The sequence below is a fragment of the Pelobates fuscus genome, chromosome 5 (genome assembly GCF_036172605.1).
Source record: "Pelobates fuscus isolate aPelFus1 chromosome 5, aPelFus1.pri, whole genome shotgun sequence".
Taxonomy (NCBI): Eukaryota; Metazoa; Chordata; class Amphibia; order Anura; family Pelobatidae; genus Pelobates; species Pelobates fuscus.
The window spans coordinates 362,489,499-362,633,677 of record NC_086321.1 but is presented as its reverse complement, the minus strand read 5'-3'; the positions used below and the strand labels follow the sequence as shown (position 1 = coordinate 362,633,677).

At 41.9% G+C, this 144,179-nt stretch overlaps 1 protein-coding gene across 1 annotated transcript; it reads right to left on the bottom strand.

Moving 5' to 3' along the window:
- Positions 1 to 39,905: 39,905 nt before the first annotated feature.
- Positions 39,906 to 132,723, bottom strand: LOC134611805 (heparan sulfate glucosamine 3-O-sulfotransferase 3A1-like). The gene is made up of 2 exons (XM_063456045.1): positions 131,713 to 132,723; positions 39,906 to 41,224 (listed from the first exon to the last, which is right to left on the bottom strand). Exons 1-2 carry the CDS (start codon positions 132,246 to 132,248, stop codon positions 40,603 to 40,605), a joined length of 1,158 nt encoding a protein of 385 aa, XP_063312115.1. The 5' UTR covers positions 132,249 to 132,723; the 3' UTR covers positions 39,906 to 40,602.
- Positions 132,724 to 144,179: the final 11,456 nt, after the last annotated feature.

Sequence of the window (144,179 nt, the reverse complement as noted above, 5' to 3'; positions counted from 1 at the left end):
ATCAGAAATTCTAAGAGGGGGGCACATTTTATTAGTATGGCACAGGTACATTAATATTAATATTATTTATAAAGTGCCAACAAGTTCCGTAGCGCTGTACAATGGGTGGACTAACAGGCACGTATTGATAACCAGACGATTTGAAAGCACAGGAACAGAGAGATTGAGGGCCCTGCTCAATGAGCTTACGTGCTCAAGGGAGTGGGGTGTAGTGACACAAATAGTGGCGTAGACACAATCCATGGGGCCCCGGTGCGAAACTGATCCATGGGCTCCCCCCCCCCCCGACACACACACACGCACAGACACATACATACAGACACACATGCACACACATACAGACAGACATATACATACACACATACAGACAGATACATACAGACAGACAGACACACACACACACACACAGACACACACAGACAGACACCATGGTCTATATCTACATATTTGCCCTGTTTTCAGACATCTGTTGATTCAAATTGATGGTATACAGCGGGGATATCCAGTGGTGGCCCTTCAACTATTTTTAGACTACCATTCCAATTATCCACTGAAAGTCCAGCAGCAGTTTCTATTCTCTTGTCTACATTTTGAATTTTCCAACTATTCTATTGTTGATTGCTATGATTATCGTGTGTGAACTCTAGCTACTGTGCCTTATGTAGCATGCTCGCTGTTGTGGGGCTACACAACAGCAGTAGGCTGCAACACAGCCTACTGCTGGCAAAGTCTTGTGGGATTTGTAGTTTCACAGGTTGGCCACCTGGGTGATAGTTTGTCAAATTTGTTAAATCCATGATTTCAAGCCCCTTTCTCTTAAGCCAAATTTTCTGGGTTCCGCTTGCTTACATAACTACAGTTTATACTTTCCAAACACAATATTGAGGTTTGTCATAGGAAAGTCTTAACGATCTAATAAAGGCCTAATTTCCCTGTTGGTTTTTAGAATATACGAACATAATATAATGGATACAAGCTATGCAGGCGTTACAGAGGCGTCCGCACCTCCTTCTCCTGGAAAAATGACCTGCTTAAGGGAATGGCTGGGACTGCGGATTGGGAATTTCGATACCATGCACACTACTGGACAGCTTCCCTTCGTTCCCAATTTATTGTGAGATGCCAAAGACAATTAGTTTGATTATAATTACTGGAGGAGACACTTAGGTCTGTGCCCTGTTTTAAAGGCTTCCTTTTTGCAACCTGAGATTGCAAATGTATTCGTGCTTGGCAGCAAGCTTTTTAGCCTGGGAATTCTTAAATGCTCTCTGCCTTTTATGGCAAGATCATTCTGCTGCCGGTCTATTACTCTTAAGTAGAACATGAGCAAAATCACCAAGTGCTGTGCACGGTCAGTGTAGTCTTGCTAAATGGCTTTGAAATCTAAAAAGACATTTGGATCCTAAATTCACTGTGCGTCGGCCCCTGCATGTCTGTTAAACCCATGTCCTGTGTTTCTCTTGGCAGCTGCAATCCCAGTGACATCACATCCCAGTGCGTTCAGACTGTGAAACACACGTTGTAATTTATAAGTGGCCAATTGCATTGAGATCAACCAGTGACCCAATGGTTAGGCAATGCATTTTACATGCTATTAACTTTGCCAGCACAGGAAACTCGGTGCTTTCTGCTGCCGTCCTAAATTTCTGACAAGTGTTCGGTGTTTACAAGCTATTGGCCATTTCTTTTAAAGAAAGGATAAAAGTAGGAGCAGATAATGGGGAGTAGGGAAAAAAAGGGGGGATCAGACACAGAGGAGCCTGGGAAAAAAACAAGTCAAGGGAGCTGACATAACGAGGGAAGGAAAATAGGGGCTATACAATAGGGGGGACAGAGTACTAAAGTAATAGTTTGCATAGGGAACGAGATGCACTGGAACTGGCCCACCTGTGCAGATACTACCTGGATGCACTAAGGAGCTCTGAACAGCAAATATCAGGAGGGATATTTATGTATGGCTACAGTTCGAGGGACAGAGGTAATTTGGCAACTTAAAAAAGGACACAGGGAGTGACAAGGTGGAGTTCCCACTTTTTACTTTTTCAGGGTCTTACCTCTACCCAAAATGATCTTTCAGTGAAAGCAGTAAAGGCGAACAGTTAAAAAGAAAATGTAGTAGATACCTGGGATAGCCTTCCAGCAGAGGCTGTTAATGCTAACAGTGATATAGAAAGACTAGCAGATTCCTGATATAACTTTGCAGTTACTAAAAGTAATATTGGAAGGATAGTAAATATGAATATTCGTATTACAGTGAAAGCAGTACGGGCTAATGGTGATATAAAAAGGGCAATAGATACCTTAAATAACCTTCCTGTGGAAGCAGTAAAAGCTGACAGTGACATAAAAAGTATGCAAGAACCCGGAATTGCCTTCAGCCAAAGCTGTGATGTAGAAAGATATTTTAAAACTACAACTTCCATGATGCTTTGTCAATCTAAAAACATTCTAGGGCATCATGGGAGTTGTAGTTTTACATCTGGAAATCTCCCTTTTGGCACCCCTGGTGTAGTAGATACCCGGAGTAGCCTTCTAGTGGAAGTAGTAAAGGCTGGCTAAAATAGTAAATAAATGTCAGATTGCTTTGGATGTCTGTAAAGCTGTCCTTGAGAATAAATTAGTTTAATCAGTCAGAGGTTTCACCATGGGCAGTCTAGAAGGGACGATGTGTTCTCTGCTGTCGTCACAATCTGTGCATTAGCGTTGCTCATCGTGCCATTTTGATTGATGTGATGAGCAACATTTTATAAGCCGCTGATTACAGGAAACAACATTCTACTGACTATTTCCCCATTTCTGACAAGGAGAAGTGATTCAGGACCTACATCTTTTGACTGCCTCGCGTCCTTCTCTTGACTGCCATTTACTAAGCTGGAGAAATGGACTTAATGAGACCCAAAAACCTCCTTGATCAAGTGTAATGCGTTCCCAGGAAAAGAATTTCAAAAGGCGCAGGAAAAAGCACTTTTTCACAGTGACGCCCCTCATCAGAAAAGCAATTCCCAACGTCTGAATGATTCGAGAAGTCGTATCATGAATGAAGGCAAGGCACAGTTACCATTTATTTTTAACGCTTCATCCTGATGTGCCATTTGCCTGAATTGCCCGTCAGTGAATAAATATTTCACCACCTATTTCCTCTTAACAATTTCACTAACAACCTCTGATGCGTACGGAAACATTTTAACTCTGACAAAATGTGCATCTTTTATTCACCAGCCTGTGTTCTTGGGACTAAATGGCTTTCTCATTATCTTGTCCCTTGGTATTACTCCGGGAGAAATGATATGAAATGCCATTATACGCTAATGTCCCCTTGGATCCTACAATCATATTAGTAAACACAGGAGCTTATATAGATTGCGTGTAATGTGTGCTGACAGTTATAGGTTTATTAAATCAGCTGCACAAGGAAAGGGAAAGGAACAACCTTGTAGACAAGGAGGAGAGTGGGATTTGCTGCAGATCTGTTTGTATTTAGAATGAGCGGGTGATCTGCTGTTTTAGGCCGGAGATGGGCAAGCTACATCATTGCATGTGATATGGGCAATGACATTCTGCTGTGTGCTATGTCTCATGACTTGAGAAAGTTAAAGGAACACTAGTGTCAGGAATACACACATACAATACATACAACCATATTAAGGATTCCCCCCACCCCCGGCCCACCTGTCAACAAGGTAGAAGGTGAGCTTGCTCACCTTTTTCCAGTGCCGCTTGGGTCTTCTTGTGGCTGGTCCTGGCCCCGCCTTCTATAAGAAAACATTGGGAGTCTACTGCGCGTGCATGGCAACTCCTTGTACTGCACCAATCAGCGTCTCCTCATCGAGATGCATTGAATCAATGCAGAGCGTGGAGACACTGAACGTCAGTTGATCCAAGAAGCCATCTGAGTGACTGTCACTAGAGGTTTTCCTAGGCAGTAATGTAAACACAGCCTTTTATAGAAGTGACGATTTCAATAATTTTATAATTGGAGGCAGAAACACCTCCCCGGCTGTCACTCAGACAGCCAGAGAGGAATTATTCAGCTTCTGTTAGCGCAACAGAGCTAACGGAACCTGGAGGAGCACTGGGCTAGCGCGTACCTCTCCCCCATCCTTCTCGGTGAGCTGTTTTTGTAAAGGTGTAATATCATCTAATCCTACTACAGCTTGATTATTTAAAAAGAATATTAATCTGTTGGAATTATAGAGTTAAATGCAGTTATGAGTAGGAAATGCTAGTCACCATGTCGCTTTATAGGGTTAACCGAGGATTGCTAAACCAGGTCTCTGTGTAAAAATCCTTTGTTATAGAGGAAGGCTCCACAATCCATTACATAGCGAGAGCGTGTGGTGTTATTTGAAATAAAACACACGGCACCTCCGCAGCAGCCAGAATATAAACACCGGCACACAAGAGCCTCTCTTACTACAACATGAACGGCTGAGACTACTGCACGATTTTTCATCTTAAGAAAACAGGTGAATATGTGAAGAATGTGATATAACTCCTGAATGAAAGGCCCCTTTTATTTTAATCAAGTTCACTCCAGTGTCTGTCTCTCCGCAGGGTCTGTCGTGAGTGCAGATTTTATTTTAGGTTCATTCAGGCTTTAAATGGTTCATCCTGAAAATACACTTTACTAATCAATCCGGCCTTTCATCCTCAAAAATGTATGTCCGCAAAATGGAAAGGAATCGCTATGCCCACTCAGAGTGTAAGCTCCTGTGGTTTGGGCTCCCTATATCTCTGTGGTTTTGGAATTTCAGACCATTGTCTGCTCAGATTCTTTAATAAATCTGTATAGTCATTTGTAATGGTCTCATACCTATATAGTGCTCTGTATGGTTGTACCACATCTATACAGTCCTCTGTCAATCTAAGTTGTTATATATTGAAAAGGTCCAAATCTGGCATGTCTCATATAACTTGAGAAACTCGCCTCCCAATCGTTCCTTTCAAGGAGGGCAATCCTGATTTGTGAGTCTTGTCCTACTGTCCCATTTTGTTTTACCTTATAAAGGTCTCAAACTAAATATTTTTGGGTAAGCTTTTAAAATTATTTAATATTTTCAGATAAACTTTTAAAAGATATCACATATGAAAAAATATATATCAAATTATCAAAATATATATTTTTAAATATTAAGTAATTTTAAAAGTTCATTAAAGAAAATTAAATCATTTAAAAAGTGTGACCAAAAAATATAAAATCAAGACCATAATGTGAAACACAGTGCAAGGCCACTATTTAAAGGATCACTATAGGGTCAGGAACACAAACATGTATTCCTGACCCTATAGTGTTAAAACCACCATCTAGCCCCCGTGGGCCCCTTATGCCTCCATAAATATAGCAAAATCTTACTGTATTCAAGCCTGAAGCTGTAACTCTGCATGCTTTTTGTCTTAGAAAAACAAGCAGTCTGCTGACATCATCAGAAGTGGTGGCCTGATCCAATCACAGTGATTCCCCATTGGAATGGCTGAGACTGACAATGAGGCAGATCAGGGGCAGAGCCAGCATGATTCAAACACAGCCCTGGCCAATCAGCATCTCCTCGTAGAGATGAATTGAATACATGAATCTCTATGAGGAAAGTTCAGTGTCTGCATGCAGAGGGAGGAGACACTGAATGTTTGGATGCATTTTAGGCAGCCATGACCCAGGAAGGATCTCTAACAGCCATCTGAGGAGTGGCCAGTGGAGTTATCACTAGGCTGTAATGTAAACACTGCATTTTCTCTGAAACGTTTACAGCAAAAAGCCTGAAGGTAATGATTCTACTCACCAGAACAAATTAATTAAGCTGTAGTTGTTCTGGTGATTATAGTGTCCCTTTAATATATCTTCCCATGAAATAGTGCTTACCCAATGCGTGGCATCCCCAATGCTTGGTTCACTTGTATATTTACCAGCATACCACCCAGCCACCTTTAAAGGAAAACAGACATCACATTTTTTATATTGTAATATAAACGTTTTTTTTTATTATGCTTACTCGTTATTTTTTAAATTAATGTATATTTACATTTTAAAAATAAATCGGTGGCCTCTCTTTGCCACTCCCCCTTTCTGACAGCCATCTTTATGCACCTTCAGTCGGATTGCAATTTAACTGACCCAATGCTCATTATTTTGCAACTAATCATTGTTTTTCATTGTTTCTTGACACAAAGTGCTGCAGGCAGAAAAAGTGCATGCTTTAGGTCAGATAACTGACAATCCGACCGAAGGTGCATAAAGATGGCTGTCTGAAAGGGGGAGAGGGAAAGGTGTGCATGGGATTTTTTAAAAATATCAACATACATGAATTAAAATAAAGAGATCGTAAATTCTAACATAAACTAATAATATATTGGAAAAAAATGGATGCCAATTGTTCTTTAACCTCTTAAGGACACATGACATGTGTGACATGTCATGATTCCCTTTTATTCCAGAAGTTTGGTCCTTAAGGGGTTAAATACTCATTTCAAAGCTCCTAAATGGAAGGTCTGATAGCAGCATCACAAAATTAGATCATATGTAGCCAAATATTGGCTTATTGCAGCCCTCGGTATTAGCCAGTCAGCTTGGCACTGGGCAGATTGCAGTGCCCGGTGTTAGCCTCATAAACAATGTGTCAATAAACAAATTACACAAACAGCACAGTAGTACAATAACAGAAAAGTCATTTGATAAAAACTGCATAACTCTTCCCGAATATTGTATTGGACCTTTGATAGCAGAGATTGCTATGGCTGGGCAAAAAATTGAATTATTGAGTATTTGAACAGCCGGTTTGCAGGTAGGTCTCCTGAGTGGTCCTGCAGGTAGGTTCATTGCTGAGCACTGTACCTCAGGGACTGAAATTGTTGTTGTTGGTTTTGAGCTGTCGTGGGTGAGATACTGAATAATACAGGGATTGTGAGTGAGAACCCCGATAGTTGGCATACTGTACTTCCTTCTTGCAAGGAAGGCTTCACCCACCCCCAACCAACAATATGCTAGAAATATTTTATTTCTTTCATTATTTGGGAGACATGGGAATTAAAAATGAACTCCTGCCCCTGTGCCACGCACACTCTGGTTTTTAAAGAATAGTATATAGTATATTTGATACCCCGTTCTAATTGTATTCTTACATATTAATTAGATAAATTCAGGCCCTTTGGCAGGATAATGGCCCTCAAGGGCAACGTACGTTTGATTACCCGGACATAGATACCTTCTGAGATAGGGACACAGAAGAACAGGACAGAATTTAAATATCCTTTAATGAAATGCATTAAATGAAAGTAAAGTCCAGGATATATTGTATCAATATATATATATTGAAACCGGGTTGCTAGCTCATATAAAGAGAAATAATTAGCATGCATGATTAACCACTCCCTATGGAACTCCCTTCTCTGCTCCCCTAGACTCCCACCCAATCTCCAGTCCTTCAAAAAAATAATTGAAAACTCACTTCTTCATAAAAGCGTATCAATTAAACAGTTAATAGCCTTCCATCTCTATTCTGTTAACAAACTATTCTACTTTTCTACCCTGCCCTTATGTCACTATACCCCACTCCTTCTACCATGTAACCTCATTGAGCAGGGCCCTCAACCCCTCTGTTCTTGTGTGTCAAACTCAACTGGTTACAAATACTTGTCTGGTAGTCCACCCATTGCACTGCGGAATTTGTTGGTGCGTTATAAATGATAATAACAGCCATATTATCTCTTACTGGAAGTTGGGGTTATCCTTGGAGGGATATGAGCTGTGGATATTTGTAGTGTCTTTTTCCCATTGTAATACAGTGTGTAGATAATGTATTACAAAATGTATGCAGAAGTAGTAAAACAATTTATCAATGGGGAGCTACTGATTGACTTAGAGTGACAGCTGACCGCTCTAGCCAACCAGCGGCACCCCTGCTTAGCGGCATTCTTCGTTAACGTTAACTTTAATTCAGAAGTCAGATGCCACCTGGGGTATCTGGAGATCAACGCTAAAGGCAACTTTTGAGATTAAACCGTTCGAGAAGAGTTTAACCCCTGGGGGCCTCCTTCACCATAGCATCTTAATTTAAATGAAGTTGTTATAGTGACCGGAGTGTTCCTTTAAGTACTCTGCATACAGTATGTATGACTGTTATAGACCCAATCTTAGACTATCGTGTTTATTTTGTAGAGGAGTCTAGATTTCATTGAGTCACTCGGCTGGACGTCTGCAAATGATTATTTTACTTACATTCAATAAGCTGCTTTTGACATAAATAATGGTGAACTATTGCTCTATTAAACTATAGAGTTGTCTTTATATTTTTTTTCTAGCACTTTACTATTTATATATCAACTTTACAGTTTTACTGTCCTGTAGAGCTTTGAAAAACGTGCTATCCTGACATCTCCCTGGACATCCTCTGTGTACAGTAATCGTGTCGTAAAGTCTATTGTTTAAAATATATATACCTATAATTCTAATGTAAAGGAATGGAAGGCAAAGTTTTACATATTAGCAAATATCTGATCTTGGTCTCTCTCGTAGGGTTATTCACTGAAGTGAAAATTCAAAGTAGATTTCAGATTTTAGGTCAATATGGCCATTCTCAAAACATAGCTGACTTAGAGAATTTCCCCCATTTGCTATTTTAGGCTTAAATTTGAAATTAACACTGTCCAAATCTTGCTGGACTTATCCCAAAAATTTTTAGAATATTAAAAGGGACACTCCACCTCCATAACTAACAACTACATCTCAACGAAGACGTTGAGGTAGCTGGGGTCCCTGGGTTTCTTCTGATCTTCCAGATACCCCCTGAAGTTGTCCACCTGCGCGCCCGTCAGCACTACCTCCTCTATCCTCCTTCCAGTTGCTGCACTAATTTAGAAAGGCATCTAATACCTACATATTCTTAGTCCACCATGAGACTTGTGTCCTGCTATGATCTCCAGAGTGCTCGAGAGTGCTTTAAATTAGTGTATCTAATATTCAGAGTTTTATACTTTGGCTTGCTCTCTGACCTTTCTAATATCTCCTATCCCGATCTTGGCTTGTCTCACTGTCTAGTTAATATTCTGTAATCCCTTGAACTGGGCCTGACTATTCTCGCTTTTGCCTCATTCGTCAAGCCCGGCCTGAATTTGTTTATGCAGCCATAGCCACACTTCCCCCGGCTGACACAATCTCCCTCCTTCAGGGGTAAGCAACCTTTGACACTCCAGATCTTTTGAACTACATCTCCCATAATGCAATTACAGACATAATACTGGCAAAGCCTCAGGAAAGATGTAGTCCACAACATTTGGAGTGCTGACAGTTGCCCTACATCCCGAATACAGACTTGCACAGTGTATTTAATTAAGAATGTCTTATCTTTCTGTTAATATATTGCCAGGAGACCAGATAAAAAAAAAAGTCTAAAATAAACTCACCGTGCTGTAAGATCTGATTAAAAATGAAAGCTTTTTTTCCACAGAGGCTGTGTGAGTGACAGCCAGGGGAGGTGTGGCTAGGTTTCACAAACAAGGTGCTTTAACTCCTAAACAGCAGAGAACCGAGCTTTGACATTGCAGGGACATGATCTTTACACCAACACCGCTTCATTAAGCTAAAGTTTCTTTGATACATCCCTTTAAATTACATGTGGTGTCCACTACCTATCTGTACAAAATATGCATGGCCGAGCTAGTTGCTCTAGTTAATGTTTGCTGCTGTAGGTCTGTCCAAGGCTTGATCATGTAGTACTCAGCCTAAGAAGACACTATCCCTAAGGAGAAACCATCCACTACTGAGAGGAGGCACTTTCTAGCAGGATTATTGGACATTAAAGGTGGAGTGCCATACTCTTCATGCCTTAATGCTCACAATGCATTTTGGGATTTGTAGTTCTTCAGTATCTGGTGGTCTATCTTTTGGCCACCACTTGTCTTTGTGGTGTTCCTGTGGAAATATTCGTGTGGTCTGCAAACTCCGAGAGACAAGTCTTCTGTCTATTACAGGGCTTCCCAAACTTTTATGGCCCGAGACCCACTTTTCAAAATGGTAATTTTTCGAGACCCACTTGCTTTTTTTAATGCATATTTTAAAAAGTGAACACCATGACAATCCGCTTTAGAGGCATACAATTGGCACACCATAGCAATCCGCTTTAGATGTACACCATGGCAATTGCTTTTAGAGGCATAAATCTGGCACACCATAGCAAACAGCTTAAGAGGCATACAATTGGCACACTATAGCAATCCGCTTTAGAGGCATACAGTTGGCATACCATGGCAATCAGCTTTATAGGCTTACAATTGGCACACCATGGCAATCAGTTTTACAGGCATACAATTGGAACATTATGGCAGCTTTAGATGCATAAAATAGGCATACCGTGGCAATCAGTTTTAGAGGCATACAGTTGGGCATACCATGGCAATCAGCTTTAGAGGCTTACAATTGGCACACCATGGCAATCAGCTTTACAGGCATACAATTGGAACATTATGGCAGCTTTAGATGCATAAAATTGCTACATTATGGCAATCAGTTTTACATGTATAAACTTGGCACATCATGGCAACTTTAGGTGCATAAAATTGGCACACCAGTGCAATCAGTTTTAGAGGCTTACAAATGGCACACTATGGCATCCAGGTTTAGAGGCATACAATTGGAACATCAGGGCAGCTTTAAATACATAAACTTGGCACACCATTGCAATCAGCTTTAGATGCATAAACTTGGCACACCATGGCAATCAGCTTTAGATGCATAAACTTGGCATATCATGGCAATCACTTTTAGATGCATAAACTTGGCACATCATGGCAATCAGCTTCAGAGGCATACAATTGGCAAACAGTCAGATGCATTAAATTGGCACTCCATGGCAATCAGCTTTAAAAGCATACAATTGGCACACCATGGCAATCAGCTTTAGATGCATAAAATTGGCATATCATGGCAGTTTTAGAGGCATAATTTGGCATATCATGGCAGTTTTAGAGGCATAATGTTGATATATCATGGAGTTTTAGAGGCAGAAACTTTGCATATCATGGCAATCAGTTTTAGAGGCATACAACTGCTTACTCACAGACTCAGTCAGAATCAGACGTTGTGTCCTGCTCATCCAGGCCCCTCACATTGATTATCCCAGTGGTGGAACTAATGTAGAGAGAGCCCTGGTGCAAGTATGTTTTCTGGGGCCCCCTCTAGTGCAAGTGTGGCCAAAAGGTAGATCTCCATCTGTCGGAGAACTTCAACAATGCTATGCCTGCTGGGAATCTACCATTTGCCCATCGTTGCAGGGTTATATTTGTGAGCAGTGTTTGAGCGTTTAAATGTAAGCATGTTTGTGTATTAAAGGACCACTATAGTGCCAGGAAAACAAACTCGTTTTCCTGGCACTAAAGTGCCCTGAGGGTGCCCCCACCCTCAGGGTCCCATTCCCGCCAGGCTGAAGGGAGAGAAAGGGGGTTAAAAACTCACCTTTCTCCAGCGCCGGGCTCCCTCGGTGCTGGGGACTCTCCTCCTTTAGCCATCATCGGCTGAATGCGCATGCGCGGCAAGTGCCGTGCGCGCATCTAGCCAGTCCATAGGAAAGCATTCTCAATGCTTTCCTATGGACGCTGGCGTCTTCTCACTGAAAATCACAGTAAGAAGTGCTGAAGCGCCTCTAGCAGCTGTCAATGAGTCAGCCACTAGAGGCTGGATTAACCCATTTGTAAACATAGCAATTTATCTGAAACTGCTATGTTTACAGCAGGCAGGGTTAATCCTAGATGGACCTGGCACCCAGACCACTTCATTAAGCTGAAGTGGTCCTTTAAGTATGTGTGTGCAAGTATGGGAGTGTTTGTATGTACTGTTGCCATTGGAATGTAGTGGTGTACTTGTTTGTAATGTTTGCGTCTGAACGCAGGGGTGTTTGAATGTAGTGCTGGACTTTAAATGCAGGTGTGCTTTTTGTGTGTAGTGTCTGTGTTTGAATGAAGGGGTGTTTGTATATCATTTTAGTGTTTTAATACATGGGTGTTTTGTATTGTGGTGGAATCTCGGTAAAAATAAATTTAGTAGGCCGAGATTACCACGTGGCATGTGTACGTGCATATGCTGACGTATCGATCAGTTGGTTGCACGAGGCAAGATACGATCAGTAGTGTACGGAGCATGTGCAAGAATACAGGATATAGTATTCCCCCTCCTCCATTGTGCTGGACAAGCCATGCGGTCAAACAGGAAGTTAATTCTTATTTGTGTTGATTGGTTAAGAGAATGTGCGGGTGGAGCTTAATATGGGAGGAGTTATATGCCTATATAAGGAGCCTGCACTATTGTCCGGGGCTCAGAATTTGCTGTATTTTGGTGACATTAGTCCCTCTGAGTCCCGATCGGTGATCCAATAAAGAATCTCTTCCTTCCTGAAGAAACCTGTGTCCATCTCTCTGTGCTTGGCTTCCGTCAGTTTCTCCGGTATCATTTGGTGCATTGGCCGGGAAGCTCATCGTTCAACGGTAGCTGAGAGGCAGAGGCGTGAGACGGTCTATCTTTGCCCACGTTCTCTACGGCTGCACCCCTGAACTTCTGCGTGGACCTCCCTTCGTCTCGGCGCCACTGGTCTGTTGTCCAGGAGATCATCGGCCTCTACGTGAGAAGTGCTGGGGTGTCCCCGTCGATGAGTGTGAACTCAGGTTCAGGAACGAGGAGGTAAGACAACTGCTGTTTTAGACGGCAGGACCCACTAGGGGTATACCGACTGTGCGGTAGGCCCAAAGGGGTTTTGAATCTGTGTATCTGCCCCCTCTGTCGGAGGGAAGGAGCGAAGGCGCACCGCTCGATCGAACGCTCTTTAGTCAGACCGTTTGATTTGGTTAGTCAGGCGGGGTTCTGGTGTAAATAGCCCTAGCCGGACACCGGTGTCTTGTCTAGACTAGCGTTCTAGGGTGTATATTACGTTCGCTAGGTCGGAGGGACCGGGAGACTAAGCGGCGCCTGTGTAAATTCGGTTCGCTAGTTCTCATCCTATCTGGGCTAAGTGGGAAGGCGTGTAAATTTGGAACCCACTAGACTTTTGATAGTGCGACTAAGAGGCGCCTGTGTAAATTCGGTTCTCTAGCTCGCTATATATGTGGTGATTGGGCAGTGTGGCTAACCAAAACGGGTGTATATAGTTTTAGGTAGTCCATTCAAGGTACTGGCCAATAGTTTAGTTGGGAATTGTAAATGTGTTAACGATTGTTTTAGTAAAGTGTATATCTTGTTAGATAGCGCGAGCTCAGCCGTCTAGCGAGAGTGTTAATAGTGTGTTGCTGTATTATAGTGCACGGTACCATAACCCTGTATATTTACTGACATTGTATATAAGTACTAATCATTGTCGTCTAATGCATGTTTAACACCATAACCACTAATAATTGTATTGTGACCTTAACTTGTGCTTTGACCTATGCTAACCGTACTGTAACCGCTATTTGTAAAAGACGATGTTACTGGGGTGTGTTATAGACGGGTAATTCGTATATAGAGAATTATAGCGTGGGTGACTGTATAGTTACGCCAAAGGGCATAATATTGATTATATAGTGACTGGTGTAACAGCTGTGTGTGTACGGGAATTCCCTGAGTGTTTATTGTGTTATTGTGTACGTTTCACTTGGTAACCGTACCACGTGGTGCTGTTGCCAGAGGAAACGGGTGTGACTGTTGAATAGTACGCGTGTATAGTATTTGTTGTCGACGACGTTCCATTGTTAAGTATGGGTGCGTCGCAGTCAACGATTCCGGATCCCTTAGGTTGTATGGTGAAGAATTTTAAAAAGGGATTCAAAACTTGTGATTTTGGGGTTAAGATGTCTTCTGTGCGTTTAGTTACTTTGTGCACTAGGGAGTGGCCTACTTTGGTTGCGGCATGGCCGCCACGTGGCAGTTTGGATCTAACTCTGGTACAGCGCTTACACGTGGCTGTATCAGGTAGGCCTGAACTTTACGGCCAGTTTCCTTATATTGACTGTTGGGAGACAGGCCGTAAATGACTCGCCAAAATGGCTCCAGACATGCCACGAGGAGCAGTGTCGCCTCATGGTAGCTAGGACTTGTTCGTCCACTAGGACTGGTGTTAGGCCCATTTTGGACACGCCCCCTGAGTCCGAGATCCCTTTGCTGCCCCCTTACTTTCCGTTAAGAGGAAGTGACGCAAACGCAGGAAGTCCTGCACCCCTCCCCTCATTACCCTCATCCACTTCCGCTTCCTCCTCCAGTACAGGATCCACCCCCCCTCGTACTAAATCTCCCCTTCCGGAACCAGAACCCACCCCCATTAGAAACGAATATCCTGATTTGGCGCCACTTCAGACTTCCGGTCAAGCTTCATCTAGCTCGGCTCGAAGTGTTTTATTTACGACCTTTTCCCAAAACCAACCTCCCACATCCCCATACCCTATCTCTCCCCGACCGGAACCCATGACTGACGCCTCTCTACGTAGCCCCATCCAAACCCGACAGTTGACTGGTGCCCAACAATTAAAGCACTATCAGATGCCTCTTCGCCTAAATCCTGGGTCAGCTTATATCGATGCCGCAGGTCAAATGGCACACGCTGACCCAGTCTTCGTATATGTCCCATTTACCACTACCGACCTTTTAAACTGGAAGACCCATAATTCCTCGTATACTGAGAAACCACAAGCCATGACTGATCTGTTCACCTCAATAGTACAGACGCATAATCCGACATGGGCTGATTGCCAGCAGTTACTAATGACTTTATTTAACAATGAGGAAAGGACAAGAATAAATCAAGCAGCCATTAAAGCACTAGAGGATAGAGCCCGTGCTTTGAACCAAGCTAATCCAGCAGCATGGGCCGCAACACATTATCCCAACACTGATCCCGATTGGAACGTAAATGGTGCTGATATGGTTCAACTCAGAGCCTATAGAGACGCTATAATTGCTGGCATGAAAGCAGGAGGAAAGAAAGCCATTAACATGTCGAAGACAGTTGAGGTGATTCAGAAAAGCGATGAAGCGCCCAGTGTCTTTTATGACCGATTATTGGAGGCATACCGCTTGTATACCCCCTTTAATCCGGAAGACGCAGACAATTCCCGAATGGTTAACTCCGCCTTTGTCAGCCAAGCATACGGAGATATTAAGCGCAAGCTACAAAAGTTAGAAGGGTTTGCAGGTATGTCCATCACCCAACTAATGGAGGTAGCAAATAAGGTCTATATGAACAGGGATACAGAAAGTAAGAAAGAGGAAGAGCGCAAGATGCGTAAAAAGGCTGATATGCTAGCGGTAGCGATCGCAGGCGTAGATAAACGGGGCCCAGATAGAGGCAATAACAGATGGAGTAGGGAGCCTTTGAGTAGGGATCAGTGCGCGTATTGCAGGGAAGAAGGGCATTGGAGGAACGAATGTCCGCAAAGAGAGCAGTACGAGAGAGACCAACCCAGGGCAGGCTACGGAAACTTTAGAGGCAGAGCGAGAGGTAGAGGAGGCCCCGGAGGGAGTAATGGTTATAGAGGGAGTAATGGGAACAGAGGAAGTGTTAGGGAAGACAGGTATATTCCAGCAGCGCAAAGGTCCCGCGATAGAGAAGGTAGGGACTTCGTAGGATTGGCTGACACGGTCATGGAGGACTATTGATACCGACCGGGCTCCATCCCCCTTGGTCGAGCGGAGCCTATGGTCGATGTATCAATAGGGGGAAAAAGGAGTGCGTTCATGATCGACACTGGTGCTGAACATTCAGTGGTGACTAATCTAGTTGCTCCTCCATCTGGAAGGACTATTACTGTGATAGGAGCAACTGGAAGAAGTGCTGAAAGACCGGTTCTTAAAAGTCGACTCTGTACACTGGGAGGCCACGTAGTAAAACACCAATTCCTTTATATGCCTGAATGTCCAGTCCAATTGCTGGGACGTGATATGCTATCAAAATTACAAGCGCAGATTACGTTCCTACCAAATGGAACAACATCTTTAAAGTTTAATGGACCTTCAGGTATTATGACTTTATCCGTACCAAAGGAAGAAGAGTGGCGACTTTATACAGTGTTGACTAGCCAAAACCCTAGGAGTGATGAGACATTATTTAACATACCAGGAGTTTGGGCAGAGAACAACCCACCAGGACTGGCCCGCAATATTCCACCTATAAAAATTGAACTGAAACTTGGGGTTTATCCAGTGAGCCTAAGACAATACCACATCCCACAGAAGGCTAAGAAGAACATCCAATCCTATCTGGATAAGTTCATACGGTATGGTATCCTAAAATTCTGTACTTCCCCCTGGAACACCCCATTGCTGCCTGTTCAAAAGCCCGGTACAGATGAGTATCGACCTGTGCAGGACTTGAGAGCAGTCAATGATGCGGTTGTTAGTATACATCCAGTTGTACCCAATCCATATAACCTGCTTGCTTTAATTCCGGGCGGGGCTACTTACTTCACAGTCTTAGATCTCAAAGATGCCTTCTTTTGCCCCCGAATTGCCGCAGAAAGTCAATGTATTTTCGCTTTCCAATGGGAGAACGCTGTAACGGGCTCAAAACGCCAGATGACTTGGACAAGACTGCCCCAAGGGTTTAAAAATTCACCTACCCTATTTGGTTCAGCCCTAAGTCAAGATTTATTGGATTTCGAGTCTATCCCAGGAGAATGTGTATTGTTACAATATGTAGAGGACTTGTTGATAGCAGCAGTTACAAAAGAAAAATGTCAGCAAGCAACGCACGATCTACTACATATTCTCTGGAAGGCAGGATACAAGGTGTCTAGAAAGAAGGCTCAGTTGTGTTTGCCAACTGTCAAGTATCTGGGATTCCATATCTCTGAAGGTCAAAGGATTATGGGGCCAGAGAGAAAAGAAGCTGTCTGCCAAATACCAATACCCAAGAATAGAAGACAAGTGCGAGAATTCTTGGGGGCAGCGGGCTTCTGTAGGATATGGATTCCCAGCTATGCGATACTAGCAAAACCTCTGTACGCAGCCATCAAAGGTACAGAGCACGATCCCTTCTTATGGACCCAAGAACAGCAAACGGCATTTGAAGATGTGAAGAAGGCTTTGATGAGTGCCCCAGCATTAGGTCTACCTGATCACACACGACCATTCTACTTATATGTACACGAGCAAAGAAGAATGGCTGTGGGAGTATTGACACAGTACTTGGGATCATGGCAAAGACCTGTTGCCTACATGTCTAAGCAACTGGATGCAGTGGCCAGCGGACTTCCACCTTGTCTAAGAGCCGTAGCTGCAGCCGCCCTGCTAGTAGCTGAAGCCGATAAACTCACTCTGGGTCAAGAACTTTATGTACGAGTCCCGCATGCAGTACAGACGTTGTTGGATTACAAAGGAAATCATTGGTTTAGTAACAGCCGTATGACCAAGTATCAAGCAATGTTGTGTGAAAACCCAAGAGTGCATTTAGAGACTGTAAACACCTTAAATCCAGCTACCCTTTTGCCACAACCTACTGAAAGTCAACATGATTGTTTGGAAGTAATGGATGAAGTATTCTCAAGTAGACCAGATCTTCGTGATTTTCCCATCCAGAACCCCGATGTTCAATATTATACCGACGGCAGTAGTTATGTGAAAGAAGGGATCCGCTATGCAGGATATGCAGTAACAACAATAGACAAGGTGATAGAAGCTCGGCCACTGGCGAAAGGAACATCAGCACAAAAGGCAGAATTGATAGCACTAACACGAGCGTTACAATTGGCTGAAGGTTTAAGAGTAAATATCTATACGGACTCTAAGTATGCGTTTTTAACCACTCATGCCCACGGAGCTTTGTATAAAGAAAGAGGACTACTGAATTCAGAAGGCAAAGAAATCAAGTACGCAGCTGAAATCCTACAACTATTGGAAGCAGTGTGGGAGCCGAAAGAAGTCGGTATTATACATTGTCGAGCGCATCTGAGAGGAGATGGTGATGTAACCAAGGGAAATCGGATGGCAGATAGTGCAGCTAAGCGTGCTGCCGAATCAGGAAGACAGGAGTATGTGGGGCATATAGCTGCTCTAATACCAACCCCACTGTCTCAATGGACTCCAGTTTATACAACTCAAGAAGAGGAGTGGTTAAAGACTGAACCGGGAAAGTATTTGGAGAACAAGTGGTATCAGCTAGAAGATGGAAGAATAGTCATACCAGCATCACTAGCAGTAGAAATTGTCCAAAATTATCATAACGGGACACATTCTGGGAGAGACAGTACTGAAGAATCTCTCAGGAAACATTTCTACATACCAAGATTGTCCAACTTGACTCAGGCCATTGTACGCAGATGTGTAACGTGTGCTAAGAATAATGCAAGACAAGGACCAGTAAAGCCACCAGGAATCCAGTTTATGGGGGGACTCCCCATGTCCGATCTACAAATAGACTTTACAGTGATGCCTAAATCGGGTGGACATCGTTACCTGCTGGTAATTGTGTGCACCTATTCAGGCTGGGTAGAAGCATGTCCTACTCGTACAGAGAAAGCAGGAGAAGTTGTGAGATTCCTGCTACGAGAAATAATACCCCGATATGGACTACCCTGTTCTATAGGATCGGACAATGGTCCAGCTTTTGTTCACCAGTGCCTACAACAACTGACTAATATGCTTGGTATAAAGTGGAGGCTTCATACTGCATATAGACCCCAGAGTTCTGGTAAGGTAGAGAGAATGAATAGAACTATTAAGAACCAGTTGGCTAAAATGTGTCAGGAAACCCAACTTAAGTGGAACGTTCTCTTACCTATAGCTCTATTGCGAATCCGCAGTACCCCTACCAGAAGGATGGGCCTCTCTCCTTTTGAAATCATGTATGGGCGACCACCTCCCGTACTTGGTAACTTAAGGGGGGATTTGAGTCAGTTGGGAGAAGGAATTACTCGGCAGCAGGTTGTAGAGTTGGGTAAGACTATGGAGGAGGTACAGAAATGGGTACAAGATAGATTACCTGTGAATATTTATCCCCCTGTTCATAGTTATCATCCAGGAGACCAAGTGTGGATTAAAGAGTGGAATAATGTACCGTTAGGGCCCAAGTGGAGAGGTCCTTATGTTGTTCTTTTGTCTACCCCTACAGCGATAAAAGTAGCAGAAGTGACTCCGTGGATACATCACTCCAGGGTTAAGCCAGCAGCAGTTGATTCTTGGCAAGTTACAGCAGATCCAGAGAATCCCTGCAAGATCCGGTTGAAACGCACTACTCAGTCGGAGTAACGAGGAATTATTGTGGATTACAAATTTTATTGTTACAGGTGTGAGTGAGAAGGCCATAATAAAGCCTGTCCGCTTACCAACACATAGTGTATAAGCCAGGAAAGTCTCGAAGGGACACCTGTGAAGACGAGCAGAACTCCATTCCCTGCAGCCCTCACATCCTGGAAGCTGAGGTTCCATCGCACGGACGAAGACTGAGGATGACGGCGAAAGATGTGCTTTTGATTGTGTTTATTTACATGTGTTTTTATATTCAGGAAGGTAGAGGTACCGACACTCCTAGCTGTGAGGTATGCATTAAGACTACGAAAACAGGTAACCATATTTCCCAAACCCTAATTTGGCATTCACAATACGAGTGTAAAGGAGATGTATCAAGATGTAGATACTTAAATATAGAATATAGTGTGTGCCATTTAGGAGTAGGAGAACCTAAGTGCTTCAGTCCAGAGTATCAACCTCGTACAATTTGGTTGACTCTCAGGAATGGAGATCCTCAGGGGACCCTAATTAATAAGACGGTGTTAGAATCCGTACATTCTTCGGGTGTTCTGCTATTTGATGCGTGTAAAGCGATATCGAGTGGTAGAAAGCCGTGGAATGTATGTGGGGATCTTAGATGGGAGAGGACGTATGGGTCTAATGATAAATATATTTGTCCCAGTAGTAAAAATAAATATGTAAGTCCTAGATGCCCAAATAAAGACTATAACTTTTGCCCATATTGGTCTTGTGTGGGGTGGGCGACTTGGGGACAGACAGTAGATAAAGACATGATAGTGACTAAGTTGCCGACTAGCCCTTATTGTAAGTCTATGGAATGCAACCCAGTCCATATACTTATTAATAACCCCGACAAGTTCCTAGATAAGTATGGCAATTTATTTGGGTTTCAGATATACGGGACGGGTTTAGATCCTGGGACATTATTGTTTATAGGAATAGAGACTGATACGGTATCCTCCCAGACTCATCAAGTATATCATTCCTTTTATGAAGAGATGAGTATAGATAATAAGATCCCCCATAACGCTAAAAACCTGTTCATTGACCTAGCTGAAAGTATTGCCGGTAGTCTTAATGTTACCAACTGCTATGTGTGTGGAGGTACTAACATGGGAGACCAATGGCCTTGGGAAGCAAAGGAGGTAATGTCCGGTTCTGAGGCAGTTGACCAACTAATATCTACACAAGCCGATTATCATTTGAGTGTTAGAGGTAAATCTGAGTGGAGATTAAAGACCTCCATCATAGGTTATGTTTGCATAGCAAGGAAAGGAATAATGTATAACACTTCTGTAGGAGAATTAACTTGTCTAGGGCAAAAAGCTTATGATGATGATACAAAGAATACAACTTGGTGGTCGGCTTCAAATGTCTCAGAACCATCTAACCCGTTTGCTAGATACGCCAATTTAAAGGATGTGTGGTTTGATCTATCTATCACATCTACCTGGAGAGCCCCAGCCAATTTGTACTGGATCTGTGGTAAGAAAGCCTATTCGGAGCTGCCACAGGACTGGGAAGGGGCATGTGTGTTGGGTATGCTCAAACCATCCTTCTTCTTGTTACCGATTGAAACAGGTGAGACTTTAGGTGTTAAAGTGTATGATGTGAATCATAGGAAGAAAAGGGGACCCATAGAGATAGGCACCTGGGAAGATAATGAATGGCCTCCCCAGCGTATTATAGACTATTATGGGCCAGCCACGTGGGCTGAGTATGGTACCTTTGGTTATAGAACCCCTATTTATATGCTCAACCGTATTATAAGATTACAGGCGGTGGTTGAGATTATCACAAATGAGACATCACAAGCGCTCAATCTTCTAGCGAAGCATAACACCAGGATGAGGACAGCAGTCTACCAAAATAGATTAGCCTTGGATTACCTATTGGCAGTAGAGGGAGGTGTATGTGGGAAGTTTAACCTAAGCAATTGCTGTCTTCAAATAGACGACGAAGGGCAAGCAATAGCTGAGCTTACTAGCCATATGGTTAAACTAGCGCATGTGCCTACTCAGGTATGGAAAGGGTACAATCCAAGTAGTTGGTTTGGTAGCTGGTATGAGTGGTTTGGAGGGCTTAAGGCAGTGGTAGGTGGAGTCCTACTGATTTTACTGTTGTGTCTACTCCTACCGTGTCTTATACCCCTAGTAGTTAGGTCTGTGCAAAGCTTGATAGGAAGTATAGCAGAGAGGAAGGCTGCTGCACAGATAATGGCGATATATAAATATAAGGCTCTAGATCAGGGAGAACCAATGCAAGAAGATGAATGTTGAAGATTCACATCATAAGATAAGTCTGGTCTGGTTCAAGGTAACTTGCGGTGTAAGCAAAACTAAGGTTATGTGATGCCTCAAGTAATTGTAAAATATCAAGAGGCATCAAAGGGGGGAATGTGGTGGAATCTCGGTAAAAATAAATTTAGTAGGCCGAGATTACCACGTGGCATGTGTACGTGCATATGCTGACGTATCGATCAGTTGGTTGCACGAGGCAAGATACGATCAGTAGTGTACGGAGCATGTGCAAGAATACAGGATATAGTATTCCCCCTCCTCCATTGTGCTGGACAAGCCATGCGGTCAAACAGGAAGTTAATTCTTATTTGTGTTGATTGGTTAAGAGAATGTGCGGGTGGAGCTTAATATGGGAGGAGTTATATGCCTATATAAGGAGCCTGCACTATTGTCCGGGGCTCAGAATTTGCTGTATTTTGGTGACATTAGTCCCTCTGAGTCCCGATCGGTGATCCAATAAAGAATCTCTTCCTTCCTGAAGAAACCTGTGTCCATCTCTCTGTGCTTGGCTTCCGTCAGTTTCTCCGGTATCAGTATGTAATGTTTGTGTTTGATTGCAGTGCGTGTGTAATGGATGCAGTGTGTGTATATTGTGAATATAAAATATACATATACACAATGTGTGTTTGGATGTAAGCATGTTTTTTGCATGGAGTATGTGTGCAGTGTATACACATACAGAGACACAAATACACACATACAGAGACACACACATACACATACTGAAACAGCGATACACACACAATGACACTTATTTTCCTACACAAAGATACACATACACTCATGTAAACAGATACACACTGACACACAAATACACACACACTGACACAAAAGGAGACTCAGATAAACATACACGCAGAGACAGGTGAGGGTGACCGTGTGGTAGGGAGTGTGTGCAGGTAACAGTGTAGGGGGGCAGGGTGAAAAAGGGTTACAGTGGGCGGCGGGCAGGGGGAGAAAGTGTTACAGTGGGTGGGCAGGGGAGAGAAAGGGCTACAGTGTAGGGGGCAGGGGGAGAAAGGGCTACAGTGTAGGGGGCAGGGGGAGAAAGGGCTACAGTGTAGGGGCAGCGGGAGAAAGGGCTACAGTGGGGGGGCAGAGGGAGAGAGTGCTACAGTGGGGGGGGGCAGGGGGAGAGAGGGCTACAGTGGGGGGGGGCAGGGGGAGAGAGGGCTACAGTGGGGGGGCAGGGGGAGAGAGGGCTACAGTGGGGGGGGCAGGGGGAGAGAAGGCTACAGTGGGGGGACAGGAAGAAAATGGGTTACAGAGGGGGAGCAGGGAGAGCAGGCGTTACAGTGTGGGGGGGCAGGGAGAGCAGGGGTTACAGTGGGAAGACGGGGGCAGGGAGTGAAGGGGTTACAGTGTGGGGAGGGGGGCAGGGAGTGAAGGGGTTACAGTGTGCGGAGGGGGGCAGGGAGTGAAGGGGTTACAGTGTGGGGAGGGGGCAGGGAGTGAAGGGATTACAGTGTGGGGAGGGGGCAGGGAGTGAAGGGGTTACAGTGTGGGGAGGGGGGCAGGGAGTGAAGGGGTTACAGTGTGGGGAGGGGGGCAGGGAGTGAAGGGGTTACAGGGTGGGGAGGGGGCAGTGAGTGAAGGGGTTACAGGGTGGGGAGGGGGGCAGGGAGTGAAGGGGTTACAGGGTGGGGAGGGGGGCAGGGAGTGAAGGGGTTACAGGGTGGGGAGGGGGGCAGGGAGTGAAGGGGTTACAGGGTGGGGAGGGGGCAGGGAGTGAAGGGGTTACAGGGTGGGGAGGGGGGCAGGGAGTGAAGGGGTTACAGGGTGGGGAGGGGGGCAGGGAGTGAAGGGGTTACAGGGTGGGGAGGGGGGCAGGGAGTGAAGGGGTTACAGGGTGGGGAGGGGGGGCAGGGAGTGAAGGGGTTACAGGGTGGGGAGGGGGGCAGGGAGTGAAGGGGTTACAGGGTGGGGAGGGGGGGCAGGGAGTGAATGGGTTACAGTTTGGGGGGGGGCGTAGGGAGAAAATTATTTACATTAGGGGGCAGGATCTGGGGGCTGTGTCCTACCTTCATTTAATTCCCTGGTGGTCCAGTGTCTCCCTGGTGGTTCGGTGGGTTACCTCTCCGGTCTGCAGCTCCGCCGGGTGCAGAGCTGCAGACAGTGTAATAAAAGTCTCGCGAGCTCCCTGAGTGTTGCCATGGTAACGCTCTGGGAGCTCGCGAGACTTCTATCACACGGTCTGCAGCTCTGCACCCGGCGGAGCTGCAGACCGGAGCTGCTGGGCAGACTGACTGGTGTCAGTCTGCCTGACTGCTCGGCGGCCCTGGATGTGTGGGTCAGCGCGACCCACTGGGAATCGCCCTGCGACCCACCAGTGGGTCGCGACCCACACTTTGGGAACCGCTGGTCTATTATATTTAGCTGCTGGCATTTCAAAGGGAAGTAGATTCACATTTTGAGAAAACTCCCCTTCCATGTCAAGTTCGGTTTTCCCAGCCAAGTGTATGGTCACTAATTAACATCTCGAGACATCTATTCTCTCATATCAGATACATGGTTAATTTTTCATGTTAATGACCAGTACTTGTACAACTCAACATTAGCCCTTTAAGGACACCGCTTCACAAGTAAAATGTCAGCATAGCGGAAAATTTCCGTCATGCGTCCTTAAGGGGTTAGACATTTTTGGGTCATTCACTATAGCGAGAATTGTAGTGAATTCAAAGTAAATTTCAGATTTATGGTAACAAATAACCAAAATGGCCTTAGTTTGACATTTACTTACGTGTTTTCTTTGATTTATTGCATTCACCATGAGCATTCGCTATATTTGAATAAAACATTTTTTACATTTATTTTTTTGTTAATTTATGGGTATGGCTTGGAAAGATATGTGCCAAAGTGTTGTTGCAGGTTGATACTGTATTTTAATATAGTTGTCGTCAAGAGCTGTAAAAATGCTACCCTCCCCTTTCCCATCTTGGTCTAAACTATCATTTGGAAAAAAAAAAAACAATATTGGCAATGCTTTGGGTGGCAGTGAAGAAGTTAAATAATGTATCTTCCCCATGGCTTCTGCTTTATCTGTGAACTGATCAATGTTCTTATAATCATAGCTGCCTGATCTACATGGAGACGTTTTGCTTTAGTAACACACGCTGATGAGCGCGGGTAAATAAAAGGCTGTTCATTTATTTATGAATTCAAAGACCTCGGCGTGTTTGCTCAGCGAAGCCTTAATTATTTATTTAGTGCCGGTGGCCCCCGGGGGACAAACTTCTTGTATTTGCTTTGTTGTACTCAAAGCATCTGTCTAATTTCATTAGGAGCGCCTGTTGTCATTTTTGGAGTGGGCAACCAAGTGTATGTGATATACTAAGGATGTCCAAGTCCGGCCCTCTATATTTTCACTACTTTGCCAGCTAACTAGCTGTTAGAAGGTTATTGGAGTTGTAATCCACAGAATCAGTAGTGATAGGTTTGTACACCCCAGGCATCCTTCGATTGTCACTGATCCAAACTACATTTCCCATAATGCTTTGTAATCTAAAGGCTGGCAGATCATGGAAAATGATGAGAAACAGCAGGGGTGCAAAAACAAGCCGTCTTGTAGGTGAGAATCCAGTATTGCCTAGAAATTCTCATGTATATTAAGCTCTAGCTTATTAACACTCCAAGCACCATAACAACTACAGCGCACTCCTCTTATCTCTCATTTCCTGCGGTACCTAGTGGACTGCTGGTAAGTCAAACCATTCTGAAACAGTTTCACTATTTACAATGGGAGGTTTCAGGGCAGGTACAGCGAGCATACTGTAGTTGTTATGGTGCTTCGCCTGTTTCTATAAAGTGTGTGGTGTATTACTAAATTATATAATTTACACAAGGAAGGCAAAAGGACCACCTGCGGGAGATCTGTTCTGCTCTCCATGTCTCTCAATTCTTCGGCATAAACTCTGTGTAAAAGAATTGATTGACAGACGGGAGAAAGATCTATTTTTAAATAGGTTTTTCTCCCATCCTATACATTTGGTAGGAAATCTGCAAACAAAATATGTAGATGGAATGTTATGATCTTTAACAAGATACGTAATAACTGGTAATAATTTCTAATTATTAAAACTATGTAGCCTGAGTTATGTATAAAGAAGGAGGAAGGTAGCACTAATAATATGTATGTACTGCTATAGGTAAAATATATATAATAACCTTAAAAAAAATACAAAATAACAGAAAAGAGCAGATAAAAATGTCCCAAAAAATAAAATAAAATGCAATTTGGAAGGGAACAGCCAGGTCGCGCGAAGGGTATTCTTCTTGTGGGGAATCTCGTGTCAGAGCTAACTTGGAATCCGTACAGACATAAGAAAACAGACAAAATACCAATGGTGCAGCGAACACCTCGAGGAGGGCAGCCACCAGCCAGGGCCATAGCTAGTGAGGACCTCACAAAAGAATCCAAGGTGGGGATTATATCACCTGTGTCCTATCAATTGAGCGGTTAGCCTGCTCAATTAAATGTGAATACAATATATCTATTTATCACTACAGAGAGCACTATTTTTGTCCTGTTTTGTTTCCCCTTGGGTTTCGTTTTTGCCGTACTACTGTGAAACCTGAGACCTACATCTACGCATATATCCTAGAAGTGGGTAGTAGCTCTGGTAAATGTGAGTAGAACAATTTTAGTTTTTTATCCAGTTAAGTTCATTCGGATATACTTATATATCTATACAGATTCCAACCTCTGACCCAAGACTTCCCACAAGAAGAATATCCTTCTCAGAACCTAGCTGTTCCCTTGCAAGTTGGACTTTATATTAATTTGGACATTATTACACATATTTTTAACTGCTATTTTGTTATTTTGTATTTTTTTTTAAGTTTCTTATATATATTTTACCTATAACAGTACATAAATATTACTAGCGCTACCTTCCTCTTTCTTTTTACTTAACTCTATTTTCTTTTGGGGTTTGTGAGGAAGCCCCTTTACCTTAGGCCTGCCGCGTTCACCTGTTCTTTTGTAGCTAGACAGTGCTGATCCTTTGCTTCTGTTGTTTGTATTTTGGGAATCAGTGAGCTGCATTGGCTAGATTACTTAGTGTTCTGATCTATTTCCAATTTGGGCTGAAATTGCAACTTAAGTGAATATTCCCCTTATCATTAACCTCTTATGCTTCTTAACCTTTAACATTATTCTAAATATCTCTTAAATGAACAATCCAAGCACGCTGTAGTAATTATGGTGCAAGAAATGCCAGGGGTGTTCCAGAGGTAAGAAGAACTGTAGTCAAGTCAAACTTACCTGAGTCCACTAGGCTCCAGTCACTTCCTGCAGGGCCAGCTCAATGCAAAAAGCTTCTGATTTAAGGGGAATCAACTGGCTCCTCTTTACAAACAGTGTGACTACTTACCCTGGGTGGGCTTTAGGTCACTCCTAGCAGGCTGCAGTGGTTATGGTGCTTGGAGTGTTTCTTTTAACTATTTAGATACTTTCTTATGCAGAGCAATATTGCTTAACACTTATTGATTCGAAAAGGCAACATTAACTAACATTTTCTGTCTTTAAAACAATTTCCCAGATTAGTTAACTAGGTGACATTTTGTACTAAGAGTTAAAATAATATGACACACTCAGTGGGCATCAACGAAACTGGAATATAAAATAATGATGAGGTGGGATTAACTCGTAAAAAATATAGCCTATGCTGAATAGGTCTATTGTTGCAGGGCAGATGATAAAACGGAATCGTAAACAGCTCAAACTGTGCGCTTTCTGGTCTGTAATCAGATTGCCGTAGAAAAATGCATTTTAATGGATCAGGAAGCGTAAAAGCCTTTCTGTGTACAAATAACTTTCATATACAGTATACTCATCAGATGTATTAAGACCTGCAGGCCTCTTACTAGGAATTAGGGTTAGTAGGCTGTACGTTCCAATATAGGACTAATCAGCTCTTACAAGCAACATGAGCGTTTGTTGTAATCAGGGTTAATGGCTGTAATGTAATAGGCCCTGTTGGCACAACAGCCATTTTATTTAGCAGAAGAAAAAAAATCTCCTAAATGTTTTTTGTGGCTTCCTTGCAGTCCCCAAATCAAGAGAGGAAGAGCAATTTTAATTGTGTACTGTTTACAGAAACAGGCTTTGATGCTAGCTCAGGAAATCACCACATGCTAACGTAGCTGCTTTAAATCGCCCTTGGGGACAGGAGACTGCATAGCTCGGGCCTTCACACAGGGCCCGGCCTTCATGTTTAGACTTGAGCCACCGTGCAGTCTGTCTCCGTCATGAGCCATTTCAAGGGGGTCGTGAATGGATACTTTCAGCAACTGCCATTTCTCATTTTAACACAAGCAAATGAAGCCCTGTCTAATTTGAAACCTCACAAGCCCATAATTTCTAGCTCCGTTGGTACAGCATTCACTTAAAAGTCTAGACTGCATTAAGTAGGACCTTTAACTCAGGTTGAATTCGTTCCCATAGTTCTTATTCTAATTTGTATACATAGTATTTAATTTAATGTACTGGAGAAAATAGAGAACAGAAAAAAGTGAAACACTGTATGCCTCACTTGCCAATATGTCAAATGGACAAAGAGGGACACTTTAAGGGTTTAAGTGAGTGGCCAGGGTCATGGATGTTGTGAGAAAGCTTAGGTGGCTTACTAATAATTTATGGAACTAAAATCTAATTTAGAACAAGTACAATGTATCTTATTTACACAGACTGATTTCAAAACACATTTATGATAGTTTAAAGACACGTTACTGTGAGTATTATTGCTGCGTTATACACACGAAGAATATAGAGCTCCTAGAAAAGAGGGACATTTGCATATAAAAAATGGACAGAGAGATTTTGGCCCAAAATTCTTGCTCCAAAATAGGGACACTTGCCAGGTATGGTATGTTACTCAGCCCAGTACTCTAAGATTGTGCCACATCTTTCAAAGTTTGAAATGTTTATTTGTGGATTCCTGTAGTCAAGCAAAAATCCTCTGAACATGCCTTTAGAATGCTTTATAATGACAAGGCATCATGGAAGTTGTAGTTTAAAAACATATTTTGGGCACCCCTGTTCTAGAAGAAGCATCTGTTATAAAGGCAACCACTAGAGGTGTGTTAAATACTGCAATATATTTAACACACCTCTAGTGGTGTGTTAAAAACTGCAGGGCCACTGCACCTAGACTACTTGATTGACATGAAGTGGTCTGGGTACATTTAGTGGCCCTTTAAGAGTTCCTTGATAACTGATCAATCAGGTTTCTAAAAGTAAAAACCCAAAAGGTTATGTGGTAGATTAACAAAAGTTTCCATAACAGAAAGGTGGAACACAGTGAGCAATCCAATTGGAAACTAATGCAATGCTCCTTCTGATTCTATTGATATCCAAACTTTGCCACCATTTTTGATTAGTAATATTAGGGCCTCACCATCCTTCCCACGGTGAGTAGGTGCTGACCAAATCTGCGGGTGACACATGTATGATCAAGAGGACTGTATATCCTGTATATTCCTAATTTAAGACCCTATGATGATGCTCAGATGTGATTGTGCCTTTTTGTGATTGTGCCTGACTTTTTACCTTTTTAACGGCATAAGACCCTTTGCCACCTGGACCAACCTCTGCCTGACTTTGACGTTGCCTCTAATTTCCTTGTCTGTTTATCTGCTGTACTAGCAGTACCTGCTCTGTGGTCATTCCCTGCATCTTGGGATTCCTCATATCAAACTCTGACAAGTAATGCTTTTGTAAATCTCCCCTTGTGTGTCTTATCGGCTGTCTGTGTAATAACAGATAACAGATTTCTCTGCCGGTGCCAAGTCTTGGTGCATACTAACTCATTTTCTTCTCCTAATATATGTAACAGAAGAATATGGGTCGAACAACACCAAGCAACTTTGATTTATTCATAAGAGCACAGGTTAATACAGAATTACCTAAAAATCTATAGCTAACAGCTTACTTTGATTCAACATGCATCTTGATTATACAAGCTACCATTTGTAAGACGCCGTAAATAAATACTCATCGGGGATACAACACATATGTAATACAATAACATCTCATACGAGAAGCTGGATTCTGTTGCCAGAGGTAATGCTATGTCCTTTAGCTGAATTGCAGTTTTCTTAGCAATTCACATTATCCTGTGTTACAGAACTGATTGGAGTCTTAACAGATAACGACATCACAAAACAAACCATAAATGAAATAATATATAAACCCGCAGCAAGTTAGTCGAACTGTCCTTAGGTTACTGTATTCAAATTCTATTCCTACTTTTTCAATGTTCTGTGATTTACCGATTATTAGTAATGTATGATGGCTTTGTGCTGCTGTTACAAATGGATTAAGAGTAGTTTTATATGTACATTGTCACAACTGGAGGTCAGAACAATTTTAAAGTACGACAGAGATATTCATCACATGTTCAGATTATTTTCAAAATCTTATCAGGGGCACAGCAAAGTAATGAAATTCACCCCTCCCCTCAAGAATATTTTTTTAATTAAATAGTTAAATAAGACAGTCTCATTCAGTGGTTGGTATAAACCTTTACGTCTTCAGAACATTTTTGATTAAAGCTGCCATTCTTGGCCTTGTATCTGCATGTCAACTCAGACCAAAACAAGAGAACCCTCAGTGGTAACAGAAGTGACATTAGTGGAAATCTTAGAGGGGACTTTACTAAACACCAAATTATAATTAAATGAAAACCAAATTGTAAAATGTAGGCCATAGTAACTGATTTAAAAAAAAAAAAAAAAAAAAAAGACATGTAAAATATACTCCAGTGGGGAAAATCAACATTGCTTAGAAAGCCTGCTTATTCTCTGTGTCCTCCCCAATCTCCAAATTAATTTCCACAGGTTTTTCTTTTTATATATATATAAACCTTCCAATATTGAAATCTTCAAAGTTAAAGGATCACTATAGGGTCAGGAACACAAACATGTATTCCTGACCCTGTAGTGCTAACCCCACCATTTAGGTGGCTTGCCCCCCTTAGCCCCCTTATAAAAGTTTAGAACTCTCCTTATTTCCAGCATCGCATGGGTCCACCGGTGCTGGCTCAGCCCCCTTTGTGACATCTTTTAAATGGCCCATGTTTAGCCAATCCAATGCTTTCCCATAGCAAAAGCATTGGATTGGCTAAAATTGGCACAGGGGCAGGTCCAAATGCCGTTTTGGCCAATCAGAACCTCCTCATAGAGATGCATTGAATCAATGCATCTCTTTGAGGAAAATTCAGTGTTTCCATGCAGAACGTGGGGTTGCTGAACGGTAGGGCTGCTTACTGTGCAGCACTGAGCCAGGAAGCAACTCCAGTGGCCATCTAAGGAGTGGCCACTTGGAGGTGTCCCTAGGGGCAATGTAAACACTGTATTTTCTCTGAAAAGACAGTGTTTGCATGAAAATGCCTGGAGGAAATTATTATAATTACCAGAACAAATACCTTAAGCTGTAGTTGTTCTGGTGACTATAGTGTCCCTTTAAGTAGATTATGCCCTTTGAAAAATCTCATAAAAACAAGCCACAAGAATTTTTTTTTAAAATTAATTTACAATGTAATTGTATCTTTTAAATAAGAACTTTGTATCATCATGTCCAGTTGCGTTTGTTGCCCAGATTTTTCTGCTTTTAAAATAACAGAAAACCCTCAATATTTCTCTCTCATTAAGTGTTCTTGCATAGCAAGACCACTTAATGTTATCTCACATATATATTATTATAGCCAAATTTACCACCCTAACTCCTCCCACAGTTTTTACACTACAAAGACAAAAATATATCAAAACGTGCGGATTGTTCCCGATTGGTGTGCTATTACTTTGTGGAACGTTTCGCCGAATGGTTCACGTAATATCGTCGTTCTCGAGGCAAAATTGGTCCCATAGGAATGAATGGCAAAATGTTCAAAGCTAGAGTGGGAGCTGGCAAAAGCTGAAAAATCAGGACATGATTTCTAAACTGCCACCACTCCCTCATTTTCAAGCCCACCTACACAAATCTTATATCAAAATGTTCAGTTATCCCTGCTGCCACTAGAATTGTCCACGGCTAAGCCATAGTCCTGATAGTTTGTTTTCACAATATGACCATTTGTTTGCAACTCACGCCGTCCATTGACATTCATTGAAACTCCACTCTAGCCAGCTAAAATGTTGAAGGGCAATTTCTAAACTGCGACTGTGCCTTCATTTTTAATACTTTAGAGACATACTATGCACCAATGTAGGTCTGGGTCTTGTGATTCTCACAATGTAAAGCTCTTCGCTGTAGGATGTATCGTTTTAAAAATAAGACCGTTTGAAGATGGCAACCGCCAAAATACTCTGATCTGTGCCAGGCTGGAGCAGCAAGTGATGTCATAAACAGGGCCTTTTGTACACCTGCTAATGTTTTTATAAATGTATGTTTTAATGTCGCTGTGAAGCACTTTGGGCAACAATGTTGCAATTAAATGTGCTATATAAATAATAACAGTTACTCCGCCCACTCCAGTTGTAGACTACTGGTGGAGGCAAGAACACTTCACACAATTTCCTCAGAAATTGTAGCTTTTCTAGTTACCATTACTATCAGACAGCGGTTATTCCGTTTTAGCAGGGAAGGTTTAGCGGTTACATTTTTGGGTGCATTCAAGGCCCTAAGTCTGATTATTTTAGTTTATTTTTTGTAAATTATGCAGTTTTTTTTTTTTTTTTACAGCAGCCACAATGTCGATTTTAGAACAGGTTCATAAACTCCCAACCGTTGTCTGTTTACCCAGAATGTGGATATCCCCATCTTTCGACCATATGGAAGTAAATGTTCTACATAATGGCTAACATGATACATTATAACAGACAAAAGAAGATGATTATTGGGAATGAAGGAATGTTAAAAAGTTATTACTTTATTGGCCCATTATGCTCTTATTACACATCAGAAGTAATGTTCTTCATAAATGCTTTTTCTCTGCAAACAATGCTTGTTTTATGGCTTTGGAATTGAACACACATTGAACCGTCCTGTAGATATTTTTTTCTTCGACTTTGTAATTTGGTCTAGCAGCAAACTGATACACATCTTTGCCTCTCTACTCGGCCCATATGCAATGCATATGTTTGTCATAAATAAAAAAGGGGAACTGTGCCAAGAAAAGTAATGGCGATCACAGAGAGATAATCATTTAAAACAAAAATACGAACAAAGACAATAGACAAAAGGAATTAGCTACTTTCTGGGTTGTATTAAGCTCAGATGCTCGCTTAACAGTGACAAGCACTTTTAAAGTGAAAATGCTGTTTTTGCCATTATTAGTGGACGTGTTGTCTTAAGAAATATTATGATGTGATTTCAAAAATACATAAAAACTTGATATATTTTCTGCAGTCTTTAAAATATTTTCAATAAATTGTGGGTTTACTTTGAACACTAGATTCTAGGGTTATTTAGAGTGTGCATTCTAAAACTTTAAAGAGACACCCCAGATTGTAAAACACTTAAAGGACCACTATAGTGCCAGGAAAACAAACTAGTTTTCCTGGCACTATAGGGTCTTTGGTTCCCCCTTACCCTCAGTGTCCCACTCCCGCCGAGCTCTAGAGAGGTTAAGGGGTTTATCACATACCTTTCTCCAGCGCCGGGCTCCCTCTGCGCTGGGGACTCTCCTCCCTCTTCCGACGTCATCCACCAAATGCGTGCGCATTCAATCAGTCCATAGGAAAGCATTTCTCAATGCTTTCCTATTGACGTCAGCGTCTTCTCACTGTGAAAATCACAGTGAGAAGTGTGGAAGCGCCTCTAGCGGCTGTCAATGAGACGGCCACTAGAGGCTGGATTAATCCATTTGTAAACATAACAGTTTCTCTAAAACTGCTACGTTTACAGCTGCAGGGTTAACCCTAGATTGACCTGGCACCCAGACCACTTCATTGAGCTGAAGTGGTCTGGGTGCCTATAGTGGTCCTTTAAGCTTGCTAAAGTACTAAAGTGTCCTCTTTTTTTTTTCTTTTTCATTTTGTGAAAAAGTACAGGTTTAAATAGAAAGTGGCACTTTTATAAATTGACATTGTTGCACTCCCCAGGTTGTCAATCAGACAACTGATCCTGTTACTTCCTGGTTGTTTAGCTCAGTGGAGCTAAACTTCTAAAGTGGGCAATCGCTCAGAGCACCTGCCTTACAAAGACTTCTCATTGATCTGCACTGGGAAGTCTGTGATTGGACAGTCACAGAAAGTCTGGGTGGAGTTAGAAGGGGAGGGCTCTCAAAGGCTGCAGACAATACAACTGCAGCCTTTGCAAGCTGTTTTTATTTATACATCAATGGAAAATGCATAATTAAATGCATGTAAGTTTTCATTGTGGGTGTATCTACTTATTAATGATTTATATATTTATTTATTGTGTACGTGGGAGCATTTTTGGATGACATGCAACAAAGACAGTTATTTATAATTGATTCAATTGATGGGTAACTAGGGTATCCTCACTTAGTCGTTAGGAGTAGTAAAACTATCAGGTGTACACTAAAGGTAGATACTTATATGTTCTAGAACGACAACCTCAGTTTTGCTTTGACAGCCCTTAGAATAGTAAGCCATTGTGGAAAATCTGGGGATCCACTGTACCTTTTGGACACCACTTTCCTATATGATAATGTCTACCCCTATCACCTATTGTGTCTTCCTCTGCCCCCCACACCCTCCATTTGTGTCTTCCACTTTTAACTAACAAGTTTGTGTCTGTCCATATCCCACTCAATTTTCTATCCGCCTATATTTCCCCATTTAGTGTGTGCCCCTGTCCCTCCATTTTGTGTATGCCCCTTTCCCTCCATTTTGTGTGTGCACCTGTCCCTCCATTTAATGTATGCCCCTTTCCCTCGATTTTGTGTGTGCCCCTGTCCCTCCATTTTGTGTGTGCCCCTGTCCCTCCATTTTGTGTATGCCACTTTCACTCCATTTTGGGTGTGCCTCTTTCCCTCCATTTTGTGTGTGCCCCGTCCCTCCATTTTGTGTGTGCCTCTTTCCCTCCATTTTGTGTGTGCCCCTGTCCCTCCATTTTGTGTGTGCCACTTTCACTCCATTTTGTGTGTGTACCACTTTCCCTCTATTTTGTGTGTGTCCCTGTCCCTCCATTTTGTGTGTGCCCCTGTCCCTCCATTTTGTGTGTGCCCCTGTCCCTCCATTTTGTGTGTGCGACTTTCGCTCCATGTTGTGTGTGCCTGTCCCTCCATTTTATGTGTGCCACTTTCCCTCTATTTTGTGTTTACCACTTTCCCTCTATTTTTGTGTGTGCCCCTGTCCCTCCATTTTATGTGTGCCCCTGTCCCTCCATTTTGTGTATGCTCCTGTCCCTCCATTTTATGTGTGCCCCTGTCCCTCCATTTTGTGTATGCCCCTGTCCCTCCATTTTATGTGTGCCCCTGTCCCTCCATTTTATGTGTGCCCCTGTCCCTCCATTCTGTGTATGCCCGTGTCCCTCCATTTTATGTGTGCCCCTGTCCCTCCATTTTGTGTATGCCCCTGTCCCTCCATTTTATGTGTGCTCCTGTCCCTCCATTTTATGTGTGCCCCTGTCCCTCCATTTTGAGTATGCCCCTGTCCCTCCATTTTGTGTTGGCCCCTTTCCCCCAGTTTAAATCTGCTGTATTCAATCATAACATGGATTGACAGGGACATTTCCCAAATTTAACTCAGAAGACTGTGAGATTTATACAATGCTACAATAAAGTGTATTATTAGCCCATCACCGGGTTGTATTAGATTACCTTTTTATTTTCTCTTTGGCAGAAGTGATTTATTTGAGACCAAAATCAATCGAAGAAAGGTGCAGGTTGTGTTTTGCTATTTTTCTTTCCTTCCCAGGCAGGGCATTAAAATGTACTCTGATACGCTTTGCTGACAGTTTGCTCAATATTGACAGTGAAATAAATCTCTTCATCCCCAGGAAGTGAGAATAAACCTGGTTTGTTAATTGGGCGAAAACGAATGACGTGCTTTGCTTTGGCTCAGTGGAGATGAGGAACATTCTTTGAGCGTTACCTTCTATGACTCTGGACCGAAGCATGGGAGTAAACTGCAGTCTGACCCTCTGCTTGCCCTACAAGCTGGTTTTAAGGAAGAAAACGAAGGAATTCTTTCATTTATACAGCAGAGTGATATAAAACCATAAATATGTAGTAAGATCTGACCTTGATGAGAGGTTCAGAAAATGATATGAAAATATATAAAAATAGTGGATTGAAACAAACTGTAAAGTCAAATAAGGAACAGTTTATTACACATAAAAGGCAATTTCCTCAAAACATATAAGCTTGATAAAAGAACCTATTATCTTATTACTTACAAAGGTGAAACGGAAAGTCTAGCAATATATTATGTATATAACTGTACTTCTCGCAAATTATGTCACCACAAAAAAAAGATTAAATAGTGCACTTGTATAGCAAAGTGTTTGGATGAGAAATTGGATTGTTTTGCTATAGGAATAATGATGAGAATTCAGCACAAGGTAACAGGATCTTAAAGTCGTTTAGGAGTGATGTCCACTGCTAGCTGTTCTGAATAAGTGTAGTTGCCTTCTCTAAAATTGGATATACAGCCTAGCCTAAGTCTGCAGCATTCTGTCTAGAATTCGCTAGAGCATTTCATTATTCCGCTTTTGCATAATTACAAAATATTAAGATATTCTTGTGAGTTCTCTGGGATGTTATCATTATTGGTGAGTTCTTCTAACATTCTTATACACAGTTCTGTAATGTAGATGTGATCTTGAAAAAGACCCGGCAGGTTTAAAATGTCGATTTGTGCGGTAAGTAGTAAATAATTAAAACCCCAGTAGTCCCTTGAGTACATTCCTTTTTTTTTGTTCTACATATCTTTATGCCTCTTCTGTGCTGTCCAAACAAAAGAACAAAAACAAAGTTATCCTACGATCACTTGAAAACTGTCTTTAACATGGGTATCCAAATGTTCCACCTAAGACCAGGAGCCCCATAGTTCTCAGTATTTGTTTTTTTAAACTAGCGTCTTACCTTTGCCATCGCTCCTGTCTTTCTGTCCTTAACATGTACAACCATGCCCTAGCGCAAAACGTGCACATGTGTTAACGTATCCAAAGAATATTCCCATACTCCTTTACTGTCTGAACCAGCATAATGTGATTGACCTCACCGGACCCCAGAGGGTTCACACAGTGCTAGGAGTACAGATTTGTATTCCTATCATCACCATAGTTTCCCTTTAATAACTTTGTTTTGTCAAAAAGTACCAGACTATCTAAATTCCGTTTTTGTTTTGTTTTTTTTAATCCTCCTGCAGAGCAATTTATTTGTGTACTAGATGTTCGTTGATTGTACCAACATCTTAATACCTGGAGTTTGACTGGCCCCATTTTATGGATTTGCACAGAACACCACTTTGCTAAAAGCAAAAGACAACAGGTTCTCCTGTAATAAGACACCAACAATTTTTGAACATTAAAACAATTTACCAGCAGCGATGTGATCGGTAGACTAATGGATCTTTATTACACCGTGTTCTGTTCATAACAAGACAATTAAAGTGGTTTTCTTGCCTTCTACATCATGAAGGCCCAGAATGCTTGCAGTTTTCTAACCCTTTTGCTACCAGTAGACTTCTGGTTCTGAAATCCATTTCAGCATCTCTTCTGAGGCATATAGGAAAAACACTTCTTTTTTTGAGTTTATGAAGATCTAAAAAACACTGTAGATGAATGTTCAAGCATAAGAATGTATAATTCAAGTTAAAGAACCACTATAGTGCCAGGAAAACAAACTCGATTTCCTGGCTCTATAGGGACTTTGGGTCCCCCCCACCCTCAGGGTCACACTCCCACCGGGCTGAAGGGGGATTGAGGGGTTAAAGGCTTACCTTTCTCCAGTGCCGGGCTCCCTCGGCACTGGGGACTCTCCTCCCTCTTCCAACGTCATCTGTAGAATGCGCATGCACGGCAAGAGCTGCGCGCACATTCAATCAGTCCATAGGAAATCATTTCTCAATGCTTTCCTATGGACGTCAGCGTCTTCCAGGGCCGGACAAAGCAGCCCTGGAAAAAAAAATCTATGCCAGCCCCATAAGTCATTGCGCCATATATTGTCGCAATATATATATATATACATATATATATATATATGTATTGCCTTTTCTAATATAATATATTGGTCCTTTCAGAGTAAAACATTTAATTATACAGTAAGCATACTCACATGCAGACACAAACAATCTCACTGACACACACAAGCTCATTGATACACAGCCTCATAGACAAACAATTTCACTAATATACATAAGCTCATTGACATAAAAACACAAGCTCACTCACTAGCAGGCACGCACACACACACATACACATGCAAGCAAGCTCACTAGCAGGTGCACACACACACAGCTTAATGTAGTGGTTCTGGTGTCTATAGCCTGTCCCTGCAGGCTTTTGAATGTAAACACTGACTTTGCAGATAAAAGGCAGTGTTTACATTGCTTCCTAGTGACACCTCTAGTGACAGACACTCAGACGGTCACTAGAGGCACTTCCTGTGTCAGTGTGGATTGGCTGAGATCATCAAGCTTGATGATCTCAGTCATAGAGGCAGAGACCAGCACGACGTTGGAAAAAAAAAAAAAGGTGAGTAAAACACTATTTTTTAAAACACACACAGACACCACGACTGACACACACACACACACACACACACACACCATGACAGACACACACACATACCATGACAGACACACACACCATGATACAGACACACCGTGACACAGACGACACAGACAGACACACAGCATGACACATACAGACACACACACACAGCGTAACACAGACAGACACACACACAGCATGACACAGACAGACACACAGCATGACACAGACTGACACACACACACAGCATGACACAGACAGACACACAGCATGACACAGACACACCGCATGACACAGCCAGACACACACACACCGCATGACACAGACACACACACAGCATGACACACACAGACACACACACACCATTACAGACACACACCATGATACAGACACAGCATGACACAGACAGACACACAGCATGATACAGACACACACACACAGCATGACACAGACAGATACACAGCATGACAGACATACACACAGCATGACACAGACATACACACAGCATGACACAGACATACACACAGCATGACACAGACATACACACAGCATGACACAGACAGACACACAGCATGATACAGACACACACACAGCATGACACAGACACACACAGCATGACACAGACAGACACACAGCATGATACAGACACACACACAGCATGACACAGACACACACACACAGCATGACACAGACAGACAGACACACACACACAGCATGATACAGACACACACACAAACAGCATGACACAGACACATACACACACCATGACAGACAGACACACACACAGCATGGAACACACACACACACACACAGCATGACACAGACAGACACACAGCATGATACAGACACACACACAGCATGACACAGACACACACACACAGCATGACACAGACAGACAGACACACACACACAGCAAGATACAGACACACACACACACACAGCATGACACAGACACATACACACACCATGACAGACAGACACACACACACACACACAGCATGGAACACACACACACACAGCATGACACACATATTTTTTAGTACCTGTGGGTGGGCAGACTGGTAGCTGTGCTGGCGGCCGCAGGGAGAACTTGAAAGGCGGCCGCAGGGGAAGCTCTTCATGAGGCCGGGAGCAGGCTCTTCTGGGGGAGCAGGCTGTTCTGTCTCTGCTCCCCCTCCCTCGCGCGCTAGAAAGAGACCGGGGCCGGAATATGACGTCATATTCCGGCTCCGGTCTCATTAAGCTGCGCGCGAGGGAGGGGGAGCAGAGACAGAAGAGCCTGCTCCCGGCCTCATGAAGAGCTTCCCCTGCGGCCGCCTTTCAAGTTCTCCCTGCGGCCGCAGGTCACCCCGGCCCCAGGTGCCGACGGCCCACCGGGAAATTTCCCGGTATCCCGGTGGGCCAGTCCGGCCCTGGCGTCTTCTCACTGTGAAAATCACAGTGAGAAGTGCGGAAGCGCCTCTAGCGGCTGTCAATGAGAAAGCCACTAGAGGCTGGATTAACCCAGATGTAAATATAGCAGTTTCTCTGGGTGCTATAGTGGTCCTTTAATGATACCTGCAAGATTTGAAAACCTTGAAGGAAAAGGGAGTGACAGTAGTCTTCAGTTATCTACTTTGAGATTTATTTAGGTTCAGGAGAGAAGTTTGTTTAACGTGGAGTCCGAGACAAAAGAATTCACTGGATAATAGTTGCAGCACGGCAGACCGAGGGAGCTGTGAGTGAAATTACAGAAATGGTAGTACATACGGTACATGAAATAGCCTTAATAAATAAAATAAATCTATGAAGATGCCCTAATTCATTTATTGAACACGAATAATGAATATATAGAGGTAAACATTCAGGATTAATGTTGAAATGTTTATTTGATTTAGGACAAAAAAACGTTCAGTAAATTGATGATTTACATTCTATTATAAACATAATACATTTTCCTGAACGGGATAGTGGTCCGTGTATTACAAGCTCTATTAAGATCTCATGTGGCTGGGATGGTACAAGATGGGAAAAAAAAGGTTACAAAAGATTATGTTGGGAAAATGTCAACGGAACATGAAGTTGCTGTCTGGAGAAAGGTGGGTACAATCATATTAATTCCTGTAAAAAATAAATTAAAAACAGACCAAAGATTTGGAGGGTTATTTTGTCTAGAGATGCTGTAGCTTATACATTTACTAAAATATTTATTTTCCAAAAACATACTGTAACTTTCTCATTATCACTGGTAAAATATGGCCAGTTTTTGTTACTGAATAGATTTTTCACCTTTGTATGTGAATTAGTCCAATCATCCATTATCGTTTTGAAAGTCTGAGTGTCAAAATTAGATCGAGCAAAATAAATCCAGTATAATGAGGTTAGGAGATGATTGCAATACATCTATTTTTGGGAAGACAATACTTTTTCAACGATTGCTAAATATTTGTTTTCCAAATACATATGTGATGTGTAAAAAAAATAGAAGCGTATTTTTATAATTGCTCTTTTTAAGAATCCCATCCAAAGTCGTGCCCAGTCATTTGGTAGAACTTCATATTGAATGGTCTATAGAATTCTCGCAGTCTCTGCACCACCTCCGGGTTGATAGTGGGATGGATCCTACCCTTTGTTTTCCCTAAACAGTGAGGTTTGCTACTCCCTTCGGCTTTTTTCAAGCACGGGAAGCCTTTAGTCTTATTGAAATAGAAATGTTTGTCGGTAATGATCCTCTTAAGGCCCAGGAAATCCTGAACACGTCCAAGTTCCCCAGCAGGGTCTGTTATGAGTCTCTCCCCACTTACAAAGAGGATCTGAGCCATAGGAAAGTCTAGTAACCAGTTCTCCAAGTGCTTGGCGTAAATGCCGATCTGAATGGCGCTCCATGACGTGTCTATGAGACCTGTAGTCCTGTTTTTGAAAGTCAAGCTCTCAAATGAAGGGATGTCTGGCCGTTTGGAGAGGGTTTGTGTATAGTCAGAGATTACTCTAGTTACAGGGTCCCTCACCACCACTATGAGCTTGGCATCCTTGGACATGGCAGATATTCTAGCCGGGGCCTCCTTGGTGACAAAGTAGCTAGGAGTCTTCTCCATAGTGATTTGACCATCCAACGTCCTTGGCATCAATTCTCTACAAAACAAACAAACAAACCATAATGAATGACTTCATTTAATAGCTGGGGTCTCTCATCCTGCCTTAACATTCTAAATTTTAATTAATTTGTTATTTTTAGAAGCGCAGGATATTGATGTTTCAGACATTGGACAATGAGATATAATCTTAGTTTATGAACTTAGACCCTATGTGTTGGTCAGCCCTGCAGCATATTGAATTTTTCAAGACATGATGCAGACACAGATGAAAAAAGAAGATATGCTAAGGCAGTGGTAATCAAACCAGTCCTCAAGACCCACCAACAGTCCAGGTTTTGTTAGTATCTCCATTGGAATAAAACAGGGAAATACATACATCCTGGACTGTTGGTGGGCCATGATGACTGGTTTGAGAACCACTGTGCTAAGGGAACTTCAATAATAAATTAATTTGGGGTTAGAGACTAAATTCTAGCTAGACGAAAATATGATGTCAATCCAAGTGTGCCACAATGTAACTATTGGCTAGGAATCATTCAATGGTGCATGATGAAGGTATGAGTCACTATGGATTTAGGACTGCTTGCTATAATATAATGCGCAAATATGGATTTACTACTCATTAAATAATGCATAGCATTACATGGGCTAATTTACAGACTTTTTCATTTGGAGTTACACGCTCTGACATATTTGTCTTGCAAGTTTTTCCAAGATCCTATGGAAAGTAGATGTCATTACGGAGTAAAATTTTATTACTTTTATAGCTGTATACATTCGCTGTCTCCATCCTGGAATGTTTGCAAAATCCCGGAACATGTTTTATTAAAACACGATTTGCTATTTGTTGTGTGAAACCAGAATGACTAATTTTTTAATGTGCACTAATGAAACACAGCGGGGCACGATGCAAAATTATTTTATTCAACCTTTAAGTCTGCATTAAAAAAAAAAAAAATTGCAATGCAGCCAGCTGGAAGGCTGTAAGAGGGAGCCTTATAAAATGTTTTCATCTGGTTCCTGACTTTGCCATTGCAAATTAGATTACGAGAGATGGCAATTTAAAATTAAAAAAATGCTAAGGATAAGAGGTTAGTTATTCGTGTTTAAAAGCTTCACAGTGGAAACCCCTTTAAAAATGCACAAAAGGTTCCAAAACAGATAAAAATGAGGAGATTGTATTGCTATAGTGGGGCAAACAAGTGATTTATAATTAGTGATTACCTCTTAATAGTTAACCCATGGCAAGCAAAAAACTACAAATGCTCACTGTATAAGCTGAACTAGCTTTGAACTACCCTGTTCAGCTGTTGTTTTGTGCATACTAGGTGCAATTTGGAGTAAATTCAAAAAAAACTGGAATTGTGTAAATTAAAGGGACACTATAGTTACCAAAACAACTTTAGCTTAATGAAGCAGTTTTGGTGTATAGAAGATGTCCCTGCAATCTCACTGCTCAATTTTCTGACATTTTGGAGTTAAATCACTTTGTTTATGAACCCTAGTCACACCTCCCTGCATGTGACTTGCACAGCAATCCTAAACACTTCCTGTAAAGAGTCATCTAAAGTGTATCCTTCCTCTATTGCAAGTTCTATTTAATTTAGATTTTCTCATCCCCTGCTAGACCCTGCAAGAGCCTCCTGTATGTGATTAAAGTTCAATTTACAGAGCAAAACATAAAATTGTTTAAGGTAAATTGCATCTGATTTAAAGCAAAACCTGTTTTTTTTCCCATGCAGGCTGTGTCAATCATAGCCTGGGGAGGTGTGATAAGGGCTTCAAAAACAGAAACAAAGTGATTTAACCTCTGGGCTAAAGGATCACTAGTTGGGTCTAAAGGAACACTATAGTGTCAGGAATACAAACGTGTATTCCTGACACTTTTGATTTAAAACAGCCGTTTAGGTTCCTATCCCCCCTTGACCCCCTGTTAAAAGGGTGACTTACCTTTTTCCTGCGCTGTTTGGGTATTCTTATGGCTGGCCCCGCTCCCTCTGTGCTTCTATGGCTGAGATTATCACATTTGATGATCTCAGCCAACCCAATGCTTTCCCATAGGAAAGCATTGGGAGGCTATTGCGCATGTGCATCAAAAGACCATGCTGTGCCAATCAGCATCTCCTCATAGAGATGTATTGAATCAATGCATCTCTGGGGTTAACGTTCTGCACCTCCATGCAGAGCGTGGTGACCATAAACCAAGCAGCACTGACCCAGGAAGCACCTCTAGTGGCCATCTGAGTGAAAATGCAGTGTTTACATTAAAAAGTCTGCAGGGACTAGAAGTAGACATTAACACAACTACATTAAGCTGTAGTTGACCTGGTGACTATAGTGTCCCTTTAATATCCAGGATATATTTGGAAATGGTACAAATGTCAGTGTTCTTTGTAGAGCAGTGGTTAGAGCTTTGGTAATGTTACTGCCCTAAATGTGGGGATTATAGGTTAAAATCCTGATTTGACCACCCCACCAGTAGGTACGCCTGGCCTAGACACCTAACAATATATGTCCACCTAGCTCATTTGAGAAGAGCATTCTTCACATCTAAATATACATTTTCTATAATTATAAAGTGCTGCAAAATATGTTGACACTATAAAAATTATAATTAAAAAATACTTTATGGACTTCCTTAATTGTAATGTTTCGCACTGATTGTAACAAAGTGTAGTAATTCCAATATATCTCAATACACATTTCTTGACAGCAGATTCTATGAACATTCCTTAATAGAAGAGAGCACATTGCTTTTTAATATCCCTTTAACACAGCTACCCGGTGTATAAGTGCCTGTAACATGATTATTGGGAAGCTGACAGCTGCAGTAATTGCATCAGAATTGTTATTGTGAAGTAATAATCTCATGCCATTCTCAGGGAGGTGTGAAGGTGCAGGGGACCCCTTTACCGTATTACCAAAGATCCAAATCTACTGCTCATTTTGCAAACAGACAATTAGCACTTCAAATAATGAAGTAAACCTCAAACTGACATCCAGAGCCCAGGGCACCTTGTATAATTAGTCCAATTTGCTAATGCTACAAATCGGTAATTTGTCTTGAAACATGTACGTCTCTTGGGGATCTTAGTGAAATATTACAGGCTGCTACTCTGAATCTTGTAGAAACATCAGTGGCTGATACAGTAAAAGGAACGTAAATATCATCTGGCTGCAATAAGGGGTCTGTGGAGTAGAGGGACATGCTACATAAGCAAAATCAAATGCGCAGTAACACAGTGTCAATTGTTACATGTGCAGACCAACCAAAAAATGACTTCCGCCACCCACGGAGCAGACATGAAATCTTACCCCTGAAGCAGTAGAGAATCGGAATACCACCACACTCCCATGTAAAATGAGGACCATAACACTCTCCGTGAAACCGGAAGAGAATAATGACTGGTGTCATTTCAAAAAAATGTTGCAGGCTGACCCCGAAATGTTTAAAAACAGACAATTATGCGGCCTATAAAGCTGTCTGTTTCTGGAGAGCACATTGTAGGTCAGTGTGAAGACCACATGTGTCCAAGTAGTTAGATAAAACTTTATGAAACATAAAAGCGGATTACTGTAAATAGCAGACACAACAAGAAAGAATGTCTCGAACAGATAAAGATCTGGATAGATACGGAAAGAAAGAGAGACAGACCGAATGAAAGAGAAAGATTGAGAAGGCTGTTCACTAAACTGAACTGCCACAAAAGTTAAGCGATTTTTTAAAAGCGATTTTTTAAAATAGTAACTTTGGAAAAAAAATGATCGGTTATGTATGTTTTAAGTTCATCTATTTTGGTTCAAATTTTTTAATTAGCTTTAAATTCTTGACACCTCACCCATTGCGGAATAACCTTGGCAGTATTTATGGCTACAGATGAGAAGAAAATGTTTGATGTACAAGATAAAACTTCTTAGAAATTTGGATGCTTTAAGAAATCACAATATTTGTTGAATACGCGATTTGTTTTAAGGATTTGAATCACCAAGACATCAGCATAGTTTGTAACCAAGAGGAAGCTATACGTGTTGTGAATTGTGTTTTCATTTTTTTTCTGAATTACTGAGTGAATTGAAGATTATGCTAGCGTTAGTGTACTTATAATCTTAATTTTAGTAATGACAGGAGGCGAGTATTTTGCATTAACTCTCTTTACTAACTCACATAGCAGTAAAGAAAAAGGTGAAAACATTAACCAATCAAAAGAAAGTAGGAGGTATAGTATTCACAGTAATGAGGCTCCTCCCCCTCTTTCGAGAGCGACATCAAATACAATAAAAATTTTTAAAAGAACGGATAAAGTCTTGCAACATGCACCAACGGGTGACTTTTCAAATACGAAGTCCTAGGGTGATCCAAACATGCACCAACAGATGACTTTTCCAATTGCGAAGTCCTGGTTTCTGAAGGAAGGTCCAAACATGTCCATCCTGAGTGTAAGCTGTACTGTCTTGAAGTTATGCTGAAAGAGAGTGTGGAAAAGGTTAGGAACCGGTCTGGCAACTGTTTGCAGTAATGTAATAAACCCAGCACAAACTCTAACGAAATGTACCTAGTCTAAGTATGACAATAACAGTAACGAAGCTGTAGTTAAATAAGGTACACGTCTTATATATACCAGGTAGCACACGTCTTATATATACCAGGTAGAAAATATGAAGGACAAAATAGAGTATAGGTATACTTACATGAGATTTCATCCCTCGAGGGTGCGGAGGGTGGGAAAATACTCGCCTCCTGTCATTACTAAAATTAAGATTATAAGTACACTAACGCTAGCATAATCTTCAATTTTACCACATGACAGGAGGCTTCATATTTTGCATTTTTAACGCTGATGAAGGAGAGACGTGGCTGCCCCCGAGTTTGGGCGGAAATAGAAGGTCCGAAAGGTCGCTTCGCGTGACCAATCCGCGGCTCGTAGGATGTCTGACAGTGATGCTCCCGCGGAGAAAGCCGACGAGGCCGCCGCTCCGCGAACGGAGTGGGCACCGAAGGTGTCTTCCACACCTGCTAGAGACAGGATCCAGCGAACCCATCTGGCCAGGGTGGTAGTAGAGACGGGAACGTGAGGTCTAACGTAAGACACCAATAGTTGTCCCGAAGATGAAACCCGAAGGAGGGAAGTGACCTGAACATAACGACGCAGAGCAGAGACCACGCAAAGCAGCGGTTCCGTAGGAAAAAAAGGGGTAGAAGACCGACGATGAGTCCGATTTAGTACGACGAGACACTTGGAAGGTAACTCCCTCTGGGGAGACCGAGAAGGCGTCGATGTCGAAAGCCCGCACGTCCGAAACTCTGCGGAACGATACTAGACAAAGTAGGAGTGTTAGTTTGGCCGACAGTTGTCGAAGTGAGAGTCTGTCGTTATCTGGCCAGTCTCGCAGAAACTGTAGGACGACTTCCACGTCCCATAGCCGAGTGTACTTGGGTCTGGGGGGCCTTTGAAGTCTGATGCCCCTGAGGAGGCGGCATACCAGAGGGTGTTTCCCGACGGGTGAACCCAGGACCGGAACGTGGGCCGCTGAGATCGCGGAGCGCACAACGTTGAGGGATCGGTAAGACCTGCCCGCAGAGTATAGGTGAGAGAGAAAATTCAAGATGGCCGTTACAGGTGCCGTAAAGGGATCAAAGTTCCGTTCACTGCACCAAGTGGACCAGGAATACCATGCTGCAAGATAGCATCGTCTGGTTCCTGGTGCCCACGAATCCCATAAGAGGTCTCTAGCTGTCTGCGATAAGTCCTCGGTCTGCCAGGCACCCCTGAAAGAGTCCAGGCTACTAGAGTGAGGCGGTCTTCCAGAATGAGAGGATGGGGGTTCCCTCTCGGGTCTGTGAGGAGCGTCCGGTAGGACGGTATGAGGAGAGGATCCCTGTAGGATGAAGCTAGAAGGTCCGGGAACCATGGTTGGCTCGGCCATAGGGGAGTTATGAGGAGCAGAGACCCGCGTTGCGTCTTTAAGTATTGTATCGTCCTTGCCACCATGGCAAATGGGGGAAAGGCGTAAGCGCCCCTGGGTGGCCATGGTTGGAGAAAGGCGTCTACTGCTTTGCTGTCCGGATCTGGTAGCCAGCTGAAGTACTCGTCCGTCTGCCTGTTGTTCCGAGATGCGAAGAGGTCCAGGTGGAGGGGGCCTCTCCTGACCGAGAGGCGATGGAAGATTGTAGGGTCCAGTCTCCAGTCGCTGCTGTCCCGCCAATGGCGAGAGAACCAGTCCGCTGTCAGGTTCGTTTCGCCCGGGAGATATTCTGCCATGAGGGAGATTTTCCGGGGAAGACAAAACTCGAATATTTCTTTCGTAATCTCTGAGAGGAGTCTGGATCGGGCCCCTCCCAGTCTGTTGATGTAACGGACCGCTGACACATTGTCCATCCGGAGGAGGATGCAGCAGTTGGTCCGGTTTCTCGCTAGGCTGCGAATTGCAAACGACCCCGCTAGAAGTTCTAGGCAGTTGATGTGGAGTTTGAGTTCTTGGGAAGTCCAAGCGCCTCCCGTCGAACTGCCTTCGCAGGTGGCGCCCCATCCCCAGAGGCTGGCGTCTGATTCCAGGACCATGTCGGGCGTGTTCCCGAAGATAGCTCGGCCATTCCACGCTTCCATGCTGTCCAGCCACCATCCCAGTTCTTCTTTGACTTCCTCCGTCACCGGAACCGTTTGGTCGTACGAAGGGTTCTGGCGGAGAAAGGAAGCCTTCAAGCGCTGCATCGCTCTGTAGTGGAGTGGACCCGGGAATATCGCCTGGATAGATGCGGATAGCAAGCCCACGATCCGAGCCAGGTTGCGGAGTGGAATGGAGTGGCTGCGAATGGCTCTGCGTATTTCCTTCTTGATGGCTGTGATCTTTGAGGTTGGGAGCCGAAGTGTGCTGGTCTTGGAATCTATCTCGAAGCCCAGGAATTGTATCTTCTGGGCTGGGGATACTTCCGATTTTTGAAAGTTCACCACGAAACCTAGGGACGTGAGGAGTCGGGTGGTATATTGTGTGTGTTGCGTTAGACTGTACCTGTCTGAGGAAAACAGTAGCAGGTCGTCCAGGTAAATAATGCACCGAATTCCTTGAGTGCGTAGTCGAGACACTACTGGCTTCAGGAGTTTGGTGAAGCACCACGGTGCTGAGCTGAGGCCGAAGGGGAGGCATGTAAACTGCCAGGGGCGGCCTTGCCATCGGAATCTGAGGAACTGTCGGCAGGATGTATGGACGGGTACCGATAGGTAGGCGTCCTTGAGGTCCAGTCTTGTGAACCAGTCCCCTTCTTGGAGCAGATCTCTTAGGAGATGGATGCCTTCCATCTTGAAATGTCTGTATGTTACGAAAGCATTGAGCTTCCTTAGGTTTATAACCGGCCGAAAGTCTCCAGATTTCTTTTTCACTAGGAAAATGTTGCTGAAGAAGCCGTTTTGGTCGTGAGCGGGTTCTATCGCTCCTTTGGCCCTGAGTTCCCGTAGTTCGCCATCGATTAGAAGGCGATCTTCCTTGGAGCACTGAATGGGGTACGGAGGGGCGGTCTGGGACGGGGTTTCCACAAAATCTATGATGTAGCCTTGGACCGTCTGGAGGATCCATGCGTCCGTGGAGATGGCTGTCCAGTTCTGAAAAGACAGAGCGATACGACCTGCAGTATACGGGGTTAGTGGACATTGAGGCATAATGATGCTTACCTGTGGGGAAGCGTGCTCTGCCACGGCTACGAGGTCCTCTGCCTCTGTCTGCTCCACGGGTGTAGGAGAAGGGCTGCCTGAAACCCACTTCCGGGTAGAAGGGTTGGGGACTGTGTGAGCGGGGGCCAGAGGGCCAAAAACGGCTGGCTGCTCGGCCCCTGTAGCGGCCAGCCCGTCCAAAAACACCCCGACTGGGGTAGCCCCTGAATACTCGCTTCATTGAAGTTTGAGCCTTATTGAGTGAGGTGAAAATGTTTACGTGCTTATTAAGCTCTTTGAGGAAGGCTTCCCCAAACAATTTGCCCTGTGCAAGCGGTCCCAACTCTTTGGTGCCCAATTCCACCAGCTTTCCGTCAATACGGAGCAGCGCTGCTTTTCGCCTCTCAGAGGAGAGGGCTACGTTGGTGTTACCAACAAAACAAAAGCACCTCTGTGCCCATTCTCTTATATCGTGTGCCCACTCTTTAACCATACTGGTATCAAATTCGTCAGCCCTTGTAAAAGCATCGTCCGCCAAAAACATGATGCGGGAAAGTGGGCCAATAGAGTCTAGGAGTTTGTCTTGAACTCCGTGAAAGCCCTTCTCCACTCCTCTCCTGGGGTCGCGGCCACCCCTAGACATGAATGTGTTCATGACCTGGTCGAATTCGGGGGTTTGGGCCACGTTGTCGGGAAGGGAAGGGCGAGGGCATTCCGAACGTAGTCGGTTGCGCACCGTTTTGTCCCGGGGTTTGCGGAGCCAACGGTGCATAAATTTGGAGAGATGGTCGGGGGGGGTCCAGTCCCCCGAACGCGGGTGCCGTATGTTGCGGGGGTCGAATAGACGTTGCCCCGTGGGGTCCAGAATGGCTTCCCCTTCTTCTTGGACCGGTGTGGGGTCGTCCGGTAGTTGGATGTCGTCCAAGAAGGTGCCTTTTAGGAGACCCGTTTGGGATCCCGTGTCCGAACCCCAGTCATTGTCTGGATCGGAATCTGCGGCCTGCCACTCATCTAACACAGCCATGGAGCGTGTTTGTTCTTCCCCCTCGTCCGAGGAGTAATGGGCGGGGGTGGGTGGTGCTGGCCTGTGGCGTTTGGCAGGAGCCTTGCCTTTGCCCATGTTGTCATTCCTTTCCTTGCCCTTCCAGTGGCGTTTGCTGGGCCGAGAGTCGGCCTGGGCATGGGATTCTGAAGCCTCAGAATCATAGTCATGGGCTTGGGCTGTTGTGGCTTTTTTAGTCTGATCGGCAGTCGCCGTCATAACCCTGGATAATGCTTTCTCCATAGAGGCGGAGATGGCTTCCGCAATCATGGTTTGGAAGTCTGCAGGGTTTTGAGGTGTATCCATGGTAATAGGAGTTGGGCCGCTGTAATAGCTGAGGCACAGAAAATGTTGGGCTAGGGGTCTGTCCCAGTTAGTGATAAAAAAGGGGGGTACCTGCAGTACCCAGTTAACCCCAGCAGGGTAGGTATAGGTATATATATATAAACCGTGAAATGTAAAAAAGGCAAAACCCCAGCAGGGTGAATATGACAATTCTGGCAGTAAAAAAGCACCAGTTTCCCCAGCAGGGAATATTGGGATTTTCTTCTGGGCCACACCCAGGTATAAATGCTCAAATATATATAGGTGGCACGAAATCCACCTGATAGCAGCGGTATTAAATATAGGGCTTCACCCTGTAAGTGTGCAAAAGCACCAGTAGGCAGTAAATATTTTTCGATTATGGGGCCACACCCCAAGCACAGGTAAATAATTTGACTGACCTGGGGACCCCTGCCTGGTTGTGTCCGGTTACTGTGTGTACGGGCGCCGGAATGAGGAGACCGCAATGCTCCCAAGATGGCGGCCGTGGATCTCGCGAGACGCGAGATCCAAGATGGCCACCGGAGGAGCGGGAAAAAACGGTTTCCCGCCGTGCGGCTACAGTGAAAGCGGCTGTGAAGCCGTGTGGAGGAAAAAAAGGGGGGTGGAGGGTGAGCGTTACCCTCAGGGAAGTGAGAGACAGTCGGTCCGACGGCGGAGAAGCCGGCGGACCGAGAGGTGAAGAAAAGAAGAGAGACCCTGTGAGGAAAACAGGGAGGGGGAAAAGACTCCCCCAAGAGCGAAAAACCCCAAGAGGGCAGATGAAATAAAGGTAGAAAACAACAATAGTAGCAAAATAAAACTACATATATAAGATAAATACAGTATTATATAAAAAAAAATTACATAAAAAATTACATATACAATAGTGAAAAGGGAAGAGCCAAAAACTCTGACCTGTCTGCTGATGGAGCAGTAAAGAAAGAGGGGGAGGAGCCTCATTACTGTGAATACTATACCTCCTACTTTCTTTTGATTGGTTAATGTGTTCACCTTTTTCTTTACTGCTATGTGAGTTAGTAAAGAGAGTTAATGCAAAATATGAAGCCTCCTGTCATGTGGTAAAATTGTTGCTATGTCAGCATACATACATGCATCCCTGTGTGCGCAGGCACGGATAATATAGATTGTTAGATAAACAGGGCAGGAACTTTGACTGTCAGATTACTCAGATAGCTTGCTTGTGGAATATTATACGGAAATTTAAAGAGCATGGAACTCTGATACAGAAATGAGAGAAAGGACCAGTGCTCGATAATAAAAATGGTTTTATACGACCTTGATGTGCTGCAGGATGACCTTGAAAGCAAGCACTCGTTTTGGAAGCTATTTTCTGTAGAGCTCTCCGCCTAGCAGGCAGCGAGACTGTTTCAAGACATGAAAGGCGTCTTCTTGATAAGAGCTTGTAGCGTTATCAGAGTGGCTTTACAGAGACCGCTAAAATAAGGCTAATTCCAGTATTATTTGAGCCGACTCGACTAAACCTCACATCTTTCTACGTGAAGATGGATTCATTATTCCTCAGCTGGGGGTGTTGGGAAAAACCACGTGATACATTATAGCAGCTGTACCAATTAACCAAGCTAATACTGAATGATAATGTATCATTGTGGAAGGTTATTTCAAAGGGAAGACAAATGACTGAAATGTTATTGCTTCCTGCTGAATAATAATTACACAACAGAGATGTCCTCATAACATGGAGACAAATTGAAGCCAACTCTGGGAGTCTATCTTGGCCTAGCTAAATTTCAGTCCGAAAGTTTCTTATATCAATATCGAGCTAATAGCTTGCACTGGTCAGTTCATGTCATTATTACAAGCTATGATGTATAATACACTATAATGATCCCAAACAAATTATTAGTAAATCTTGACAAATACTAGAACAGACAAGGAATAAATTAAAATGGATATTTAGAGGGCGGGGCGGGGCTTGACCTCTAACATGGCCAGACGTGTTTGCCTGTAGCTCCCCACGATCTGGGCCATTACTACTCAAATACGGTGCATAATCCGGCAGAAAGTAAACTATGAGCTGACGCTCTAAAAGCCGAGCATACCTTGCTGAGTCCGAATCGGGGAAGTCTGCTGGACATCGCCTGTGTCAAAGTCTGAGGCCTACTGCATCTGGCGCGCTGATGGTGTGGAGACGCAGCCGATCTCCTACCAGTGGGCGTGCAACTCACTACTGAATGCTCAGAGCCCCGTTAACCCCCCCTTTGGACCGGTGGGGGATATCCCTGTCCCTACTGGGTTAGCTAAGCCTGTTCCTGGGAGACTAGCAGAGGAATCTTGCAAGTCACATGGCTTGTCCAAGATGGTCGCCGCACTGACACCTCAGCACAATCAAATGAGCCTGTCAGGCCAGAAGTGGAGAGAAAGCTTCAACGCCAGATTTGAGGCAATATACCAGGCCTTCTGGAATCGTTTCGCTAAGCGACAACCCACACTCACCCCTCAAGTGTCGCAGACAGCCTGTGAAGCAGTATCGGTTACCTGTTCCTCTTCTGGGCTGGGGGCCCAACTGAAGTTCCCTCCATGCCGCAGTCCATACGCCCATGGAGAAGACTGCATTCCGGGAGACCCACGGGTCCAAGATCCCGCCATTCAGAACAGGCGGATCCATGGACCAAGGGCACTGGCTCCCTTCAAGGCCCGGAGCCGAAGCTACAGGGATCCACTGCACTATGGGCTACTGACAACCCACCTGTCGCACACACAGCACCACCCGACAGTCCCTGTGCCGGGGAGAGGGAACAACATACCTAACATGAAGACGGACTCTCTGTTATGGCCTGCACGAGGGGTTGGTTGATTACGGCCAACGATATATCTCTCTATAGAGCTCTTGTTGCCTGAAATTTAAATGATGTGCTCAGCGTTGATAGTTGCTATTTCCCCTACCATTCCGCTACCTACTAACACCCAGTGGTTTCACTGCTACTTAATCACCCAGTTAGTCAGCTTAGTCAGGTCTGACATGCATATTAGTGAAGCAGCACCGTTCTAATCTATGGTCTTTACCTTATCTAGCTTGCTACCTTACAATCTCTATTATGTGTACCTAAGCCTGAAGATCTTCTAGTTAGCAATGGTTGAGCTGTGACATGTAGCTTAGTTCCAATGCCACATTATTGTTTCTACCATACTTGTTCTTGCTCTTGTGATCTGACATCTAAGCATGTTTAATATTTTGTATACTGACATGATTAACTCCTTTTTCTCATATTATAAAAATGTGCAAGTCTCATCTGTTACCCAACTGTAATACGAGATGCCCAGCCTGAGGAATGCCGCTGGGGTACCTCAAGCATGTTTGTAATTCCTTTATGCACGACAAAAATACAAATTAAAAATAAATAAATAAATAAATTAATGGATATTTAAGTGTAAGCTCACCTACCAAGTTAAGTTAAACCTCTAATATTCTTCAAATACTGGATACTGGGGTACGTTGGAAATCTTAATGCATACAGGTCTTTGCTTAGTAATTGTCCTGCACCCTCTGAGTGTTTTAGGGCATCATGATTCACCCATCTGGCATTGAATGGGTTAATGATTTTTCATAAGAGCATTCCTTATTACCTTATCTCTCACTTTGACTTACACAATAGTAACTAAGGGGCTGATTCTTAGCTTGGCAGATTCAGGAATTTGCGACAAATTACTTTTTATGTAAATTACTCTATAAGCGTGAACTGAGGAAATGTAACAGATTTGCTATGATTGGACTGTGTGGATAATTTGCCGTAGAAAATGAAATTATTACCTACAAATGTTATGCTAAAGTGTCTCTTCTACAAAAACAGAGCTAGCCTTTATTGATGGAAAATGCAGAGTTTAAAGTTACAAGAATTCCTTAGATCCAGCAGTATATCAACTGAGGCAACAATCCTCCAGATCTTGTTCTGTCTGTGCCCTATTGCACCCCTTTCTTTGGTTATCTAGAGTGGCTGCTGGGAGGCAGAGAAGTGCCTCAGCTCTCTTTGTGGGTCAAGAGATGTGGGAGCACTCCACGTAGCCACCCCTTGCAGCCTATAATAGGATGAAAGGCTAGAGCTTCATATGGGATGGCAACTGGCACTAAATTTGCCACCTCAGGGGGGCACCTGCCCCCATTCCTTTTCCCTGGCAGGACTTGAGATTTCTACTGGCATTTGCAGCAATTCTCTGGTTTGACCATAAAGGTTCCATATTTGGTAGCGGAGTCCCAGATAACCAAAAACAGCATCTTATAGTTGTGTACAGATGTAATGAAGGACATCTGCCTGTCTTTTTCCCCAGCCTGGCCCAAGATATTACTCAAACGTGTGTGCCAACGTTTTGCTCTTTCCTCAGTACATCCTCGGTCACTGATCTACCAATGTTTCAGGTGTGTCTACTGTCCACAAGGCAGCCTATGGGAAATCATGATAACAATTGTTCATAAAAAAAGAGAGAGTTGTCCCTTCTCTGGAATGCTTAAAAAGTCTATTCAATCTTACTTTTGTAAAATGTGCTTTAAATGTAGAGCAAAACTATTTTTATTTACCATTTGGACCATTTTTGGCCCTATATCCACTTTATGAGGACATTCACTACAATAACACCAGCATTCTATCAGATTGAAATTGCTTGGAATTTTCACTACATGAAAAACACACAGTCAGATTTGTTTCTTATAAGGCATGTTGGAAGGTGCCTACCTTTTTAAGGTATGCTATTGGGAGGAGATGGGACATGGTTACATTGGTGTCATTGTCTTGTTTTTACCTATGGCTCATCCCTTGTCCTATCTATTCTTCACTATTTTGAAAGGAGGGGCTGAGATCACCTTTAATATGCGTGCCCTATAGCAAGGTAGGTATCCCTTGAAACTCCAAATGCTGTAGGCTGCAATCTTTGCCAACATCTGGAGTACCGAAGGTTGCCTGCCCCTGTCCTATTAAATTAGCCCTGATTTTCATCTCAGTAGCTGCTTCACTTTCTGGTAAACTGTATATTTATTATTAATGTTAATAAATTGGTAACTAATACTTCCTCAGAAATAATGTTTTAGGAAATTATAAACCCAGTAAAATAACACATACATTCCCATAAATGGATTACAGCTTTAAGTGTTATACAACCTCTTTCGAGTTGCTTCTCCCTCACTCTCACCCCCCCCCCCCTTTTCACCCCCCATCCATTTCTATTCATAGTTCTCAAGAACCGAGAATCTCTTTGCTTTAGCCTGGTATAATCCATCGTTAAATCAATTGTCTAATTGTGAAATTGCTCTGGCTAATTGGAAGCTGTAATGGGCTCATGCCTTCGTGTGTCACAGGCTCTGAGAACAGATGGGGCATTTAAGGCATTAGCAAAGCTCAGATTCTATCAATCAATTACAGTACGTGACACTTGTTGGGCTTTCAAAGGCTCTGTGCCAGTCTGCCACATTAACCTTCCTTAAATGACATTAAAGGACAATGAGAAGAAGACCATTTAATAAGACGTATGATTGTGATGACTGTTGCTCCCATCATCCTCAGCCAAGACTAACAAGTGCTAGCTTTAATGCATTTCCTAATTCGCTGATAATCAATACAGACATCATTATCAGGGTTGATAGTATATAGATTGTTATATATTAATTTGTTTTGTCTTAACAAAACAGAGTTTTCACAGTGGGTTATCGTGTCCGACACTGTAATCATTTTGGAGATACTTTGTTTGGGAGTATGTTAGCATTAGAACACTCGGATAAGTTCCACTGTTACAAAGTTTAAAGGACACTATCAGCACCCAGACCACTTTATCTCATGGGAGTAGTCTGGATGCAGTGTCCCTGTCTGTTTTACCTTACTATTAAACATTGCAGTTTCTGAGATTGTTTCTAGTAACTGTCTTGATTATCAAATGGTTGAGGGGACTTCCAAAACTATTAACACTAAAGTGTTAGGAATACAGGTTTGTATTTCTAAAGCTATAGTGTTCCTTTAATCATTCTTCGGCCTTGTGCTTCTTTCATTAATTTATCTTATTCCAAAGTGCTCAGAATGTAGCTGTTAAGGAGCCAAGATCTAAGATGTTTTCAAGCAGTGTGACATAATGTGGGGCTCCCCTGGAACTTAAAGAGGAATTTTACTTCCTTGTTACCTTCCAAATTTGGACAGGAAGTATAGGCTGTGGGCCCTGGGTAATATGCTTTAGTAGTTATGATACTTATCGTGTCCCTTTAATACATATTTATAGTTTCAGCCTAGTCTGATAATGCGTGTCTCAGACTGCCAATAACAGTTACAAAAACCGAGAATACCTTCAGTTTATCAATGATGAGCAGACTTGGCACCCAAGATTTTTGTGAACCAGCTTACAAACGGGCTAAGCATCATGGGAAATTAATCTCAGAAATATCTTGTGTGCAAAGGTTGGCCATTACTGATCTGGGTTGAATGGGTCTCACCTGTAATGTCTCCTGTTAAAAGTAGAAAATTAAGGAATATTCATGGTTTATTGTCCCATATATCTATCCGAAAATGTGTGTTTTGAGCTATATCTAGTAAGACTCCATGAACATTTTGTTTTTTATTCAAGTAGCATACGTTGGCTTGAAACTCTGTTTACATCTTGTCCAGCTTTGCTCCCCAAATGACCTCTCTTTGGCCAGAGACCTTCTCCTCCCTTTTCCAGTGATATTTTGGGGGTGGGTAGAGGTGATCAGAGGAAAAAGTGGGCAGGAAATAAGTAGTATGAGTCATGGCCAGATTGCGGGTAGGGAAACTTAAACCCCATTCCCCTGACTTGGACAGCAGAGCTGTACCTTGGAGAATGGAAAATCAATTATCAGTCCTGAAGCTCTTGCGGCAAACCCAGAGAGGTCCCATGCATGCTTATGGGCACATTGGATGTTAATTTGGCCCTGGTTGCACTGAGCCGTTATTTTAGAACCTTAAATGAGATACAATTACCGTTTTAAAGTTAAAGATAGCTAAAGCAGACCATAATGCCATCACTGTCAATGATTCCTGACCTCTTCTCGTAGAGCAGGCATTTCCTAGTTTCCGTTCTCACTAATACTGTATGATTTGTGCAGTCTGGATGACATTGTGTATCCACATGAGGCTGTTTTTATGCTTCCTGTGTACACATCCGAGAGTCTGCTTTTATTTCTTCCAAATGTGTAAAGACAGACAGATGTCCTCACTAGCACGGTCTATATTCATTGGATAAGTAGCATTCCACCATTGACATTTTTTTCTTTATAGCATTAATTTATTCTACAGAGAAGGTGGATTTCTTTGCTTATCCTAAGAATTCAGAGAGTCTCCTCAACTATAAGCAAAACATTAACTCAGTTACTCTGTCTTGGTGAAGTAAGGTTTCCTTATCCAGTTGTCAAATTGCATAAAGGGTCATCTCTCTGATGAATGAACCTTCCATTAAAGGTTGAAACATCGACAGATTATCATTTTTTTGACTGAAAGACCCATGGCAGGTTGGAACATCAAAAGGTTGCATTAGCTCAGCTCAACTAGCTTGAGTCGATAACCCAACGCAATCGGAGACAATCTGCAGCAATGGGGAACCCCAAAAGGCAAAACCCCTCTCATAACATGTCTGGAAAGACCCCCACAAACAAATCTGGCTCTCTGACTAAATTTTTCAAAGATACGGTGGATAGAGATGCGGTCCAGGCCAAAATCAACATGGTGCCGAAAGCCTCACAGGCCGAAGCTCCACAGGGTCACAGGAACCCGACTGCAGGGACCTACTGCAAAATTTACCATCTAAGGCTGACCTAGCCAATATCTAGGCAAACTTGAAGCCTCCGTCCAAACAAAACTGGATGAGCTAGGATCCGATCTCAGGCAGGTAGGCCGCAGGTTCACTGACCTGGAGGAGGACAGAGATGTGACTCACATCCAGATTTAACACCTCACTTCTACTATTCAGTCTCACTCCCACATGCTCACTCATCTCGAACGAACCATCGATGAACTGGATAACAGGGGCCGCAGGAACAATCTCCGGATACGCAGCATACTGGAAGGCCGGAAAAAGGATATACCAGCGATCCTGACTGATTTATTTAATCACTTGCTTGGGGAAGCCACTGATATGCCAATAGCATTTGATAGAGCCCAGACAGAGGGGTGCAGAGACAGAGGCAAAAAGGGATATCATCTGCCGATTACATTATTTCACTGTAAAAGATAATATTCTGCAAATGCAATCCACCTCGCACCTACTCCTTTATCAGGGTAACCCGATTGAAATATACCCTGACCTGTCATGGCTCACACTCCAAGCACACAGAGCCCTAAAGCCTGTAACCGAACAGCTGCGAAAACGCAATCTGAAATATAGATGGGGCTATCCATTTGCCTTGATTGTAATACATAGTGGGACCACGCACACTATATACACTTACCCAGACATGCGGCCCTTCTTGCAAGAGCTGGACCTGCACAACACCCCGGTCATAGACTGGTATCTGCCACAAACGTCTCAAGACGTCTCACACCTACCACAACGTACAAGATGGAACACCCTATCAAAGAACCGGAGAACAGACATCCCGTATGCATCACCTGGAAGGGGATCCTCCGCTAGCCAGAACCTCTCTTAAACCATGGGACTATGAGATCTGCCCTCCACGAGTCCGAGGACTTCTGCTATGTTGTACTTATGGCAGTTCTCCCTGACTAAACTCTGAGACTGACCTGGGGAGCGGTGGGGACATGATCGTGACCTACCATGGGCCCGCCATGAGGAGCACTCGAACCAACCCATACTGGTACAGATAAAAAAAAAAAATAGAACGATTATTATGAGGGGGGAGGACAGGGGGGACTCCCACAATTCAATTCAATTAAGTGGGGACTTTGCCTCTATTTCCTGTATTTTAATTTACCTATAGTTTATTTTATGCCATATGATTCATGTCAATTTACTTTATCTTAATCTTATTATTATTATTCTATTTGATTTTTCATACCCACTATATTCCGGACTATACTCACGGGCGCCAAAGGGAGATTTAACTAGGGACCGTAATCTGGTTATTTAGAGGTCTTGCCTCCAATCCATATAAATAAGATTCTTGGATGGCACCCCCCCTTTCTGAGTAACCCCGCTGGCCCCCTAATATGGGTACTACTCTCACAGAGTAGCTCCACAGCAACAATACCGTCTAACCTCTATCCTTTGCTAACTACCCCTCTCCTCCTCCTTTCCTCCTTTTGCCCTGCTCCCCCCCTCCTCCCCCCTTCTCATGCCCGTCCTGGAACCCAAAACAATCTTCTCCCCTTCCTACTTTAATAATGACTACTCTGCACTGCGCACAACATGGTAATTTAACCCAACTGATATCGGACTGTAGAGAGTGATCGTGCAGGTGGGTTTGGGATGGGGTCCCCCTGTGCCCTTGCCACCCCTACTCGGGTCGCAGGGTGGACGCCGGGTGGCTTGAAACGGGACTCACCATGTTGTAATGTTATGCTATGATAAGGTTTATTGAGGTTATGCTGTTATCTCTGTTATATGCTGTTATCTATGTTACCTAACTATTGCACATATAGATTTGATGTAAAGATATATGTCTCCTTCACACTGTTACAACTACTACATATAGGATTTATCCGACTCAGGCAATCCCATAAGCCACGTGGTCGGACCATGCACCCCTGTCTCTTGCCATGTCAATCCCTTCCTTGCCCCAATTTTCTCCACAATGGAACTTAAACAATCTCCTCCTCAATAATGCAGACACAGTTGCGCAACTAAAAACCTTTCTCACTAGATATTTTGAGGAAAATAAACAACTCGATACACTCAACACCTCTATCTGGGAGGCACATAAATGTGTAGTGAGGGGGGAACTGATTAAGATGGCCGCAGCTCACAAACGTAAAAAGGAAGAACGACTCTCTAACAACCGACATAAAAACCCTAGAGGACCAACACAGACTAGACAGATACCTAGACACTTACAAGACTCTTATAGCTAAGAGATCTGAACTCATGACTCTCTTAAATCTACAAACGAAACAAACACTTTTACGGACCAGACACACTTACTACACGCAGGGAGGCAAATTTAAGAGACAAACCCCCATCAGATCATGAGATTAAAGGATCCCTATAGGGTCAGGAACACAAACATGTATTCCTGACCCCATAGTGTTAACACCACCATCTAGCCCCCCTGGGTCCCTCATGCCTCCATAAATATAGTAAAAATCTTACTGTATTCATGCCTGAAGCTGTAAATCTGCATGCTGTCAGACCCAGAAAGACAAGCAGTTTGCTGACATGTGGTCACAATGGGTCACACTGGAAGACTCCTTTTCTTCACATTCCTATACACACTGCCCCGTGGCAGTCAGGCCAGATGTTCTTCAAACATAAAGGTCACCCAACTATCCCGGCCACGATCAGGGTCTGGATTCCATCAGGACCTGGAGGTATTTTTCCCCCTACCCATCTCTGCGAAACCCTCTCTCCCACAACCCGAGTGGGACTATCGGGCAATACCTACAAACAGTACCACTGTACCCCCAACCTCACGCTCCACTCTATCCTCCAAGATAGGAAGATAAAGACAATAGCCGCAATTCTCACACAGGTACACAGCAATACCATTACGCCCAATTGTCACACTTTATCCAAAGTATCCACTTGCTACCCGACGGAGCTAGAGATCTAACGAAGTTAGAACTTATGTGCTCATCTCACCCCCTACAGAAAAAAGTTCTATCGGTTATGTATGCCTTCCTCCTAACTGCCCAAGCCTCTGCCCTACCACACTATACTGCAAGTTGGTCGCAGGAATTACTGCTACAAGTAACCGAGGGCCAATGGAAAACTATATTTTTCCAAATCCATAAGACTTTTATAAGCCTCGCAGCACAAGAGAGTAACTATAAATGCATCGGTCGTTGGCATTACACCCCAGTAAAACTGCACAAACGACACAATAATACACCAGATTCTTGTTGGAGATGCCATCGAACAGATACGAACCCAGCACCCATTTGGTGGAATTGCCCACAAATTAGCAAATTCTGGGAACGCATCAGCTGAATACTACACACTATTACCGCAATAAAGCTCCCATTCACATTTTTCTGTTTCTTCTGCTACCAAGCAGTCACAGGAGACAGAAATCCCTGTTAACATCTCTCCTTCTAACTGCTGCAAACCAACTCATTCCATTACACTGGAAGCATGCCAACCCTCCCTCACTGCGAGACTGGATTCAAAGAGTGGAGCACATAAAACAAATGGAAGAGATCACCTACTCCCTCTCCAAAAACGACCTCACATTCCAACAAATTTGGAAACCACGGGACGCCTTTATGCAAACGACCTCCAGCAACACAGATACCTGAATGATGCCATGGGCAAACTCTCGCAATAAAATACTCATAAATATATCATACGCTATTTACATTGACATACAACAAAATAAGTGTACAATCTAAGAACATAGACACTTATCGAATGACAAAGTAATATTTATTTTTTTAACACAATAGTTAGTAGTTTATTAGTTACTAATTTATTTAATTTTATATTGTCCTTTGGAACTGTCATCACTTGATCAACCATCATTTCTCTTCCAACTTATGAATTGAAATGACAACTTGACTATCCCGCCCCACCAAACAGAAAACCCAGATGCCTTTCTTTTAAAGTCCCCCCCTCTCTCCTATCAGAGGCTTAATTAGTGATGTATATCTGTGTTCCTCTCTGCAACATGATCAAGGCACATGGCCCAACAGAAAATGAAATAAGCATAACTCAAACGGAGTACAGATAATAGCTCTTAGTCCTTTGGTATAATATTCACCACTCAAGAGCAACTTTGATATTTCTGCTAATACATTTTTGTCCAATTACACATATGGGAGAACTATTTAAAAGCATTTCTAGAACTAAGCTGGCACAAGGCCTTGATTAACCTTGAGTTTTGACTCATGGGATTTCGTATGCACCTGATAATGAGATGTTCGAGATTTTCGTCCAACTTAATTGTTCAATGAGCCTCAGCAAAATTCATCAGAAGCATTGGAGCTGTCCATTGAATGAATGCAGATATATCCCATTACTACTAATGGGAGGGCATATGCTATATTAATTTTTATCTGGCTAATCTGATCGTTTCACGTCCTTGTCTTTCCTGAACTTTCTTGCTGTGCCTGTTTTGTGCCACACGATGAGCCAAATAAAAATGCTGCATATATTTATTTGCATTCTATGCCTTTCAGTCCCAATTACACCCAGTCCTTTGTGACTTATAACTGTTGGACCTCCTGATGTGTCACACTTATTAACTATATCTATGACAACTGTAAGGGGTGAGAATTATATGCTATTGCAGGAGTCCAATTAGATATATTGGTAAGTGAGACACTGCGAAAAAAAGTAGGATTAACCTATCCTTTAAGAAAGAATGACATGTAGTACTATATCAGTAGGCTGGCTGAGGGTCATGGCAAATGTAGTTTATAAACAGCTAACTTTGCCATTCCTGGCGCATTGATATTTGCAAACGGCTGAGTTTATGCTGTGACACTTGTCAGGAAACTGAGCAAGTTATTGATTACTAATTTTAAGCATCCCCAGGGACACAGCGTGAAAAAAAAGGAATGTTTTTAATGGCATTTTAACTCTCCAGGAACCTAGACTGCTGGGGATTCCAGTCCAAGGCTTCACCGGCTCTGGATAAACTTCTTTCACTAACCCTGGTTTGTGCTCGTGGAAAATTGTGTTCTAATGCCAAGCAAAGCTTTCCATAGAGCCTCCAGAGAACATTTGATTTATTTCCCAAAGGTCTGTAACATAAAGCAGAAAGTTTGATTCTAACCACCGATTTATCAATCTAAGGTAATACATGTATTTATTATGCCTAGTGCTGATTGTGTAATAATATGAAATACAAAAGGGGGGAGTGAAACAAAGGAGAGACTTGAAAAGCTGAACCAAATAATTACAAATATATATATATGTAGTGTGTCTCACCCAAAGATTCACCAGTGGCAACTGTGCTTGTCGAGGCCTGCTTTGTAAATTTCAGATTATAAACCTCTTAATCCATGGCTTTGAATAGTATTGGCTAAAATTAAAAGGACACTATAGTCACCAGAACCACTGCAGTTTAATGTAGTCATTCTGGTGTCTATTGCATGTCCCTGCAAGCTTTTTAATGTAAGCACTGCCTTTTCAGAGAAACGTCAGTGTTTACATTGCTGCCTAATAACACCTCTAGTGGCTGTCACTCAGATGGCCACTAGAGGTGCTTCCTATTTCAGTGCTGCGTTCAGAGTCTCCATGCTCTGATGGAGGCGCTTAATTCTCCCCATAGAGATGCACTGTGAAGACCCCAGCTCCTTAGTCCGACTCTACAACAAAACCTTGAGAGATACCCTAGAAAGCATTGCACCAACACGCATATGCACTGTCAAAACCCAGAACAATGCACCGTGGTTTGATAGCACCATCAGAGAAATGAAGAGAACAGGCCGTAAACTCGAGAGAAAGTGGCACAGGGCACATGATCCAGAGGATAAAGCCGCTCTTACCAAACATCTAAACGAATATCAATTCAAGATAACTCAGAAAAAAAATGAATCATGCAAAATTGCACTCTCACTCAATAAACCCAGGCAACTGTTTCACATAGTAGAAAGGCTCTGCAAACCAGCATGCATGCATATCCCCACCGGAGACTTCCCAGATCATCCAAAAGAAGCTGTGGTTAAACCACTCCTAAATAAACCTTTATTAGACCCGGACTGCATGACTAATTACAGACCAGTATCTAACCTTCCATTTCTGGGAAAAACAATTGAAAAAATAGTGGCAACTCAACTGGAGGCCCATTTATCAAGCTTGAACATCTTTGATCCTTTCCAGTCAGGTTTCAGATGCCGCTACAGTATGGGAACAGCGCTAGTCTGAGTGCTAAATGATCTCCTTATGGTGAGAGACAAAGGTAATTACTCCATCCTAATCCTCCTGGATCTCTCAGCTGCATTTGACACCATTGACCATAGGATTTTTATAGAGCGCTTGCAGCACATCTGTGGTCTAGGAGGCACAGTCCTAAACTGGTTTAAATCTTCCTCACTGGTAGATCACAGAGAGTAACATCAGGATCACGCTCATCGGCACCAACAGACCTGGCCTGCGGAGTTCCACAAGGATCCATCTTTGTCTCCCATGCTATTCACAATTTACTTGCTACCACTGGGGGACATCATTAGGCGACATGGCCTAAGGTATCATAGTTACGCGGATGACACACAACTCTACTTGTCCTTTGCTCCAGATACCACAGACCCAACATGCCGCATCAACAGTTGCTTAGCAGACCTCATAGAATGGGTAGTTAGCTTAAAGTGAACCCAGACAAAACAGAGTTACTCTTGGTGAGGGGACTCCGGGCAACAAAAATATCCCACGATCACCCAACTGGCCTGGAGCTTGGAGACTCTGAACTCATCAAATCACCAAAGGTACGAAACCTCGGAGTGCTGATTGACTATCATTTAAACAATCATTTAAACAGCAGATTTTCTCCGTAATAAAATCTGCCTACTTTCATCTGAAAAACATAGCTAGGATACAACACTTAATTCCACCGGATGATATGCCAACATTAATCCATGCATTTGTATCCTGTAGATAACTGCAATGTACTTTACTTGGGCCAGAAATCCATCGCCTTCAGACTAAGAAATGCAGCAGCCAGACTATTGACCAATCAAACACGCTCCTGCCACATAACACCTGTTCTCCACTCCCTGCATTGGCTTCCAATTAAATGGCGAACATATTTTAAAATTGGCCTGCTGACCTTCAAAGCCTTAAATAATCAAGGCTCACAGTACCTGAAAGAACTCAGAGAGGCACTGTCCTTACAAAGTGAAAAAAAAAAAAGACTCACCTCTTCCATCAGGCATTCAGTCCACTCAGCTGACCTTCAGAAACTCCTAACTTTATGTCTTTATGTTTGTATATTTGTAAAGTGCTTTGAGTCTCCCAGGGAGAAAAGCGCTATAAAAATAACAAATTATTATTATATATTATTATATATATTATATTATTATTCAATGCATTTCTATAAGGAGATACTGATTGGCGCAGAGCAGCATTTTTCCGCGCATGTGTGATAGGCTCCCAATACTTTTCCATGGGAAAACATTGAATTGGCGATCTCTGCTATGGAGACGGGGTCGGAAAGGTAAGTTTAAACACCTTTTATCTCCAATCTGAGGGGGGCCGGGGACCTTCGCTGCTCCAGGACTATAGTGTTAGGAATCCATATTTATATTCCTTTAAGTCCCCAGGCCTGAATCATTCTGAACTACCTTTCCCACGATGCTCAGCTAGCCCTAAAGCAAGAAGCATGCAATTACATAAATGGATTGGTGACGCAAGGTTTTCACCCGAGCACTACGGGAATCATATTCCTGATGAGCCAGACGTCTCATGTCCGTAGAGGGAGGTATGTAAATAACCTTCTAATCTGCATCATCTGCTTGCTGCTGACATGGGGTCTAATAAATGATTTAATCACATGTTACATTAAGTTCGGCAACATCTCCGCTCCAGCTGTCTATGGCTGCAGGTTACAAATGATTTATTTTTAATATAGAATTATCTGGCCTTTGCATATGGAAGCTGGGCTGATAAGAAAAATGTGTTTTACAGAGCCCAGACAGATGAAATATAGATCCGTAAAGAAGAGGTGTGCAGAGGCGAAAAGCAGCAAGCGGAAACGCTATTATTTTGATGTATACAAACTGCATTGCGTTGCAAAGTAATGGAAAAGCCTTCTGTGCTCAATTGCTGGTAATTTCTAAATACAGACAGACGGTGTATCCGGACATCATCAGCTCAAGCACTTTCAGAATTTATCTTTAAATTAATGAAAATTAAGGAGGTTTGCAGAGGTCCAGAATAAGTGGGGATTTCCCAGGTTCGTAATTTTTTGGAGAACTTAAATCAAAAGAGAACAACTAGTGATGTCAAATAATAGCGCAGACAATAAATATTTTATATAGAATCTTTTTGCAGCAGGGCTTTTATTAGCAAGATGCAAATAATATTTTTAATATGTAAAATGTACAGTATTTGTGCAATGGTATTTTTGACTATTTAGTGTATTAGATTTTTAACTTCTGTCGCAAAAATAGCCTTCCCACAACGCCCCAACCAGACACTGACAATGGGGTGCAGTGGCAACGTTTAAATAGGTTAGTTTCTTATATCCTGATGAGGGCCAAGTAGCTGAGGCGTTATTGCTGGACTTACCCCAACCAAATTCACTATTAGACGTTCAGCTTGGATCTTTGTAGGATACATTACTGTGAGTTTTATTGCTGTGGAACTCTGTGATGTGTTTATACACACTGCACATTACTGTGAATGAATGTTATTCAAGTGAAGCTCTATGATAATTCATGCACACTGCACATTACCATGAGTTTCATTGCCGTGGAGTTCATACATACCACACATTATGGTGGGCTTTATTCACTAGAAACAAACAGAGATCGAAAAAAAAAAAATTCCACACGATTATTTTAGACTAAATATCATACAATTTTCAGTTTGCAACAATTAGAGTTTAGTGAATAAACCTCTGTTAGTATAATTATTGTAGAGCTCTGTCATCCTGGGACTGCAGGGTAAGAACGAGAGACAACAGTCCCAAGAAGGACCACATGGTAGATATGAGGGACAAGGGTTCCAAGAAGGACTGCAGGGTGGTTATAAGAGAGACACGGGTCCCAAGAAGCACTGCAGTGTAGGAATGAGGGACACATGTTCTAAGAAGGACTACAGGGTAGGAATGAGCGAAAATGGTTGCAAGAAGGACTGCATGGTGGATATGAGGGACAAGGGTTCCAAGAAGGACTGCAGGGTAGGAATGAAGGACAAGGGTTACAAGAATGACTGCAGGGTATTAATGAAGGACAAGGGTTCCAAGAAGGACTGCAGAATGGGGATGAGGGACCAGGGTTCCAAGAAGGACTGCAGGGTAGGAATGAAGGACAAGGGTCTCAAGAAGTACTGCAGTGAAGGACCGAGGGACAAGGTTCCCAAGCAGAATTGCAGGGTAGGAATGAGGGACAAAAGTCTGACGAAGAACTGCAGGGTAGGAGTGAGGATAAAAGTATCAAGAGGGATGGTGTCTCCAAAAGATGACTCCCTGGAAGGAGATTTGTCTGGAAGATTACAGATAATTGTCTGTGCATCCTAGGACATTATTGAAACTTAGAGAATATCAGTATATTTTCCTGGTTGGTTGGCTGAGCATTATGGAAAGTGTAGCTCAAAAATTTTCTGGTCTGTTCATTTTAGTTATCACTTCAGAGCTTTAGAATGTACCAGCTCCATGAGTCAGGTTTAGAATGAGCTGATATCTCTAAACTGCAGCAAGTTTGTTGAAAATTAATATTTTAGACCTTGATAAAGCATACTAGAGAAAATCGCTGCAAATTTCACAATTACAGGCACAACGCAAACTCCAGATGCTATCAGACATCACAGAAAACCAATCTACAGCCTATTGCGGGCTGAAATCTTTCAGCTCATTGACTTGCTGGAGAACAAATATTACTGAACGAATATAATGATTCCAATCCCTTCTGCCTCGCAGTCTTAAAAGGAAAGATTCTCATCTAATATAAATAATCTGCCATTTATACTGCAAGCAGAATGTCAGATCTATGGATTGGCGTTATTTCACAGAATTGTTATATTAAATTATCTCACATCGGTTCTTCAAATAGAACAGGCGCCACTCTTGGGAATGGGCCTCAACTAGCTCTGTCAAACATTATGGAGCTTTCTCAGTAAGTGTTGAATTTTTCTTTTCTTTTTATAAGTAAGAAAAAGCAGTCTAAAGAAAAACAATCAGTCGATAAAGGAAATACTTGTGTTTCTATACCTTCTTGCATTTGGTAGGTTAAATATTTTGTTGTGCTTTTTGGTTGCTAATCCAAATATTGCAAGAATGGTTGACAGTTGAACGATGATTCAACCCCAACATTCCAAATGGCTCAATCACTGAAGGAGCACTATAAGCACGACTGACTTCAGCGAATATGTTGCAGTTTTTGGGTGTAGTCTCTCCAGTTCTTGTCAACCTCATTTCAGGTGGTATAACAAAATTTGTGACGGACATAAGCCCAGTCTTCAGATAATGCATGCATTTCTAGGCCATCTCCAGCGTTCCTAGACCACCATTGGTCTTCGAAATTCAATAGATTTGTTCGGCTAAGACAGAAGCAAAACCACATCTGATTTTTTTTTCGTTCTTTTTTTTTTTAATGTTGCCTTTTTGATTTTTCTTTGTTCTTTTTTTCCTGAATCCACTTCCAATACATGTGATATATGTATTTATACTAATCAACACAATGTGCACATTGTACAAAGAAGAGATAGTCAAACATAGAAACATGTGACGGCAGATAAGAACCATTTGGCCCATCTAGTCTGCCCAGTTTTCTAAATACTTTCAATAGTCCCTGGCATTATCTTATAGTTAGGATAGCCTTATGCCTATCCCCCGCATGCTTAAACTCCTTTACTGTGTTAACCTCTACCACTTCAGCTGGAAGGCTATTCCATGCATCCACTACCCTCTCAGTAAAGTAATACTTTCTGATATTATTTGTAAACCTTTGTCCCTCTAATTTAAGACTATGTCCTCTTGTTGTGGTAGTTTTTCTTCTTTTAAATATAGTCTCCTCCTTTACTGTGTTGATTCCCTTTATGTATTTAAATGTTTCTATCATATCCCCCCCTGTCTCGTCTTTCTTCCAAGCTATACATGTTTTGGGGGAATTAGGTATAAATCCGTAATGGGGCTATAAATCTGTTAGCCCCCTAAGCAGCTTCCTGGGCAACTTGCTCTGTAACCCCATGTCTGCTAATAATAAAAATAGCTATGTTATAACTTTAAAATGAAAAGAATATATTTGACTTACTACTCCGTATACTCAAGGATTTGTGTGCCTGCTAATCTAGGGTCTTTCTCCCGGTAGGACGAGGGCAGCGTTGATAAATAGCCCAACGTATCCCATGGATTTGTAGGCAAAGCACAGGTAACTTAAATCACCTATAAGACTGATGACTAGGCTTTATATATCTCGATTGGGACAGCAGAGGATAGAATGGAAGGATTCATTGTCTAGTGATTTTTTTTTTTCAAGGACTGATAAATAGGTTTGTGGATTTGTAACTCTCTGCAAACACTGAATGAAACATGGACATACAAATCAGGTACATATCAGAGTGTGAAACACAGCAGGGATTATTTATCAGACACACACATAGCTGTGCCGTCTACGAAAACTCTGCACCCGAGTACTCCTTCCGATTGTTTAGACAAGAATATTCATTTAACTCTTTGCTGGCTAGAAAGGTACGCCAGAAGTTTTTCAATTAACAAACGGTTGCGTTAAATGACTAAACAAGTTGTAAAACAAAAAGAAACAAAAATCGATGCGTTTAGTACTCATCTGGTTAAATGAATAAGACGTGGTTTAATTTGGCTTTGGTTCTGCATTGCAGAGACTTTAACACAAAGATTTATCCTGCATTATATCCAGCGGCGAGAAAATAGTGCTTCGGGCAGTATTAATGCATGTATTTTTTTCATGCTCTGCCGAATTATAGAAAGCAGGTGACATACCTGCTACGTTTGAACTGTTTTACAGCAGCTTTGATTTAACTACAATGAAACGATTTGCAAATGCAGGACAGGAATGGACTAAAACGCTCCTTGAAAGGTCAGTCGGTCTCCCCAGCGATGGAAAACTCTTGCATGCTTTTACGAAATAGTATAGATCCGAAATAATATATTACGTCACTTATTTTATTTATTTATTACTGGCATTTATAATGCTTCAACATATTCCGCAGCGCTGTACAATTGGGAAAAAAAAACAATAGCGTGTAAACAGGCCGATACAAAAGGTAGAGGACTCTGCCCGTGAGCTTCATGTAGGAATAAGTAACAACAATTGTTTAACCCCTTAAGGACCAAACTTCTAGAATAAAAGGGAATCATGACATGTCACACATGTCATGTGTCCTTAAGGGGTTAAAGGGTCGTGCTTAAGCACCATAAATACTATGCATCATTGCAAAAGTTATGGTGCAGGGTGTCAGTCCCCCTGTCACTGAGTCACAGCACACTCTGGATGATAGATGTAGTAATTTGTAAAAATTGCTGCAGCTCTAAGACTATCTCCTGAAGCAGTGACATCGACGGAGGAATGTTATATCCCCGTTTGCTATTGAAGATCAGTTCCATTTGTTTGTGCAGTCTTCATGCACAGCGTTCCTGCTGCAACATGGCTGCTATCAGCTCATGGCGTGAGTTAACTGAATCTGGGAGGGAAACTGCATATCCTGTAAACCAGATTTTCACTTAGACCAGAATCAGAATGCATTCAAATGTAGATCACATTCTGCATACAGTGTTCCTTTTAGGTGGCACTGTCTGTCACCGTCTGATGTCTTCACAGAGGTTGCAAAGACCCCCGACGTTGACATCGTCATTAGGGGTCTGGTGGCCGGGGGCAGGTAAAGGTGAGTTCTACTTACCCGAACCTGTACCTCATGGGCGCTGCCATCTTCTCCCGGCAGGTCCTCTTCACCCCGTGTCTCAGTATACATTTTTGTCTAGGTTAGAATTCCAGTGACATTCCAACAAGATACTATCTTTATATATATATAAAAAAAAAAAGATACTATCTTTATTATATACTCATTTTTCAGGGAGGTGACCGTGCTGCTTTAACTAAAAGAGATTCAACATTCTGAGCCTAAAAGAAAAGAAAAAAAAAGGAAGATTGCTGAACCAGCATTAATTGGCCCTAAATGTTTGTTTGAATGTGTCCTGACCACCAGACCACGGTATTCTATGTCCAAATAAGATGCACATGGTATAAAGGAGTGCTTTCTGGCTATGTGTGTTGTTGATTTGTCAGCAGGATAGCGTAGGCTTGTTGAGGCCACCTCTCTGTATGATTTCCAGAAATCTTAGTGGGTGGGAAGTGCTCTGAATAGATGCATTTACTGTGCCCTTAATGGACTTCAAAAGGCTGCAATACTCTGTTCCAACTTGCGATCAGGGACTGTGTTAGGAGATGGATTTGAATGTAAGAATTGGCAAGCTTGACGTTCAACCCAATCGCTGCTGCCTTTCACCAGCTCAGTAGTGAAACACAAAAGCGGCCTTCTTTATAAATCGTCAGCGATAAACCCAGAGCATTAACAGGAAAGGGATTATACGCTATTTTCCCCAGCGCACTGGGCCCGTGTTTTAAGCACAGCACAGGAGTTAGATTACCCTCTGATAATCCACTAACTGATTCAAAAGAAATTCATTAAGTGACCTTACGGCCTTGAAGAGGGGCCCCTAATAGAAGGAAGAGATTTATATCTTCCAAAATATTTGAGCTCATTTTAGCTATTTAAATATACCACCTCTTCAATTTTTCACACTCAGGCAGACATACACACACAAACAAACGTGTGTGCTTGTATGTGTGTGTGTGTGTGTGTGTGTATATATATAGTTTGATGCTTTCATCCTCGGTATTCTAACATCAAGCATTACAATATATAAAATAAAAAATGTCATTGGTGCAAATAAAAAAAATAAAAAGGGAAGCTTAAAAACTCACTGACCTTGTATAAAAAAGTTTAAAAAAATGAAAAAAGTTACATCTGTAAATAAATTGGGTCCATTTGTGTTGAGTGCCTTTTCATAATAAATCAAGCAGGTCTACGTTGGCTGGAATAAATGAACATTTCTCCTAGGTTGTCAGCTTGTTTGAGCAGGGCATTTGTCACCTCTGTCTATATAATTGTGTCTGTAAACATAATTTTTTTTTGTCTGCCAGTAACTTGTTAAACAACCCCACTACAATTGTAACGCAGTGCAGGACATGTTGGTACTACCATAAATACTAATAATATCTGTCCTTTGAGGAGAGAGATACACATCTTTCAAGCTAGGGTTGTGGATATATAGCATAACCTTGTAGCAAAGTGGTACAGGACAGGTTAATACATAGGTTATTAATGCAATGCAAAAAACGCCATCCCCAAATGCCCAGGCAAATGCCTTGATAGCATGTTGGCAGACGGCTAGCAGAACTCCAGGCAGACGATGAGGGAGCGCTGATTTCTGGCTTATATTAAAATGTAGGGAGGCTGGGTGGGTTTAAATTATTTTTTTTTAAATAGTCTGTGAGTGTTGGGGGGGAAATATGTGTGTGTGTCTGGCTGTCAGTGTGTGTGTCTGGCTGTCAGTGTGTGTGTGTGTGTGTGTCTGGCTGTCAGGGTGTGTGTGTCTGGCCATCAGTGTGTGTGTATGGCTGTCAGTGTGTGTGTGTGTGTCTATCAGTCTGTCAGTGTGCCTGTGTGTGAATATCTGTGAGTGTGTTTGAGTATGTGTGTCTGTCAGTTAATGTATGTATGTCTGTCAGTGTGTGTCTGTGTGTGAGTGAGTGTATGTCAGTCAGTGTGTGTCTGAGTGATTGTGTGTGTGTGTCTGTGAATCAGAGTGTGTGTGTGTGTGTATGCCTGTCAGTGTGTGTCTGTGAGGGAGCCTGTGTGTCTGGGTATCTGTGTGTGTCTGTGAGTGTGTATCTGTCAGTGAATGTGCGTTTGTGTCTGAGCGATTGTGTGTGTATGTCGGTGTGTGTCTGAGAGGGCACCTGTGTGTCTGAGTGACTGTGTGTGTCTGTCTGTGAGTGTGTGTGTGTGTGTGTGTGTCTGTCAGTGTTTGTTTGTGAGGGAGCCTGTGTGTCTGAGTGATTATGTGTGTCTGTCAGTGTGTGTCTGTGAGTGAGTGTGTGTATGTCAGTGAGTGTGTGCGTGTCTGTCAGTGATTATGTGTGTCTGTCAGTGTCTGTCTGTCAGTGAGTCAGTGATTGCGTGTGTCTGTCAGATTGTGTCTATCAGTGTGTGTGTATGTCAGTGTATCTGAGAGTGTTTTTCTGTCAGTCAAAGTGTGTGTTATTCTTTAACAGGAAGAGGTGTGGCATTGACAGGAAGGGGTGAGGCAGATGAAAATTAAAGGGTGCCTGAGTTCCATCATGCCTAGGGCAGCACAGATCCAAAATACACCACTGTGTTCTGTAAAGGGTTGTTTGGGGTGGTTATTCCCTTCTGGGTTCGGTTTGGTAAATGTCCCTTGATGTGCTGTGTTTGTTCCCCTGCTTAGCCCATTAGCGCGTTCACTAAAACTTTATTTAGGGCTGACTGCAGACGGTCTTTCCCTTTTATTCCAGAAGTGGGTAGAAGTCTCCTTGGACACTTGGGTACTGCAGACAGTATAGGGGTACGTGATAGAGTTCTCTTTTCAAACCTCTCCAGCGGTTTGCCCCACATCCTGTCCATTCCTTTGTAGACCACACTCATTTAGTCGATGTGGAAGTTCAAGAACTACACCAGACAGGGTAAATTCAACAATTTCTTCAGCAACCTCTGCTAGTCAAAAAGAAGACAGGGGTATTCAGACCTGTGATAACTTCAAGAGTCTATAACACTTATATAGTATACCACCATGGAGGGTATCCATCTTCTGAGGGACCTTCTGCAGGAGGAAGACTGGTACATGCCTCAACCTAAAAGGTTCCTGTCCTTCCTTTCCCTTGATTCCGCTGGTGCAAAACACCGCCATCTCCGGTCCACATTTGGATTTTGTGCTGGAATCAGAACCCAGCCTTTGAGGTTGGGATGCTACCAGTGACGAGACATTCACTGGGAGTCTGTGGTCGCAACAGGAAACCTCCCTCCATATCAATTGTCTGGAATGTTTTGGCCTGTTCCTTTGCCATTCATAGCCTAGCAAAAGGAAGATCCAATTGCGGCATTCTGTTCTGGGTGGACAATGTGTCTGCGGTGCACTACATCAATCGGTTAGGGAGTGCTCGCTCTCGCCGGTTAATGGACATAACAAAAGATATATACAACTTCTGTCTTAATCGCAGCATTACCTTAAGAGCGGAATACCTCGTTGCCTGTCTTTATAATTCATCAATCTTGTTTGATACTTTGAGATGACGTTTGCACATGTTGTTATGTTCGACATTCTGTTTCTATGTTTCGCATTTAGGAAGAGGAGGTGCTTAAGACTGCATAACCTCATATGTACTCTCCTTGTTTTTGATTGGTTCTTTGTTTCCTTGTAAGTTTTCTTTGCTGCTGTGGCGTTCAGTAAAGAAAGATATATGCAAAATATTTGCCTCCTGTCATTATTATGACAAATCAAGATTATAAGTACACTAAAGTTAGCATAATCTTCAATTCTGAGCTAATCCACGTGGCACGTTTCTGGAGCGCGTTCATTCTCCACAATAAGCTCAGAATATTTACGCAACTTATTAAAATAAAACCCTGTCGTTTCTTATCAATAAATAAAGCATCCCACCAGGAAAAAGTCTTGTCTCGTTCATTAGTCAACTTATTTTCCTGTGACACAAGCCAGTATTACTCTCTCTAGGTTTTGCTGTGATAAAGATAAGCAATACTCCATAGGACCATTAGCTGCACTTCCGTAACAGCCTAAGCTGTGGATAGCAGTTCATTGTATATTTATTATAAATAATATAAAGAGATTATACTTCTTCTGTTTTATCGCTATCCTGGGAAGACTATGAACGTTACAGAACTGTTACAACAACATAACAGAGCGCAATATTTAGTGCCGCTAATTGAGCCATTGTAAAGTATTCAGCTTGAATACTATGTGACCTTAAATTACTGAAACCATTTGTTTCAATATTCGGCTGCTGCGTAAATCTCAGACATATGTTTAATTAGTTTTTGTGGCTTTTTACTTTTTCTGTAGTTTATTTTTATGTGCTGGAGATTTCCAGATAATCTAGTAAGTGTATTTTTATTGCAGCTTGATTTAAAATATTTAAAATGCTATTAAGATTGTGTGGGGGTGATCCAAGTTAAATCTTCAAATGTAAAGTTCTGCTCCTGCCAAATTAAGCATAACAATATTTCTTCTATCTGTTATTCCACCCAATTTGTGCTCCATCCGTACCATACCATTCTGTCCCCCAGATACCGTACTCAATTTGTAGCCCATCTATTGCCCCACACAATTGGTGCCCCATATATTACTACACTTAATTTTTGCCCAAAATTATGAAATCACACACTTTGTCTAATCTGTTACACACTTACTACCCAACCCAATCTGTACCTCCATCTAGTCCTCACTCAATCCCTGCCCTATCAGTTATCCAATATAATCTTTACCCCATCTATTACCCCACCAGTTTATTTTGCTCCTTCCAATCTGTCCCCATCTGTTATGTGTGTCACCATCTAAGACCCTACCCAGTATTTACCCCACCTATTACTCCATGCAATCTATACCCCATCTATCATTCTATCATCAATCCGTTACCACAAGATCTGTTTTAATTTGTAAACACTCACTGGGTAATTTACCAAACCATTAATTGTTGTCATTTACAAGAGGGTTGCAATTTGAGATTAAAATAGGCTAAAATGTAAAATTCTCAAACTCCCGAAAATTCCGTTTAGCAAGTAACTCAGTTAAGCCCTTCATTACCAAAAATATTGGATTGAAAAATAGAAAAAAATATTCACATAACATCTTTTTTAAGCAAGGGATGCATAGCTAGCATACAATACAGTAGGTGTGCCAAAATGACATTTTTTTCTAAAACCCTAAAAATGATTTAAAAATACCTTGCAGAATGTAAAAAGGAATGTATTTGAGAATAATGCCAAGATGAAGTAAATACAATTAAATTATATATTTATTTAAAAAAAAAAACAAAATAAACAAAATAACAATCTTTATCAATCTCTGGAATGCTAATGTAATGCTGGAGAGAGTGCATTCACGGATTATAGGAATTATATGACTCATTGAAACTTCCTGTATTATTTGAATGCAGTGGTTGAGCTTGCATTTTCATTATATATGCAGGCATTATATGACCAGAGACATCTGACAAAGAAATGTGTTCGCAGGCTGGTTATCAATCATAGAGTATAAATAAGGGTGAGTTGGCTTTATGGTCTAAATTGCATTCTGCATATTATTTTGAAAATGTAAATATATATACTGGATTTTGGCAATGAAGTGGTTAAGTTGTATGTCAGATTAATTTTGTTGCTCTGCAGCAAATCTGAATCCCCCACAAATTTGCCATTTAGCTTGAAGAATTCCCTACAATTATCTGAAAGTATTTGTATATTTTTGAAAACGATGTTTTGGGTTTTTTCCTGCTAAGGAGATTCTTTGTACGTAAACAGTAACTGCAACAGACGTAAGTACAGCAAAGTGAAATAGAAGCACAGTTAATATCAATAGATCACGGTGTTTCTCAGGCACGTTGGTGGAATCAACAGCAAGTTCTTTGTTGTGAAGTTAGAACACAGGAACTGCTGCCTGTTATCAGGCGAAGAGACCTCCAGGGTGCTGGATGTCATGTAATATTACACGAGGGAAATACTCTGTATCAGGAGAAAGTCCTGTTGACTAATGCATTTGCGGGAGAGCCTGTAATGGAAAGATTTGGAGAGATTACTTAAGACACTGTAGGCACTGTACTTGCTTCATCCTATTGAAGTGGTTATAGTGTCTAGTATTCACTGGAGCCATGCTTCCATTTAGTGTTAAACTGTTTTTCTTAATGGTGTGAAGCTAAAGGAAAGTTCCTGAATCCCATGTCCGCTGTGCTGCTTGGCTCAAAGGGACACTATAGTCACCTGAACAACTTTAGCTTAATGAAGCAGTTTTGGTGTATAGAACATGCCCCTGCAGTCTCACTGCTCAATCCTCTGCCATTTAGGAGTTAAATATCTTTGTTTATGAACCCTAGTCACACCTCCCTGCATGTGACTTGCACAGCCTTCCACAAACACTTCCTGTACAGAGAGCCCTATTTAGGCTTTCTTTATTGCAAGTTCTATTTAATTAAGATTTTCTTATCCCCTGCTATGTTAATAGCTTGCTAGACCCTGCAAGAGCCTCCTGTATGTGATTAAAGTTCAATTTAGAGATTGAGATACAATTATTCAAGGTAAATTACATCTGTCTGAAAGTGAACCCAGTTTTTTTTTTCATGCAGGCTCTGTCCATCATAGCCAGGGGAGGTGTGGCTAGGGCTGCATAAACAGAAACAAAGTGATTTAACTCCTAAATGACAGTGAATTGAGCAGTGAAATTGCAGGGGAATGATCTATGCACTAAAACTGCTATATTTAGCTAAAGTAATTTAGGTTACTATAGTGTTCCTTTAAGGAAGAAACATTAATTGACCTGAGCAGCATTGGCAGGTTGTGATTGGAAGACAATATCAGCTGATTGTTTTCAGCCTATAACACTCATCCATTTCTGGTATGAATTGGTATCACTAAGGAAGTGATCAATGTCAGCTTTAACCATACCTATAATGGGTGCTGGTTGGACTGTGGATTGCCATTTGCCAGAGATACATGTCGAAAATGGTTTAAAGGGTTACTTCAAGCATCCTGTCCACTACGGCCCACTGTAGTAGCTATGTTAGGAGTATCTTGACCCCATTTCTGGGGCAAACTATTTTGAAATGGTTTACCCTCTTACCTGGATCCCATCGGGCACCGAATAGCCTGTGACCCATCAATTATGCTGCCCATTCACTGGCTGTTAGTGCCAACTTGTCACTCTCAGCCAATGAATGCAACTCTATGTGTAGAAATATGCAAAGTCCATGATAAATTTGGCCATAAATGTCACTCTAAAATCATCCTCTGGCAGAACTGAACCTGTATAAAATATGGCTGCTGTAAAGGTAACGTCACCGGGTGCACAAACCTACACCAAAATATACGTTGTGTGACACACACCAGATTATTCAGCAAATACAAAAGTGCTAAGTGACCCAGGTTTCCTGGAATTGTGTCAGTATGGAAGTGTAACGAAAATATACCCCAACACGCAGGATTCAGCTAAACAGAAGACAACACAGAGGGGAGATACGTCTACCGGACCTTCGAGTGGCCGGACTCGACATATATAGGAGAAGTACAGAGTCAGGAACGATCCGAGGTCAAGGGCACAAAGAGACAGCGTAAACTAGGACTAGCCGGGGTCTGGTACACAGAAAACAGCAAGCCGGCAAACAGAACAGATAAGGATAAAGAGATAACGTAGTCAGAAAACAAAGCCAAGGTCAAGTACGAAGGAACACAACTGAACACAACAAGCGCTAAAGGGAACTGAAACAGATACCACAATAGGGCAAGGAACTAAGGGAAAAAGGTGAGTATAAATAACTAAACACCTATTTTGATTGGCCCCTGTCATATCCACGCCCTCAAAAGGTATGTGTATGGGGAGTGTGGTATGACAGGGACCAATGGGAGGCCTTTTCCAATTTAGGCTCCCACTGTCCCTTTAAGAGCGCGCCTGAGACCCTTAGAGTCAGGCGGGACACGTGACCGCTTCTCGCGGTCACTGCCCGCCCTCCTGTTCCAGCCGTCGGACGAGCCGCGCGCGGCTCGTGCAGCAGCAGGACCGCGTGCGGCTCGAACAGAGGACCCCGGCCGGCCCCTGGAAAGGGTAAGTACCGCTACAGGAAGTCAGTTTTGGTTACCTTTATCATATCCCACTTCATTGAGACACTGAAGAAAAAGAGACACAGCAAAACTGATCCGTGGATGTGTACAGAGCTTGCTGGCAAAGTTGCCATTGTCTACAATATGGCTTCCACTTGGTAAAGATCAAACAGTGCAGCTCCCTCGGGTGCGAAGATTGCACTAGAGACCAAGAACATCTTCTATATTCTCCACAATATCAATGGGCAGCATTAGATGGCTTCATTGGCTAGCATAGCAGAAACCTAATAAGCATGCTGTGTAAAAAATGACTTAATTAACCTTTACTGTTCATTTAATATCACAGATTAAAAAGCAAATTAAAACCATCTTTCAAAGCCATATAGAGAAATAGGAGATTCTCTCTGCTTTCTGTAAATCTGAAGATTACATTAAAGTGGAGGTCTATGAACTCCGAGACGCACTAAGTTATGTTTACACGGGGGGGCGGAGAGGCTGTGACGAGCAAAAATAAGGAAAATATGGTTCTAAACCATTCACTTCATGGCTCGTTCTGCAGGCATCTAATTACCTGACTGCAGTGAAGGTGATGATCAGCTGTCGCTTTATTGGAAAAAGTTGCTGTTTTAGCATTTTTAATGTTCCTTTGTGTCAGAAATGATAATGATACATTTTAACAGATTGGGTTTGAAACAAAAATGGCAGCGTGCTACATTGTTTCAATGTACCGAAGATTCGAAGTATCAAATGTTCAATGCCACAGCTCATCGACTTCCGATTGCAGCCCTATTATCGGTGTTAATATCTTTAATGGAGAAAAAGCTACATAAAGACATTTGGGTCTGTTATAGCTCTCTCAGTGCTGAGAGTTTGGCTTTGGAAATCTTTATCAACCCTCCCAAACTCCTCCCCACTCCCGCCCCCCCACCACCCCTATCGAGGCATAGCTTGCAAGGCCCAACCGATAACCCAATGTCCAAAGCGAAACTGGCAAAACAAAATATTGTATAGTAACATTGAAGGTTTATTCATTAAAGTGGGAATTTTGGATAATTGATAATGAAATGATCAATTATAGGCCAAATAGCTGAAATAGAAAGAAAGCTGTGTTGTAGATATTTTTTCAGTTTGGGCTAAATATTTTTTCCAATTCTCAGCAATTTCCAATTTAGAGAATAGACCCCAGAGTATCAATGCAAATCGCCTGTACAAAAACATTCCACGCAGCTCCAGTAATTGCACTAACGATAATTGTACTTGCAATAACGATAAGACAACATGCTCAGCCAGACATAGTGAGCTCTGTGCACAAAAAGATCGATAGTTTGACAAATAAATGTTTTGAAGATAAAAAAAAAAAAATACAATAAAAAAGGGCACATATTTTACAGTTCCTGCCTGATTCCCATTTCTTTTACTCATTTTATATAATAGGAAACAGATTTAGGCTGAATGAGATAGCATTTTTTGAATATAAGTGCCAAAGACATAAGGTAATAGCTGAATAAGGGGAAATGTTACAATAGAATGAAATCTTCAGAAAAATTGTCGCTTTCATGGTACTCTGTATCCAGAGCAGCCCCATTTTCGAATGTCTGTGATTGAATGTGCTGTAGTTCTTGTGTCTAACTGATGTGCTGGGATTGCTAATGTATAAGAAATATCAAGGCAATAATGGTCAATGCTTGCCTCCTGGGATGTAGGTGAGTGTCAAGAGGGGATTGGGCCTGACTGCAATGACGACTGGACATGTTTTCCGAGAGCTCTCCAAGACCTAAATGAATAAGTCCAGTCTCCAGTACATTTTGTCTGTTTATCTTGAGCATATTAAAGGGAAACTCCAGTGCCAGGAAAAAAAATCATTTTTCCTGGCACTGCAGGTCCCCTCTCCCTCCCACCTCCCATCCCCGGTTGCTGAAGGGGTGAAAACCCCTTCAGGTCACTTACCTGAGACTCCGCCGATGTCCCTTGGCAGTGGTTTCTTCTCGCCGCCGCTCCTCCCTGTCTTTACGTCGGTCGGTGGGCGAGACTGATCCGCCCACTGGCCAGGGAGACCTAATGCGCATGCGCGGCAATGCCGCTCATGCGCATTAGAGCTCCCCATAGGAAAGCATTGAAAATACTTTCCTAAGGGGAATTGAGCGACGCTGGAGGTCCTCACACAGTGTGAGGACGTCCAGCAACGCTCTAGCACAGGTTTTCTGTGCTATAGAGCAGGAAGTGCCCTCTAGTGGCTGTCTAGTAGACAGCCACTAGAGGTGGAGTTAACCCTGCAAGGTAATTATTGCAGTTTCTAAAAAACTGCAATAATTACACTTGCAGGGTTAAAGGTAGTGGGAGTTGGCACCCAGACCACTCCAATGGGCAGAAGTGGTCTGGGTGCCTGGAGTGTCCCTTTAAGCTTTTTTTGGCATCCTGCATCTACTGCCTCTGGTGATGGTCTTCGGATGTCCAGGTGGTAATCTACATGAGACCTAATCTAAGCGAGGTCTAGTGAGCGATGGGATGGGGAGAGGCGGACGATTTCCCGGCCTAATGCACACAGGCCTGCAATATCATGAAACTGAAGCCCTGCTGCCCCACCATGGACCAGTTGGGGTGATCCTGGTTCCCACCGTAAGGCCTTCTTACCTCCACAGACAGCAGGTGGCGCTGCTGCACTTTCAGTGGCACCTAAGTGAGACAAACCCAAGCTGCATGTTCCCGACCATAACAGGGAGGCGAGTGCGGTACAATGCAAAGGCTGAACTACATCCGTGAAGAATTCTGGCAGGACCTGCTACGCAAAAACCTCTAGTCAGCCCCACCAGCCAAACTACCACGCTTACCTGCTCGGCGACCCTGAAGTTCCAGGAACCGATGCACGGCTGCGGATCCTGTGGAGACCCCAAGTGTTGCTTCTCACGTGTCTGTCTCCCTCCAAGTAAATGGCACTACCATCAGCTCTACCTCGCAGGCTCGCTGCCTAGGTCTACTTTTTGACTCTAACCTCTCCTTCACCCCTCATGTCCAGTCAATCACCAAATCCTGCCACTTCAATCTCAAAAACACAGCACACACCTATATTGGACTTGATCAATGCCGCTATCCTCGCCTTGACTACTGCAATCCATTTCTCAGTGGTCTGACGCGTACCCAGATTGCCGCATTACAGACTATGATGAATGCAGCAGTGAGGCTCATCTTGCTGTCCACCCGCACATCCCCACTCTGTCAGTCCCTACATTGGCTTCCTGTAACATTATCTCACAGGTCTCTACATAATGCTGCTCCTATCTACCTGTCCTCAATAAAACACAAGTATATTCCGATAAGGCCCCTACTGCCTGCGTCTATCATCTATTCATACTTGCACCTCTGATCAGGGCCGGTGCTATGCATTTTGGCGCCCCCAACCCACATAAAAAAAAAATGCATCTTCACCTGTGTGTCTTTCCTCCCAAGGCACAGGCACACAGGCATCATTTTTCAGTCACACAGTCAAAGTCATACAGGTACACTGCCATACAAAGACAGAAATAATCACACAGAGACATACAGACACATACAGTCAGAGACATACAAGCAGAGACATACATGCATACAGAGACATGCAGGCATACAAAGACATACATGCATACCGTCATACAGACAGGCATACAGAAACATACATACAAAGACATTCAGGCACATACATACATACATACATACAGAGACATACAGGCATTAAGAAACATACATACAAAGACATTCAGGCACATACATACGTACATACAGAGACATAAAGGCATACAGTTACATACATGAGACATAGACATACAGATACATATATACAGACATTCAGAGACAAACATACATCAAGTTACATACATGCATACAGAGACATACAAAATTACATACATCTGTTAAAGCGTGTCCCTGGGGTGCGTGCTCCTTGGAGTCCTGTCCTGCAGCCCAGCCCCATCACTGTGCACCAGCCACGCTGTGTGGTCCACAGGGATCAGGGATACGATGTCATATCCCTGCCCCCTCCACACAGCCTGCGGCAGACAGCAGGGTAGGAGGTGGGCGGGCAGAGGCGGGGATCCGCGGGCGGAAGGTAAGGGCTGCGCTCGGCCTCGCTACAAGTAATACCGGCTGGAGGGGAGCGCAGTGCGCTTCCCTCCTTCCGGTCAGCCTGATTTTGCGCCCCCAGGGCCGGTGCGCCCTAAGGCAGCCGCCTGGGCCACCTTATGGTAGCGCCGGCCCTGCCTCTGATGCTCGACTTCAAGACTTCTCTTGGGCTGCACTGTTACTGTGGAACTCACTTCTCTGCTCGGTTAGGCTCTCACCCAGTTTCCAGTCCTTTAAAAAATATTTAAAAATACACTTCATTAGGAAAGCATATCAGTTAAACTGTTACTAACTTCCCCTCCCTGCACCTTGGTAATCCATCTTACTGCCTCTCCTGCAACTGTGTCATCTAAAGAAACTAACCCATCATTGTAAACTTTTCTAGTAACCTACTTTTCCCCGTATACGAAATACATCCTACTCTAACCTCTTGTGCCAATACCTCTAGAATGTAAGCTCATTTGAGCAGGGCCCTCAACCCCCTCTGTTCCTGTGCACCCAACTTGTTTTGTTTTAAATACTTGTCCGTTAAACCTCCCATTGTACAGCGCTGCGGAATTTGTTGCCGTTTTATAAATAATACTAATATATGATCAGGATTCCAGCCCCATATTTTGAAACCCAATTAATTAGGCTTGTTTCATTAACGGTAGCACTTTGCATCTCTTCACATGCCAACATCTCTTTTTTGTTTTAGAACAAAGGCCCAAGTAAAAGAGCTGGATCACTCACCCTGTCTGTCATAGCACAAACATTCATCAGATTATTACCCTCATCAGTGCATATCCAAAAAGCTTGCAGTAAATGGGACTTAATTAAATCGGCACTGCCACTTGCAGAATCTTTGCATTATTATTAATTTATTCTGTATTCTCCAGTAAGCCGTGAACTATTGAGCTCCGTTAGGCTGTCATTTTGGCACCTTTTGGGGGGATCTGAGTTTCTGCCAATCAGGAGAAACGTGTTTTTTTTTTTTTATTTCAAATCACCAATAACTACAGTGTATTTTAAATTAACTGAGAAAAAAGAAATTAATGTTGTCAGCCATATTTTCATCTCCAAATAAGTCCATATAGGAATTCCCTTGTGATGCCAGGCACAGTTATTTTATTTCCCAAGGTGACTATTTATGGGCGCATGTTCTTCGACCATGGTTGGGCAAAGAGGTATATCCATAGATACTTAACATCTCATCCTCTTGTCCATCGGTATCATGATTCACAGTTTATTTTCCAGCCCTTGAGCTGAAATATAATCAATTCTCCAAAGCTGAGAAAACACAATACCCCAGGGACAGCTGAGAGAATACTATGTCTCCAGCGTTTATGATCAATGCTAATTACAAATTACACTTCCCCTTACTAATTGGGATCTTGAATTATTAAAATGCTACATGATTTATTTTAGGAATAAAATATAGAGTACACCGGCTTCAAACAGGCATCAATAATTAGAATCTAATTTATAAAGAGAGATGGGTGAAAAATTTCACAGAAAAGCAAAACATAAAAAACTTGCGTCCTTGACTCTACGGACATTCTTGCAAAAGCACCTAAAATTTGCTTGTCTGCAAAGATTTTGTACTTGTTAAAATTTGCATAAAATAAAAAAATATATTTTTTGCAAAATTGTAGTGCCCACAGTATAATCTGCGCTGTTAAATATATGTTCTAAAATTAGGCAAAACAGATAAAAAGTAGCCAGAAAACAGACGCATTAATGGGAACTAAGTCTGAGCATGTCATGGATACTGTCAGATCCTAAGTGCTATCGACAAGTGTAAGATCTTCCATGCCATTAGCTAAGCTCTTCATTGATTTTAGTCTTTTAACAAGAAAATCTCTTCGGTTTATGTAATCTTCACAGCTCTAAACACCGTTGGCGTGCATGCTTTGTTGATTATTGTTTAGACATGGTATTATTAAGTGGAAACAGACGCAGACAAAGTGTCCAAGTGCAGGCAGAAAAGAATGCACCAATTCCAAGTAGCCGCATTGGCCCTCTCGGGTTCATAAATTGCGTAAAAACACTTTTTTCCCCTCTTCGTTCCCTGCCGGTTATCATCCAGCCTCCCAGTTCCCATAGTTTCAACATGAGCCTGGATTATCGGAAACAGTTCAGCGTTAATTTGCGTTGATCGGAAAAGGCAAAAGGGCATATAATGACGCACATGCTCTGCTCTTTATGAGGCATTTCTCTAATATCCCAGAGGAAAAAAACTTGAGACGGTAGGACAGGGATCCCAAATCATGACTGTCCCATATACAGAATTGTTAGGAGGTATTAAATATGAAATTTTGACATTTCATATATAAATTGTGACATGCATTCCACAAATGGAATACCTCTGTGCAGTCAGCCACACTGGTAAATGCGTGCTATAAAAATACTGTATATATACCGTGCTGTATGTGCAATTTTAGGATTGAATGGTTTGTATGATGGAAGCATGCAGACACACATACGTTACAATGACACATCATATGTTACAATCTCTTAACCAAGAGTTAAGGAAATATCATTCATTATCTTATCTTCTATCTTTTCTACCTGGGACCTTCTATTTTGATCTCCTCTGTCCATGACGTAAAAAACTAAAAAATAAAAAATAATTAGATGGCTCATAAAGGATTAATTCACAAACAGAGCCTGCAAAGTGATAGAGTCACTTTAATCTATGTCCTCACTGGCAGTTTTGCCAGTTATAATATATATAGTAAATATAACAAGAGTGGGGGCACAGAGTTACCAAGTGCAATTGAAAAGGGTATTGCATAAATCACAAACAAAATTATAGTTGGTCTGTAATACCTCTTGGGAGTTACACTTTAATTTACAATAATTACTTGAATAACCTCACCCCCTAATAATGTTTGCATAATACCTCCTGCTAATATTTTCTGGTATTATATCATGAATACAGTAACAGAATTGTTTCTGTAGGAAGTGTCCTCCTTGGCCCAGGCAGTTGGTAACCTCTTGCTGACTAAGTATACATTCTCCAGTTAAGGTTTTTTTTTAATGTCTGGATGAAAGCACGGGTTGGACTCTTGATACTGTGACTGTGTTTTTAGTGGGTAATATTTTTTTGCAACTGAAAGGCATTTTGATCAAACTTTCTAAGCATAAGATGCCACAAAAAAAGTGAAAGGAAAACATACACATTTTCAATTTTCAATAGAAATTATCACATTTAATAATGAACTATGATCCTTAGCTGCCGATCAGACCGCCGGGTGGAATTTCATCCTGGTAGTTTAGCTCCATGGAGCTAAACTCAAAGACAGCCACTTAAAGGACCACTCTAGGCACCCAGACCACTTCAGCTTAATGAAGTGGTCTGGGTGCCAGCTCCAGCTAGCTTTTACCCTTTTTTTTATAAACATAGCAGTTTCAGAGAAACTGCTATGTTTATACTGAGGGTTAAGCCAGCCTCCAGAGCCTCTAGTGGCTGTCTCATTGACAGCCGCTAGAGGCGCTTGCGTGCTTCTCACTGTGAAAATCACAGTGAGAGCACGCAAGCGTCCATAGGAAAGCATTATGAATGCTTTCCTATGCGACCGGCTGAATGCGAGCGCGGCTCCTGCCGCGCATGCGCATTCTGACGATGACGTCGCGAGGAAGAAGGAGAGGAGGAGTAAAGCTCCCCGCCCGGCGCTGGAGAAAGAGGTAAGTTTAACCCCTTCCTCCCCCCAGAGCCCGGCGGGAGTGGGTCCCTGAGGGTGGGGGCACCCTCAGGGCACTCTAGTGCCAGGAAAACGAGTATGTTTTCCTGGCACTAGAGTGGTCCTTTAATCCAAGTTCCTGCCTCGGATATACTTCCCAATGAGCTGTAAGGTAGAAATCTGTGATTGAATAGCTGAGTGCATGCATACCTCCCAACTTGTTAAATGGACAAAGAGGGACACTTTAATTTTAAGGGTGTGATTTGGGTGGGGTTGTTCTGAGAAAGCTTTAGTGACTTACTGAAAACAGTTCACGCAACTAAAATGTCATTTAGAACAAGAAGAATGTATCTTATTTACACAGACTGATTTCTAAACACTTTTATTGTAGTTTAAAGTCACATTACTGGGAGTATTATTGTTGTGGAGCTCTGTTATCCACTTACTGTTAGACACCAACCATACGGAGCTCATAGAAAATAGGGGCATTAGGATTAAAAGAGAGACAGAGGGATTTGAGCCTAGAATAGAATAATATTGCACTTCTTAAGTGGACTTGGTAGGTATGTGAATGCGCGGCTGACACGCGAAACTTCTGAGAAGCCTCTGGTTGGTCATTCCCTGGCAGAGACAAGATAATCTGTGCTGGGGAGAAGGGAAGGACTTGAAGTAGCTGCAGATATTAGATCTGCAACACTCGAAATCCAATATTTTACACATCCCCAAAGACAACGTGCAAACGGAATTACATGTATGTTTTCTTTGGCATATCTACTAAATTGTTCATCTATACTTAGTATTTTACATAAATTGTCTCCAAACCATTTATTGATAACTGTCTATTGAACGAGCCTGCTGCTCAGGACACAATACAGCAAAGCCTTGGAGCTCTGTTTCACACCATACGTTTTATGAGTCACTGGAAGATATGTAAGAGTTAATAAAAGAAAAATAGGAAAAAGTAATTAGGGTCTCAGCCAACCAAAACAATCTCATCAACACATCACTGCTAACGGAGACACAGTGAAAGAATGTTTCCTAGACACCAGAAACAAAGGTCCGGGGATACCCCTCCAACGTGTAAGGATAAATCTCTCGGCTGCTGAATAGAGAGGATTGTCCTATTAGCAAGGATACATCTCTGAACACTCCTGCCGAGTGAATGATGACTTAATGAACATTATGCCTTTTATACTGTAATGTATAAATAACTATTTAATTTGAATGCTGGCCAGTGGCCAAAAACACTGCACATTTAAGATGAACCATCTGAGTTGTATTACATATCAAAGTAACTTTAACCTTTTGTTTTCTCTTTAATGCCTATATTCATTTTTTTTTCTTTTTATTATATTTGAACTGGAGTTGTTGTTTTTTTTTAACACTTTTTTATTTCTTAAGAGGACAAGGCATTTTGATGCAGTAAATGATAAGAGTTTGGGGTAAGCCATGGGTTTTTAGTACAGAATAAAGATTACAAAAAATTAAGTGGCCAATAACCAAATAAAATATAAATATACCTGCATTCACTTGTGGAAATATGTCATAAATCTACAATAGAAATCATACAAAGCATACAGCAATATGTTTACAATAAGTGATACAACCAACTGTGGAGATTAGAAGCACTAACTTGTTGGGGAGCTGTCCCCCTGTCCCTCTTAGTCCTACAATGTACATCATTGCAGTTTTTGAGAAACTCATTACAGTACTAAATTGCTTGTTGTGGCTGTCTACCAGAAGGGGGAAGAACCACATAGAAGTGACCCAAGGAAGGACCGACATGCCCCGAACGCATGTCATGCCTGTTGAGAAAGCGCAGTGCCAGGCGTGAAATGCGTTCGGGACATTTCTTTCCTTCCTTGGGTCACTCCTATGTGGTTCTTCCACCTTCTCAAAGGTGCCGTACTTTTATCATTTTTTTGTAGCATCTGTTATATTTTTTACATATTTTTCTTCAGTGGGATTTACTGCATATTATGACAGGCTAGGATCACAGGGCATGTTGTTATCAACCTTCACATACTATCTGATATAGGACTGGCGCATATGAGGACTGATCTGGGCAATCTTTTGCTTGTATTTCCATGTTTTGTATTTTTCCCTTTTCTGCAAATAAATGTACCTTTTTCTAAGAAGACTGGTGTGCAGTGAAATGTACTACTAAGGTCTGAGTGTGCCGACATTAGGAATAGTTTGGGGATAAGCACAACTTAGTTGTGTTGTGACTAATAATGAGCAATGAGCATTAGGGCAGAGACACCACCTAAGTACCCAATGCAAGACCAAAACCAAGACAAAAATGGGTTTATTCACTAATTGCTGTGTGGTGGTTCATTTACTTTGAAAACTTTAGGTTAAAACAGCGAAGTTGGCATAAATATCCACAGCAATCCACTGTTAATTCAAAAAGCCCCAAAAATCGATCTGATGGATCCAGCAGTAAGATAGATAGAGATTACTTTCCTTTAATTTCAATTAATACTATCCCTGTAATGTAATCAATGTATGTGCTATACCAGACTACCGATATATTTAGGGAGGCCATTGTTTATTCATCCAGTAAGTATACGAGTGATACTTTAACAGGAAAGGGACACAATTCTTTCCGGCCTACGAAATATCTCTTTCCAGACTTTCATATGGAATCCATTTTCCACATTATATTTTTAAAGCATCCCCTGACACCGCATAGCTTTATATCATCTTAAGACAACAGTTACTTTATTACTTGGCTACGGCCCCAAAATGGCCTGTACGTCTATCAGCTCAACCTCAAACAAACATTTCTCATCATAAATTTCCATCCAGGTGTATCAATCAACATGAAATTCCTATTAGGATCTCCTTCCCTGCTTCCCCTTGTCTGCTTAGCGAAATGTGAATGTGTCTCCTTGAAGGGATGATATTGCTCTATAACTTGGCTTTTAATCCCTTAAGTGCAGGAGGGATGCCTTCTCGATAATGCATTTTAACCCTCCCCATCCTCTGGTTCCTGTAGCTGAGCGATAGCGTTAGCAGCTAAAATAAAGATAGATGTTTATCCACCGAAGCTGGGGTGGTGCAGAAGGGACAAAGGACTTGGAATCTTTGAGCCACAATAGTAACATTAGAATACTTTCCAATTGAGCTATTTTTCAAATTTGGTTAGTGCTAGGCTTAATATCATTTTTAGACTTGCACGAAAAACCAATTGGAGTTTCACCAAGGGTAGTGGAGGGGGTTGTGGAAAGCTGCACCTATGTTGGGAAATTTAGAGCTAGTTACGAATAAATTAAACAATTTAAGTATTTCAGTTTTATTCTCTATGGTAAGAATTCAAAGTGAAAGGAACTCTGTAGGCACTTTAACAACATAGTCTTATTTAAGTTGTAAGAGTGCCCTAAATATGTTCCCCCATGACCTCCGTTTGGTAGACGTCTGGTAACCCTAGTTATTGTGGCTTACAATCTACAGACCACATGCCAACTCTCCTCAAATCATGGTTTAGTGAATAAACCTAATATTCTTGTAACAAAGGCTGTGCGTTATACAACAACAAAGAATATCAATGTATACAGCTATTATTAACTAAACTGTAAATTGTAGAAAGCTGGCCAGAGAATGGCAAATTTTAAATGGTCAGAGCTCACCCCAATTCATGATCTGATTGGGTGACGTCACAGACCAACAGACCACTTAGATCATGCATTAAAGCCTATCCCCGATGCATCTGATTGGTCCTTTCGGGGTGAGCACGAACGCCTTGTAAAACCAATCACATCATGATCTGACCAATCAAGGTTCTGGTATTGCGACTGCGTGTCTTTTAAAAGTCATTATTCCCATGGGCACAAATCTGGAAGATTGATATTCACATTCAAAGGTGTTGGCTTTTTATACTAGTAGATTTTATATGGAAAGATGAAAAATTCATAAATCCTTGTCACCCTATAATGATGTATTAATAGCCACAAAGTTAATATATCTATACATATTTTATCAGTGCAAAGTTCAGCAAACACAAGTACATATACCGCTTCTCTCCTTTTCTTCGTAGGATGCTTGTTGCAAATTTATATCGCCACGTTTGACAAAATCACAAAGTATGCATTGATGTGACAGCTACACTGAGGCCACCAACCAAGAGCCAGTGATGGGAAAGTTTAAACCTATTAATTGTGAAGATTGTGATAAATCTTTTCAATCTCCTTTGAATTCATAGCACTACATTCGACAAAATCCAAACGAATGCGTTGATGTTAAAAGTACATTGAAATACCTGTTGCGAATTTCATTTAAGCGGGTCAACCTCATGGACCAATCAGATATAATGCATAAACTGATTGGTTCTGCAAGGCATTGCCGCTCACCCTGAGCGGACCAATCAGGACGTGCGCTGGGGGTAGGTGTTAATGCATCATCCGATGGCTCTGTGAGGTCAGCCAATCAGATCATGTATCAGGGTGAGTGCTAAGGCCTTTTTAGGGTTAAAATAGCTCAGTTTTACTGTTTTAGCTTAAAATTGCAGTTCCTCTTTCAGTTAATCTACAATTTCCAGTTTAGCAAACAAGCCCAATAACCTTATGGTAAAAGTACAGCTAAAGGGTTCAGATAAACTAGAGTTTAGTTTAAAAAATGTTTTACAAAGCCGGTAACTGAAAAGCAATTTTTCTGTGTTTGTCTGTACTTCAATAGAACCTTACCTACTCTGTAACATAAGCAATTGTCTGTGGCAATGATTTTTTTCTATTAGTTTTTTTTGTGTGTGTGTTTGAGTGCAGTTTCAGGTGCTAGAGAGCCTGTCACCTTTGCTACTTAATTTTGTCAGTCATTTGGAGTTTGGTTTAACCTTGTTATTTAATCTATATACCTGTTCAGAACTCCTTTTGATTTTGTTATGTTTCTAATTCTTAGTCTTGTTACATGATCTGTGTCTGCCCTGACCTCGGCATCAACTCTCACTACTGACCCTGTGATTCAGCCCCGACTCAAAGAACTTTGTCTTGTGGATATTTAAACACCTGTAAATTGAACCTTATTTCACGTACCAGAAGTACCTGTTTCTTCATCCTTCCTATGAGCCTACTTACAGGAACTTTAGGGGAAAAAAAATATATAAACTGCTTTTTGAATGTTTTTCTTATTTTTGTTTCATTTAATTATCTTGGTAGAATAATTTGGAAATCCAAGCCTTACAATATTTTTATACAGAGCTGTTTTGACATTAATTTTCTTGTTGCTATTTTGTAACTTAAAATGTCTATGTGTAATATTTTTGACATTTCAATAATTTATTTTTTTTTAAATAAAAATGTAATACTAGTAGTTCATTTTCATATTTTGCTACAAACATTAAGAAATGTAATTATAAACTGTACAGTAGCAGTGTTAATATTTTATAATAAAAAACAAAAGTTAATTTTAACTAACAAAATATTGTGCCAAAACGGTCTTAATGATAAATAAACCCACTAAAGGCATAGACAATATGACTGTCTTGTATCAAACAGGGATTATCCTTTCTGATATACCGGTATCCTTTTCTGTAAAAACTCAGACACTATCCATCCTGTAGAGGACAGTCTCCTTTTTTATCGTCTCCTGCTGAAATGTGCTTACCACCGTTATTTCTTAGAAATCTTTAACCTCTTTAAACCTCTGCTTCCTCGCTCCACGCGATTATTCGTAGAAGAGTCCACATTTCTCATCGACCCTATGAATATCCACGTACATGATAGTAAAACGTGATAAGGGCCTCTGGGCTGGTGGGGACCGATGCACACATCCCATCTCCTACAAGAATTATCTCATTGATGGAAAGCTTTCAATGCTGAAGAGGGACCCACAGAGAAGGTTATTTCTCAAATTATACAAAGAAGGTGATCTTTCATGTTGTGCAATGTATTGCACATTATCCGCTGTGTGATAAAAAGGAGTTTTTCACCTCAGGCTGGGGTGTAAAATATATGTCTTCTTGTCCAATTATGTCAAGCAATCCGTCAGCCAAAATGTGCAAGGGATTATGGGGTAATATGTCTAGGTTTCCATTTGCTTGTTCTACTGCGAGAACTTTCTTAAATGTGCGGGTTTAGCAGAGACCAGAATGGAGGCTTTCTTTTACTCTTGTATAGTTTGTACATTTAACCGTTTTTAGAAGAAAATTAGATGTTGCCTTTTTAACCGGAATATGTACCAAAGAGAAATTTACTTGTAGGTTTTTGTGTTTTATCATTTGTAGGTTGATGTGTTTCAATTGAAACATGTATTATAGAATGTACTTTCAAATACTCCTGTCATTAAAGCTAAAATGATTGGGCAAGATGGGCAATGATCCTGGTACATGCCCCTCTGAAGGGTAGGTTACCACAAGATAGAATTTTACCCTGGGACTCGGAGGACACAGAATATTACTCTGGGACAAGATAGAATGTTACCCTAGGGTGACACGGAATATTACTCTGGGACAAGATAGAATGTTACCCTAGGAAGACACGGAATATTACTCTGGGACAAGATAGAATCTTACCCTAGGAAGACACAGAATGTTACTCTGGGACAAGATAGAATGTTACCCTAGGAAGACACGGAATGTTACAAGATAGAAAATTACCCTGGGAAGACACGGAGTATTACTCTGGGACAAGATAGAATCTTACCCTAGGAAGACACGGAATGTTACTCTGGGACAAGATAGAATGTTTCCCTAGGAAGACACGGAATGTTACTCTGGGACAAGATAGAATCTTACCCTAGGGTGACACGGAATGTTACAGTGGGATAAGATAGACTGTTACCTTGGGATCACACAGAATGTTACCCTGGGAGACGATAGAATGTTACCCTGGAATGATACGGAATGTCACCCTGAGAGACGATAGAATGTTACATTGGAATGATACAGAATGTTACTCTGCACACCACCCAATTCTTTTACCTCTCTGACATCCATCCCCTTTAAGTAAGGCGGAGTGACGTTGTTGGAGGAGGTTCGGGCACTGTAAAGGAATGTAAGTTTTAGCTTTTTTCAATTTGCGGGGGAAAAGGGGTAAGTTACTCTAACCCAGAAAAACACAGAATGTTACCTTACGATAACACTACATGTTATTGTAGATTATTATTATTGTTATTATTATGATATTTATATAGCGCCATCAAATTCCGCAGCGCTTTACAATGGGTGGACGAACAGACAAGTAGTAGATTGTATGCTCATTTTAGCAGGGCTTACATCATCTTTTGTATCTGTCGAGTTTATTTTTTCTGATAATTGCTTGCTGCTATATATCCCCCCTGATTAACTGTAAAGCTCCGTGGAATATGTTAGCTCTATGTAAATGATGATAATAATTTATAGTCCTGCATTTATTAATGTATGATTCTGAACAAAGTCCCTGAAAAGAAATGCAGTTTAATTGTGAATTTTGAATATGAGCAGACATGGATTCTGTTTTAAATATATATGGAAAATATATTGAAACCAGTCATGGGTGTATCTTGGATTTGTGCTGTCCTAGGTACGACTAAATTCAGGCACCCCCTAATCTTAATTTGCACCACCACTTCGTGTCAAGGCCACTTTTTTGACTGACCGACGCCAGCCCTCATTGACACAGGCACTGACATACACTCACTGACAGACACACACACACACTGACACACCCACTCACTGACAGGCACACACTCTCAGATACACATACACTGACATACACTCACTGAAAGACCCACACTGACATAAACACCCTCACTGATTTGACACACTCTGACAGGCACACACATTCACTCACTCACAGACACACACTGACAGCTACACACACACTGACATACATACACTCACTGACAAACACACTTTTACTGACAGACAGACACACACTGACAGACAGACAGACACAGTGACAGACACAGACATACTCACTGACAGATACATACAAAGTGACAGGCACAGACATATTTTATTCCACTGTGTTTTTTTATGGTGTGGAAAAAGTGCCTTATTACCAGATACCGGTGGAGACAGCTTGAATAAGCTTATTATTCACATGCTTTTACAGCTAGAGCCTGCTTTCCAAGGCTCTGCAGATCGTGAGTGACCCATTACCTCCGATTTATTCTATTTTTCAAGTGTTACAGTATTATGCTATGCATCTTTCTTTAATTTTAGGTTGAAACCAGGATTCACCTAATATAAGTATACACTTGTTTATTATTTATTTTCTGTTGCACCTCCTAAACTTGTATTGCTGTTCCTTATGTATGTTCATTGTGCTGTTTTGGTGATTCTGTAGCACTTGGGAGTAGTTGCATCTCTCACCAATAGCGCCAATCCACCCATCTGTTCTTCCTGGTTTTCCAGGAATTATAGTTCTGTTTTTTTCCTAGGCGCTTAATAGAGGTGGCGAGAGAACTGAGCTCCTTCTGCTTTGCTCCCTTGCGCACTGCCGGGGCAGGAGTGATGTCATATTCCAGCTCCTGGCATCATAAAAGTGCGTGTGGGGCAGGAGGAAGAGCTCAGAGGACTGCCCTCCCTCGCCGCTCGCCTACACTATGAGCCAGCCGGCCACCTCTTGCTCCCCCCCAGGACATGAGGCAAACAAAGCACTTGCGTTGGCACTTAGGGCGGCGTTTTTTGCCACCTACTTGAAAGTGCCGTCCTAGGCACACACTCTCAGATACACATACACTGACATACACTCACTGAAAGACCCACACTGACATAAACATCCTCACTGATTTGACACACTCTGACAGGCACACACATTCACTCTCTCACAGACACACACTGACAGCTACACACACACTGACATACATACACTCACTGACAAACACACTTTTACTGACAGACAGACACACACTGACAGACAGACAGACACAGTGACAGACACAGACATACTCACTGACAGATACATACAAAGTGACAGGCACAGACATATTCACTAAAGACAAAGACACACACACTGACAGGCACAGACACACACACTCACTCACTGACAGACACACTCACTGACAGACACACTCACTGACAGACACACACACTCACTCACTGACAGACACACTCAATGACAGACATACTCACTGACAGCCACACACACTCACCGTTGCTGGGCTTCTTGCTGGGGTTGCTGGCTGGGCGGACATACTCCTGGGGCTGCTGGCTTTGCTGGGTGGTCGTGTGGACAGCCGCTTAATAGAGGTGGCGAGGGAACTGAGCTCTTCCTGCTTTGCTCCCTCGCGCACTGCCGGGGCAGGAGTGATGTCATATTCCAGCTCCTGGCATCATAAAAGTGCATGTGGGGCAGGAGGAAGAGCTCAGAGGACTGCGCTCCCTCGCCGCTCGCCTACACTATGAGCCAGCCGGCCACCTCTTGCTCCCCCCCAGGACGTGAGGCAAACAAAGCACTTGCGTTGGTACTTAGGGCGGCGTTTTTTGCCTCGTGGCAAATACAGCCCTATGGCCAACATAGTGTGTGGCAGAGATTTGTGGGAATTGGAGTCCAATAACAGCTAGAAAACCACTGTAGGGACAGTCTCCCAAGACTTGCAGACAATAATGGGATTTGCAGTCTGACAACAGCTAGTGGGCAAAGTGAGAGCAACATTAATCTTTCTAGCCGCCTGCACAATGACTTATAAAGGTCCAAACACATCTTTAAATTACTAAGTTAATGAACATTCACTTTATTTACCAAACCATTATCTTCATACGAACACTAGTGAAGGCTCTTAAAGTCTATATTAAGCACTTGTAGCATGCTTCATTTGCATGTAATTAAGAGAATTCTCAGAGTGCGCCACTTCAGGCGAATGCTGATAAGGAAATAAGGTACGATGAGTCGCAAAAAATTTCAACTGCCTGTTCTCGAGCTTTAGATATTTATACCCACAATACACTGCCTGGTTATTGTGCGAAACCATCAGTGCGAAGATTTAACTGTTTGAATAGCGTAACCGCATAGAATGGACCCTTGGTGGGGAATGGGGTCCCTTGATAGCAATAACAGCCATATAGTAATAACGGCGCAGCGCATTGACTTTTACATGTAGCATCTTAAGGTGTCTTTTAAGGGACAGTAAAATAATATTTGAAAGTTAAATATTATTGCTTGTTTTAGTAACTTAACAAGGCTAAAATGTTGCTATAGTGTGTGCCATTTTTATCTAAATAAGATTAATATGCTGGCTACTTTGTGAAAGATACAACATGCCAAGCAAATTAATTTAAAGAACCACTATAGTCGCCCAGACCACTTCAGCTCAATGAAGTGGTCTGGGTGTCAGGTCCCCCAGGTTTTAACCCTGCAGCTTAACATGCTATGTTTAGATTGCAGGGTTAATCCAGCCTCTAGTGGCTGTCTTCCTGACAGCCTCTAGAGGCGCTTCCGCAACGCTTAATGTGAAAATCGCATTGAGCGTGCAGAACGTCCATAGGAAAGCATTGAGAAATGCTTTCCTATGGGCGTTCCTCTGGCCATGCATGCGCAATCGGCTCCACTTGGGAGCTGACGTCAGAGGGGGAGGAGAGGTCACCAGCGCAGAGGGAGCCCGGCGCTGGATTAAGGTAAGTGGCTTAAGGGGTTTTAACCCCTTCAGCCCAGCGGGAGTGGGGCCCTGAGGGTGGGGGGTCCTAAGGACTATATAGTGCCAGGTAAACAAGTTTGTTTTCCTGGCACTCTAGTGGTTCTTTAACCCCCACTGTGCCATGTGCACATATATGATATTGCTTTGAACGTACCTGGCCATCGTGAGGCAGTAGTCACGATTGTCCTGCAGAGGTTTGTATTTAGATTTGCCTCAACAGCCCTCCTCACCCCAGTAAATGATCCAGTAGCATTACTGGGGTGACTGTCACTTTCTTAGAAGTGACTGTTCTGCTTCAATATAAAGCTGTTTGTTGATTACCTGAGAAGTCTGATACATTCCATATATGAGATATAAAACAATGTCCAACATTTTAATGTTTTAGCACAGTGTGCTGCCTGGTTAATAACCAAACCCTAACAGACAAAGCTTTCAGTGGTGAATCTGTACATTGTAGAACCGTTGTGCATGCATATGTTGGGGTCCAGTTTTTGCAAGATTTAATATTAAAACTCATTTGGTTTGTACCTTAATCATACCTCTAGGTGCCCTTCAACAATAAGGGACAGTAAACTAAAACAAAATTGATTGAAATGGGTTCAACTGAGAAATCTACTACATTCCCAATATGAGATATAAAGCATTTCTCTTCAGTACTACGAAGAACTAAAATCACTGAGAGATCGCTACGGATGACACAGTGTTGCGCAAATAAAGGAATGGCTTCCGAAGCTGTGTACCTGCAGGAAGAATGGATTTGGAACCATTCTCTGAGTGCCAAGCAGGGAATGCATTGCTGCCCTGGTACTGAAAGGGTCAAGCTTGCAGTAGCTACTTGCTACTCCCAACCATGACTTTCGCTTCCCCGACAGCACATTAATTCCTCCGGACCCTGTCAGATAATTGTTTATGAAAAGATGAATGGAGGTAATAATATTCTTTGAAGGCTTTTGATGTATGTGGTGTTAATGGATCGGAATGATCACTTGGTTAATAACTACCATGTGTATTTGTCAAGCAGGATGCAGGCGGGCATTAGTATTCAGCTGCCAGCGAGCGTTATCATGCGGGTTTATAAGGAGGTGTGCGCGCGTGTGACAGGCCTCCCATAGATAGACCATGAATAAAATAGGAAATAGTACCCAGACATAATTGAACTGCCAGTGTGGATGTACCGAAAAAGAAGACAGGATATCTTAATAAGTCCAGATAGCGGGGAGTAATGGGGGCAGCGCAGAGAGACTTAATGAACACACACATCAGCAAGTGACATGAGGTTTGGGATATCAGCTCCCAGAGACTTCGGCGTCGCTGGCTGTTAGCTGCAGGTTTCCAAAGGTTTTTTTTTTTTTGCACTCTATATTTATATATTTTATCAGTCAGCCTGCTGGTTTTCTTTGTTTCTGCCGTACACTGTCTTGTCGCACAATGAGACTATGAGACTCTGGGGCGTGATCTACAGGGTGCGACATGGCTGTGTACATGGTATGGGCCATGTTTAAAGGGAGATACACGAGTAAAACATAGGGACTGTTGACTGTCTGCTATCTTACTGAGAAGATGTAGAAGTTCTGATCATAATTAAAAGTATTGGACAAAAACGGGGAAACAAGACATAGAGACAGAGCACATTTCAGATTTAACAGTAGGCACACAAGATCCAATCATTTGTGGGTAGAGTAAATTCTCACATTTGTATTTCAAGAAAATATTGGTATATACTATAGAATACCCAACCACAGAAACAGCTTTTTGTTTTTTTAATGACAGAGTTTTCTAAATCTAAAGGGTTCTCAAGCACCAAGACCAGTTATGTATACATTTTGTTACAATAGTTTGCCTTAATCTTGTTAGTTAATCGTACAGGGCTGTATGCCTATCTCCCCATACCCACAATCTTCATCCATACAGTCACATCTGATATAATGTGTATATGCTATCCGAGACCTCTACGGATTCTGTCACATACCCCCCAATATTTCAAATGGGGCATTTTATTTATGTAAAATACACCGACAATGTGGAGCTCCTAGAAAAGAGGGATATTTGCCCAAAATAGGGACTGTCCCTCCTAAATAGGGACACATGGGTGCTATGCTATCATAGTAAATTTATGAAAACATTAAAGCGACCTAGCAGTCTAATGGATGTCAAACTGTGTGTTCTATTAGGTTACCCAGCAGTTTTATTCATGTTTCCTTCATATTATTATTATTTTTTAATTTTTAGATCGCCAGCAAATCCGTAGCGCTGTTCATAAACAAAAGCACTTGCCATTGCTGATCTGCATGTCCATCTGTGCAGGAGAAGAACGGGGTTGGCTGAGAAAACTCGGGCAGTCCCTGTTCTTTGCAGATCAGCTCACAAAGTGAAATTTAGAGATAACCATCTTTGTTATTTTAATGCATAAATTGGGGTGGTTAACTTCAGCCTTAGAGATTGTTTAATTGGTAAGTAGACATTGCAACAGCCAGAAATGGCAGGAGCTTGAGAAACACATCTAAACACCCCTTACCTACCGTAACGGAGGACTACCCCCTGGCCACCCTTGTAAATTGCATACCATACACGTGGGTACAACAGCACTCCTGTCCTTGGCATACGTTGTCTCCAGGGAATAATTGCTTTATTACATAGTGAGGCAGATCCAGTTAGATTAAATAACTCTACTGATCTCCTGAGATTAAATGCCAGCTTAGCTAAAGTCCAAGGATTGGAAATATAATACTGATTAGCTTACAAGCAAAATCCCTTTCTTTTCAAGATATTTGGAATTTAACTCCCAGAACCAGGGTCTGGGCAAAGAATCTAGGTAGTGCGATCAGAGGTTGAATGATTAAAGCTGCAAGACAGGAAAACATTGCACGTTAGTACATAGGTAGACAGTTGCTTCTGTGTTTAATTCACAACCCCCTGCCTTGTGGATATTGATACCTGTTTCAAGAACTCAGGGACAGCGAGGGGAGAGGAGGTTATGGGCAACATACACAGGTATCTGGTCATCACAGAACTACTGCCGTAGAATATATGCTTTTTTGATACCTGCAAATTAGCCTGATTTATATGCTGTCTGTCACACAGGATAAGGCCTTACAGGGTCAGTGATGTGTGCAAATCCTTTAGTTATCCGTAATTAGGTTCGGATTTTGTTTTGGGCTTGTAGGCACTTGACTATAGGTAGGATGTATATATAAGAGGAGCAGCGCCTAGAGATGTCCTCTGTTGTGGCCAAGTAACAAGACAAAGGAACAGTAGAAAAACTACATAGTTTAGCAATGGTTGGAAAAAAAAAGATTCACTTACAGTGTATAGAGCTATCAATAAGCTCCACTTTTGCAGTATGATCCCTGCCTGAGGATGTGAGGTGTGTCTTTTGATCCAAGGGGAGGTGGTCCGGAGGTTATGCAATATAAACAGAATAGATTCAATATAGTGCAGTATATGTGGTGTCACAGATATCGAGGATATTGTATATAAAGATCCACTCACATTTTATAGAGCCTAAATATGGCTCCCAATAAATAGCACAATGTGGCAAAATCCCTACTCTTAGATATGTTGGTAATTGTGATTTTCACTGTAATGATACGTGAATAAAAATAAAATATAGTGCACACTGTAGTTTAAAAAGGTGTACACATAACTGGGAATGCACTCACAAGTGTGGAGCAAAAAAAACTATATTTTGCTCAATTCTCAAAGTGTATGTGGTACATTCCCCACAAAAGAATATGATGTCCAGGTGTCAGGAACAAAACAGGATTGTCCAGGAGTATAAGAAATTAATTTGTTTTATTAAAAGTATATTTAAAAGTACATAAAACACAATAAAATATAACCCTAACACCTTTCACCACATTAACTGGGCATTATCAAAGTTTCTGTCTTTTTTTTCGTGAGAGGGAGGGGAAGCAGGGGTACCTTAGAAATCGGTGCCTACGGGCACCTGACATGTAAATTTTTCCTGTAAGTAATTTTGTGCAAGAATGTAGGGGGCTTATTGCACCTTAACCTATGTGACAGACAACAGTTTTATGGTGCATAACATGAACAAAATATATCATAAACAGATATTGAAATATTTCATAAATCATAACATCATGATTGGTCTCTGAGGCAAGGAGAAGAGAGAGTCGTTAATAATAACTTTATCCCACATGCCTCCCCAGTGACCCCCCTAAGATGTATCAAGATCCTTTTTCCATTGAGTAAGACATGGGTAAGGTATCAGCTTCCATCGAAGAAAAGTACAAAGAAAGTTACATGGAAGGACATAAACTGTATCTTGCTGGGTTTCCTACTTTTTAAGTGTTAAAGTACATAAAAAAGTACATAAAAAGACAAGCCTCATTTAGAAAGAATATTAGATATAGAGATAGTTTAAAATGACCAAAATTAACCCCCTCTCCATGTCCCTACACTGATCTCCTCCTTACATCTCAGGATTTAATGGCACCATAAAAGTGCTTGGATTGAAAAAATAAAAATAAAAAAATTCAGAGTAACTAAGGGAAATCTTATGCGGACTAGGCAGGTCTCGGCACTTCCTCAGAATTTAGGATTTATGGGGAGCCAAGTTTGCTATTCTACAGTAAGCACTCGGGAGATTCCTCTTGATACACTGATCCAAACTTAAGCCTGCATCGGATATCAGAGCTTAATCACCAGAACGTGCATGTGTACTGACGCTAGGTATTATTTACACTCAATATCCTATTATGGTTTATAGATCTCAAATAATCGGAAAGGCGCCCTCTCTACTTATACAGTTCATTTCCTGCGAGAGTCTAAGAAAAACTGTCAAGATGAGAAAATTGTATTTTTGTGGGAAACTTGTTTTTTGTTGGGAGATTTGTCACATAAAAGATAGAATCACACAATAAACATTGAAAAAATAAAAAATAAATAACTGTAAAAGTGGAACATAACATGACAAAAAGAGAAGTAAACACCAATGGGGAATGAGTAAAAATGGAATGAAGAAGAGACATGAGTCTGTAAGGGAGAACAATTTAGTATAAGGCGGGATTGTAGAGTGGTCGTATCATTCCAGAGAGATGGCAAAGATCATGGTTTCTGGAATTCAGGTAGAACAATACGTTTCATTCCTCTCGTAGCTCGTAAACCCCCCAAGTGCTGAACTGCATTGAGTCACTACTTTAGGCAAGGCGAACATTTAAATGCTACAATACGCTGTCCACTACCAGGTTACTGTTCCTCTTCAATAAGTGAATGGGCAACATGTGAGTCCTGTAGAATAATGTACATTAGTCATGAAATTCGTTGGGCAAAGCTGCTGTGTCTTGAGTCCCGCGCCAGTCATAACACGCATTCAAAATATGGGTAAATAAAGCTGACAGACAGAGGAAGCAAGGCACGTGGTGGGTAATTTGATGTTCTATGCTCAAGTGATGTAGATGCAAATATAATATAAATATAAATAAATCTCCATATGGCTGTAGCAGAATCCTCGGAATTCAAATAGTCTACACTACAGTGCATTTATTACTGGAAAGGGATGGTTTTATTTTGTGTTTCTGACTATTTTACTGAGGTGATTTAATACCTTAGTGACCAAGATTTAATGAAATTGAAACCTTTTTGGCACGTTTTTTTGTGTGTTTGTAGTTTTCACACAATACATTTCACAGACCTTGTCTATCCCACCACCATGCCACCAGATTTATTTTTTTTTTTTTTACCTCTACCTCCGAGTACAGCAGTACACCCCGGGTAGACCTTTTACATTTTTGAGAAGTTATAGGATCATATTGCAGAATCCCAATTTCAGTTTTCAAATGTCCAATTTTCACCAACTGACTCACATTGGCCAAGTCCCTTTTTGGGATCAAATAAAAACCACCAACTGCAAAAACGACACACTATTTGCAAAAAGAAGACAACTCGGGATGTTTAGCCATTTCATTACCAATTTCTGCTGAAATTATCAGTAATTTTATTTATTATTCACATACTAAAGTTTAATGGTAAAAAAATGACATGTCTCTCTGCTTCCTAGTGACGCTAGTCAGTACATTGTACCACAACTTGTAACCCTAGCTAACCGTAACTCACTGTTACATGAGCAGTTTAGTATGATGGCCTCTAGGCTAATCAATCTCTGCGATAGCCAGTCACAGTGATGATAAGCTTTACATGACAAACTTTCTCACTGTGATTGGCTCCCAGGGCTGTCAGTCAGCGTGGAGGTGAGTCAATACCGATTTACTGATGCCGTCCAGTAATTGGTCAGTGATAGCTAATCCCAGCATGCACTGCTGCAGGCAAGTATTAGCTGCCAGTGATGGCATAGAACATGTGTAGGCAACCTTCAGCACTCCAAATGTTATGGACTACATCTCCCATAATGCCCTGTACAGCCATAATGCTGGCAAAGCATCATGGAAGATGTAGTCTGAAACATCTGGAGGGCCGGAGGATGCCTATCCCTAGCACATAATCAATAATTTTGGAACAAAAAGTACCAATTGTTTAAAAAACAAAACAAAAAAAATCACCCAGCATAACAAACTGTGCCCTAACCTACCTATTGCACCAAACATGTGTTAGTGCCTTCATTGCCCCTTTTGAAATGGGCATGAACCCAAAAATCGCGTTTATATCTGTATTTATCCCCCATCACAGAGGGCAATCTCTATCAGTACAGAAAATTCCCACACAGCACCAGCAGATGGAAGTGTCTTATTAAACCTGTAAATTACCAGCTCTCTGATCCCAGCTTCCAATAGCCCCCTGATCCTTTTTTTCGATGACATTAATCCGGGTTTTGCTTCAGGTTTAATTGCAGGCCCTTGACACAGCGACAATGCGATTAGGAAGAACAGAAAATGCTAATGACAGGTTACCGTATCCCACTGCTGCGGCACACAAAGGATCTCAGTCCAATGTTTGCAGAACTGCCATTCTAAGATGCTCAGACCTGATCCTCCTACCCTTTCACTTTTTAACCAAAGGGACAGATTATCATGTCATACCATTCCCACAAGTGTCAGATAAACTTTAATTAAGCCAGTGAGAAGAGGGCATCCTAGCCTCTAGCACACCTGTGTGTAGTATACAGGGCTCCATCACAGCCCAGCACCTGCTATGAGGGGGGATAAAATGATGTAAGAAGGAATACGACGTAGGAAGGAGCTCTGCTAATCTATTCGAGATTTATTAATGGAACTGGAAATTGTGGAGATTTGTTAAGGGGATTTAAAGCCTTTAAAGTTGCAATTCTAAAACATGAATCCATACTTGCCAGTTCCCAGCAATGTCAACCCAGCCACTCATCCTTCCAAAGTTGATAAATGAGACTAGTGACTTGGGTAATATTTAAAAGGACACTCCAAAGCCTTTAAGCAGTCTAGCTTGCTGTAAATCTTTGTGTGAAGAGAGTGTTCTCTTTTTTCATTTTACGAAAAGTACAGATTTTAATAGAAATTAACACTTTTATAAATTAACCTTGTCACACCCCACAGGCTGTCAAACAGACAACTGGTCCTGTTTCATCCTGGTTTGTTTAGCTCAGTGGAGCTAAACTCAAGAGTCAGCAATTACCCAGAGTACCTGCCTTGCAATGACTTCTCATTGAGCTGCATTTGGGAAGTCTGTGATTGGACAGTCACAGGAAGTGTGGGCGGGGTTAGAAGGGGAGGGCATGCAAAGGCAGCAGACAAGAGAACTGCAGGTTTTGCAAGCTGTTTTTAGATATACACCCAATTAAAAAAAATGCTTGCAAGTTTTCATCTGTAGTGTATCTCTAAACAGTGATTTTTTGTGTGTATTTGGGCAGTGACTGAGTATTCCTTTAAATACTTTAAAACTAGCAAACATTAAATCTAGCTTTCCTAAATACTCAGATTTTATTGTTGTTCTTGTATAGAGCCAACATACTCTAGTGTTCAAGATACATTTAGTGAAGAATGTAATGACACAGTGTAGTTTGAAAAAAACAGGATCAAATCTGCATAGTAGGTTTCGAAAGCCTGGTTTTCAAGTTTGCATTCTACGAATTGATGTTACAATGGTTAAGCATAAATAATTCCTCTTTAACTATCAAGATTTAAATCCAGCCAACTTCAGACAAGCGCTAGTAATTACGTAGGATGAAATCACATGAATAGGGTAAATAATTGCTGTATTCTCACCTTCCTTTCACAGTTACACAGAATTCCAAGCAGCTATTTCCCAGCAGGGAGTCAGAAAGCACAGTGCTATCATACTGACTTAGCAGGTGAATGACAGCTTACTCTCTCAAACATTTTTAAAGGAACACTCAAAGCACCATAACCACAATATCGACCTGGTGCCATAACATTGTAAGAAGTCAGACCGTTTTTGGCTCGACTTCTTTCTAAGGGCCTACCAGATGCTGTTCCCCACCTCTACTACTACCATCGGAGAGCTGGATGTTCCTAAGCAAAGCTAAGCCCTTTTTACGCAACATACTGTAATAAATTTAAATCCATAAAGGGAATCAACACAGTAAAGGAGGAGACTATATTTAAAAGAAGGAGAACTACCACAACAAGAGGACATAGTCTTAAATTAGAGAGGCAAAGGTTTAAAAATAATATCAGGAAATATTACTTTACTGAGAGGGTAGTGGATGCATGGAATAGTCTTCCAGCTGAAGTGGTAGAGGTTAACACAGTGAGGGAGTATAAGCATGCGTGGGATAGGCATAAGGCTATCCTAGACTTAAGATAAGGCAAGGGACTAATGAAAGTATTTAGAAAACTGGGCAGACTAGATGGGCCGAATGGTTCTTATCTGCCGTCACATTCTATGTTTCTATGTAACCCATGTAGTGGTTATGGTGCTTGGAGTGTTCCTTTAAATCCTGATGGTGTTAGCCTTCACAGATTCCACTTGAAGGATGTTTTTATATCACATTTGACCTTTATAGCTCCAGCGGGAAGACTATTTCATGTATCTACTACCCCTTCTATAACACCGTTAGCCGCCAGTGCTTGAAGGCTATTCCGGTTATCTATTACCCTTTCTTTTTTTTTTTTTTTTAATTCTTTATTTTTGTTGTGCAGGTAGGTACATTGTTAGGTCAAGCGCCACGACAGCGCACACTTTGAGTACACGGGAAACAGTGGCAGCGGTACATGCACATTTTTTAAATTTAAGTTATAACAGTTCTATCTTATCCAAGAAGTATGCTGAACAATAGGTAGTACATAAGGTAGGTATTGGTGAAAAGGCAAGTAGTCTTGCCTGTGAAGGCTATCTAGGTATAACAAAGAAAAAGTAACGTATATGGATAACATTGAGTATGAGCAGGTGCGTTGCTAGGGTGAGGCTATGTACATTATTACGAACATGAACATCATATAACGTGTTAACGATTTAACGATGTTGGTTACAAGGCTCAGTAGTTGGTCGGCCATAAGGTAGAGGTGGATGGCTTTGACGGCAACGTGTCGTCCTGCAACCAGCATAGCCAAAAAAAAAAAAAATTAGAGTCTGACTTACTATATGCATACAAGCTGTTCACATTGAATTATGTTATTGCTACTGGCGGCTAAATACAAACGGTTAGATACAGAGGGCTAAAGACAAATGCCTGTTCTGTTTTACTCTCATGGTGGGAGTGACAAGGAAGTACCTGAAACGGGAAGCAAGTTAATGTGGACAACAGTGGAGTGAAAAAGGTGTGTCGTTAGAAGTGTATGGTTAAAAATGAGAATGTATAAGTATATGGAAATCTTACGGGTACGCCCAGGCACGGGTTAGTGGGGCTGAAAGTTAGGGGACATTTGTGGTGTAGGTGGTGTGCTTTCCTGTGGCGTTATTGCGGTGTGAAGGGTAACATGGTGGCACGGCAATGATACCAGTTAACAGACTTATGTGCGAGCACAGTGACATGCATGGCCGCGTAAGCAGCGTTGTACACTTAGTGTTAGTGTCACTCCAGTCTAAGAGAGCACTTTCAATGTTCTGGATTGGAGGGCTGTCAAACAGCAACTTGCCCTCGTTCGCCAAATGGGCTCCAGAGGATGCGATGGTCACCAGCGTTGTGAGCTTGCAAAGTGTCGTCGGTGCCATGGATTTTGTGGCATTGATTAAACGTGAGCTAATTGAGTTTTGCGTGAGTAGGTTGGGAGGAGGACTCCTACTGGAGTATATGTCCAGGGTTTAGGTAGTGGCTGCCGTATAAGCATCGTCGTGGAGTCTTCGTGGTACAAATGGGGCTGCTCCAGCCGGGTCCCATGTGTGTGTCGTTGCTGTTGTGCTAGTTCCTCCGTTTGTAAGTGCGTCCCGTGGGAGGCCCAGAGTCTCCAGGATGGCCGCAGCTCCTTCGAGGTCCCGGATGGGGTATGTGTTGCCGGCCTGGAGGACCGTTAGAACATGAGATCCCCGCCAACGATAGGGGATGTCCTTGGCTCTGAGCAATGAAGTGAAAGGCTGTAGTGTCCTGCGCCACCCTAAGGTGTTCCCCGATAAGTCAGCGAAGAAAGTGAGGCTCGAGTTCTCGAAGTTGTAGGGGGTTTTCCCCTTGAGTGCCCCCATTACTGCAGCCTTGTCTTGTTTAGTATGGAAACTGACTATTAAGTCCCGTGGGGCCGTGGTGGGTGCCTTGGAGGGTTTCGGGATGCGGAACACATCTGCAATCATCACCCCTTTAGCCTGTTTAGGAGCAAGTAGAGCTGCAAACAGTCGCCTCACGTAGTGCGGTATTTCTGCGTCCGGGATCACTTCAGCCAGGCCTCTGATTTTAAGATTGTTGCTGCGCCTGTAATCCTCGATTGCTGCGAATCTCTGTTCTGTGGCAGCCTGGTGTCGGTGGAGTGTTTGGATCTCCTGTAGCAGGTGAGTAATTTGTGCCTTTGTATCGTGGGAGTCCTTTTCCACAATTCCCATCCGACCCTGTAGGCCCTGCAAGTCTTTGCGGAAGGCAGCCATGTCCCCCTGAAGGTCTCTCCGCAGGCCTGCCAGTAGTTCCTGCATGTCCGCCTTGGTCACCGGTGCGGAGTCCGATTTGGCAGTTGTTGTTACCGGTCTCTGGCTGGGCTCTTGTAGGGAGGGCAAGTGGAAGTTCTCGGGCTCTATGAGCTGGTCATCCGAGAAATCAGAGCTCTCACCCATATAGGCGGCCATCTTGGGTAAAGAGGCGCCATGTGCCTGCCTCCATAAGTCTCCAATGCTGGAGCCTGGTTTCGGCTTGTCCGGTTTTTGTTTCTTTATTTTTCGTCCCATCTTAGCCTGGGTTGCCTGGGGATCTGTTTTTTTTTTTTTCAAATATTTTTTATTAAAGTTTTACATATTTGTATAACAACAAGAATATAAACATTGTATTGGGGGTAGGAAGGGAAGGGAAACTTGGAAATGGAAAAGAGTAACCATCCAGTATTACAATAGGCATGACAGTGTATATGGCAAAAAATAAAAAAAACATGTTTTTACATCAATGCACTGTAATAATAAATATGTCAAAGACCATATGCAGTTTTGATTTTTTCTTCCCACTTATCCCAATTGTATTTTAATATTGGGAAACCACGCATATTAGCTCTATGTGATAATTCGTGTGCCTTGTTTTCTAGAATCAAATTAAAAACTTCCCTGAGAGATGGCACATCTTGGGACTTCCAATGTCTAGGTAAACAGGATGTAGCAGCGATCAAAATGTGACCTATGATTATTTTGTCTGTTCTAGTAATGGACTCCGGGAGTTTTTTAAATAAGGCTAGTTCCGAGGTTAAAATGCTAATGGTTCTGTCCACTTTAGTAATTAGGTCGTGAATCAATTTCCAATATTTAGTTAATTTAGGACAGAACCACCAAATATGGGCCATATTGCCCACACCCCCACAATCCCTCCAACACCGGTCAGAATACATATTGTTCATGTTGTGCAATCTAGACGGGGCCAGGTACCAACGATATAAAATTTTATAATGATTTTCAAAGTGGTCGGTGCAATACGAAATGCCTTTTAAAGCTTTAAAAAAACCGAACCATTCTTCTAGATCGTACTGGGCACCCAACTCCGTCTCCCATGACAACATGTGTTTTAATTTAACTAGGGGCTTGGCGTTATAAAACGAGTAGCATAAGGATATCATGCCTTTACTAGTGGGGCTGCATAAAAAAGCTTTCTCTAATGGAGACATCTCAAGCGTTTTATAGTTTTTATCAAATTCAGGTACCTTATATAGTTCTTTCAATTTGTCAATGATTACCTTACAATCCAACTCACATACATTCGTTAATCCATACTTAAGTTTCAATTTTTCCAAAGAAAGAATAGCATTGCCGTGAAAAAAATTGTCAAGATTAGTTATAGAGCATTCCTTCAACAGTTCTATTTTTAAGGATGGAATATAATCTTTCAATAACTCAATAGGCATTGCTCTATATAGGCTGGGAGAGTGATCATTTTTAAAAACAATATCCCAGGCCTTAAGTGTAGTCTTGGTAGATAAAAATAACTTAGTAATTCCAGGTCTTTTCTTAGAATTTAACCAGGGTAATTCCGACAGTCTAACCGGTAAAATTTTTGATTCTTCTATTTCCATCCATCTGGGTTTATCAACCTGATTGCCAAAGCTCACAGCCACTGCAGCGTTAGTGGCGAAATAATATTTGCGGAAATCGGGAACACCGATACCGCCATTCGATTTGTGGTGCTGCAAGGAAGTGAGCTTCACTCGAGCAGGCCTATTCCCCCAGATGAACTTCATAATTGTCGAATGAACTTTATTAAAAAATGATAGTGGGATGGACAAAGGGATGGTCCTAAAAAAATATAGAATTTTTGGAAGTATCGTCATCTTAACAGATGCGACCCTCCCCAGCCATGAAAGTTCCATTCCGCCCCATCTCTCCATCTCCTTTTGTAGGTCCGACCATGCTTTCCTCAAGTTGTGGTTATGCATATTTACCAAATTTTTGCATAAATTAATGCCAAGATATTCCATGTAGTCAGCTCTCCAATCAAATAAATATAATTTCTTAAGGGCAATAGTTTCCGAATTTTTTAAATGAAATGGAAGGGCCTGAGACTTAGACTCATTTAATTTGTAATACGATATCTCGCCAAATTGAGTTAAAATGTCTTTGAGGTGGCTCAAAGATTCTTTTGGATTTTTGACAGCTAGAATTATATCGTCTGCAAACAGGCCAATTTTGTGAGCGGATTCTTTAACAGCAATTCCTGCAATTTGTGGGGTTATTCTAATTAGTTCAGCCAGGGGTTCTATTGCTAAAACAAATAGAATTGGGGATAAAGGGCACCCCTGTCTCGTCCCATTGGTTAGAGAAAACGTTTTAGACGAGAAACCGGAAGCCGAGACATGGGCGGAAGGTGCACAATATAGCGCCTTAACTGCTGTGATAAAGGATAGTGGTATGTTGAATCTTTCTAACGTTCTCCATAAATATCCCCAATGTATCCTGTCAAACGCCTTCTCTGCATCTAGAGATAGAAGCAATGAAGGCGTTTTGGTCATATTGATGTGCTGAATCAAGTTTATGAATCTTCTAGTCCCATCGGGCGCCTGTCTATCCTTTACAAAACCCACTTGATCCTTATTTATTAGCAATGGGATTAATTTGGTTAATCTATTTGCAAGAACTTTAGAATAAATCTTTGAGTCATTATTGATTAGAGAAATGGGTCTAAAATTGTGGCATCTATCAGGAGTTTTTCCTGGTTTTGGCAAGGTGACTATTCGTGCGCACAAGGACTCCTCTGGCATCGTTCCCCCGGACTTATAGGAATTGAATATTTTGGTCATGTGGGGAATCAAAATTTCTTGAAAAGTTTTATAATATAAAATAGTGAATCCATCGGGACCAGGGGCTTTTCCGGATGGCATAAGTTTAATCGCCTCAGCTATCTCTTTTGCTGATATTTCACATTCTAAACTCTCCAAGTGTTCTGGAGACAACCGAGGCAATGTCACCCTGTCTAAGAATTTATCAATGGTTGTTGCAGAAGGCTGGGTAAGGTTCGAATCGCGTTCTAAATTATAAAGTTTACTATAATACTCTGCAAACATGTCACTTATTTTAGTAGGATGAAACACTTTTCGCCCCTGATCATCAAGTAAATACGCTATTTTTGATTGTGCATTCACATGCCGGAGTTTGGATGCCAAAAGAGTAGAGGCCCTGTTGCCTTTTAAGTAAAACGTTTTCCTGAGACGTCTCACCATAAGAGATGTACGATCTAAATTAATTTTGTTAATTTTAGCCTTAATTTCTCCTATCATTGCTGATATGGAAGACGAGGGACCACATTTATTGGCCTGGTTCAAATTGTACAGTTCTTTTTCCAATGTTCTTAAATTATTGCTATTAAGTTTCTTCAGGTGAGACGCTCTAGAAATAAAATGACCTCTTAACACAGCCTTATGCGCATTCCAAGACACCTCGCCAGGAACCTCGGGTGAGGCATTTTCCAAAAAATAATCGCTCAAAGCTTTCTCCGTCAATGATCTGTTCACAACATCGTTTAATAAATAATCGCCTAATTTCCAGGATCTATTCGGGGCTGAAGAAACAATTTCGTCAATATGCATTATGATTGGAGCATGGTCAGACCAGTTAATGTCTAAGATATCAGATTTCAAGATGTGCGGAATTAAAGCGTTCTGGACCATAAACCTGTCCAGCCTGGAATACATATTTTTAGAAACAGAATAATACGTAAAATCTCTTTCATTCTCATGCATCAGTCTCCAGGAATCATATAAACCACATTCAATCATGTATTTGGAACATTTGTTTGCCAATCTGTCGCTGTCCCCTCTATGTTGTTGATCATTGTCTTCTCTAGCGTTATCCAATTCACCGTCCATAACAAAATTCGTATCGCCACACATTACCAAGCTGCCTCTCACATTCTCATTCACTAAGTCCATCAATTTCCTGAAGAACTGCAACTGACCGGTGTTGGGAAAATACACGTTCACTATGGTATATTCAATAGTGTTAAGTGAACCTATCCATATTAAATACCTCCCTTCATCATCCGTCATGACTTTGTTCGTCAAACATGCTACATTCCTGTGGAAGAAAATCGATGTACCTCTAGACTTGGATTTATAAGTGCTATGATATTGGACTGGGAAAAGCTTTGACATAATCTTATGTGTTCTATCATTTTTAAAATGCGTTTCCTGTACACAGATGACATCTGATTTGTTGGATTTTGCTTCTTTGAATAGTAAGCGTCTTTTGTGGGCGGTGTTCAGGCCTCTCACATTAAATGACATATATTTTAAAACCATAATTTATGGAACAGCAATGCTTGATAAAGAGTAAAAGGACATTCAACTTTGTGAGAGTCCGAACAACCGCCTTCCAATAAAGAAACATCCAACAATACCGTCACAACATACTCAAGATGTGTACATGTGTGTACGGGAATAAATGAACGAATTTGTGCAAGTCGCTGATGCCACATAATATGCATTTTTGTATGAGGTATTTCTGTGATTCGTGGTCTGTAAACATTTCTGCCAAATTTTAAAGGATGGATGGTCAAAGAAAATATAAAAATAAAAATATCAACGGGGTACAAAAAACTTGGGTATACACCCCTATTAGGGGAAATAAACAAACAGTGAAAAAGGGCCATGAGGGAGAGCAAAAAAAGTCTCTCCATCTCAGGGTATTAGGCCCAGGTTGGGGGGAGAGAAGGCTGCTGGATACAAGGGGAGCAATATTAATAAACAAAAAAAATAAATAAATAAATAAATAAAAAATAAAACAAAGAGGCAGCTGTAAAATATGACGTTTTGAAATGACAAAAATCACAGAACAATAAAAAAAAAAAATTAATAAAATGAAATATGTAATGATATACAAAAAAAAACAAGGGACCATAAAATAATATTGATTGTAAAAGTTTGGAAAGTGGTCAAATCGGTTTCTGAAATAAACCGTTAAGTCTTATGTCAAATAGTCATTGGTGTGCAAACTCTAAGGACAGTCATAACCAGGAGTAACAAGATAAAATCAAAAGTAATCCCGCTAAAACTCCAGACTGGAGCAGGACTCGAAAGCCTGTTGCAGAGATAAAGTTTTCTCAGAACCAGGCCATAAAAATCAATAGAGAATAGAGAAAAATCATGAAGATAAACGTGTATATATAAAAATAAAAAAAAATAAAAAATCCTTAGTGAAAATAGGAAGAACATCTGAACTTGAAGTGTCGAACGATTTACAACCGTGGAAAATGGAGACTGTAGCCCTATGAACTGGAAACTCAGGAAGTGTCCGATTTGCTTCTCTTGCTGGCCTGCAGAGGAGTAGATGGCGACAGTCTATGAGGCGATACATGACTCCTATTCATGGATTGGATGAGTTCCATTCCTTCCTCAGGCGACGTGATTATGAAATTCCTGCCATCCATGCGGAAAAGGACTTTAACCGGGAATCCCCATCTATATCTTATTCCTCTTCGTCTTAGTTCCGCGGTAAAAAGTTGAAATTCTCTGCGTCGCCTCATTGTTTGGGCAGAGAAGTCTTGGAAGACCTTCATGCCACTATAGTCCCCCGTGAGACCTGACGTGCGTACTGCACCCAGAAATTCCTCTTTAATGTGGTAATAGTGAAATCTCACTATCACATCTTTGGGTGCAGCTGCAGGTGCATTACCGGGTTTAGGCAATCTATGGATGCGGTCCAGTAGTAGATCCGTATTTTTAGCAGTTGGTAGAGCTGACTTCACCATTGCCTGGAAATAACTTTGTAATTCCAGAGAGTCTATATTTTCAGGGATCCCCCTGATCCTTAGGTTATTACGCCTACTTCTATCCTCGGCGTCCGCTAATTTTTCCGCCTGCTGGTATACTTGTTTCTGAAGCTCTTTTACAGTTTCAACCAGATCCAGGTGAGATTGCTCTTGAGAGTGCAATCTATTCTCTATTATCTCCGTCCGCTGATTAATGCCCTCCATGGCTCCATACAAAGTGTCAAAGTCTTTCTTAAAGTCGTTTTTCAGATCGACTCTCAAATCTTTAATGAGTTGTATTATCATGCCAGCTGATGGTGGCAGATCATCTGCCAGTTCAGGTGGCATATTAGGATTGTAAGTCGCTGCTATAAACGTAGTGGTAGCCATATTGGAGGTGGCAGTGGCCATCTTGGGAGTGGAATACACACTGTCTGGTCTGGCAGCCATCTTTGTTGTGGCATCATGACCTTTTCTCTGTGGTAGTGCAGAGAAAGTACTTGTTTGGAGCATTTCAGCTCCTATTTCCATATTTTGGTCCTCTGGGCTTTCCATAGCCCTTACTGTGCCTTTAAGAGTTTGGGGTCGGATAGCAGAGCCCCCCCCCACCGGGACCGACAACCTGGAGGCCGAGGATCCCGATGGGGAGCGAGACCTCACACTACCCTCCCCTTTACTTGCAGCCCGGTCACTTTTGTAAGTGAGTGACCGGGCTGCTCTATGCTGAGACCGCGAGCGGCTTGCTGGGTGGTCCTTGCCGCTCGCGGGAGACACAGCTCTGTGCTCCGAGCATGCAGAGTGCTCGGAGCACTCTGAGCCGCACACAGAGGTGTCGGCTAGTGCGGCCGCGGTCCCGCCGCTCTCTGGATGCCGCGAGCGGGTCGCGACCGCACAGGCATACGATTTGGCATGGGAGACCGGGAGGGAGGTGGGGAGGGATTTCCCCGGCGCCACCAACGATATTTTAAGCGGCGAAACAAGCCGCGAGCCGGATTTTGAAGCAGGGGAGTGAGCCTGGGCACCCTTACTCACCACAGCAGCTCCTGCTCCCGTTTTCTTCGTGACAGGTGCGGATTTTTCAACCTTCTTAAGCTTCTCCATGTTAGGAATTGTATTAGTTATTAGTATTTATATGTAGAATTTCTTCATTGAAATTAAATTGGTGCTTTATGGACGAAATTGCCCCCCTTGTCCAGGAGCCTCTCTAAAACGTGGCCATCTAAGATGGTGGCCAAGACACGCCCCCGGGATCTGTTTTTTCTCGGTTAGTAATGTTTTAATGCCGTTTATAGTCGTTTGTCAGGTCGCTGGTCACGGAGCGCGGGTACAATGCGACCGTTCAGCTCTGTAGCTTGGCTCCGCCCCCCTTCTATTACCCTTTCTATATCACTATTAGTCTGAATTGTTTTAACTGCCCATTCTGTAAAGTACTGTTTCTTAATTTTTATCCTCATAATGAATTCACTGTTAAACATTTTTATTAACAAAGGGCACATTATCTGGCACACACAGAGTTTTTAACTCAAAACAGCCTGGCGTAACAGGTAAATGCTAATAAAATTAAAGGAAAAGGGAATGCAGGAGAGGTTAGTTGAGATCGATTGCTTTTTGTCACAAAAGGGAAGATTTTTAGCAAGTTTGCATAGATACGCATGCAGCAAATTAAAAAAATAAAAACAGGAATCGTTCCAAAAACAGATTTAGAATTCTACTTCCCCGAAGACATCTCTGCCTTATCTGTGTGTGTGTGTGCCACACACTAATCTGTGTGTGTGTGTGTTGTTGGTATTTAGGAAGTCCTGTAGCTATTATTCAGTGAGACCTAGCTGCAGAACTTGCTAACTCTCTGTGTATCGCCAAAGCTGCTGTGCCTTTCTTATCTGAACCAGGCAGTGTGACTGATGACGGCTGTAACTTCCAATTTCTTTGTCCCCCGAGATCAGAGCTCTTTGTTATGTACATTACAGAATAAACTGAACAATGTCTCTTCTCCACTCTGATGACCGTGTTTGGTCCATCTGGTACCGGCTGGTTCTGCTTCAGCCAACATCAGTCGCCTCCATCTTCACAGAAACAGACTGTAATCTGGTTAGTGCAACGGTGTGTGCATTTACATATTGTGGCTTCAGTTTTTTAGTATGCCAACTCTCTTAATCTAAGCTTTACACCCAAAGGCCACAATTAAAAGGCACAGGCTTGTTACGGTGGTAGAAAGGAATAAGTGCAGTCTCTACAGGGATTCCCCTGCACCTCAAACTCATTGCCTCTGCTTTAGATTTCATAATGGAGAGATTTCCCACCCTCGTTTTCTGGTCTGATATTTGTAGATCAGGAGTAAGCTATGTATGCTCACTGGAGTCATATGCAGGGAGGTGTGACAAGGGCTGCAAAAACAGAGTGATTTAACTCCTAAATTTCAGATAATTGAGCAGTGAGACTGCAGGAGCATGGTCTATACACCACAACTGCTTCATTAAAGGGAAACTATAGGCACCCAGACCACTTCATCTGTTTGACACGTTCTGGGTGACGTGCCCCTGTCCCCTTAACCCTGCAATGTTGTAAAACACTACGGGGTTAAGATAACTTCTAATGGCTGTCTTCCAGGCAGTCATTAGAGAAGTTTCCCAGACTCTAACAGAGTTTAACTCCTTGAAACAACGTTAGACATCCATACGCTTTGCATGAGGACCTCTAACCATCTTCAAATTTGCCACAGGAAAGCAATGAATTAATGCTTCCTATGGGGGAATCTGTAATGTGCCGCCCATGCACGTTAGATTTCCTCATCAGCGTGACATCACAGGAGGAGGAGACTTAGCCAACGCCAAGGGACATAGTCTCATGAAAGAGGTAAGTGTAGGGGGGATTTAAACCTCTCCTTACCCGAATTGGAGGGGACCTAATTAAATAGGGAAAGAGCACACTATAGTGTTAGGATTACAGGTTTGTATTCCTAACACCCTTTAAGTTAAATTTGTTTAGGTGCTTAGCGTATCTTTTACGTGAGTATGATGGTTGGCTGAGTCAATTTGTGGTTTGGTGAGGAGTCTCTGTACGGGGACTTCAGGCAAATGCAGGGACCTCAACTGAAAGTATGTTTTTTTGTATTTCTGTCTGTTTTTTTTTTATCATGCTTCAAAAAAGTCATCAACACCAGCTCCCTTTAACAACCAAAGAGACCTCTTTTCATATTATTGTGAACATCATTTTGAATATGTGAATCTACACGAAGACCACAGCATTGCAGTTCATTTTGTTATTATCACAGCCAGTGCCACCAGTGAATATTAGGAAGAGTAAATCTGCTAATCGGTTTTACTCCTTATACAAGATTAACATGTGAACAAGAAAACGCAGACCTATTGGTTGACCTTCAGTCAACAATTCCTCTCAATGGATAACTTAACATAACATAAACATAAAACCAGCTACTGTGGGTGACTTCTTGATATACATCAAATCCAAGTCTTAGTAAACATCAAGGAGCTTTATAAAGCATTCACAAATGCATCCATGTCTTTAATTATTTGTTGTTGTTGTCTCTTCTGACCCCTTGTCTGTCTTCCTAGGTCCCCTAACCTCATTGTGCATATCTCCAACCTTCCTTACCCTATTTTGTGTCCCTCCAGTCCAATCTCTCCCTTCCGTGTCTCTCCAACTTAGGTCACCCCACTGTGAGTCTCTCCAAACAATCGTTGTATCTCTCCAGGCTATCTCCTGCCCATTATGTGTCTCTCCAGCCCCAAGTCAGCCCTCAGTGCCATTTAATACTCTCACACACAAATATTGCAATGCGGCTGTACTCAGTGGGACCATGATAGAAGGTCTGCATATTCCTGACCGCAATCCATTACTGTTTTTTTAGTTGCTTAGTATACAGCCTCAATGGCCTCATGCAGTCCCAAGGCTGGTCACATGCAGCCACACGTCTGTGTAGCCACAACAAAGGGGCGACTTAAAAAAAACTAGTTGTTTTTAATTATGGCCATTGGAACTTCGCTACGACAGTGTTAATGGTAACATGAAAATAAAATCTGGTAACCACTAAATACAGGTTTGTTTTTTTTAATGACGTGTTCTATGTAAAAATCCAGTCTGTTAAAAAAACAGAATGCTACCGTGCTCGAAAGTTGAAAAAATGACTTTCTAGCAAGTTCCTTCTTGTCTTGCTGCATCCTTCCTGTGGTGGTTGGCAAGGGGTGGCAATTTTTTCCAAGAACAAAGCAGAAGATGCCATCGGATCGGTAGGAATTTCTGGACCTTTCATGAAGCTGGAACAGGGAGACTTGACGCCAGCGCACATTTCAGAACATCTGAGCGTGCAGCAGTGACCTAGTCTGGCATCCCCACAAACTCCACTTTCTTCTCAGGTTTTCTGTGGGTGAAACAGCCTTCAGAACAAAGTCTGGGAAACAATTGTGGCATGTAGACACACAGCCGGACACAGCTGTTGTAAGGAATTCTGATGACCGTGGTGCGTTCACAGACATTCCGTGACCTTGCACTAGTGGATAAACTGCATTTAGGCATTACTGCACAGATTTGAACAATGTCAATACCTTATACGCACCATGTCAACGCAAACAACATGTTTAAGGTATCCTTCAAATCTGTGGTTAAAGCTTGACAAACCCTAAATCCCCAGACCCTTGTATCTAAAACACTGACTGGGGAGACTTGTCAAGTGTATTTCAAATTTAAGGTCGAAACAGCAGAACTTTGCTAAAAGTATAACTCTAAGTGATTATTAATAGTCTAAAGGCATAGTAAGCCAAAAAAAATACCAGTGCTGAAAAAATACTCTAATTGTACTGAGATGGGGATATTTTTCGTACAGGACTACCATGGCTTAAATTGTACAACTTCATTGACAGCTCACTACGGCTTATAGTTTAGTGGATAATATCTGCAGGAATGCTTCAAAAACATATATCTGTCTCTAGGAAATATTCGGGTGAGTAGGTATTTTTGGGGCAAAAATAGTTAGAGAAAGCCAGAATCAAAATGCAATATTCAACTATAGATTGGATACATCTTATTTAAGATTTCTGTTGCTACGCAACTCACAAAAATGTTTACTGGGAAATTTACCTTAGTGAGACTGTAAAGTGAATTGAAGCGGAATTTTAAATTTAAGATCAAAATGGTCAGTCTGGAAAAATATCCGTTATGGTTTTAGTTTGACTACCCTGGCCTTAAATTTGAAAACTACCTTGAATTCACTTTAATCTCACTTTATTTCACTTTATTTTACAACACTTTATCCTTGGAGTTGGCATAACTTTATACCCGTAATCACAGATTTTGATCTCATTTATTAATAATCCCAAGTATTATAACGCACTATAAAAGTATAAGGCAGAAATAAAACTACAGTTTATTTATTAAGAGTTCAGCTTAGCTTAGTCTTATCATACATATTTAAAGTTCTTTGCCAATAAGCAGCTTGCCGGTTTCATTTTTTTTCCTTTTTTTTTTCCCTGACACTATTACTTTATAACTTGTTAAATTCTTGCCGCAACTCTATGTTTACACTAGACAAACCAGCCATTTTACTTCTTATTCCAAATATCGTCACGGAGCAAAGGTTATGGTATTTGGGGATTAAGACCGCAACTAATTTTTATTTACAGAAGAAAATAAAAAAAAGGTCTGCCCTTTCTTCTACATGTATATTTTTCTTTTCTTTTTTTTTAAAGCAGGAAAAAATTACAGTTTTTTTTAACCCTGAGTGGCCAATAACCGTATTTCAAGCAAACATACGGAGAAGGTAAGTTACCCTTCCAGCTCTCAAAACCCGAAACAATACAGGTAATATTTAGGACTCGGGTATTTAGAGTTTGTAACTGTAGCCAAGTTGTAAATGCTATAGTGTCTGGGAGATCAGGACTCCTTGAATTAAGTTTGATGCGCCCTGCGAAGTTGTGATTCACATCGATTAGAGTGCCAGAGATTGCCTATAGAAATATTTTTTTATAATGTCCTATTTGTGGATGATCAGACACAGACTGCTACAATCTCGGCAGGGCATCGCCCCGACTATCTGTGCTTACATAAATAAGTGGCAGTACTCCAGAAATAATCTTCCAATAAAACATTTATGTTGAGTCTCCTCTGTGTTTACACAATCACCCGGATGTCTGATTGCAGGGATACATTGAAGGCAAGAAAGATTAGACCTACTAACTTGCAGTACATGGCGGCAAACGGTTACAGATAAAGATGGGGTGACTGCCCAGACTTGCTGTATTTTCGTTAACCTTTGAAGTGTGTAACCTTTGCTTTTGGCTCATTTTCTGAAGAATTTTAATTTGTGGAACAGTGTATTTTTGCGTAAACGTACTTGTGAGAGAACATTTAAAACTCGACCAAACAAAAACCCTTCTTCAATTAATCGCTGCAGAGTGCAGTAACTTTTTATACTAAACTTAAAAATTAATGTTTTTTTTTTTTTTAAATGACATATGTGCTCATATTTACGTTTGTATTATAAATATGTATTTGATTGCTGACTGCTTTTCAGATCTTTGTAACATTTCCTAAACAGCGCAAACCTCGAGTGAGAGTAGGAGAGGGATCGGTGTCCTCCCAATTGCCCCTAGCATATAGATAGATAACCTTGGCACTGTGAACTATAACAGCAATAACTCCGTGCCATGAAAGTTATTGCAAGTCCTGTCATAATAAACTTTAAAGCAGAGTGGTTGTATTTTTGTTTTGCTAAAATTATTTTTAAAAGTCACTCAAGTACCACTGCAAAAGGTTATGGTGCAGAGTAGGCATAGGCAACCTTCGGCACTCCAGATGTTTTGGACTACACCTCACATGATGCTTTGCAAGCATTATGGGTGTAAAAGCATTGTGGGAGATGTAGTCCAAAACATCTGGAGTGCCGAAGGTTGTCTATCCCTGGTGTAGAGCATACCCACAGTGGGTCTGCCTTTGTAAACAATTATAAATGCCACAATGTATTCATGACCTCCAGGTTTACAAAACTATGAATCTGAGTTTTAACTTAACCTTGTCGTTTTATTGGCATTTCCACTGAGCCTATGTGGTAAGTGACTGGGAGAGATAATATTGATCCCATAAACCTCCAATAAAACTAGTCTCCAGAATGAGAGGCTCCTTATTGGTGGAATCACTTCCTGGTCCTGGAGGAGGGGTTTCCGAGATGCGGATAAAGGATTTAAAGTACCTCTTTGCAACATTCTACTCTGTACTCTACCCTTTTAGAATATGTTCCCTCACCAATCTATCTGTTAGCAACTTTGTAAACTACACTGAAGAAAAGATTGATACCATAATGTGTAAAATCTGTTGTTTCTCCTACAGTCAGTGTGCTTCCGTTCTTTTAACACCTTATTCATCAACGCTATCCTCACACACCTAACTCATTTTCTTTCCTTCCTTTCTTGTCTTCCAACAGCAACAAATATTCAAAATCACTCTGCTTTCTTTTTTCTTCCAGAAGTCCTTCAAACATGCAATTACCACATGACATATGTACATAATCTACCACACTTGGGCTTCTTGGCCAGCTCGTACGAACGTTCTTGCAGTCCAACTCTCTAATACACTTCAATCTAGTTTGTTCTGTGGGCAAGCCATTGAAACAGCTTTAAACAAAGAGATGAAGATGAATTTCTGCAATATCTAGAGCAGGGGTAGGCAACCTTTTAGTAGTACTGTGCCAAAACAATATCTTGAAGTCCCTTGGTGTGCAGGTCCAAATTTTCATGTTTGTATGTTGCCGTATTCTGCTTGTGTTATTTATGGAGGCTGAAGCTGCTTTGTAACATTGTATTTGTGTGCATGTAGGTATGTTCATGAGTAATTTGTGGTATTTTGTATGATACCTATGAATGTAGGCTGTGTATGGGGGCTGCTTGTGGAATTGTGTGTGTATGATATGTGACAGTGTGTTTGTTGGTGTGTGTATGATTGGGGCTGCTTGTAGTATTACATGTGAGAGGCTGCTTGTGATGTTTGTATGACGTGGAGGCTTATTCTGCAGTTCTGTGTATATCTAGTGTGTGGCTTCCTTAGGATTCAGTGGGGACCAGGTTGGCCAGATACAGGTTAAAGGCAGGAGCTGCTATAGTTGGTGGGGGCTGCTCTACTCCAGTATGGATTCCTGTTCACAAGTGCTGGAATGGTAAATTGTGGATTATCCCTCACCACCTTTTTGCACTAGCAGATATCTGAAATCCCACCAGGACTGATAGGCCGGTGCCTGTTTTGTTCTAACAGCCTTGAGTGCCGTTCAGAGGCACCTCGAGTGCCATGCTAGGCACACGTGCCGTAGGTTGCTGACCCCTGATCTAAAGATTACGAAAGGAAATGTTCTTGACCCATCTGCCTCTTTTGACATTGCGGACCTCCTTTTATTTTCTTCTTACCCTCCATAACATTGGACCACAAGTTATCATTATTCCTTCATGATTTTCGTTCCTCGTCTCCTGCTCCTCTTTAATTTTCACCTTTCCTCTGCATTCTCCTACATAGCTATATTAGTAATTAGAGTTCCCCGGATTTAGTTCCGGTTCTCCATCTCCCTTGGCATATAACTTCTATATAGCCTTCACTGTACTGATACCTTGTGCTCTCTACTTCCTTCATGAATCTGCCACCAACAGCATATCTGTCTTTAATAGGTCATTTGCCACTTCTTGAATTACATTCTCTCCAAAAAGTTATTTTCAAATTCTCCTTTGGCAAAGTTGATAAGTGGTACATCCGTCAGCTGTTCTCATTTTTAATTCTACCCTTCCTTTCATTCTTTGTATCCAGCCATTATCCAAAACACGCTATCTTCAGCAATCAACTTCTCTGTCACCTCTCACAACTTGTCCTCACACCGTCTGTTTCTACCCCATTGCACCTTCTTGAATATTACTGTATATGCTGTGTAGCATATGTTAATAATGAATATACTGCAGTTTGTGTACTGGCAATCTACATTCTCTTCCGGGCACATTACACGTTACCTCTTGTACAGTTACAAATAATTTCTTGTACGCTGTAAACCAAATTGACTAGGGTGGGCTTCTGTCATCCCTTGTTCCCTTGATCTGTTTGTTAAATTACTTGTATGTTTATGCTCACCCGTACCACGGTGCTGCCGAAAATGTTATCACTTTAGAAATAAGATTATTACATGAAACATGGCATGGAATTATAAAAGGTAATTACTTAAAGCAGGACGCTGTTCTTCCATCCATAAGGTAAAAGGTATATGTGTAATCAGAGCCTGCCTTTGTAATTGTATTATCTAAATTATAATTATCTGGTGCAGTAAGCGTTTCTCTGAAAATGTTGCTTTTATCTGCTTATTAATGTGAAACCCTTGCAGGATATTTAATGCCGAACATGTGAAGTTTAATTACGCAGTTTGACTATCAAACCATAAATGCCCTGCTTAGAATAAACTGAAATGCAAGTTGATGTATATGGATATTGAATTAAGGTAAAAGGACACTTGATGGTGAGGACCTATTGAGGACAATATCCATGATTGTAGCTTTTGCAGTTTTCTGTGCCCAGATTAGGGAGTACCTAAACCAAGGGCCGGACATGTTAGTTGCCTGTAGGCATACAATTATAAGGTGCCCCCTGCTCCCCAACCACACAAAAAAAAGCAGATAAATAAGTATAATTAATATATTGACAGAACATTGCAGGTCTAAAAACATTCATATCTGTCAACTGCATATGTATGTGTGTGTAGATTTCGGATTGTAATGTACTGTGTTTGAATCTATTATTAAAGGGACACTATAGTCACCTGAACAACTTTAGCTTAATGAAGCAGTTTTGGTGTATAGAACATGCCACTGCAGCCTCACTGCTCAATCCTCTGCCATTTAGGAGTTAAATCCCTTTGTTTATAAACCCTAGTCACCAGGGGTGTATCCTGGTTTTGTGCTGCCCTAGGCAGGACAAAACTCAGGCGCCCCCTCACCCCCCCCCCCCCCCCCCCCGCCACCCCCACCCAACCCTTCCCCCGCCTTCTAAATACACACACACTGACAGATACGCATCCATTAGCTAACTGTTAGCTAATGGATGCGTATCTGTCAGTGTGTGTGTGTGAGTGTATGAGTGTGTCTGTGTGTGAGTGTGTCTGTTAGTGAGTGTGAGTGTGTCTGTTAGTGAGTGTGTCTGTTAGTGAGTGTGTGAGTGTGTCTGTTAGCTGCTAACAGACACCAGGGGTGTATTAGCTGCTAACAGACACACTCACACACTCACTAACAGACACACTCACACACACTGACATACACACACTAACAGACACACACAGTCAGACACACACACACTCTAACAGACACACTCTCACACACACACACTCTAACAGACAAACAGTCAAACAGTCACACTCACTAACAGACACACACTAACAGACACACTCACACACACTAACAGACACACACAGTCAGACACACTCTCACACTCACTAACAGACACACACACACACACTAACAGACACACTCACACACACTAACAGACACACTCACACACACTAACAGACACACACAGTCAGACACACTCACACACACTAACAGACACACACACACACACACACACACACACTAACAGACACACTCACTCACATTAACTCATTTTTTTTTTATTTACCCCCCCAGCCTCCTTACCTTTGGGAATGCTGGGGGGGTTCTCCCTCTCCCTGGGGTCTAGTGGGGCTGCCGGTCGGGCTGCTGGGCTGGTTGCTGGGCGGGCGGCTGGCGAGGGAGCACTTCCTCTGAGCTGTCTGCTCAGCTCCCTCGCGCGCCGCAGAGTGAGGCTGGGAGGCGGAGCCGGAATATGACGTCATATTCCAGCTCCCAGCCTCACTCTGCGGCGCGCGAGGGAGCTGAGCAGACAGCTCAGAGGAAGTGCTCCCTCGCCAGCCGCCCGCCCAGCAACCAGCCCAGCAGCCACCAGCCCAGGATGTCTGTTAGCCTCAAGGCTAACAAGGCATTTGCCCTGGGCGTTTGGGGGTGGCTTTTTTGCCGCCCCCTGGAAAATGCCGCCCAAGGCAAATGCCTTGTTTGCCTCGCGGCAAATACACCCCTGCTAGTCACACCTCCCTGCATGTGACTTGCACAGCCTTCCATAACCACTTCCTGTAAAGAGAGCCCTATTTAGGCTTGCTTTATTGCAAGTTCTGTTTAATTAAGATTTTCTTATCCCCTGCTATGTTAATAGCTTGTTAGACACTGCAAGAGCCTCCTGTATGTGATTAAAGTTCAATCTAGAGATTGAGATACAATTATTTAAGGTAAATTACATCTGTTTGAAAGTGAAACCAGTTTTTTTTTTATGCAGGCTCTGTCAATCATAGCCAAGGTGAGGTGTGGCTAGGGCTGCATAAACAGAAACAAAGTGATTTAACTCCTAAATGACAGTGAATTGAGCAGTGACATTGCAAGGGAATGATCTATACACTAAAACTGCTTTATTTAGCTAAAGTAATTTAGGGGACTATAGTGCTCCTTTAAAGTGATTAAATGCAGCAGTGTGAATGCATGCAGGGTTAAAGACAATGTTAGAGAAGTGGTTATGGTAAAGTAGGGTTACGGTTAGAGTTGGGTTAATGCCAGAGTTAGATTACATAGGATGTTTAGTGTTAAGAAGATAACTGCTTGAAATGGGTTAATGTTGTAGTTTAAAGGTTGTTTAAGATTATTGGGAATAGATCTAGAGTTGGGTTAAATTTAGTATTGGGGTACATGAGGTAGTTAGTTTTTAAGAGGAGTTAAACATACGATTAAGGTAAAGGGTTTATTTTCAAAGTTTAGGCTTTGATTGCAGGAGTTTGAAGGATTATTTACAAAGTACTCGGCCTCCTATATCTTCTATAGTCCAGTCGGTTTCATTTGATTGATGATATTAGAGCTACAGGAGCTGTTATACAGTGTGCATCACTCAGAGCTTTCCCTGCTCCTCCTGCAAGTCATGTCTTGTGTGAGAGGCTGTTAGAGGGCAGATGGGAAGTGGTCCCTTCCACTTCCTGTCCAGCCTCACACACAGACACTGGAGGATCTGGGACAGCACTGAGTTTTACACCCTCTATAACAGTTCCTGCAGGTCTGCTATTAACACTAACTAGACTGCAGAGGACACTGGCCAAGGCTCCTGGTACTTATCTCTCCTCACCAGCCTATTTGAGCTCAAAAAGTCACAAAATAAGTTCTGAAAACAGGCGTCCCTGGGCAGGTGCCTGCACTGTCTAAAGAGAAAACTGACCCTGGCTAAGTCAATTGTATTTTTATTTTTGAAATAATCTACTTGTGTGATAAAGACAAAAACATTGAGTTTTTTTTTTTTTTTAATTAGTTTTGCAGTGTCCTCTCCCTCCATTATTGATGGCTGAAGATAATGATGATAATAACTATGTCAAGATTTGGGGGCATTTAAAAAAAAAAAAAAAAAAAAAACTTTTATCGACTTTCTGATGCCACCTATTGGTTTGCATTGGGTTGTAAGATACTGTACTGCCTAAATGAAAGACCTGTATATTGTCCTATATTCCAGGGCTGTCATTGGTTAGCAGCATCAGGTTGTGGAGCTAGTTTTTTTCCAAATACATATATCAATAGACTTATGATGCTGGACATGGTTTCATTGGGGCAGGGGATGATTAAATGGGATTAGGTGCACAGAGTCAAATTCCATGGGTAGCGTCTAGTACTCCACCATCTTGAAACTCACCAGCTGCCACTGATACTGAGTTTATTTAAGAAAACCCTGCAGCTGTTCTTTATACGAACAATAGGTAATTTTTGAGCCAATAGTGAAAACATCAATGTGGTCCTGTGATTTCTGAGTACTTAATAAAGATAAAGTCATTATTTAAAATTCATATTGACTATGTTGGAATGTTCTTGAAATTCCAGTAAAATCTAAAGATATCTTAAGACAAAACAGATACTGTTTTTTTCATATGGTCAAAGCCTAAGTTGCCAAGACTTGACAAAAGGCAGAGTTGCTGCTGTCAAGTTCATCAATACCACAGTCGTCAATAGTTGGTGTATGGAGGATCCTGTGGTCTTGTTGGATCCTGCATAGACCTCTCTGTCTTGTACCTTTGCACATTTATGAATGTATAACATTGAAACAACTCCAGGTTGATGAAGCACCTTGAGCTGAATATGAATGCCACAATGAAGATGGCATCACCTTCGAGGGAAAGCTTAAGAAAGAAGATATGCCTTCAGTTTCTCCTCCGGACAGCTGTGACACAAGTGGACACGTCACCTTCAGGTGCCTTTTGTAAAATAGGCAAAGACCCCCAAAAGGGACAGAGTTGCGTTAAGTAGAGTTTTAGATAGGGTTGTCCACTCAACAACAACTTAGCAGTACTCTGTAATTTACCACTCAATGTCTTCTTTGAAGATTCTGCCAAGTTCTACTCAAGAAACCACCCGCCCTGACCATACCTGAAAATATTTTTTATTTTTCTTAAATCTGATAGGGCGTTGAAAGTAAACTCAGGCTTCTGAGTTCAAATGAACTCAGTAGGTTCAGTAGAGTCAGAGTCCGGTTAACTTTGAGTTTATATTATGTTGATTTCGATACATCAGTGAACAGATTAGACATTGTTTCAGGTAAACTGGAGGCGGAATTATCCACAAAATAGTAAATTGTAGTAATGTGACAACATGATTGGAAAAAAAAAAATAGGTGATTAGTACAAATTCTACAGCCCCACCAGTAATAATCCAAATCTGCTATATTATCATACATTATGCACTTCGTCAGTTTAACACAATTCTCGGTTTAGGAAAAAAAACTCTGTTGATCATAGACTAAGACTCATAAATGGAAGTTGATTCATAGAACTGTCATCCAGCGGAGGTGGTACAATGTTTTGTGTTAGATGGCTATGCAGAAGGCAAAGATGCTGTGATAACAGGATAGTTTGTTATATGGAAAGCACAAACGCATCCTGCAGCGATGTACAATGATATCTTAAATGCTTACTGATGAGTTACGCTGGGTAAATGAGGGGGGATTAAGGCAAACTCATCATATGCTTTGACAGTGAAATTATTTTTAACTTATGCAGTGCTATCGCATGATCAAAACACACAGTACTCCGGCACATCAGTCTTTACAATGGCTAGAGTCATTTTATTGTGTTCATTAACAGAGGGGATTCAAACTTCAAAAAAAAACTCCCTATAATGTAAGCGTAAAAGTCTCCCATTTACCCCAAATACTCTGATTTGCCTGCGGTAATATGTATTAAAAACAAGAGGATATGGTCAGATTAACATTTTCACTCTATGGTTTATTAAGGAATTTAATATTATTATTAATTCATTTCTACCCCGGTTTCAAATCTCATACAAAACAACTTCTTCACCACCTCCAACCTTCTCAACAAACCCTGAAATTCAAAAGTGACTTCAATTTCTTCCTGTAAAAATATTTCGACAATTCATGAATCACAAAACTGTTATGTTTTTGGTGTCTCCGTTCAAAGCGTTTTATTACCCTGTCAAGATTCAGGAAACAGTTAACTGGAGGTGTCTGTCAAACACATCAAGTCAATGCACACTTGGACAGAAAATAATTAGTTTTCCTTACCATTATTTTAAATGATTGTGGTTTAATAAAACACAAGGAACTCTGCGGTATTATAATGGAATTGCTTATTTTGAGTTAATCAGCTGGAAAAAAATATACCTCTGAATTTATAAAAGGAGAAAACAGGGGAGAAAACCTTTTACGAAATGTCATTCAAAGCCGCAAACTTGGTGTAATTATTCAGAAAACACTATTCCTGACGTAATTATAAACTTCATTTTTTTAAAAACAGATTTTAAGTGTTTTCTATAACGCTAAAATAACTTTTTTTTTTTTTCGCCCTCAGACAATTATGGCAATTTATGTTTCGTAGCTGTCAGAAAATCCCACATAGATTAAATTCTTCTGTGATCGATTTTTCTTCTGACAACGCTTTAAAAGAGGCACTAAAATGAGATTGTTAAACATGAAGATGATGAGTTACTTTGCACAATGCAAGGACTGTGATTTTTACTGCTGATACAAAACAGTTGTGACATTATCAAATCCTGTTTTGTAAGGTATCTGCTTACGCAAAACGCATGCAGTCATCCGAAGTAATTGAACGCAAGCTAGTGCTTAACTTTTATTGCTGGCTGAAATGTTAATTGCCCAAATATTATATATTTATATCATGACCTGTAATATGCCTATCATTACAAGCGGAGAGGCTGGATTAAGGAGAGCCGGCTAGAAATGGCGACTGCTGCCTCGGAGTTTACTCCCACTAGTCTCAGGCAGACCTGGTGCGGCTCTAAGATTAAAAGACTTTTAGAAATGATCTTGACACTAACTTTTATAGAAATGCAATATTTAAGATACATATTGCTGATACGTATATATAGGGAAAATAATGCCATATAGTATGTACCATCCTGGGGTTGTAGATACAATCATAAACTACTCGAGATATATTATATAGACTAGTGGTTCTATTCCATTAGGTTCCCATACTCCCATGTATTTGCAGTGGATCCCTGTTGCGTTGAACCATTCCGTCGGAACATTCGGGCTTCAGACAGTTGACCCAATCAATACAGATTGAGATCCCTTTAACACTGCGAAGAATCGAGTGAAGAGGTTACGCAGATTTTATTTTGGTATATCACGTTACAAACGAACAATGATTAGCTGTTATAAATTTGAAGAATAGGTCACCAAGCAGGTGTCATGTACATAATCTGGATTCCTGTAAAAAAAAAAGGTTAAGATCCACAGATACACAACTAGTTCTTCTGAAACATGGACATTCCAGTTATCATCTGGGTTGTTACTGGCAAATGTCTCTGAGACACGTAAGACATGCTGATATTCCGCAGGTGTAACTATGAAAGATAAGTAACTATCTCCACCCCGGCTAGTCATATTTTTCTCCAATGACCACATGCCCCACATTGTGGCACACAATTTCAATTTTGAGGCCACAGCAGCTGAATTGAGATTATAGCTGCATTTTCCCAGTTCAGAAATTGTGACTTTAAGTTTGGAATTCACTTTAATTCCCTTCAAATGATCATTTTAGTAAATTTTACAGTTTCTTTATTCTAGAGCAATAAGGCTCCACACCTTTCGTCAGGTAGACCTGGTTAGGTTAGTATTATAACAGTATGTACAGAGAATCGCATACATAAATACATACAGGGCATTGCTAGTTAATTGTTCCTGTTCATTTAGGACACACAATATCCCCTAATTCCATCAAACCCCACATTCCATGTCTCTATGGTGTACAGTACTTGCCGAAGATGCTGACAGTAAACAAGCACATTGTCTTGGTGAGTATCACAGGTGTGTGCTGGGTTCTGGGGGAGTGGGTAGAATATCAGAGGTGTCTGCTGAGTTCAATGGATGAGTGCCTGGTTTATAAGGTGTGTTATAAGATGGGAGAAGATTGTTCTGGCTCAAGACGTGTGTGTTGAAGTGTGTGGAATGGGGTATAGGATTTAGTGCATGATATATGTTATTTATACTTGTGTATATAATATGATGGAGCTGTGCGGTGTGTGACTCTGTATATGATGGAGCTGTGCGGTGTGCGACTTTGTATGTGATGGAACTATGAGCTAAGTACTGGAGCTCTGGGGTTTGTAACTGTATATGATGGAGCTCCAAGCTAAGTACTAGAGCTCTGTGGTTTTTAACTGTAGATGATGGAGCTGTGAGCTAAGTATTGGAGCTCTTGGGTTTGTAACTGTATATGATGGAGCTGTGAGCTAAGTACTGGAGCCCTGAGGATTGTAACTATATGTGATAGAGCTGAGAGCTAAGTACTGGAGCTCCTTGGTTTTTAAATGTATATGATGGAGCTGTGAGCTAAGTACTGGAGCTCTGTGGAGTGTAATTGAGGATGTGATGAAGCTGTGAGCTAAGTGCAGGAGCTGTGTGCTTTATAATTGTGTGTGTGATGGAGCTGTGAGCTAAGGACTGGAGCTCTGTGGAGTGTAATTGAGGATGTGATGAAGCTGTGAGCTAAGTGCAGGAGCTGTGTGCTTTATAATTGTGTGTGTGATGGAGCTGTGAGCTAAGGACTGGAGCTCTGTGGAGTGTAATTGAGGATGTGATGAAGCTGTGAGCTAAGTGCAGGAGCTGTGTGCTTTATAATTGTGTGTGTGATGGAGCTGTGAGCTAAGGACTGGAGCTCTGTGGAGTGTAATTGAGGATGTGATGAAGCTGTGAGCTAAGTGCAGGAGCTGTGTGCTTTATAATTGTGTGTGTGATGGAGCTGTGAGCTAAGGACTGGAGCTCTGTGGAGTGTAATTGAGGATGTGATGAAGCTGTGAGCTAAGTGCAGGAGCTGTGTGCTTTATAATTGTGTGTGTGATGGAGCTGTGAGCTAAGGACTGGAGCTCTGTGTAACTGTATATAATGAAGCTGTCAGCTAAATGCAGGAGCTCTGCTCAGTGTAACTGTATGAGCTTGGTTCTAAACCTTGTATCACAGGGATCCAATATATGCACAAGGCATTCTCTCAGGCCATTCACACAGTCCTTAATTTAAACACAAAACATTCCAAATGAGAAACACACACACCTTCCTGATCATCAGTCTGTTCTCTATGTGAAATGGTGTGAGCTCCACTGGGAGAACAAGCGATCACCATATAATGGGTGCAGGTGTCTGATGATTCAAAATCCATGGGGACATGGCTCCTAAGCTAGGACCCCAGCCCTGCATAGCCCTCTTCCCTGACTGCGGGAGACTGGGGACCCTGTTGTGTTTGGCTACTGCTAGGCAGAGCTTGGCCAGTGTGAGGCAGTGTTTGGCCAGTGGGAGGCACTGTGTGGCCAGTGTTTGGGAAATATCAAACAGCATATAGGGAGCGACACTCACCTGTACCAGTCCAGTCCTTTGTCATAGTTCCTATCGAAGAAGTGGGGTTCAGCTCCCACCGCCCTGATATCGGGGTGCACTCTCAGGAACTCCAGCAGAGCCCGGGTGCCTCCTTTCTTCACCCCAATAATGATGGCCTGGGGGAGCTTCTTGCTGCCATCCTCCAGGGGGGTGAGGGTACTGTCCCCCTCTGCCAGTTCATGGGGCTCCTCTTGCAGAGAGTAAGCCACCCCAATCCTAGGGAAGAGGTGGCTGAGTGGGGAGCGCTGGATCAGCCTCACCCTCTGCTCCTTCATCCTCTGCAGCAGCCTCTTCCTCTTCCCTGACTGCATGCTGGCCAGGTCCAGGAAGCCAGGCTCCTCTTCCTCGCTGCCCCCTATGATGGGTCCAGGCAGGCTCTGGCTGCGCTCTGCCAGGCAGTAGAAGACATAAAGGGACATGAGCAGGGAGCAGAGCATCACCACAAACTTCCTAAATATGCTCCTGGACAAGGGCTCCGGCAGTGACCCAGACAATGCCATGCTAGCCCAAAGCATGCTGAGCTCGCCATGCTAGGTAGCCCTGGATGCCAATGCCATATCATTAGAACTGTCTCTGGACTCAGCAGTGTGCCCACTTAACTGCAACCAATCTCACCCTTCAGCTCGGTGAGTGCACACTGGAGGACTCGTGCAGTGCCAGCATGGGATGGGCATATCTCCTAAAAACAGACTGTAGATTGTAAGCTCTGCGGGACAGAAATTATGTCGCAGAATCTGTTCCAGTTGGCTCCCTGGGTTACATCTCCCAATCCTGGTTAATACATGTGTAGACAGCTCTGAGATTAGCATATCCAGAACATGATATTGTCAGAACCAATAGTCCCATTACCCCCATGCAGTGAGCAGTGATAATCCAATCTGGGATGGGGGTCCTCACCCTGCAGCAGGGCTGGCTATGAAGAATGGGGTCTTGCTTGGCTGGTGGGTGATGCCCCCCATGCCATACCTGCCCCTGCACCCTGGTAGTAGCTGTCAGACTGTGTCAATGCTGCACACACGTGGGGATCTGGATACAAAACTTCTCACTGACATCACAGAACAGAATCCGACCAATGGGCCTTCATCAGAGAGGAAAGAATGGACCAATAGAAAGACAGGAGGGGCGGGGCGTGTCTCTGAGTGTCTCCTGCCTGTGTTCCAAAGCTCTGTATGATGTGATACATTTTATCATATAGCTTTAGCTGGGTCTCTTCCTTTGCACAGGGCTGTCTGTCTCCATCCTGCACTGCTATGCCTATTGACCAGCTCCCACCCAGGGTCCATCACTATAGGTGCTGTATGCTGCTGCCATTCACATCAGTCTCAGCCAATATCAAAGCTGGATTAACCCATAGAGAACATAGAGCTCAGAATGAGATACCTGGCAAAGCTTGACCCCATTCACTGTCCCTATAATAACCCAAACTGACTAGAGCCCTGTGGGGCGTTAATCCTTTTCTGGCTAAGGCCCTGAATCCCAAAAGGTATAAAACACTAAAACTCCCATCAATACTATCCTCTGGAACCCCTGATTGTGTTAGATACTACTACCTCTCCCATCACTCTCAATGAGAACCCTCTGAAGGTTTTTTGGGGGAGCTATAGTTAGTCCCATACCTTTCAGCTAGAATTGTTGACACCCCAGATGCTTTGAGCAACTACCATTCTTATCACTCTCATGCAAAAAATAGTCTGACACTCCTGTGTGTGGAAGTTACTGCTATTCCCATTACTACTAGCTAAATACCTCTGCTATGCCAGATTGTGGAAACCACTACTATTCCTGTCACTCTGAGCTGCAACTCTGGCACATGGGATTTTATTGGACACTACTATTCCCATCAATCCCATCAATATCCCAAATTATATTATTTACTAGTATTGCTATCACTCTCATGTACCACGTAATCATCTTCTCTTTATTTCTCTAAAGAATGCAAAATGGGTCCACCATGACAACGTTTCAGCCACCAACAGTAGCCTTCGTCAAATTAGTTTTAACCATACAACATCTACCCATCTCTTTCTTCCTGTCCTCACACACTGTACACCCCATGTACCTCCTCGCCAGCCACATCCTTATCCCACCTAGCCTCTTCCTTTCATTTAACCCCTTAAACTCCATCTCCAGACAATTCATTTCCTTCTATCTTTAAACCCATTCAGCACCCAGTCCTTTTCATTTTACCCTATAAACCAGGGGTCCTCAAACTCCGGCCCCCCAGATGTTGCTGAACTACAACTCCCATGATTCTATGGCTATGTAATTTAAAGAATCATGGGAGTTGTAGTTCAGCAACATCTGGGGGCCTGAGTTTGAGGACCCCTGCTATAAACCCTCACTCAGCTATCTGCCATTTTCATTCTACCCTTTAACCCCCTCAGTTCCCAGGCCAGTTAATTCTACAATTTAACCTCTTGTCCACCTACCTCGTTTCATTCAGCACATAAATACCTTCGCCATGCACTTCTTAATTAAGTTTTTTTGCCATTTTAACTCCTTCTTTACCCGTTACATTTCACTCTGCCTATTAACTCCCTCTCTTCCTTTTTCTTTTCATACTGCCCTTTAAACCCCATCTCCAGCCCCTTCGATTCATTCAGCATTCAAAACTCTTTCTCCAGCCCCTTCCTTTCATTCTACAATTTTAACCCCCTAGTGACCTAGCCCCATGTCCTTTTTAATCTACCCTTTAACCCTTTGCCCACCTGCTTTCTTTCATTTAGGTCCCTAATCTCCTCACCAGCCCTTTTTTTATTGTGCCACTTTAACCGGTTTCTTACCTACTACCTTTTTGCCCCATTAACTCTTTCCCCTCCTACTTTCTTTCAGTCTGCCCAATTAACCTGTCTTCAGCCACATTTTATTGCTGTCCCTTTAACCCTTTCTCCAGCCACTTCCTTTTTGTTTAAGCCTTTTAACCCCCTCGCCTGCCATTTCCTTTTTTCTCTGCCCATTAAACCCCTATCTGGTGAGTTTATTTCATTATGCCCATTCTCCAGCCCTCGTTCCCCAGGGATAATTTGTCCTGGGAATGGGAGGAGAAGTTTGATCGCCAGTAAAGCTCTCCCACCCCTGATCAATAACTCTAATCATTACACAGAATGGCTTGAAGAGGTGCTTGGCTGAACACACAGGGCAAATCTAATATATTCAAAGCATTAGTGAAACGATCCTTGTTCTTACAACTCTAGGCACCCACGTTGTCTATGGAAATTAGATTGTCTCTGGTTTGCATGAAAAGCTCTGATCGGATTTGAATAAAGTACCACATTTCCTGGCCATCTTTCCTGCTGGGGATTAACCCTTACATCGCCAAACCTTTCTCCTGCAGAATAGGAAGCCTTAACACTGACATTTAAGTATATGAGCTACTTGAAATGACCTGAGCGAAATCGGCGGTGGTACACATGCTGTAAAATCGGTGTGGGTAAAAGGAATAACGCCAGAAGAAGACATTATTTTATTTTGGCACCATATACAAAATTTGGGTAGGTTTAATGAGATCATTTTTTTTTTTTTTTTTTGTCAGGACAAACAATTTAGAAAGGAAAGATTGGTGACATGGGGTATCTAATCACCATTGTACAGCGCTGCGGAATTAGTTGGAACTTTATACACAATAATAATGTAATGGAGGTCGGTCTCGTGTTCCAAACATTGGAAGGTATTAGACGTAGAATTATTGTTAAACATTGGAAGGTTTTAGACATGGAATGTTTGTGAAGGGGTAACTTTTTATAGTACGTAATAATTAGGGTACAGGCCTTTGTGCCAAATTAAATTTATAATACTTAACAAAACCAATAAATAACAGTACCTCATTCCTTTATTTTATCAGAAAACCTCCTGTTAAATGCTTGATGTGTGCTGTGTGTGTGTGTATGTGTATGCATGTGTGTGTATATGAGAATTAGTGGTGTTGATGACACACAGTGTTACATACATTAATTCACAATAACATATGACCACTCTGACCTCATGAGCTTTTGTTTTAATAAAGCGAGACGGCAACACGATACAATTCCAGAAAGTGCCTCCCTGACAGTGTTTATTGGTGTAAATAATTCCTTTGATGTATTGGACACATTCTTTGTTAACAGTGAGTATACAATGTTATTATTTATTATTCATAAAGCACCGATATATCCTGCGTTGTTGAGGGGACATGCTTCTTGTAATGTCATGTCCATCAGTCCTGGATGACTTCATGAGTAGTACAACTATTTATTATACTATCCGAGCTGTTTTGGAACTGGAATAAAGTATTATGTTTGTGTAAGATAATTTAAGTACACATTTACTAAAGTTAAAATACACGTTCTATGATTTCTGGATTCTCTGGTTTCTAAGTTCTGGATTCACTCAAGCATCACGTATTTTTTTATGACTTTTTTTATTGCTGTGGATCTCTGTAATGTACGCCAAAACATTCTGAATTTTATTGCTGTAGAATTCAGTGATGCCCTGAGGCACTCGGAGACTTTGGAAGCTTAATTCTCAGGTCAGTTTCAGTATTTTTGCTGTTTCTACAATCTTTTGTTTTTGTTTTTTGTTTGTTTGTTTGTTTGTTTGTTTTTTGTTGTCTGGTTGCAGGTATGTATTTTACACTCCATGTTTCTTTGGCAGTATTTTCTTGTCTCAAGGCAGTAAGGTTTATCGGGATGTCCCTCTTAATTTCTTCCCAGATGCCCAATCCGTCTCATTGGTATCCCATGCTCAGTTCTTAGTAGGCTGCATTCTAGAGATAACAGGTAAGCTAGTTATTCTAACTCAGATAGCAAACGATTGCTGCTTTCATTTTGTACTCAATGGGCTCACGCAATTTATTTTTTTTAGATTCTCTTGGAGGTCTCCATCTATGGCCAGTGAGAAAGGGAAAAGTCACGCATGGCCGGAGGAGAGGAGAGGAGAGGAGGGCGCGGGCGCCGGGAAAAAGTACGTTTGTGACAAAGTGAACCATGGACTAGGTCATGAAAGGATGAATAATGAAAGGAGCTGGGTGGAGTCCATCTCCAGAAGCAAAATAAGCCTTGGTGAGTTTAGACCAAATCCTTTGATCCACCAAATTCGTTTTTGACTCGTGATTTCTGGCATCCTGACCCCGGCTTCATATTTGAATTGTGTTTTCTGGTATCCTGACCCCGGCTTCATACTTGACTTGTGATTTCTGGTGTCCTGACCCTGGCTTCGTATTTGAATCGTATTTTCTGGTATCCTGACCCCGGCTTGGTATTTGACTCATGATTTCTGGTATCCTGACCCAAGCTTTGTCTTGACTCTGAGTATTTCTGTTATTCCTCTCCTTGATTTATCTTGACCCTGTTTCATGTTGTACGTTACGTCCGGCCATTCTAAGGCTCGGTAATACGCCTTTCGGATCCACCTTTTGTGGGTTTCCTCTTTCCTGTGTGTTGGGGTACGACTTCCGTGACACACTTATAGTACCTCTTAGCTTTATATCTCCTGGAAATAAAGAACACTGAGTTCGATTTTTTTTTTGAGCTACAATCGGTTCATCCAGGGTAGTGCACAGCACTATTCATGAATATTGTCAAGAAGTGGGGAGGAAACAATGAGGACCTCATGGCCTCAGTAAGCAATAAGTAGGTGAAACATGTCTTCTCTGGCACAAGAGGTTGATACCCTGCTGTGTCCATGCCCCTATTTTCCCTCCTCTTTCTGGGTCCAAGGAGAGTCAAAAAGGAGAAGTCTGAAATCCTCACAAATATTTCCTCATTGACAACATAGGCTTTGGTTTTGACTCTTATTGAGCTTTCCTCAGGAGCCTATTTTATCTCTTCAGGGCTTTCTAAATTTGTTGGTGCAAGGTCCTCTTTCCCACCCAGCTGTACAGAACCTAACCTTGATGGCTTGTAGGTTGAGAGGCACAGCCTGAAAAGTATGGATTTTTAATTCCCATCCTTACAGCATCTGGGAGATCTTTTCAGAATAAGCCATAAAGATGTCATTATTCACATGTTCATTTAAAGGCCTACTTAAGGTCCATGTCTGCATTATCAAGAATTACTTGGACACAGGATCTAGACATTGTTAGATTACAGATACATCCTCTGGTGAATATTACATACGGTAGTTACATAGGCTGAAATTAGACATATTTCCATCAATCCTTATGACCAGATCTCCTGGGGGCCATGTGGTCTTCCATCAAACACTGTACCCTGTCTGACCCACCATGGATTTAAACTTTGGAAGGGAAGTACTTCAAGGTGCCTTCTTTTACTTTTGTAATAAAAGGTTTCTTCCATTTTCTGTTTGGTTTGTATTTCGTCCCATTCTAGGGAGTAGCTTGTGGAAATACTCATTAGTAGTACTGCCTAGGATATTAACGGGAAATAGGACAATTAATTCATACTCACCAATACATTAATTTCCTGGTATTGTGTCATGGCAGCACTACGTTACCCTTCTCATTCTTTCGGTTTGATGGCTTGGTTTACAGACTGAAGGGCTGAAGAGCTAGGACAACCATTATCATTTTGGGGGTAATTCTTGTCCAGTGTGATTAGTAGGGGGGCGTTTCCCTTATGTAGTTCTCCCCTAGCATATTAGTTGGAAAGGAAAATATCAGAGAATTACTTTTTCTATTTTTGCGATATATAATAAGCAACCTTTTTTATGAGCTTGAAATATGTTCAATTTCAACATGAAGACCATACTTTAGATAGAGAATCGTGATTTGAGATTAATTCTACTCGTAAGCCTCATTCTTTTCATGAATATACTTACAGTAGAACTCCGAACACAGATTTAATTAAAAGTGGTTTAATTGCCTGGCTTGCTTAAATTACAATCTTTCTCCAGCAGCCAAACCAGAGAGGAGACTTGTGGCAGAAGTCTTAAAACATTAGTGAGAAAATTAAAAGTATTGAGATGGGGAAATTGTATTTGCATAAATGTACAATCGCTGATATTCAAGCTGCTTTGAATTACAAATCCCATGTCACTCAGGCAGCTTTTCGTATCCGTCTTTAGTTTCTGATGTGAGTTGTTTATCTTCTGATAGAGCTAGTAACCAATACCTGAAAGGACTATAGTGATGGAATGCTGTTGGCTTCTAGAGAATTGGGGAGTGACAGTCAAACAGTTAGAAAGGCAAAACTTGACACTTAATGGAACACAATAGGGTCAGGAACACAAACATGTATTCCTCCCTATACATCACTAGAATGTAAATATCATGGAACTCCGAACTAGACTGTCGAAACTGCTGGCTATTTTTAAGGAAGTGTTTAGGAAGGCTGTGAAAGTCACATGCAAGGAGGTGTGTCTAGGGCTGCATAAACAGCGTGATTTAACTCCTAAATGGCAGAGGATTGAGCGGTGAAACTTCAGAGGCATGATCTATACACCAAAACCGCTTCATTAATTTATTCATTAATTGCAATACAGGGTTATTCATGTTTTAGAAATGACAGAGCAAAGAGAGGAGGAGGCATTGTTATTTATGTTGTCCTTAAAATTTAGTCCTTTAAAATGCCGTAACGCCCTTTCTGCCTTTGATTTCCTTTCTGGCACAATCGAGATCCCTTTCAGTAAAACTATCGCTGGAATCTTCTGCCCACCTAGCTCTCCGGTGCACTCACTTTCTGACATAGCCCAACTACTTGATGAAAACCTGGGTACAGGTCGAAACATTGCAGATCCATTAAAGCTGCTTTAGACGTATCACAGTGAGTGCCTGAGATTTTTGTTTCTTTGGTGTATATTCTATGGGGTGGCTGACCCATACTCAGTTAGCACCCTGTGATTTTTTTTTGTGATTCTCTATTTTTGATAGCCCAACTACTAGGTCAAACTGTAGCTCAAAACCAAAAAAGTGAACTGTTGGTTTTTGGAGATTTTAATATTGGCTGAATTCAAAAGAGAATAAATCATCTTTTTTAAATGATCTCAAGAACATACCATGGCACAGATTAAGTCTAATACCAGATCTAGACTCTGCAACTGCATTATTTCAGTCCGAGCTCTTGCTTGTTTGGAATTTGCATGCCCCTCTGCGTAAAGTGCGACTAAAAGGGACACACCTGCCCTGGGTTACAGCTGACCTCATTAAAATGTACCAGTTTAGAGATTCACTATCAAAGTTCAAGCATACTGGTTCCATGAACGATCACTGTACCTACGGACAATGGCAAAATGCATGCACAAAACAAACAAAAATGGCAAAGACCCAATATTTCAGTGAATATTTGAACAACAACCTATCAAACCCAAGAAAGTTTTAGAAAATCATAAATATCATACAAACCCCCACAATCCACTCCCAACCCTCCACTGTCAAAATGGACAACCAAACACTGCAACACCCCCTAGATGTAGCAGATACCTTTAATAATTATTTTGTTGGATGTACTACCACCCTGTTTGCTAAGATAACAAATGACACTCCTCTTCAGACCGCAAATAAAGATCAGGCCCTGACAAATCTTCAAAATCCTCATGTAGAGAAATTACATTTTAGACCTGTGCTTGTTAGTGTCGTTAATAAACATCTTAATAATTTAAAAATGAAAAACCAGTGTGGACCGGATCAAATCCCAGCAATGTTGCCGAAGCTCAGTGCGCCAGCAATTGGTAAACCTGTCACTACCCTTATCAATGAATCCCTGGTGTCAGGATACATACCCAAACTTTGGAAGACTGCAAAAGCTGTACCTATCCATAAACGTGGTGACAATACTTTGGTATCTAACTATCGCCCGATATCATTGCTCACGGTATTGTCAAAAATCTTGGAAAAATGCGTCTACACGCAACTATGTGAATATTATCAACGATATCTGACCCCTGATCAATCAGGCTTTCGTCCAAATCACTCAACTTCGACTGCCCTCTTAAAAGTTTGCAATGACATCCAAATTGGCATGATACAAGGAGACTTAACTGGAGCTATTTTTCTTGATTTTGCCAATGCCTTTGACACAGTAAACCATGGCATTCTTTTGTAAAAACGTAAAAACTCAGGCATTGGTGATCGTCTGCTAACCTGGCTTCAATCGTATGTTTCAGACCAATTGCAATATGTGACCATTTCTGATAGCGCTTCCCCCCTCTCCCAGTCACGTGTGGTGTTCCCCAAGGCTCCATACTCGGCCCCCTGCTATTCACATTATTTATAAATGATCTGCCTAACGTCTGCAAATCCTCAACTGTACACATGTATGCAGACGACACTGCAATGTAGGTTAGTAAACCCAAGCTACCGCAGCTTGAGGCTGTGCTCCAAAACCAATCCACAGAGGTAGAAAAGTGGATAGCGGATAACAAACTCTTCCTAAACACTGACAAAACTGTTACAATGATCTTTGGAACTGTACCTAAAATTACGTAAACTGCAAAATCAGCAAATGTGTATCAGAACAAATTCAAATAGCACACTGACAGCAGTCTGCGCTTTTAAATATCTAGGTACGTTGCTAGACCCTAATTTATCCTTTGGCCTTCACAAAAATCTCTTCAAAACTTTACCCAAAACTAGGTGCCCTGTACAGAACCAAATCCTGCCTAAGCCCTACAGTAAGGAAACATAGATAGTGCAACAAATGCTAATGCTAGTCATTGATTATGGGGATGTAGTGTATGCCCCCCCACCGCAAACCCACCTTAATAAACTTAATACTTCTATAATTCATTCTGCCGCTTTGTACTAGAATGTAATTACTTTACCCACCACTGTGACATGTTAAAAGAGCTAAACTGGCTGTCGCTGGAATCCCGACACACTCTTCATCTTTCCAGCCTTGTGCATAAGAGCATTTCTGGGAAGCTCCCACCCTACCTGAGTAGATTGCTCTCCCCGGGTGTTCCCACCTCCGATAACCTCCGATCCAGGACTAGCACGATATTTAGCATACCGCAATACAAAACTAAAGTGGCTCGATACTCCTTTTCCTACAGAGCACCGCAATTATGGAATAACCTCAGGGACACAGTCAAATCATTCAATCTAAAATATTTTAAGAGACCTATGGCACTATACCTCAATACAGAATGCACCTGTCATGGTTGAATATATTTATCCCCTGTTATATGTTAAATTTATATATGTGTGTATGTATATAAATATATCATTTGTATATTGTATTTTTTGTAATATTGTATCCTATTGTAACAATGCAATGTTTTGTGAACCCAGGGCATGCTTGAAAACAAGAGAAATCTCAATGTATCCATCCTGGTAAAATATTTTATAAATAAATAAATAGATAAGCTAAATGTGTTTTGGTGACTATAGTGTTTTTTTAAATATCATATATGTTAATGCAGAGCTGAGGTTTATGGTATAGGTACAGTAGGCCGCACATGTACAAATTGCTGCTCAGACACTTCTCCATCTTCAAAGAAAAATAAACGAGAAACATTTGTCACTCACAAAAAATGCTTCTCGTTTATATTTTCCTCAATAAGAAACATCAAGCAAGATTTTTTTTTGTATATTCTGTATTTCTGTAGACTTTACCACGTTTATGTCTTCTGCCCCTTGACTAGCAGGACATTTTGAGGAACATTGTGGAAAACAGAGGGGGTAGAGCTATGGTGCTAAGTGGAATTTACTATTTCCCCCCCAAATACTTAATATTGCGAAAAAACATAAAAAATAAATGTAGAATAATTTCCTGAATAATTATCAAATGCCATTAATTATTCTTCATAAAAATGTGTTTCTGCACAATTATAAAAGAGGCACCCCCCTTCAAAAATAAAAATAAATATAAATCTTAATTTCAGGCCTAACCAGTGCAGCCAGGCATCTGCTTGAAATGTACACAGGTACTATAATCCACTGTTGAATTTTTGCCCTAGTTTTCATGCCAGGAGTAGATAAGTAACCCTCTTTGATACATAAGCCCAGTGGTGTTAAATTGTATCCAGCGTCACACTCTGATAATTCGGCAATCAGCACAATGGGGGAATTTAGAAGCTGCATAAAGGAAACGCAGGTGGGCTAAAGGAATTGAGAGGGACGCAGTAAGCTTTTACAAGGTGAGCGTAGCCATGCTGCCCACCGCTTGGTACTTATAGGGTTATCGCTATCATGTTCCGGCACCCTGGGTGCCCTGCCACCTGCTCTGCTCTTACAATGTTCAGATACCACCCTGCCATTGGAAGAGGGCAGCCTGGCATTACACGGATCTGGCGCAGACCAGGGGACATCTGGGAGATATCGGGCACATGAATTAATAAAGACGAGGTAAGAGGAGATGCCAAGGGAGGCTAATTTTACACTTTTAAGGATACATTGCACTTTGTTTCCTTTTTTTGTTTTGTGATTTTTTTTTTACCTGGTGTTTTTAATGGGATCAGAATGGTGCCGCAGTGTACTGACCCGGCATTAAAAGCCAACAGAGTCTGAAACCTTACGAAAAGGGAGCGATAAAGACAGACAGAGAGAGAGATATAGAAAACTGACATAGGGAGAGATATATTAAGAAAGATAGACAGTGGTAGATAGACAGAAAGAAAGTGGAAAATATACTGAGAGACAGAGGGAGAGATGCACATAAAGAGAAAAGGAGAGGTATAGACAGCGCAAGAGAGAGTGACAGTAAGAGAGAGACGTAGACAGGCAGAGATATTGACAGAACGACAGATATATAGACAGACTAACAGAAAGATATTGACAGACAAGATGAGATAGAGACAGGCATATTGTAAGAGATTTGTATCGTTAATGTGTATAAAATAAGTGTTTTCATACAAACGTACTATGAAATGAAAGAGCTGTCCCTACACTAGAGGTAGGTATTTATACATATGCACAGTGCACACATACCTGTGTTCCGCAGTATAAGAATCTCCCAATAAGGACTAACATTATTCTATCTCTCCAATGTTCTATAGGATCCATGACCCTCCCTCACAGAAGGAATCCCCTTAATATATTCAGATATTCCTCAGCCGGTGTAAATAATGAATGTTCAAAGTCTGTATTCGTCTGCAATCTATCAGTGTGCCTTTATACCCATCACTGTAATATATATGTATAATTTACAATACACACACAAATGAACGCAGCAGACACAAGACGCGCGAGGGGTGACACAAATGAATTAGCATGATTTATATGCAAATGTGTCATGCTTCGCTCAGGCGCGAGGTTACGGAAAAAGGGAACCAAATTTGGCGCTCGTGACATTACCCATAATCAAGTTTCCTCTTAAACCGTAAAGCATGCCGGCTGACAAATAACGTGGAATGATTTATTCAGAGCTTGCAATCTATTTATGATGAGCAGGCAAAGTGGGGAGAGGGTCTGTAATGCAAGTGACCCCTTTTAGCATCAGAGGGGATGATAATTCACCCTTCAGCACCAAAGGTGTTTGCATTTTGGAAAGAGATTCATTTTTCTCCATCATTACCCAATGCCATTCATACGCCAGTTATTCTCACCGTATGCTGATGCAGGCCAATCTGCACGG

Coding starts and splice junctions, on each gene's coding strand:
- LOC134611805 (XM_063456045.1), bottom strand. CDS start 132,248: ATGCTTTGGGCTAGCATGGCATTGTCTGGGTCACTGCCGGAGCCCTTG. Junction 41,225..131,712: donor AAAGGACTGGACTGGTACAG/GTGAGTGTCGCT, acceptor TTTGTTTTGTAG/AGAATTGATGCCAAGGACGT.